This window comes from Rhinoderma darwinii, chromosome 11 (genome assembly GCF_050947455.1).
Source record: "Rhinoderma darwinii isolate aRhiDar2 chromosome 11, aRhiDar2.hap1, whole genome shotgun sequence".
NCBI classification, from domain to species: Eukaryota; Metazoa; Chordata; class Amphibia; order Anura; family Rhinodermatidae; genus Rhinoderma; species Rhinoderma darwinii.
This window is the reverse complement of record NC_134697.1, coordinates 26,376,665-26,520,843: the sequence shown is the minus strand read 5'-3', so window position 1 is coordinate 26,520,843 and position 144,179 is coordinate 26,376,665. Positions and strand designations below refer to the sequence as shown.

The 144,179-nt window shown below is 42.7% G+C and overlaps 2 protein-coding genes across 2 annotated transcripts; one reads left to right on the top strand and one right to left on the bottom strand.

Annotated features, from left to right (window-relative positions):
• The first annotated feature begins 42,358 nt into the window (after window positions 1-42,358).
• GPR26 (G protein-coupled receptor 26) lies at window positions 42,359-48,757 on the top strand. The gene is made up of 3 exons (XM_075842381.1): window positions 42,359-43,260; window positions 44,993-45,106; window positions 48,098-48,757. Exons 1-3 carry the CDS (start codon window positions 42,596-42,598, stop codon window positions 48,327-48,329), a joined length of 1,011 nt encoding a protein of 336 aa, XP_075698496.1. The 5' UTR covers window positions 42,359-42,595; the 3' UTR covers window positions 48,330-48,757.
• A 9,475-nt stretch (window positions 48,758-58,232) lies between these two features.
• Window positions 58,233-130,798, bottom strand: CPXM2 (carboxypeptidase X, M14 family member 2). The gene is made up of 15 exons (XM_075842380.1): window positions 130,531-130,798; window positions 129,891-130,227; window positions 119,958-120,056; window positions 112,866-112,975; window positions 111,428-111,567; window positions 97,582-97,666; window positions 91,829-91,979; window positions 91,493-91,581; window positions 90,654-90,777; window positions 87,820-88,016; window positions 87,229-87,408; window positions 86,595-86,892; window positions 78,731-78,870; window positions 76,447-76,546; window positions 58,233-59,035 (listed from the first exon to the last, which is right to left on the bottom strand). Exons 2-15 carry the CDS (start codon window positions 130,207-130,209, stop codon window positions 58,785-58,787), a joined length of 2,283 nt encoding a protein of 760 aa, XP_075698495.1. The 5' UTR covers window positions 130,210-130,227; window positions 130,531-130,798; the 3' UTR covers window positions 58,233-58,784.
• Between the last annotated feature and the right edge of the window lie 13,381 nt (window positions 130,799-144,179).

Sequence of the window (144,179 nt, the reverse complement as noted above, 5' to 3'; positions counted from 1 at the left end):
AAATGTTGCTATTATTGTGTTATTTTAACCTGCTCAAGGCTCTCCCTCTCCCCACACATTGCCATGAGTTAGGGCAGATACAGACGGACGTTGCGTTTTTGCGCACGTAAACAACGCTGCGTTTTGCGCGCGCAAAAAACATTTGACAGCTGCGTGTGTCATCCGTGTATGATGCGCGGCTGCGTGATTTTCGCGCAGCCGCCATCATAGAGATGAGGCTAGTCGACGCCCGTCACTGTCCAAGGTGCTGAAAGAGCTAACTGATCGGCAGTAACTCTTTCAGCACCCTCGACAGTGAATGCCGAACACAATATCGAAAAATCTGTTGAAAAAAAAGAAAAAGTTCGTACTTACCGAGAACTTCCCGGCCGTTGCCTTGGTGACGCGTCCTTGGTGACGTGTCCTTGGTGACGCGCCTCTCGACATCGGGCCCCACCTCCCTGGATGACGCGCCAGTCCATGTGACCGCTGCAGCCTGTGCTTGGCCTGTGATTGGCTGGAGCTGTCACTTGGACTGAATTGTCATCCCGGGAGGTCAGACTGGAGGAAGAAGCCGGGAGTTAGCGGTAAGTCAGAACTTTTTTTTTCTACAGGTTCATGTATATTGGGATCGGAAGTCACTGTCCATGGTGCTGAAACAGTTTAACTCTTTCAGCACCATGGACAGTGACTATCTCCTGACGTCGCGTACCGATAATTTTTTTGCCGGGTTCGGCCAAAACGAGTTCGGCCGAACCCGGTGAAGTTCGGTTCGCTTGTCCGGCTTCGCTCATCGCAAAGACACTCCGTTTGGATGGTCGGAAACAGAAAAGCACGTGGTGCTTTTCTGTTTACATTCATCCTTTTGACAGCTGGTGCGCTGTTTCAGTCGGTTCGCACGGAAGTGCTTCCGTGCAACCTGCGTGGTTTTCACGCACCCATTGACTTCAATGGGTGCGTGATGCGCGAAATACGCAGAGTTATTGAACCTGTCGCGCTTTTTGCGCAGCAGACAAACACTGCGCAAAAAGCACGGACTGTCTGTACTGCCCCATAGACTTGTATTGGTCCATGCGTGCCGCGTGAAAACCACGCGGCCCGCACGGACCGAATACACGCTCGTGTGAATCCCCCCTTAGGCTACATTCACACGAGCAAGACATATTTATGCGCGTAAAAAAACGTGAGTAAATCTGTCCGTGTGCGTTGCGTTTTGCATCAGTGTGCTTTGCGTGTGCCATGTGTTTTTCACGCACTTGCAAGCACTTTTTTTTTCAATGTGACTGATCTGTGAAACTTGTATAGCACACAGATGTGCGTCCGCGTGCTGTCCGTGGTTTTCACGCACCCATTGATTTCAATGGGTGAGTAGGTGCATAAAAACGCACCAATATAGGACATGAGGTAAGTTTCACGCAACGGACACTCGCTGCGTGAAAACTCACATGTGTGAATAGCCCCATTGAAAATCAATGGGTCCGTGTGCTGTGCTATGTTTCAACGCACTGCACACGCACGAGAATCCTGCTCGTCTGAATGAGCCCTAAAAAGTGTGAGGGACACAACCTGAGTAGAAATCATTTGCCCTTGTGGCTTAATCTGCTCTTCTTACTCAAGAAGGTTTTATAGCCAGAGGTCATAACACAACACCGTCCACCCTCAGAGCTCATATATCAGCAGTGCCACTTGAGTAGATGGCTTGCTGCAATAAATAGTCGTGACTCGTGAACACACAGTCCATTGACATAAGCTGTAAACTCCTTTATATTTAACTTCCTCAAAAGATGCCTCGGGCGTTATGTAAATTTGATGTTTATTTGGTCTGAAGGTTCCGAGTGATTATATTAGGAGGTTGGTATTCAGAGCTAGTTAGGAGTTTGTCTTTAAAACCGGAAGTTTTACTGCAATGTGATTATGTCAGAAAAAGTTATCTAAGGCCCTGTTCACACAGAGTTTTTTTTGCAGGCGGAAAAATCTGCCTCAAAATTCCTTCAGGAATTTTGAGGCAGATTTTGACCTGCCTGCACTCTTTCCCGCATTTTGCAATTTTTCAGGCGCAGCCATTGAGTGCCGCAGGCAAAAGAATGCAGCGAAAACCGCTTTCTCTGCCTCCCATTGATGTCAGTGGGAGGTCAGAGACGGAAACACCCGAAGAAAGTACCCAAATGGCCTCTGTGCTGGAGGGACATAGCTTGGGGGGCATTTTTCCTGGGTTCTAAGTGCCAAGGGAGGGCGTTAAAAATCCACTTTGTCTTAGATACAGGACTAGTGCTGCAAACTGAATCGTTACCCAACGTGAATGAGTCTAGCTACATTTATGCTCTATTTTGGGGATGTCGGCCACAGATTTTGTAGTGGCCCCAAGAGCTTCAAATTATTCCACTGTACATGTCATAAAAAATATGCAGTCACAAAACAACATGATCCTTTTTATTCTGGTCTTTGTGGTAGGGCTCTATTCACGTATCACCTTTATCTGTATTTTCTTTGCCTTTCTCTGTATCAACACGGCAGGATTGTAGGTTTGACTTGATACACCTGTGTCTTATTTTAACCTAATCAACTATGTAACTTTAATTTTCGCAAAATTGCAGCCAAAACCCGCGATATGAACACAATGTGTGAATAGACCCTTGGGATGGTTACACACACACACACACACACACACACACACACACACACACCTTATACTTAGGGCTTATTCAGACGAACGGGATATACATCCGTGCAACGCGTGTGATTTTCACGTGCGTCGCACGGACCTATATTAGTCTATGGGGCCGTGCAGACAGTTGCGTGATTTTTACGCAGCATGAGTCCGCTGTGAAAAAGTCACGACATGTCCGTTCTTTGTGCGTATTTCGCGCATTACGCATTGAAGTCAATGGGTGCGTGAAAATCACGCGCACCACATGGAAGCACTTCCGTGTGACGCGCGTGATTCGCGCAACAGCTGTCAAACTATGAATGAAAACAGAAAAGCACCACGTGCTTTTCTGTTTACAAACATCCAAACAGAGTGTCATAATGATGGCGCGAAAATCACGCAGCCGCGCATCATATGGTGATGGCACACGGAGCTGTTAAGTGCCTTTTGCGCACGCAAATGGCAGCGTTTTTTGCGTTCTCCAAACGCACACGCTCGTGTGAATCCGGCCTTAGGCCCAGCTCACACTGAGTTTTTTGGCACTGATTTTGACGCGGAAATCGCGTCGGAATCAGCGGCAAAAAAATGGTCGCAACCGCCTTCCATTGTTTTCAAAGGGAAGCGGATGCGTTTTTTCTGCGGTGGTTTTTAGCCGCTCGTGGTAAAAAAGAGCGGCATGCTCTTTCTTGCTGCAGTTCTGCCTCTGATCTCCCATTGAAATCAATGGGAGACAGAAAAAGCGGGTTTTGCTGTGTTTTTTGCCCGCCGCGCGTAATGGCCGTGGATGAAAAACACCGCGATAATCGCGGCAAGAAATTGCAGGCAAGTCAAAATCTGCCTCAAAATTCCTGACTTTTCTGCCTGCAAAAACCGTGTGTGACCAGGGCCTTAAACTTCTCTTTCCTGCTGGATTAACTTCTGGCTTTGGCTAAAAAAAAACTGCATCAAAAACTGCAATGGCGTTTTTTCTAAATAAACGCTGTGTGTGAAACCGCCCTAACAGTTTTGATAACTCCTACTTACGGTAATGTACAGTAATACTATAAATGTCTGCCCTGACTTTACTGTAGAAATGTCCCCAAACAGGCGCTTATTTCTCATATATTCTTTGTAAAAATTTTGAACATTTCAATAAAAACAGTTAAAAAAAAAGAAATTTCCCCAAACAGAACAAGTTTTCAATATAAATATTTGCATAACATCTCTCAGTCAGCGGATTGTCAGTTCCTTTTTTCCCTTTGTGAATAGAACTATTGTTGGTGGATTTTCTTCATCATTTATGACACAACCATTTCATTTACAGCGCGGCTTAAACTATAATTCTGTGTTTTGGGTCATAAGTGGATGTTTTCAATATAAATTAGACCCCATGTATCATGTTGACGGCTCTAAAGTAGTCCATTGTCCGGAGACCGGATCCCATCTTAACACTGTTTATAGGTAAGTATATAAAATACTATAAACTGGTTTGATAGTGTCCTGTGCTTCTGCAATACATGAGGATTTATTTCCATATCGTCTACAAGCGTGGCTTCATTTAATAGCTGGTAATGCAAATACATGTTGGCGCCACCTACAGGATTGCATAGGCCAATATGTTCATGTACGGCGCTAAGAGCTATGCTGGTACTCTGTAAATTAAAGGGGTTCCCCCGGCGGCCCAGCGCAGCCGCTTCAGTTCTCCCTGACGCTCTTTGTTAGTAGTGCTACAGCGATATAGTTCTATAATATTTTTCCCCGTTTTTTTCGCACTCGGAAAACCCCTTTAAAGAAGTGAACAGAGGGGCAGATTTATCAATGTGTTGCAGTTGTAAAACTAAAGTAAGAGGGTCCAGAAAACTATCTTAGGTAACCCTAACCCATGTGTGCCACATTTATCAATATCTAAAGACAGAAATGTATGTAACAAAAGCGCAGCACATGACAGTCAGGGTCGGACTGGCCCACTAAAGTACTAGGGGATCCTCCGATGCACCCAGGCTCTGATACAATGATGGGCCAAAAAGGTCCAGCAGAAGACAACCCCATTTGGAGCTGTCTGTGGAGTCAATCACTTGGCACTAGGATCTATTTCTTATCCGATGATTCACAAATAACCTATTAGGATGCCCATACACAGATGAAGGTCGGACAACTATCTAATGTGTAAAGAGGTGTCACGACACTCCCTCAATTGCAGATGTTGGGGGAAAGAGGGATCCGGTATGTTGGATTTTAACTGCCCGATCCTTTGTTCCCACAGGACATAAGCCCCACCCCGTGGAGTCTGGCAGCTGATATTGCCCTCTCCCCAATGAAAACACATGCACGCTGAATGTATGGGGTGTATAGGGGAGTTGGGGTGATATGTCCTACATGTGCAAATTTACGATGCAAATAAATGCAGACCTGCACATGTTCTGTATAGATAGAGGTTGGACCCTTAAAATCCTTTCCTCTGGTGGACCCATAAATAACCAGTCTGATGGCAGCTTGGGTTTGTGCCAGTTTTTTTAAAGCAGTCTGTAACATTAGATACCTGTTATAAGTCAAGCAAAATCTTTTTCCATAACACCAGATCTTGTTCCTGCAATATTAATGTTCCATCTGCTTCGCTCCGTCTTGTCTGATGTTGCCATGTAGCCTTCATGAGCTCTGGGTATCTTCAAGGGGTTACTTCAACTTCCTAAGATAGACTATCATTAGGATATGCCATCACTATCTGATCAGTGGGTGCCCGACCACTGATCCTTAAGGTGGGCATACCCGTTAGATGTATGTCGGCCGAACCCTGACGATTTTGGCGGGACCGGCCGACCATCTAATGTGGATGGCGGTGTTTTGACTCTATGGATTCCAACATGCCCAATCTTTTTGTTTTCAAGGTGGTAAGCCGCTACCTGAGGAGTCTGGCCGTGACTTTACTCTTTTGCTCTCTCGTTGGAACATGTACGCTCAGCTAAATTGAGTGTACATGTGTAGGGGGAAGTTGGGAGGAATAGCTGTCTCCTGACGATCGTTCGGCCGACAGATATCGGAAATGTATGGCCAGATTTAGAATGAAGTTCTCTGCATAGTACCTGTTATTAAATACCCTTTCTTCAAGTGATCAGTCCGGGCCCAAACAGCAATATGCCATCACTTTTTTACAGTCTCAACTGTCCATATATACAGTAAAATTCTGATTACTCCTACACGATGGAGACTATCGAGGTGCCAGATTATGAGAAATTCGGAATGCCAGATTAGTAGTAAATCCAGAACATTGGGTGCTTGATTAAAGGATTTTAACTGTACTTATAAAACACATTACAGTTCCTAGGGAACATGTTACACCTTCATCCATTGCAGTATATTTCAGTAAATTCATGGAGGGATCACATTTTAACAGGAAGCCGCTCACCTCATAGAACTTTACATCTGTCTGTTCTTCACTTCCGTGTTTAATTCTGTTGTCTTTAAAGGGTTTGAACTTTATCAGATATACTGGGGATTACAGGTATCCCGATCCTGCACGAATAGAAAAGACCACTTTGCTTGTCAAATGAAGAGACCGATACCCAATGAAAGCCTTCCTGGCTCCTCCAGCACGGGACATGTTAATCTTCACTTAGGGGTGTTATAGACTTCAAGGGGCACAGAATGATTCCTTCTAATCTCTATAAAAGGGAAAGCAGTGTTTTCTGAAATCAGAGGAACATTTTGTCAGAAACCAGAGGCTAATCCTCTTCCATTTAATGGTTTGAGTGGAGTGACTCCGAGAGTAAACAGTCACGCAGATTAAACTGGAAAACTTAATTGGGCGTAACCAACACCAAGGACAGCATCCTAGACTAAGCCCCTCATAGACTCCTTCTCAAGTCTTAAGCTTTCACCATAAGGACCATTCATGGTTTTTATCACATTTCAGGCTTAAATTGAAGATTCCAATATCGGAGTCAGCCATCAGGACGCCGAAACAAAAAGGTAACCCCAATAGTGCTCTTATTCAAACAGGTCTGTGGGTACAAAATAAGGACGATGGTGTTAACAAACTTTTTATTCTTTTCAAGCAAAGTGAAGGTGGCACCGTCATGATAATTTCTGTTGTAAATACATAAAAAAAAGTGGCATTCGGGTCAAACACCTTAAAAAGTCATATTTGTATGTGTCATAAAAACGGGGAGGGCTCCAGAGTAACGCAGTGTGCAAAAAGTTATCTACTTAGAAAAGTGTCATAAAACAACAGCTATGACTTGGCACAGAGTTCAGACTATGACAGATTCATCAACAGCGAGTGCTCTATGTTGGTTAATCTGTCGCACGCTTATATGACTTATATGAGAGAGGGTATGGGGCACTCTTTGTGTTACATTCTGTTACAACAAGCCTGAGGGCTACTCCAGGGTCTGCAGGGGTAGTTGGCACTTTCTTACACATGTCCATACTGGATGATATATATATATATATATATATATATATATATATATATATATATATATATATACTAGTCTTTATGAACATATTGGGGAAAATGTAAGCAATTTGCATCAGAATTCTGTCAAATTGTGGCAAAAAAAGTAGTGAATAGCGAGCGACAAATTTATTATGTGTTTTAGACCGTTTTCAAAATGTGTCCAAAAAGAGATCATGGCTAAAAAGAATCTTAAGGCTCTGTTCCCATCTGCTTTAGGGTTTTCAATTGTTCTGCTCCATCATAGGAGCAGACCAACAAAAAAAAAAACGGAGCCAACAATCTGTGACATGACGGACATTAATGGGTTCTGTCAGGCTTCTGTCACAGTGTCTATGGTCTTGTCGCACAGAATAGCGCAATTAACAGAATGTTAACACAGCCTAAAATGTGTAAAATTGACTCAAGATATGGTCCATTTTTTGCACAAAATATGTGTGTAAATGTATGCCAGCTATGAGGTGGGAAAAGTGTCCTACATATGTCTACCAATTTGCAACAAATATATTTTCCCACATTTTGATACAATTTGCACATTTTGAAGAGGAGTTTGTACCCCAAATCTGCTTTCCATTCTATAACTGGGACAGAAAGTTGCAGCCATTTTGGTGACTGTATGGAGTGCTTTCTTTGGTCACCCGGTCACGGAACTTTAGACAAGTTTTTTTTGTGTAGAAGACTCCCAAGGGGAAAGCGCTTGTAGACTGTTCACATAACGGCCTCTATTTGCCTTGCCAGTTTGCACTCTTCCCCTCTTAATGATTTAATCAATTTCAATGAACGGCACAGCCAGGGCAATTATATCTATAATTATAAGGAAAGATCTGCATTTTTAGATCCAAAACAGACAAAATGTTTTACTTGTAGGCAGAAGTTTTATAGTAATGGCAGGAGAAACAGCCGAGAGAGTGGGCGTCTAGGCAAATGTACGACACCGGAGGCCTCAATTGTGTACTCAGCCGAGGCTTTAAGTTCCTCCGTAACTTCAGTAATTGGTGAATTCTACTCAAGAAGCGTTACACAATAACCACTCATGCGTCACAATTTAGTAAACATTACTTTCTGACAGTCCAGTTACTTGTTTTGTACTGGTATAGAAATAACTAGAACATTAACGTTCCAGCTCAAATTGGTTTCCACTAGATTCATCTGTATGAGACGATATTACCCCCATTGTCACCTCAGCCGCACAGCATTGTCTTAGCAGGAAAAAGCAATGTATTGCCTTAATATTATATAAACTTTGCTTCACTTGGCACAATAGGCAATTCATCGGAGATTGCACAGATTCTGGAATTTCCCGGAAAACCAAAATTCTGAATGTAATAGGATAAGTCTATGTAACTGTTATTCTCTGACTGACTGCAACTCATTGGTAATACAGAGAGACAATCGTCCTTTTTATTTGGTTATTTTTCAATTGCTATGGGAATGTGTTAGAATATCATAAACTTACTTTTTGTAAAAAGAGCCAGGAATGCTATTCACACATAAAGAGACAGTTAAAGGGGTTGTCACATAAAGACCACCTGGTTTTAAATAGAAGCCAGCCTAGCGTTTAGCTCATCACAGCTTCAGGGCTTTAGAAACCCTCTGCAATCACTGGTCTGCCCAGATATTCCCCTGCAGGCGAAATGTAGTATTACATGCCGATCATTGAAATAAATGGCTGACCATGCACTACATAGACGCCGAGTCTGCCAGAGCGCTACTCTCCACTGTGTCTCATAGATGGTGGTCCCAAGAGAAGGAATCCCCATCATATGACTACATAGGTTTTCAATCAAAATACACAAAAAGTTCCCCAGCTTCCTGTAGAAGTCTGTGCTGCACATACAACGCTCCATATCTGATATGTTTTGGGTGCCACTACAAAAGTGATGAAACGATAAGTATCCTTACACTGACAGGACATGCTGGGTTCTGTAGTCAGACAATGAGGGGAATATATCAACAGATTCACGCCATTTTCTTACGCCATAGTTGCGCTAAAATTGACAACATTTTACTTTTCTTGTCCTCTTTTAAAAAAAAGGGAGGCGTTTAGCTGAAGAGGTGTGGCCTCCACAGAACAACAGATTTATCAGAATTTACGCCAGAAACTAGCCTAAGCTATGTCGCAAATCTACACCTGCGCATAGCAGGCAAAGATTTGCATTTCTGTTGCATGGACAGCCAAAGATGCATCAAATATATTAAGTGCTGTGCACCTCTTAATATATTTAGTGTATTTTACGCCATTGTTCATTAGTTTAAAGGGGTTGTCCACTACTGAACAACTGATGACCTATCCACCGGATAGGTCATCAGTATATCATTGGTGCGGTGCAGGTCCGACACCCGGACCCTGCACCGTTAAGCCGTTCCGGCTGGCTCTGGGCATCGGATGTTATGGCACATAATGCTATGTACGGGGCCTGGAAGCAGTTGGCTCCATACATAGCATAGCGGCCGTGCTGCCGAACAGCAGCTCTGCTCCTATTCACTTGACAGTACGGCAGCTAGGCCGCTATTCAGTGGCCGGAGCCAACGGCTTCTATCATGGACGTCCGGGGCTCGGAGGCAGCAGTAGCGGCTTAACGCTGTGGGGTCTGGGTGTCGGACCCCCACAGATCATGTACTGATAACCTATCCAGATACGTCATCAGTTGTCCAGTAGTAGAGATCCCCTTTATGGGCTTATTCAGACGAGCGTGTGTCAAATTGGCCGTTTTTCACAGCCAATATGCACCCACGTTAAAACAGCCGTGTGAAAAGCCCCATGGGAATACATGCAGTCATGTGACGGCCGTTAAAAAAACGTCCATCACACGGACGATTTCAACACTCGTCGTCTGAATAAACCCTATGACTGACATTTGACTCTCCAGTCTTCTATATATTCCCCCCAATGTCTCAGGAGAAATGTCAGCACCACAGCCATTTCTATACTTGGCCAGTGGGGGGAGCTCTTTGATCAAAAGTATCCATTTTTTTACATACTTGTCATTCAACTTGATTTTGATTTGTATTTTCAAGCTGGTTTAAATCTCTTGTGACAGTCTTGGATTTTAAAGACAAGTCCCTTAGTATTGATCAGCTGCTGTAAATTGTTCACTCTTGTATATGTTAGTGTTTAGTAGATGTTCATGTAGATCACATGGTTAAATTTCTTAGGCTGGGTTCACATTGTGCGTTTTTGTTGCGTTTTCAGACGGGGCCTAGAGAAACACATAAAAAAATGCAAGTTGTTTTTAAATAGCCAAGCGTTTTTCAAAGTGTTTCAGCTGTATGCCGATAACCATTAAATTCAGAACCACATTACAGCTGAAACATTTAAAAAAACGCATGTGTTTTTTTAGATGTGTTTCAGTAGGCTGTGTTTGCGCAACAAAAACGCAAAACAAAAGTGCACAATGTGTACATAGCCTACTGTGAATAAATCTCCCTGAAGACTTTTTAATTACTATTAACTTTTTGGTATAATCACGTAATAATAAAAAGGACTAGTTTGGGTGATGTTCAAAAAATAGCAGCATAAAAAAATTGGGGGGGGGGGGGAATTCAGTGATTATTTCACAATGGGCGAAGTTGTAATGAACACACAGGTGATGCGCTACTTTATTTTTAGCTGGAACACAAACAGATAACGACTTTTGAAAATGTGCGTACTATGCCGCGCCCGGCGAATTAATGTATTGTTAACTAACCTAAACTTTTCTTAAAGCAACAGGTGGGAAGTTGCCAGACACTTTTTGGGCCATGGCAACCAATCAGATTTTGCTTTCATTTTCCAAAAGCCCTTTGAAAAATGAGAGGTGGAATCTGATTGGTTGCTATGGGCAACTGCTCCACATTTCCTTTGCACAAGTTTGGATAAATCTCCACCAACAGTTGTCATCCACAAGGAGATGCAGTCCGCTTTGGCAGTGTCCTTCTCTGCTGCCATCTCAGCTTCTCTCTCTTTCTCTTTCTTTTCTTGCCCCCGTCCAACTTGCTTGAACTGTCCCGCACCGCAGGTTCCTCCCAACTTCTGGTTGCTTCTTCACTCTCCTTCTCTGCCGAGTCCAAGATTGGTTGTATATACACTGATGTGTCCATACACTAATGGCCGAATGTATGCCAAAAGGGTTTACTATACTATATCATACCAAACATATGCCGAACTGGCATACCTCCCAACTTTTGAATTCGGAAAAGAGGGTCATTTTAAGCCACGCCCCCTAACCACGCCCAATATCCCGCATCAACACATCAAATCACGGCCAGATCCTTCTGCAAATAACGCGCGCACATTGTCACTGCGGATCTCTAGACTGTCTGGATATCACAGATATTATGGATCCGGTTATATCGTCTTTATGTTACTTTTCCTATCTTGGGTATAACATTTGCTCATCACGGCGGCAGCAGCTGCAGGACAAACCAAAAGGCTGAGAACAATGAAAGTCAAGAGGGAGACCCTGTGGTTGATGACTTTTCAATTGACAGGTAGCAGAGTTACATGATGGGGATTTTTTTTTCCAGTTGTGTAACTCTGCTACCGGAACCAGCGTTTACTCCAGCACGAGGAAACAAGTGCTATGAGGAATCTCTGCCACTGCAGAAGATTGAAACTTCAATACAGCTCCAACTTCATTTGTGCCCCCTGTCAAGGAGGTTATCTGGCCTTATCTCCCCTGAGGAATTCTGGCCATAAGGAAACGCGTCGGGAGAAAATAATGATTGATTGCCTATAATCATATAAAGGAAACAAGTGAGGCTTCCCAGTCCCCAGCCATAAGAACGGAACAGGACTTTAACACACTACGGAACGGGTAGGAGGGGTCATTACCCCACAGAGATTTATATATATCCTCCTGGGAAATAGATCACTCACTTGTTTTGCAACAATTTGGAGCATTTTTCTTTAACTCTGCAAAGAAATGATGATATCACCAATATTGAATTGACTTTTTTTTGCATTTGAGCACTATATCTCCTGTACTACAAGGAAGATTTTTTTGTAAACAGTCTTGTCCTGGTGTGTCATTTGTTTTACACACTTTTTAAATATGTTACAAGTAAAAGTTACATTTTAAACGAAACTCTAGTCCTATTCCAGTGATTCAATTATTAATTATTGTAGAGTATACAAAATATCAAGTCCTGCGGTGGAAGGCTTCAAATATACCACTAACACCTAACTCTGCTACCGGTCAGATTGCTCCACACACAGCCCCCTTGTACATAGCGCCAGATACAGCCCCCCTGTAGATAGCTCCACACACAGCCCCCTGTAGATAGCTCCACACACAGCCCCCCTGTAGATAATATGACCGAAAAGCACAGCATGGATCTAGAATGGTTCAAAATAAAGTAAAAATGCGGCTGTCAGCAAGCATATATTCAAATATGAACCAGATCCGGGGGTGTATACCCCTGAGGCATTCAAAGCATGATATATGACCGAGAAGAGAAAAAATGCCAACACACCAGAACATATAGGAAAATAGAAAAATTACTTTAATGAAAATGACACATGAATACATATAATAAAAAGAATCCATAAACCAACAGGTTAAAAAAGACTAACACGCCATGCAATGTACAAGAAAGGTAACGTCTGAAATAGACAAGCAATGGTGACAACCAAATGGTATGATCTAATGATCAGGGTACGTAAATACATAAATATGAGTAAATGTAGCTGACTACAAATGTGTGTCAGATAAAGTAGTTAGAGAGAAAGTATATACTCTAAGGTACAGAGCATAGTACCATAAATGAATACCATTAGTGGATGAATACAAAAAATTGTATGGAAATGAAACACATACCCATTGATCAACCAGATGAATGCACGGCGATATGTCTGCCCCAACGCGCATTTCGGCGCAACTGCCTTCGTCTGGGGGTCACAGCGCCCGACAGCCCCCTTGTACATAGCGCCAGACACAGCCCCCCTGTAGATGGCTCCACACACAGCCCCCCTGTAGATGGCTCCACATACAGCCCCATGTAGATAGCTCCACACACAGCACCCAGTAGATAGCGCCACACACAGCCCCCCTGTAGATAGCTCCAGATACAGTCCCCCTGTAGATAGCTCCACACACAGCCCCCTGTAGATAGCTCCACACACAGCCCCCCTGTAGATAGTGCCACACACAGCCCCCATGAACATAGCGCCAGACACAGCCCCCCTGTAGATAGCTCCAGATACAGCCCCCTGTAGATAGCTCCACACACAGCCCCCCTGTACATAGCGCCAGACACAGCCCCCCTGTAGATAGTTCCACACACAGCCCCCCTGTGCATATCTCCACACACAGCCCCCCTGTAGATAGCGCCCGACAGCCCCCCTGTACATAGCGCCAGACACAGCCCCCTGTAGATGGCTCCACACACAGCCCCACTGTAGATAGCTCCACACACAGCCCCCATGTACATAGCACCAGACACAGCCCCCCCTGTAGATTGCTCCACACAGCCCCCGTGTGCATAGCGCCAGACACAGACCCCTGTAGATAGCTCCAGATACAGCCCCCCTGTAGATAGCTCCACACATAGCCCCCCTGTAGATAGCTCCAGATACAGCCCCCTGTAGATTGCTCCACACAGCCCCCCTGTACATAGCACCAGACACAGCCCCCCCTGTAGATAGTGCCACACACAGCCCCCCTGTACATAGCACCAGACACAGCCCCCCTGTAGATAGCTCCACACACAGCCCCCCTGTAGATAGCTCCACACACAGCCCCCATGTACATAGCGCCAGACACAGCCCCCCTGTAGATTGCTCCACACAGCCCCCCTGTACATAGCGCCAGACACAGCCCCCCTGTAGATAGCTACACACACAGCCCCCATGTACATAGCGCCAGACACAGCCCCCCCTGTAGATTGCTCCACACAGCCCCCTGTACATTACGCCAGACACAGCCCCTCTGTAGATAGCTCCAGATACAGCCCCCCTGTAGATTGCTCCACACAGCCCCCCTGTACATAGCAACACACACAGCCCCCATGTACATAGCGCCAGACACAGCCCCCCTGTAGATTGCTCCATACAGCCCCCTGTACATAGCACTAGGCACAGCCCCCCTGTAGATAGCTCCATGTAGGTAGCGCAATACAACCCCCTTATAAGAGGTAGCCGGCCCTACTGCTGCCACTCTCCGCTCTGCTTTCACTCACCGTCAGAAGAAGGCAGGAGTCTTGCGGCGGTGTTCTCACTGGGGTCGATGCCGGCATGGGAGTGGACCAGTCCAGTCACCTGACCTGTCATCTGACCGATGACAGGTCAGGTGACTGGACTGGTCCACTCCCATGCCGGCATCGATCCCAGTGAGAACACCGCCGCAAGACTCCTGCCTTCTTTTGATCGCTGCTGCAGACGTCTGGCATGCAGGACGCCTGTCAGCAGCGATCAGCTGTTTTGATACAGCTGCAGTGCCCAGCGGGACATTTTGCAGACCGTCCAGGACGGCGGGACAGCGGTGAGAAACCGGGACTGTCCCGCCGGATCCAGGACGGTTGGGAGGTATGCAAACTGGTATACTTAATCCCATATATGTTGCCAGTTATACATCGGGATTCCATTAACTCAACTGTATCGACTGCACAAATGTATGCCAAACAATTCATTAAATTGTACGGTATCCAGTTTTTTTTAATGGCACCCAATGGCATATAGTTGCATACGTCTGGACATATGTTTGGCGGGACTGTTTCAAATGCACCCATCGAACATGAACACCGAATGTGGTGCAAGTTTAGCCGTAGATGCAGGGAATATGGTGCATGTATATTTATTTAGCATACATATTAGAGGAGTTGTCGAGGATCAGAAAAACAAGGCTGATTTCTTTGAAAACAAGCACCATGCCTGTCCATAGGTTCTGTGTTGTATTGCAGCACACTTCAATAAAGCTGTAATACCAGACACAGCCTGTGGACAGGTGTGTCGCTGTTTTTGGAAGACAGCAGACATGTTTTTCTAATCCTGAACAAGTCCCTTAGCAGACACTCTGGGGGTACCGGTTGCAGTTTCTCTGGGTGCATCTGTGGCAGTGCCCCTGGGGGCATCTCTGTGGCATACACGCTTCACAGCACATCACATAACATGTTGCTTTTGTTACATTATTGCCTATGATCGACATCCGTGACTGATTTTTATGCCTGCTCTACGCAGTACAATACATGGAATGGTACTAGCACTGGCGTAGCTATAGGGGTCGCAGCGGTCGCAATTACGACCGGGCCCCGAAGCCAGGGAGGCCCACAGCCCCCCGCACCACATCAATAAAAAGTTACTATAGTAACTCGGGCCGCGGGCTCCTGTTACTATAGTAACAGAATGTACTTACCTTCCTGGTTCCGGATCGCAGCGGAGGTCCTGACGTCAAGCGCTGTGCGCAGCGCATGACGTGACAGCGCTATGCGCCGCGCACAACATCGAGAGGACAGAACTATCGCCGCGGCTGAAGAGGAAGGTAAGATTAGCCCTGACTGGCGGGGTCCGACTCCCGGGACCCGCCAATCAGCTTTTTTGAAGGGGCCACAGCACTCGTACGAGAGCTGCTTCCACTTCATTCCGGTCACACTGTGAATCCGTGTCAGCGATTCACAGTGTGAGCGAGTAGTGAAATGAAGGGGAAGCAGCTCTCGTACAAGTGCTGCGGCCCCTTCCAAACAGCTAATTGGCGGGTCCCGGGAGTCGGACCCCGACATATCAGCTATTGATGGCCTATCCTGAGGATAGGCCATCAATGTTTAGGGACTGCACAACCTCTTTAAGCCTACGATGTAGCAGGCTTAGGGGGCCCATGAGACAGGATCACAGATTGTGTGATGCCGTCTGCTGGGCCCTGTATCTAAGCCAATCACATGGTAGGCTTAGATACATGGCCCATGTGTGATCCTGTCTGATGGGCCCTGTATATAAGCCTACCACACTGTAGGTTTAGATACAGGGCCCCAGAACACAGTAATCTTATACTGTATAAGATTACTGTCTGCTGGACCCTGTATCTAAGCCTACCATGTGGTAGGCTTAGATACAGGGTCCCACAGACAGTATCACACATGGGCCCTGTATCAAAGCCTAACACATGTGTTACTAATCGTTTTGTTTGTGTGTTTTCTTACAGGTTCGGTCGTTGGACTACGTCGGATTCCAGGACTACTTCGATGACGGCTTTTTTTTTATTATCAATAAAATGGTTAATGAGGGTTGTGTGGGTTTTTTTATTTCAATAAAATATTCTTTCTATGTCTTTGTGTTTTTTTTTTTAAAACTATATTACTACCGCCTTAGTAATGTCCGCCGGCTGATTGACAGTATCCATTGCTAAGGCGGGGCTTAGTGTTAGCCGGTGATGAGGCTAACACTAACCCCCCTTTATTACCCTGGTACACACCGCCACCAGGGATGCTGGGAAGAGCCGGGTACCATCCAGTACTTGACCATCTGTAGTGATGGGCGGCCACTGGGGTGGCCGCAGGCTGGTATTATCAAGAGGGGAGAGGCCAAAAACAGTGGCCCTTCCCACCCTGGTGATGCTAGGCTGCTGCTGCTTTATTGTATCTGGCTGGTTATGAAAAATGGGGGGGACCCCACGTCATTTAAAAAAAATAAATAAATAAGCAGGCAGCATTACCAGGGTGGTAGGTGCCACTGTTTTTGGCCTTCCCCAGCCTAATACTACCAGCCTGCGGCCACCCGGGTGCCTGGCCGTTACTACAGATGGTTGGGTACTGGTTCGTGCCCGGCTCCACCCAGTACCCCTGGAGACGGTGGGTATCGGAGTAATAATGGGGGTTAGTGTTGGCCTCTGTACCTGCTAACGTTAAGCCCCGCCTTAGTAATTGAGGTTGTCAATCATCCAGCGGCCATTACTAAGGCGGTGATAATAAAGTTTAAAAAGATACAAGCACATAGAAAAAATATTTTATTGAAATAAAAAAACACAACCCCCATTAACCATTTTATTGAGAATAAAAACACGCCGTCATTGAAGTCCTCGTATCCGACGTAGTCCAACAACCGAACCTGTAAAAAAACACAAACACACAAAAATAATCAGTAACACATAAAGAAGCAAAATTATTATTCTTACCTTTCCTGGGTCCAGCGCTGGAGCCGCAATGTCAGCGAGCTGAGTCCTGTATCTAATCCTATCATGTGTGATACTGTCTGCTGGGCCCTATATCTAATCCAATCATGTGTGATACTGTCTGCTGAGCCACTGTATCTAATCCTATGATGTGTGATACTGTCTGCTGAACCACTGTATCTAATCCTATCATGTGTGATACTGCCTTCTGAGCCACTGTATTTAATCCTATCATGTGTGATACTGTCTGCTCAGCCACTGTATCTAATCCTATCATGTGTGATACTATCTGCTGAGTCATTGTATCTAATCCTATCATGTGTGATACTGTCTGCTGGGCCACTGCATCTAATCCTATCATGTGTGATACTGTCTGCTCAGCCACTGTATCTAATCCTATCATGTGTGATACTATCTGCTGAGTCATTGTATCTAATCCTATCATGTGTGATACTGTCTGCTGGGCCACTGCATCTAATCCTATCATGTGTGATACTGTCTGCTCAGCCACTGTATCTAATCCTATCATGTGTGATACTGTCTGCTCAGCCACTGTATCTAATCCTATCATGTGTGATACTGTCTGCTGAGCCAATGTATCTAATCCTATCCATAGTTTATAGGGTCGTAGTGCTATAGATATGCTATGCTGTCTCCTATACACACTTTTTTTTTTGGGCGGACACATATGTATTGGGGCTATTTCCCCTGACATTTTAAGCCGTAAGGGTATGTTCACATTCCGTTACGGCTGAAATTACGGTGCTGTTTTCAGGAGAAAACAGCACCGTAATTTCAGCCGTAAAGGCATGTGCAGGCGTCTTTCGCTGCATCCATTACGGACGTAATTGGAGCTGCTTTTCCATGGAGTCCATGGACGTCTGAAGAAGTGACAGGCACTTCTTTGACGCGGGCGTCTTTTTTACGCGCCGCCTTTTGACAGCGGCGCGTAAAAAAAATGACCGTCAGCACAGAACATCGTAAGACCCATTCTAATGAATGAGCAGATGTGTGCCGACGCTTTTGAGCCGCATTTTCGGACGTAATTCGGGGCTAAAACGCCCGAATTACGTCCGTAAATAGGGTGTGTGAACCCAGCCTTAGTGACGCCCCTGGCTGCTAGTGCTGCATTGTTGGGAAAGCTGCGGACCGTCGGCCATGAGAAGTTTGCGGGGGGGGGCAATAAGAACTTTTGCATCGGGGCCCATGAGCCTTTAGCTACGCCCCTGGGTACTAGCTCTACATACTTGTACGCCTGTATGCCATTGTGTGGAGAAGGCCTTCGGCTGGCATACTGGTGCTTCATGCTGTAAATTTTAAAAAGTAAACATCTTTAGAATACATTCATTTTAATTAATCACTGACAGGCGCAGATCTGGTCCAGTGAGACTGCAATGTGGGTAGAATAATTACAGATACAACACTCTGAACGCTGACAGCCCACAGATGGCACTTAGCCCGTCTCATTTGATGGGTAAGTGAGTGGACAGGATTTCATGAAGAGGAGCAAGTTTACTTGACTATGTTCTCCACATAAACTTATGCAAATTTCTTGATTTATAACTAGGTTAATTACATGTAAATTTGGAACATGAATATGCATGAGATGCAAGACAAGAGTATTGCAGGTTTTTAGCTGACAAGGCCCAGTGGTCTGTATAAGTAAGGCGAGGATGATTTATTGACCAATTAAGACTTCACAGAAAATGTGGTAATGTTTGTGTGTGGAATAAAAAGTGTTCATGTGATGGCTTCATCTTTTCTTAACCTGTCACCTTCCTTTCTCCGCATAAATAACAAGCAGAAAGTGGAAGAGAGGTAAAATGATGCAGCAATATTCTGATAAATTGCCATCCATGGGACCACATGCCTGTTTTATAATAGTCAATGGAATTAGAGACGTTTATCTTATTGTGAGACATTTTAAAGCATAGGGTGCAGTCACACGTGGCTTTGTATTTCCGCAGCATAAAAATACGGTATAATGTCCAATTGGAAAAATATCAAACAACTCAGACAGATTTCTCAATTTCTTGCGTTGCAGAATATTTTTCCCATAGGCCTACATTGTAAAGTTTTCCGCAGCGTAATTTTACACCTTGGACATGCATGACAAATACGCCACGTGTGCCTGCACCCTAAGGCCCTATTACCCCGGCTGATATTCGGCAGTTGCAGCAATCGCAGATCAACGAGACATCGTTGATCGATGCTCGTTTGCACCTGTCACTTGGAGCTATGGATGTGGACGAGAGGTTGTTACTCCGATCGCTCGTGCCCATACGTTATTATCATGTCGGCAGCGAGTCTACCTGTTTACACAGAGAGATGTGCTGCCGACAACGATAATATTTCACTTTTTTAAAACGATATGATCAGCGGATGATCCAGCATTTGCTCGTTCATCAGCTGATCGCTGCCCTGTTTACACAGGAGAATTATCGGCAACGAGCGTTCTATGAGCACTTGTCTGCCCGATAATCGCCCAGTGTAAAAGGGCCCTAAGACCAACACATGCCTCAAGTGACTGACAGTCCAAGTGATAGTTATCCTTTACCTATTTATTTGTGTTTTTCCACTTTGTATGAGCCTTCAGATATCAAGCTTATTAAAGACTCATTCTGTAGCAAAACATTGCAATTAAATGGGTTAATAAGATGATTATCACCTTGAGTCGTTGAGTACCGTAGTCTATTCTCCCCTATACTGAGCCATTACTGGTTGTCACGCATCATTTGAAATTAATCTAACAAAGAAGAAGAAAATAGAACAGAAGCATAAAAAAATTACTGTACGAAGTAAAAGCCCTAAACCTTCCCGACAACGTAGAGTAACCCCCAAAAAAGGCTAAGCCACACTCCACACTCCCTTACTACAGCAGATTTGTCAGGGTGTTACTTTATTACCATTTCACCATATTGGTTGCAGTGTGACTTGAAAGGTAAAAACGGCGGCATTAAATCTGTGGCAAGTACAAACCGACCATTTATATTTATGGCACTGTAACATGGTTCAGTTCTAGCGAAGTATTGGCAAGTCTTATAGAGGTTTTAGGGTCTATTCACACACCACAGATTTGTCCCAGAAATTTTTGTGAAGTAACTTTATGTTTTGAGTTCCAGCATGATCTTCATTTATTATACAATTCTATTACTAATTTTATCAAATGTCTCATAGGGTAGTAAGGTGTCATAGCTGTACTCGAGAGGACTTGTGTCATATATTAAGAGGTCAGGGCCACACCGTACTATGAGGCCTCGTACATACAATATTCGGTAAGTAACAAAAAAATAAATAATGGAAGTGCTCTTTTTTTTTTTGTTCCCGTCTAAAAAGAAAAGTTAAACCCAATGTTATATGCTCCCCAAGATTGGTGAATGGAAAAATACAATTAGTACCCCCCCTCCAAAATAAAAGCTCTAATACAGCCTTTATTGCTGTCGGGAAAAAAAAATCCCTGTGTCCTGAATGCCAAAATTGGCTGCGCCCTTAACAGGTTAATATATATATTTTATATATATATATATATATATATATATACAGTCCAAAGGCAAATGGACACAGCACTCCAACATACCATAGATTAGGCCATGTGCTCGTTGCCAGGAGATGAATCAGTTCCCAAATTTCAATACAAAATGACCATAGAGCAAGGTAACGGCACCAGGACTTCAAGGTAGATGAAACAGGGTGGATTTATTCACTTGAGGTGAATAAATCCACCCTGTTTCATCTACATTGAAGTCGTGGTGCCGTTACTTTGCGCTATAGTCATTTTCTATATATGTATATATATATATATTTTTTACAATTATCATGGCTGGGTGCAACTTGCGCTCCCTATAGCAAAAAAATCATAAAACCCTAAAAGCTCTAAAAACAATAGCAAAGATTGTTGTGAATGGTAACAATCTCTCGACGTACAGCGCTGTGATATATGTTTGCGCTATATAAGCAACAGAAAATAAAAATTAAAAGCATAAAAATGATACACACACTGCCCCCTATCTACCTATGAACAGATATGCTAAAGAGCCTCTGATAACCTAACAAATAAATAACACCTCTGGCATTAAAGGGTTAAGTGATATATGACGCTGACTAAACACCCTTAGGGCATGGCCAGACGTGGCGGAATTGCTCTGGAATTCCGCTGCGTACACTCCGCAGCGGAAATCCGCAGCGGACCCGTTTCTCCATTGCCTTCCACAGCTTTTTAGTAGGGTTCGTTTGCACGTTGCGGACAATTCCGCTGCGGAGCATAGGCTGCGGTGCGGAATTTGGTGTCCGCAGCATACAATGGTTGTTGCGGACGTGTGGCGGACTGGTTGCGGACTCATTGCAGAGTTTCTCCATTGACTTCAATGGAGATTCAAAATTCCGCAATGAAGTCCGCAGATGTCATGTACATGTTATGTGTGCTGTGGATGCGTATTGGTTTTTTAACATGACATTTCTTCATTCTGGCTGGACCTATGTATTTCTATGGGGCTCCCGTAATTATGGGTGACTACGTGTGTGCACCCATAATTACGGGTGACTACGTGTGTGCACCCGTAATTACGGGAGCGTTGCTAGGCGACGTCAGTAAATAGTCACTGTCCAGGGTGCTGAAAGAGTTAAGCGATCGGCAGTAACTGTTTCTGCACCCTGGACAGTGGCTACCAATCACAATATACAGCAACCTGTAAAAAAAATAGAAGTTCCTACTTACCGATAACTCCCTGCTTCTTCCTCCAGTCCGGCTTCCCAGGATGACGTTTCAGTCTAAGTGACGGCTGCAGCCAATCACAGGCCAATCACAGGCTGCAGCGGTCACATGGACTGCCGCGTCATCCAGGGAGGTCGGGCTGGATGCCGAAAGAGGGATGCGTCACCAAGACAACGGCCGGGTAAGTATGAAATTCTTTTACTTTCACTAGGGAAAGTGCTGTCCCTTCTCTCTATCCTGCACTGATAGAGAGAAGGGAAGTACTTCACCTCAATACGCAACGGCTAGTCCGCATCAAATTAATGCCCATTTTGGGCAGATCCGCAACAGAATCTGCAACGCAGATTCTGTGCGGCATTGATGCGGACAGTTGCGGAAGAAATCCGCCACGTCTGGGCATGCCCTTATGAAACTGTTACTGCAGATGACAGGTTAATAGCCTCACGGATCTTCCTCCAGAGCAGTCACATATGTGATTGACTTCTTGCTGTGAATAGGGAAGACTTCTTCTTATCTTAAACATTCCTCCCCCTGAGACTTGCTGCTGCTGCTGCTGTTATTAACAGACTGTACACGGCTGGGACTTGTCCAGACCCTGCGGCCATGAAAATTCCACGTCCTGGAAGGCATCGCTATCCTCCATACAGACCATACAGACACCGAATGAGGGAAACCAGGGTTCAAGGAGAAGGCACTGACTGTCAGCATTGTATCAAAGCAAAGACAAACATTTTCTCTCTAAGGTCTGGATCCACCCACAGCGCTTTGTGGCGGTTTTTTTGTGCATTTTTCACAGCTTTTTTAGTGCTGACAGATGTTACATTAAAGTCTATAGTGAAATATAAAATGCACTAAATGCAACTGTGTTTTGATTTGTGGCATTTTTGAGGCAATTTTATGGTCAGTGGCGTTTATTTCCAAACGCGGCATGCTCTGGGCATGCCCTTTTTCAGGTGTCTTGCCCATAGGCTTTCTCTATAAGACTTCAAAAGCGCCATAAAAAAGCATGTACAAAATGACACTAAATTAAAAACGCCACAAAAAAACGCATGTTACGTTTTAAAAATACTAGCGTTTTTAGAAAAAATTTTTGATGCACTTTAAATAGTCCAAAAAATTATTTGTGTGAAGGAGGCAATACGTGGCTGTTCAGTAGTTTTTCATGCCGTTGCTGCAATCCGGTAATGTATGCAGAGAAGCACCAAATGACAATTAAAGGACACGATATGTTACATTTCTTTGCATTTAACAGGCAGCACAAATGGGGGAGATTCTGAGACCATAAAAGTCAGTGAGACATCTCAGTTTAAAACCAACTTAAAGGGTTTTTTCAGGACAGGGTAGGCCATCAATTTGTGATTGACCGTCAGATATCTGGGACCCCCCCTTTAGCTTATGTCACAGATGAAAAAAAAATAGAATGTTGCTAACACAGCCACTGAAATTACACCAATTATTAAATTGATAAGCACTTTGAACATGTCACAGATATAAATAAAAACTGGAATTCTGCGTGTATTGAACAACATAATGACACTAATTATTTATTTGGTTTTGCGCTGTGCTAGTGTCACAAATGGAAAAACAAAACACGTGGAATTTTGTATGAACAGAGTAGTAAAATTTATTATTATTTTTTTATTTGTTGGAGGGCTATGCACACGTCACAGCTTTGTTAACCTAGCCTGAATATGGTCTAGCATATACATATCCACGTTCTACCAGAACCAGAAAACAGCTTGTCGAAAGACAAAGCCCTAAGTGCTCTCATGAGTTTACAATAGATTCCATCTTTTTCTTGTATCATGATGTTACAGTACAGAGGCTATACTTTACACTAGAGCAGGCCCTGTACAGACACTGGACAAGAAGGTAGTGCTGGGAGGTGTGAGCTCAGGGATCTACAGTACAGGGTGGGCCATTTATATGGATACACCTAAATAAAATGGGAATGGTTGGTGATATTAACTTCCTGTTTATGGCACATTAGTATATGGGAGGGGGAAACTTTTCAAGTTGGGTGTTGACCATGGCGGCCATTTTGAAGTCGGCCATTTTGTATCCAACTTTAGTTTTTTCAATGGGAAGAGGGTCATGTGACACATCAAACTTATCAAGAATTTCACAAGAAAAACAATGGTGTGCTTGGTTTTAACGTTACTTTATTCTTTCATGAGTTATTTACAAGTTATGGGTGACATTATGGGTGTCAGGTCCAAGCATTCCTAGATGAACAGTTTCCTGGAAAGTGGATTGGTCATCGTGGGCCAGTTGAATGGCCCCCTAGGTCTCCCGATCTGACCCCCTTAGACATTTATCTTTGGGGTCATCTGAAGGCAATTGTCTATGCTGTGAAGATACGAGATGTGCAGCAACTGAAACTACGGATACTGGAAGCCTGTGATAGCATTTCTTCTGCGGTGTTGCTATCAGTGTGTGAAGAGTGGGAGAAGAGGGTTGCATTGACAATCCAACACAATGGACAGCACTTTGAACACATTTTATAAGTGGTTAGAAACTTGTAAATAACTCATGAAAGAATAAAGTAACGTTAAAACCAAGCACACCATTGTTTTTCTTGTGAAATTCTCGATAAGTTTGATGTGTCACATGACCCTCTTCCCATTGAAAAAACTAAAGTTGGATACAAAATGGCCAACTTCAAAATGGCCGCCATGGTCAACACCCAGCTTGAAAAGTTTCCCCCCTCCCATATACTAATGTGCCACAAACAGGAAGTTAATATCACCAACCATTCCCATTTTATTTAGGTGTATCCATATAAATGGCCCACCCTGTAGTGAGGAATTAAATGTAAAAAATAGACCAAAACTAAATTTAATTTGCCTTCTTTTCACAGACCTCAGAGCAGACCAATTTCATACTGTATTCTTTAACACATCATACTAAACCATTGTGTGGTTTGGCAAAACTGGGGAACTTTTAATCTAATGAAAACATAACTAAAGTCCCAGGATTTTGCTTATTCTATTCAGCCAAAAATTCTTCAGTAATTATAGTAACAATATATATATTGTTCAATGACAGTAAGGGAAGCCTGGTCCTTAGAGAATGATATATTTCGCTGGTCACATTTTAACCTCCATCTTTTGACAATTAGATATAAAAGTGCTCTTCGGAACAAAAGAAAGACTAGGAGACTTCTGATCAGCTAAATATAGCGATATTTTACAACCTGCCAACGCTAACAACATGTTTAGCTTCAAAGACACCTGCTTTTAAGATAAAGTTACAATTTCATCCAAATGTAAAAGAATTTTAATTATATATTGCAGCTCTTGAGGTTTATACAGTCGGTTAAGAGACATAACAAGTATGGATGGTACACCTGTGATACTGTCATATTTCATTGTGAGCCATTGTAATGTCCGTGGCTGCGGGCTGTCAGCTCCAACCTCCCCCTGACAGCCGCAGCCACGAGTCAGCAAGCGCTGGCCCCAGCCTCCTCCTCAGGAGACGCCAGCGCTCGCGTCCACTCACTTCTGCCGGATCCCGAAGGGTGCGCGTGCACGCTCGTGCCTCGCTCTTAAAGGGTCAGCGCGCGCAACAGACCTCATGGACGAACTTTGACCCGTGAGTACCCTGGAATATAAGAGGGGTCCAGCCCCCTTGTTCTATGCCTGAGCGTTGTTGTGTTCCCTATAGTTTGTTTATGTGATGGCCTCCTAGTGCCAGGGTCGCTTTCATCATTTCTCTCCTCACCGGCAAGGCTCTTGCATGGGCGAACCCTTTCTGGGAAAGACAAGGACCAGAGACCCGTGACTTCCCTGCCTTCCTCCGGACTTTTCACATGGTGTTTGAGGAGCCTGGACGGGTCTCATCTGCAGCGGCCTCTTTGATTAACCTGCATCAGGGAGACACCTCCGTGAGTGAGTACACCATCCATTTCCGCACCCTGGCGGGAGAGCTCTTATGGAACAATGAGGCTCTGGTGGCTGCATTCTGGCATGGACTATCTTCCAGAATTAAAGACGAACTTGCCTCCCGGGATCTGCCGTCTACCCTCGATGATCTCATCCTTCTGTCTGCTCGGATATACGGATCCGTGAACGCCTCCAAGAGGTTCAACGGGATAGAGCCCTTCCTAGTCTTGTTCCTACTTTGCAGCAACCCCTGCTGTCCCCCCGATGTCGATCCTCCTAAGAAGTCGGTAATAACGGACCAGTGTAAGTTATCTACTCAAGAGAGACAACGCAGACGCACATCTGGACTCTGTCTTTATTGCGGTCTCGATGGCCATCTTGTGCGCCTGTGCCCCCAAAAATCCCAAAACCTAGGGTTGCTTGGAGTGACGACCTTGGGTAAAGATGGACTTCCGTCTAAATTGTCCATACCTGTGACCATAGTGTCCGGCGAGAAATCGCATCAGGTCTCTGTGTAGCTGGACTCTGGATCCGCTGCTAATTTCATCCGCAGAGATCTGGTGGACCTTCTGCAATTGCCCACCACCCCTCTGGAGAGCCCGTTGATAGTTGCTTCAGTAAATGGACTACCTCTGCCAGACCCAGTTATAGCCGTGACCAAGCCACTGAGGCTCCAAGTGGGAGCCCTTCACTCCGAACTTCTGTCGTTCTATGTCCTGCCCAAAGCTGTTAACCCTGTGTTGCTGGGCCTGCCTTGGCTCCGACTCCATGCCCCAGTTCTGGACTGGAATTCTGGAGAGGTTCTCCAGTGGGGCCCTGAGTGTCAAGGTCGATGCCTGGTGTAGATTCGTTCGGCTCAGCCTTCGCTGCCTCGGTCATTGGCAGGATTGCCGGGTCATTATGCTGCCTTTTCAGACGTCTTCAGCAAGAAGGAGGCCGAGACATTTCCCCCACATCAGGCGTATGACTATTCTATTGAACTGATCCCTGGTGCATCCCTTCCCCTATCTGAAAGAGAACTTAGAAAGGGGCTTCATACGAAAGTCTTCCTCCCCGGCAAGAGCCGGGTTCTTCTTCGTCAAAAAGAAAGATGGCTCTCTTCGTCCTTGCATCGACTACCGTGGTCTCAACCAGATCACGGTGAAAAATAAATATCCGTTGCCACTGATCTCCGAATTGTTTGATCGTATACGTGGTGACATTTTTTTTCTAAACTAGACCTGCGTGGGGCTTACAACCTTGTCCGGATTCGCCAGGGTGATGAATGGAAGACTGCATTTAACACCCGTGATGGACACTATGAGTATCTAGTAATGCCCTTCGGCCTGTGTAATTCTCCCGCGGTCTTCCAGGAGTTTGTGAATGACATTTTCTGTGACCTCCTCTATGTTTGTGTTGTAGTCTACCTTGATGACATCTTGATTTTCTCCCCAGATCCTATGACGCACCAGAGACATGTCCGTCAGGTTCTGCTACGGTGAAGGGAGAATCGTCTGTACGCCAAGTTGGAGAAGTGCGTATATGACAAGGATTCTCTACCCTTCCTGGGCTACATCGTCTCGAATCTCGGTCTCGAGATGGACCCTAAAAAGGTAAAGTCTGTCCTAGAGTGGCCACGTCCTCAAGGCTTGAGGGCCATAAAGCGCTTATTGGGATTTGCTAATTTTTACAGGCAGTTTATTCCGAACTTCTCCTCACTGACTTCTCCCATCTCTAACCTTACTAAGAAGGGTATGAACGCCAAGGTGTGGACTCCCGAGGCAGAGTCCGCATTCAATAGTCTGAAGAGTGCCTTCACGTCAGCTTCTATCCTCTATCATCCGGATGTCTCTCGGCAGTTCTCGTTGGAGGTGGACGCATCCTCTGTTGGTGCTGGTGCACTCCTGTTCCAGAGAGGTCCCAAGGGCAAGTCAAGGGTATGTGGATACTTTTCCAAGCTCTTCTCTTCCGCAGAACGCAACTACTCAATTGGGGATCGAGAGTTACTGGCTGTCAAATTGGCTCTGGAGGAGTGGAGACATCTACTAGAGGGCACAGCTCATCCGATCTTGATTTTTACGGACCACAAGAATCTGACCTACCTCCAGACGGCCCAACGACTAAACCCTCGTCAGGCCAGGTGGTCACTGTTCTTTGCAAGTTTCCAGTTTGAGCTTCATTATCGCCCGGCCAACAAGAATGTGAGGGCCGATGCCTTGTCCAGGTCATTCGAGACAGAAGACACCATTGGGAGTCCACAGAACATTATCGATCCATCTTGCATTGTCTCGGTCAATCCCCTGCAAATTGGGGACATTCCTCCAGGGAGGACTTTTGTGCGAAAATTGGTCCACCGCCACCCAGACAGCACTGCATCCAGCAGAGACAGGCAGATCTGTAATACGGTCCATAGCTATATGCTGCCAGGGAGCATTGGTCACAGGCAATGGCTGGAGCAGACCAGCAGGTCTGGAGTGAGTGGCCTTGTTGGCTTCACATCAGGGGCGTAACTAGGAAAGACTGGGCCCCATAGCAAACTTTTGACTGGGGCCCCCCCTCCCCTGGGTGTCACACAACCCCCCCCCTTGTAGATAGTGCCTTTTTTACAGCCCCTCCCCCTGTAGATAACGCCATACAGCCCCCCTCTGTAGATAGCGCCATACATCCCCCTGTAGAGAACGCCATACAGCCCCCCTGTAGATAACGCCATACGGCCCCCCTGCAGAGAACGCCATACAGCCCCCCCTGTAAAGAACGCCATACAGCCCCCCCTGTAGGGAACGCCATACAGCCCCCCCTGTAGAGAACGCCATACAGCCCCCCCTGTAGGGAACGCCATACAGCCCCCCCCTGTAGGGAACGCCATACAGCTCCCCCCCTGTAGGGAACGCCATACAGCCACCCCCCCCCCTGTAGGGAACACCATACAGCGTTCCCCCTCCTGTAGGGAACGCCATACAGCGTCCCCCCTCCCAAAAAAACGCGACCTACAGTGTGTCCTACAAAATAAATGTATCCCCTCTCTACAGGATATCCACAGGACAGGGGATACATGAGTGATCGCTGGCAGCGATAGGGAGAACGGGGGACTGAAAGTCCCCCGCAGTTCTCCATGACTAACCTCTGACTTCCGGCGTCTGCGCAGCTCAATAAAAATGAAAGGAGCGCTGGTCCCGCATGCGCGCAAGCACGACCGACGCTCCATTCATTTCTACGGAGCTGCCGACACAGACCCCGGAAGTCCGAGGTTTGTGATGGAGAACTTCAGGGGACTTTCAGTCCCCCGTTCTCCCTATCAATGCCAGCGATCACACATGTATCCCCTATCCTGTGGACATCCTGTGGAGAGGGGATACATGTCTTTTGCTCTATTTTGCGCCTTCAGGACCAGACACAGTTTAGCCATTTTTAGCACGTGTTAGTTAAATGGCTATAACTTTGTTATTTGTTGGGCTAACGACGTGATTTTTGCGACATTTTTTCGGTAGACAATGCAGGTTTCATTTTTTATTGTTTTTCTACGCACCTTTTTTGCTATTTTAGAATTTTTATTCATAAAGTTTGAAAATAATAGTATAAAAATAAGCTTTTTTACGTTTCAGCTATTTTTTTTTTTGGTAATAACATAGTTTTACCCTAAAATAGACCTTTTATTTGTGATCGCCATTGTCTACCGTAAATTTTTATATATTACATGTCTATATTAGGGTAATTGGGTCAGCGCTAGCGTTACAACAATGATTGGCGGGGGGAACGTTTTTTTTGGGGTGGGTATTTTATGTGTATTTATTATTTACATTTTTTTTGCACTTTACTTTATTATTTTTTTATTACTATGGTCTGTCCCCCAAAGGTCAAAGAAGACCTTTGGGGAACTTTATATCTTTTTTTTCTTTCTTTTACACCATGTTTTTCCACTGTAACTGGAGCTGCACAGCAGCCCCAGTTACAGTGGAAATCAGCCCTCTCATAGTGACGATTGTCACTAATAGGGCTGTGCTGGGTCTAGTAAGACCCAGCAGCAGCCTGCCACTAACGGCACTCGGCGATCATGTGACCAGTCACATGATCACCGGCAGGAATAGAGACAGCGCCGCTGCTGCTGTCTCTATTCCTGTACACAGCGCGCATTCAGCGCTGTGTACAAGTGATCAGAGAAGACAGAAGCAGCGAAAGCTGCTTCTATCCTCTCCTCAGGGTCAGACCCGACATTCAGCTGCCCGATCGCGCGGGCAGCAAGTTAAAACCCGAGCCGTAGAAAGTCTATGGCTCGAGTTTTAAAGACCCTGACCGCTGGCCGTAAAAATACAGCCAGTGGTCGGGAACCAGTTAATGGCAGAGCGGGGAGATACCTCCCTGCTCTGCCGTAGTGTTCAGTGGCGTCCCACTGTAGCAGCAGTAGCGGCTGCTAGCGGAGCCTCCGGCCATGGTGGGGGCCCGTGCCGGCGGGCGACACGGGCCCCCTCATGCCGCGGGCCCCGTAGGAGCCGCTACTGCTGCTACGGCGGTAGTTACACCACTGCTGCACATACAGAACAGGAAGATACGAAGTCCATAATGTCCTTGTGCAGCATGGGCCACCAGAAATGATGAGCAATTAGATGCCGGGTCTTACGGACCCCCGCGTGACCAACCAGTCTAGAGGAGTGTCCCCAGCGGAGGATTCTTCCACGATCAGCCAGGCGAACAAAAGTCCTCCCTGGAGGAATGTCCCCAACTTGCAGGGGATTGACAGAGATAATGCAAGACGGATCAATAATATTCTGTGGACTCTCCAAGGTGTCTTCCATCTCGAAAGACCTGGACAAGGCATCAGCCCTCACAGTCTTGTCGGCCGGGCGATAATGGAGCTCAAACTGGAACCTTGTAAATAACAGTGACCACCTGGCCTGACGAGGGCTCAGCCGTTGGGCCGTCTGGAGGTAGGTTAGATTCTTGTGGTCTGTAAAAATCAGGATCGGATGAGCTGCGCCCTCTAGTAGATGTCTCCATTCTTCCAGGGCCAATTTAATGGCCAGTAACTCCCAATCCCCAATAGAGTAGTTGCGTTCTGCGGAAGAGAAGAGCTTAGAAAAATATCCACATACTCTTGACTTGCCCTTGGGACCGCTCTGGAACAGGAGTGCACCAGCACTGACAGAGGATGCATCCACCTCCAACGAGAACTGCAGAGAGACATCCGGATGATGGAGGATAGAGGCTGACGTGAAGGCACTCTTCAGGCTATTGAATGCGGACTCTGCCTCGGGAGTCCACACCTTGGCGTTAATACCCTTCTTAGTAAGGTTAGAGATGGGAGAAGTCAGTGAGGAGAAGTTTGGAATAAACTGCCTGTAAAAATTAGCGAATCCCAGAAAGCCAAATGGCACATTATTTATTTTTTGCCATTTGGGCTAAAAGCGCAGCGGACCTGTCTCCATAATATAATGCCCTTGAACCAGGCCGCAAAGCAAGATGATAGATCTACTTTAAAGAGGCTCTGTCACCAGATTATCAAATCCCTATTTCCTATTGAATGTGATCGGCGCTGCAATGTAGATAACAGCAAAGTTTTTTTTTTTTTAAAACTATCATTTTTGCCCAAGTTATGAGCAATTTTATATTTATGCAAATAGCCTTTTCAATGGACAACTGGGCGTGTTTTCTCGTTTTACCAACTGGGCGTGTATTGTGTTTTTACCAATCTGGTGACAGAGCGTCTTTAAGGTGTTTCTCAACTTTCGAAAGCCAAGTACCCCTATACTAAATTACATCAAACTACCCCATTGCTATGATCATACACTGTGCTGCCCATGATCACAGTGAGAGTACCCTCTTAGCATGATATACACAGGGGTGTAGCTATAAGGGGTGCAGAGGTAACAATTGCAGACAACTCTGGTGTCTGAAGGGGCTCAAAGGCCTTTCTGGCCCATAAAACAGGTGTCTTCTTACAATTAGTACATTGTCCGTAGGGGCCATTTTCTACCTCTTAAGTTAAACCTCTGCATGTACCTTCTGGGGTAAACGTACCCCGTGCCTGGGAATCTAACGTTTATGTGACGCTGAAGTAGAGGTACCATTAACAACATCTAGTGTGAAGAGTTTGGACTTAAATATTTTTTTTTGTTATAATTCACCAACGTTAAATGCCCGCAAATGGTTCCAATGAATGGTGCTATACCAAATATCTGTATGGTGCCCATCAAATAATATAACTGCAGGCTTCTGGAAATCTCCTATCGTTAATTTTTAATGGCTAGAAATAAAATGATCCTAGATTATGATAAATGAGCATAATTTAGTAGTCCAGGTGATAGACAGGAACAATGCATTAAGGTTTGAGCACCATGAGTTCTTGACTCACTTGAGGACCTTGAGGTGCAGTCGTGCACAACTTTGCTGGTGCTTTAGGCTGATGACGGTTTCACCATTTTAGGACATCGACAACGATCTTTGTGTGGTTATTTGTTTTGTTCATGTGTGCACTAAAAAAAATTTCCGCACTGGTGACATTATCTTGTGCCTATAACATTAGGTTCACACATATGGGTTCCCGACGTATACGTGTAACATGCCCATAGACTCAGTAGCCAAATGTTTTACAGGTATAGGAGTCAATGGCAGACGTATGCAACTGTATAAGGCCTACAGCTGGATACAGGGGCATAGCAAAAGAAGATGCTGACGTGCCAAGTCAAACCTGGTGCCTATCAGGGGGCCAAAGGCCCCTCTGCCACCTAAGAAGATACCAGTATTGTAAATGGCACATGATAGATGGTGGACTCTGGTGCAGATTGTGCATTGAGGCCCAGAAGCTTCAGGTTACGCCTCTGGTTGGATACGTCTGGGGCATACGTTTGGCGTATTATTTCATAAGGTCCCGTCGAATACAATACCCAAACATGATGGATCCTACCCACAATTTAATGTATTTCTTTTTATGCCTGTTCTATTGTATTTTTATTGTATAGAACTTTTGATTGAAAAGTTGAATAAAAACCTATTGAAAGTCTGTAAATGGATCTGTTAGGGCTCTGAAATTGATTGGCTGAATAATTACCTGCACTGATGTTTCTGAATGACACTTCTGTACTTTATGAGTGGAGTCAGATCGACAGTATGAAATATTTTTATCTGCCTAAATAGCCTGCATTATTGACAATGACTAATGTCTGAATTAGCACTTAGTATATTTCACCTAGGGGATGCCAAAGCCAAGCCGACCTTATTGGAGCGTAAAGTTTGCAGACAAACAATATTGTAAAACATTATGAAGGGTTCAAAGGCCTTCGTGAGCTGCTCAGAGGAGAATACCGTTTCAGAGTAATTCTCATTCAGCATAAAATATTTGGAGTTGGACCCTGACCGATCAGCTACTGATGGCTTATCCTGAGGATAGGCCATCAATTTTTACTGGCTGGATAACCCCTTTAAGGAACTTTATATTACACAGTAACTAACAAAAAAATAGAGAAACGTGGCATCATTACAGCTATAAATAAACTTCAAGTTGTACGGAGCCATAATACGGCACCCATAGAAGTCTATAGGTCATTCCGTGCTGCCATATGCCTCCAATTTTATAGAGAGGCCTTTTCAGTATGAATTGTACCATGTTTAATTGGATGCCATCTAACGGAGATAAGCATTGGTACAAGGGGAGATTATTTCCATAATACAGTACCGTACCAAAGCAACATATGGTGGCACATGGAGCACCTACGGCCCCATAGTACAGCACCATATGAAATCTGCGTGTGCATGAGGCCTCAGTATGTAAGAATTGTGCCTGCTTGTGTTTTTGTTATGGTTTATTTCCTTTTTCTGCATGCAGAGATCACTGTCCGCAAATAGTTAACGTTCCTGATATTAGAGATGTCATAGATGTGTACGCCTGGTTATGTAATGTCGTATCACATGGATGATTTCATGCCACTACATAGTGATATTTTAAGGAAACAGAAATGACCTTTTTAATTAACAGTGTTTATTGTACGCAGGACTTTACGTAACAGAACAGTTTAGTCACTGCGCTAGGCAGAGAACACATTAGAAGATAATAATTGGGCCGCTGGGAAAGGATGATAGTGTTCTGGTGAGGCCACATGGAGGAAGCGATTGGTCTCCCCTATTAGTGTGTGCGTGAGTAGGATGTCCTCACCTCCCGGAGAGCGCGGGGGCCCTGGCACAATGTTTCTTATAAGAAAGCTTTGCTTCTGTTCTCTCCCTGGACAGATTCTGGTTGGTTTCAGCTCCGCTCTGAGCGATCATTATTTTCTCTTCACTGGGTAATTGGGAGATTTCAGGAACTTGGAAACAGTGGAGATCTGACAGGTCGGTGGAAAGCACAGACAGAGCAGAAACCGCTGTAATTAGCAACTGTGCACCCACGCACCCCCAACCCCTCCCACGACGTATCCTTCAGGATACACAGCGCCTCGGCTGGAGTGACACTTACCCCCCTCCCTCAGCAGTCACTTACAATCCCTTCATATAATGCATGACCGCAGGATTCACTTTATATGAGGAGTTAATGGAACATCAGACAGACTGATCAGCCATCACCGAATTACAGATGTTATCATTTAATCACAGCTCAAATACACCTGAGGGACAGATAGATATATACCTGATCGCCGCCACCCCCTCCTTCCCTTCCTCCGGTGACACACTTGCATAGACTGAGATATTTATACATGGGTAATGAATGCTTAACTCTTCGCAGTGTGCCATTTATAGCAGATAGTGAAAATCCAGGAGTGGAAAATACATTTATATAAGTATAATAAACTATAACGATTATGTACATCACAAACCATTACCGAATATTGCCAGCGGGTAAAAGTTGTCCATTGTTTTCCAACTAAAGGCCCATTTACATGATCTAAGGTGTGACAAACGCAATCTGATTTTTTTTATTTTTTGGTACATTGGTTCAGAATAGCGGCTCAGGGATTAGGTTCACGCTATCTGGCTGGGCACTACGGGGGGGGGGACGGACTATTTGAGATGTTCTGCTGAACACATGCCCCAGATGTATGCAGTTGTATGAATAGATAGTTGCATTCCTCTGCCATTGACTTCCATTTAAAACAAGCATACCATGTTGTTTTTGTTTGTCGTTTTGCATACAGCTGACTACGCTTTTCAATTCTATTGAGACAAAGGTATACCAACATATACCAGACAAATTATGCCAAGAGGATACTCTTTTGGAATACGTTTGTCTAACGGCAGTCTATAGACACGTTAAATATATACAGTATATTGGAAGAATTGCCTCAGTATATACACTGAACGTTGTGCCCAAAAGTGATGGGAGAATTTACTAACTTTTCAACGCCAGTGTTCTGACGTAGAATAGTTGCAAATGCATAAAAAATTGCAATTAGCGCAAATTTTTTTGACTTTTTATGTATCTCTGCTGCCCATAATCCTTTTCTGAAAACTGGGCGTGATTTAGCAAAAGCGCGTGGGGCTTGCCATGGCCTGACAAATGATCATGTTTGCATGTTCGGCCATCACTCCATAAACGATTCCCTCCTGTAGCATAATAGAAGTAAGGGCTTGTTTACACGAGCGTGGTAAACGTCCGTGGGACGGCCGTTGAAACAGCGGCCGTCCCACGGACCCATGTAATTCAATGTGGCCGTTCACACAGCTGTTGTTTCAACGGACCGTGTGAAGGGTCCGTGCGAAAATAGGACATGTCCGTTCTTTTCGCGCATCACGCATCCCTCCATAGAATCTCATCTCTGGGGGATGCGTGATATCTCGTCCCGCAGCACGGATGCACCTTGGACGTGAAGAAATGCCGTTTTTCATGTCCGACATGCGCAGCGTTCGTGTGAATCAGGCCTAAGGAGCAGTCACACAAGGCAAATTTTGTTGCAGAAATTTCTGCGATTGAAAATCAGTTTAATTTTCAATCGCATTTCCAATATTTTTAATGGGGTTGATTCTGCAGCAGGTGCCTGGATTTCTACAAGTTCCAGTCAGATGAATAGATTTCCAATCACTGAGATTTCTGTAACAAAATCTGCTGCATGTGACTGCACCCAATACTGGGGGGGGGTGACCATTATAGTGATCACAATATGGTGTGAAATATCACAACCTCAGCTCTGCTACATGTTTTGCTAATGATCTTGGTTATTGCTACAATATGCTTACCTAAGGGATTATTTACCCATTTCGATTTAATCGCATACGTTTTTTTTCGGTGCGTTTTATGGCCGCGTGGCAAAAAATGCAGCAAAAATGCACTGTGTGAATACACCTTAAAGTGCGGGCCAAGTTCATACGCAGCCTGTTATACCCATGTCCATAACGAATGATAGAATTACTAATGATTACTTACTTGAAGGCAAAGTGGAACTGAATTACATATACGACATGGCGGACTCAACCAATATATTAGACCGTTGCTGCTTCGCTCTCCAGTAGAATCAGTAACAAACACATACAGAACAGTTAATAAGAATTAGCTGATCCCGATACCGTGTGAAATGTATATGAAGAGTTCTAATTAACGTCAATTATTTTTATTTTAAATAAAGGAGGGGGTGTAACTCCCCGAACTATTGCGTGGTCCTCAACTTTTGCGTCTCCACTATCTAATGGCTGGCATACACATTAGGTAATTACCACCCAAATGACCGCATGTTTAGCCATTATCTCCTCCAATCCCCCATTCACATGCACATTTGGTCTACTAGAGAATACATTCTAATTCCTATGTAGTCAAGAGGGATGAGCAGCTGCCAGACAACGCTGGTGCCTCTTATCTATGGTGCAAAACAATACAAGTTATTTCCCTAGTAGAGGCTCCCAAAATATGTCTGGCAGTCTCTATGCACATCTTATAGCTGTTGGATCCCGCTGATAATAATGGAATCGATGAACAACAATGTGTATGGGGGTGGGGAGGGGGCTGTGAGTTTATCCTTCTTCTGCAATTTGTTTTATACTGATCATTACAGACCTGTATAAATATATGTTCCTTGGCTGACAAATGAACACACCTACCATCTCTGACCCAAATCTTGTAGAACTGTTATATTTAATCCTAATTCCCATATGGGTTCGCTGCTAGGGGGAAGGTTACAGACTTTGCTTCCTTGTTATTTAAAGGAAAACCTAACTGCCAAGAGATACACTATTAAGGAAACTTCATGTATAATAGCATAATATTATGCAGATATGTAACCATCCCCCTGGGCAAAGATTACGTTTTCTGCCCTGGCTATGAACACTATATGGATAAAATTAGTGGGACACCTACACATTACACTTACAGGAGCTTTTATGTCATTCCATTCTAAATTCATAGTCGTTAATATGGAGGTGGTCGCCCCCCTTTACAGCTTCCACTCTTCTGGGAAGGCTTTCTACAAGATCTTGGGTTGTCTGTGGGAATCTGTGGGCTCGTAATCCCTGTTTTAGTTTATCCCAAAGGTGTTCAGTGGGGTTTAGGTCAGGGCCCTGTGTGGCTAGTCAAGTTCTTCCACACTAAACTCCCCCAACCAACCACATCTGTATGAACCTTGTGCACTGGGGCGCAGTCAAGCTCCAATTGTCCAAAATGTCTTGGTGTGCTGAAGAGTTTCCCTGCACTGGAATTAAGGGATCTAGACCAACCCCTGAAAAACATCCCCATGGTATTATCCCACCTCCACCAAACTTTACAGTTGGCACAATGCGGACAGGCAGGTAACGTTCTCCTGGCATTCACCAAACCCAGACCCATCCATCAGACTGGCAGATAGAGAAGCGTGATCCATCACTCCACAGAACGCGTTTCCACTGCTCCAGAGTCCAGCGGCGGCTGCTTTACACCACTCCATCTGACACTTGGCATTGTGCTTGGTGATGTAAGGCTGGCATGCAGCTGCTCGGCCATAGAAACCCATGTCATGAAGCTCCCGGGCACTGTTTTTGTGCTGATGTTAATGACAGAGGAGGTTTGGAGCTCTGCAGTTATTGAGTCAGCAGAGCGTTGGTGACTTTTATACACTATGCGCCTCAGCTCTCTGTAACTTTACGTGGTCTGCACTTCGTGGCTGAGTGTCTGTGGTTCCTAAACGCTTCCACTTTACAACAATATCACTCACAGTTGATGGTGGAATATCTAGGAGGGAATACATTTCATAAACTGGCTTGTTACAATGGTGGTGTCCTATCACAGGACCACGCTGGAATTCAGTGATCTCTTCACAACGACCCATTCTATCACAAATGTTTATAAAGACGACTACATGGCTAGTGTTGGATTTTATACACCTGTGGCATTCAGTCCGAATGAAAAACCTGAATGCCCTGTCAGTCCCACTAGCTACCCCCCTGGATTATGGTGTTTGTTTTTTGTGCTGTCGCCAGTTTCTATATTTCCAGTCTGCACATTGGAAGCAAACAAAAGATAGACCCTTTCATCTAAAGTCTTGTTATGAAGGGTTGTCAGCCGTGTTTGCTGGGAGAGGTCTGTGCGTTCTGCTATTTGCTCTCCGTTTGTGTGGGAGGAAGGTACCTGTATGAGACGTGTAGTATGGGGTCTGGTGTAGGGAGTAATAATATTCACTTCCTCTGCTGTCTTCATCCTATATGAAGGTAAACATTAGATACATTTCTGCGTCATCTCCACATACAAATATTGATATATGGACAAGGATAGCTATGAACTGGGAACGCAGGTTATCAGAGCTTTTTGTTCTACGTGTGACATTTGATCATTTGGTCTTTAATAAAAGTTTATCCAATTATAGAAAACCTCTGATAGAGACATGATAGAGACTCTAAGACCACCATCGGTAGTTACAGCAGAGATGCCAAAGCGCGTAGCAGCTTAGGCTCCTGTCGGACGGTCCATAGACTTGCATTGTAGTCTTTTGGCCTAGTTCAGCTCAAGTAAATCTAGAAAAGGATTGAGAAGTGTGAAAACAATAAGTTCCATGGAAGATAATATGGCTGACATTGGTAGTTGTCAGACAGCCAAACTATATAGCCAATGGTATGTGGACACCCCTCCTAATTATTGAATTCAGATGTTACAGCAAGACCCATTGCAAATAGGTGCATAAAATCAAGCACACAGCCATGCAATCTCCATAGACAAATATTGCTAATAATAGTTTCGGTTGTACTGAAGAGCTCAGTGATTTAATACGTGGCACTGTCATTAGATGCCACCTATTCCACAAGTCAGTTTGTTACATTTCTGATCTGCGAGATGTGCCCCGGTCACCTGTAAGTGTTATCGTGAAGTGGAAGCATCTAGGAATAACAACAGCTCAGCCACAAAGCAATAGACCATGTAACTTCACAGAGCGGGGCCACGAGTGCTAAAGAGCGTGGCTCTTAAAAATCACCTATCCTCTGTTGCATCACTCATTACAGAGCTCTGCCTCTGGAAGGGACATCAGCACAAGAGCTTCATGACATGGGTTTATATGGCCGAGAAGCTACAGACAACCCTAAGATCACCATACACAATGCCAAACGTCTGCTGGAGTGGTGTAAAGCACGTCGTCACTGGACTCTGGAGCAGTGGAGACGTGTTCTGTGGAGTGATGAAACACGTCTCACTATCTGGCAGTCTGATGGAGGAATCTGGGTTTGACGAATGGCAGGAGAACACTACCTATCAGAATCCATAGTGCCTACAGTCAAATTTGGTCTGGTCCAGGGCTGTTTTTCAGGGTTTGGCCCCTTATTTTCTGTGAAGGGTAATGGTAGAGATATCGCATACAAACACATTTTTATGCTTCCAACTTTATGGTAACAGTATGGAGAATCCCTTTTCCTTGTCCATAACTGTAGGGTTGGGTGAGTTTTGTGTCGAGCAACACGGGTGGCTGCACAGAGCCCTTACATTAACCCTGTCAAACACCTTTGGGATGAATTGGGACGCGGATTGCAAGGTGTTGCATTGTTTGGGCATCATAATACCTCTGTGAGTTAACTTGTTCCTACAAATGGACATATTATTAACTCACTATGTAACAGTACGTCCTGGTTATCACCATGGGAGCCTGAATGTGATTGGCAGCTGGGATCAGGGAAACCTCAATAGCAACTGCAGTATCTTAGGAGCTTGACAGTGGGAGGGGGCTCTGTCAGCCCATTGGTGCCCCTTACATGGCATGGCCTAATAGATTGCTCGTCAGTGTAACACTGTAACGCTTTGGAATACTAAGTATCTGAAATATTATAAAGGCAGTCAAATGATCGCAGGTTCAAGTCCCCTAGTGGGGAAGAAAAAAGAATTACATTTAATACAGTTTATTCTTTAAATGGATTGTTTCAGTAGAGACAGTGACAACATATCATGCAGATATGCCATGATTGTCCAATGAGCTGGGGTCCGACCACTGTCACCCCCATTGATTGCTACAATGAAGTTCCTGTGGGCTCCACTAAACTTTCTCCAGTGGCTGCATGATCGCACCTGGACTATAATGTGCTGATCGTGCAGCCATTAGAGAAAATCAAGTATGTCCTAGTTATTTGCCATCCATGTCTCTCCTGAGACAACCCCCTTAAGGCAATGTGGTAGGTTTACCTGCAGTCCTATGTAAAACCACACATTATATATCATGAGTTTTGCAAATAAGTGATTCAGTTCTGCTACAGCAATAGCTATAAACTAAAATAAATATTTGTATAGCACTTTGGAATATGATGGCACTGCCGAGATGAATTATTATAACATTTACTTCAATACAACGCTACAAATTAAACTAATTATGATGTGACGGGAAACATTCACCCCAGAGACAGTCATTCATCATTCAATCTGTTTCCTCAGTGTGGGCATTCATATTTTTTATTTCTTGCTTTCTACCATCTGCATCACAGTTGGCATTATATTGGGCAGAATGTCTCCAAATTGTCTCTGCATGTTGTTAAATGCCAGTTAAACTAACAGATAGCTGCATTCAGTGGAATCCATGGTGTCATTGTGTGTAATAAGGCAGCAGGACATTAAACTGATTAATTTCAGATGGTAAAATTGGAATCTTTCTGTAACAATTAGTAATTGAGACAAATCAAATAATCATTAATCTATGATGAAAGCTGGTGCATTACTGCTGCACTAACTTCTACAGATATCTTTATTGGGGTTTGAGATCCAAATCCCCTAATTCTCTCCACCTAGTCATAACATTATATAAATGAAAAGTTTTAAAACTTTCTGATATACTGTATGTTTCTATTCCCCACTATTTCCAAGGTATTAGTTTGCTGTAAGTGAATGGGAACACTCATGTTTACATGAGGCAAACTGGCAAACCAGTTTATAACTAGTCCTGGTCTCTGCTGAAAAGTGGATACTACTAGTCCAGGCAATGCTTTGTGAACTAAACAGCCTGGACTTTAGCCTGATACATTGTAGCATACTATGTAGCTGCTGTGAATGTATTTAGCACACAGAGCATTGCCTAGACTGATACAATTGTATCCACTTCTCAACTATGTAGGGTTTGCAGCCCATGAAAGTGTTCTCATTCACTGACAGCAAACAAATAATTTGAAAATGGTTAGGATTTAATTAAAATATAAAGTATATTAGAAAGTAAAATAACTTTTGACATATAGTGACTAAGATTTATTTATATAAAACCAATGATTTTCTGTAGATATGTGCCTCAGGGTGCACTATTGAAGTTTATATTTTAAATTGAAGACTTCTCATATTCTTACAGCGGTTTTCTGGCTCCTTCACCTAAAGGAATGCAAAGCATAGGAAGTTACATTGCTAGTTCCATGGGTGCATGTGGGCTGTCATGTTGGCAGTCCTACCTGAGTTTAGGAATCCCTTATCTTAGTTTATTGTTAAAAGTGGCCAGAGAAGGGGATTACCTATGGAATTTACATAAATAAGATTTATAGACATGCTGAGAGAAGAAAAGGAGGAAGAGGGAATATATTAAACTACCTGTCATAGATAAAATGGGAGTAAATACCTTGACATTGAACTAGCCCATATTACTGCTATAAATATCTGTTCCTATTGCATATTGAAGACATTCATTAGATTGCTTTACTAAATCAAGATGTTGCAAAGTAACTGTGCTGAACCCCTATGTGATACACTGATACAACCCCAAGTTTGTATGCATTACATTCAGTCTATTCCCTTTCTTTTAGAGTATAGATCCTCTGGACTTTTTTTTTAATCTGTAAATTTTGCCCCTCACATGGTCTCTGTCAATGTATTCATCCCATAAATGTGATGCATAGTAGGTACAAGCATATCTGCAAAATTCATGTCCTTACTTCATATGATGGACAAGCTCATTTCTTCGTATACAATCTGTTGCTGTTGACTATATGCAGACTGCCTAACTGCTATGTAGATCATACAAGTCAATAGACCCATCCACACTAAGGGGTCTTTAGGGGTTAATAAATCTATAGTATTGGATAAGATATTGCACTTGCTGTAAGACGTGAATCTTTGTTAACAAATCTATGAAATCCTTTTAGATTCTCTAGTTCTTTACTGTCTGGGTAGTTCGTGTCCAGGAGTGGTGCTCTCACAGTTCCAGGCACTTTAGGTAACATCCAGCTTCCTCTGTAGGATTGATGCTCTGAGGGAGAAGCTCCTTGCTTTAGTAAAACCCTCCCCTACCCGTACAAGCTCTTTTTCACACAATAGGCTCCATGTCTAGTTATGCTGGGAGGGAGTCAGATGAAATGAATATTACATAAACCATCTCACCTGAGCTGCTGCTGCTTCTTCCTATGGACAGGCTACTTCTAAGAGATCCGTTAGTGCCTTCATCTCAAGGAGAACTTCTACGGGTGGGCTGGGGGGAGGACAGAAGGCAGAAGCTGGGGCTAGCAGGCAGGATGGGATCAGGATCTGGAGCTAAGCATGCCTGATCTGGGGGAGCTCCAGCAATGGAGCTGTGGGGGATTTTTGGCTGCTCCCTAATGGTTGCGCTGATTGTCGCTGCGGCGCTGTCCAATGCGATAGTGCTGATCTGCTTCCTGTGCTGCGCTGACATCCGAGGACAGGTGCCCGGCTTATTCACCCTCAACCTTACCCTGTGTAACCTGCTGCTCACTGCCATCAACATGCCCCTGACACTGGTAGGAGCAGTCCGGGGTCACCAGCTGGGGGGCGAGGGGCTCTGCAGGGCTGTGGGCTTCTTGGAAACTTTCTTGACCAGTAACTCTATGCTGAGCATGGCAGCCCTGAGCATTGACCGCTGGGTGGCTGTAGTTTTCCCTCTGAGCTATCACTCTAAGATGAGGTATCGGGATGCTGCTGTCATTCTCCTCTACTCTTGGATACACTCATTGTCCTTCCCAACTGTGGCCCTGTGTCTGTCCTGGGTGGGCTACCACCACACTTATGGATCCTGCACCCTCTACAAGAACCCTGAAGAGGGAACTCCCTTCTTGGCTTTCATTGTCCTGTTCCACCTGCTGAGCTTCTTTGTGTCTTTTCTGGTGCTTTGTGTCACTTACCTGCAGGTGCTGAAGGTAGCTCGATCCCATTGCAGAAGAATTGATGTGATCACAATGCAAACTCTGGTCCTGCTGGTGGATCTACACCCCAGGTATTACATTCTCTACTGTTACAGTCTATGGAGGTAACAGACAGTTCCTTAGCAGGTGTCAAGGTGAAGGACATTTACCACTTATCTAATTCACTATCTGTAATTAGGAAGGAATTAGCACAACACATTGTTTTCTGGGCCCTGCAGGACACATTTACAATACAAGAGGTTGGCATTGTACCTGGGATACATTATACAAGTGGGTGCGGGGTCTGGACATAAGAAAATGGATTGGAAGATATAAATATCATACAATTTGGGAGAGAGAATACAGTGGGTTTGTTGATGGGTGATGTAAGGGCTGCATGCTAAAGGACATAATTGTTTAATATGGTGGAAATGCTGCTCAGCATTATGTGTATATACATTGTGAACCTGCTAAATAATAGATCACGTTGTTGGGTTATTTTAAGTTCTTGGTATAAGAAAAGGTAGTGAAATATCGGTTTTGCAATACATTAAAAAAAGAAACCATTATAATAATACTAAAAGGTTACTATCATTTTCTTTTATTAAAAATGAATATGATTATTTTTATTTTTTTAAATAAAAGGTATGTTAGAAATGTCTATTAGAGATTAGCGAAAAGTCACCATGGACCGCTAGTGCCCCGATTGCCCTGAAAACTCATGTGTGACTCTCTGATGTCTTCTAGGACTGTATCCCAGATGTAATGTTTTTAAATCGGTGGATAAGTGTGATATATGGCACTTATATATGTATATATATATATGTATATATATATATATATATATATATATATATATATATATATATATATTGTGTTTAGAAGTTCTGCCCCGTTTTATTTTATCTTGAAGCGCCGCCCCCTGGGTATCTGGGTCTCCTACCCGCACAGCCCCTCTGTTCTCGTCTTGAAAATGGCCACTGATTGGGCGGCACGCAATGTGATCTTGTCCATAAGCGTCTCCTATTGTAATGCACTGCGCCTGTGCTAGTGTCCTGCACAAATGCAGATGAAAGCTTCATATAATTCTTTTATCTGTGCACCAGGAAATTAGACTTTGTCGAATCCAAAGCTTTTGAACAATTCGGGTTGAATTGGATTACAACACAACACTGATATAAGGCATTAATATTCTGTTAGACATTTGTCCCACGTATACAGTGGACCCACATATAGGAATCAAGACAGAAGGATGGAAATGAAGGCTTTTGCAACATTGGAATATTATTGTGTATAATCTAATCTATCTATCTATCTATCTATCTATCTATCTATCTATCTATCTATCTATCTCATATCTATCTCATATCTATCTATCTATCTATCTATCTATCTATCTATCTCATATCTATCTATCTATCTATCTATCTATCTATCTATCTATCTATCTATCTATCTATCTATCTATCTATCTATCTATCTATCTATCTATCTCATATCTATCTATCTATCTATCTATCTATCTATCTATCTATCTATCTATCTATCTATCTATCTATCTATCTATCTCATATCTATCTATCTATCTATCTATCTCATATCTATCTATCTCATCAAGATTTCCACGACCCGCTAAGAATGGGAGATGTTTTAAATTGTTGATTTACATTATTTCAACTTGGTCATAGATTGGCAACTTTGTCTTTGACCATAAAGGGAAACTCTGCAAATCTTTCTATATCTTTTTTGTTTCTGTAATTTATGCTTCTCTTTCTTTTCTCTGTATAAAATTCTCTTACAAACACACTGTGTTCTCTCCCTTAGTGTGAGACAGAAATGCCTGGAGGAGCAGAAGAGAAGGCGGCAACGAGCAACCAAAAAAATCATCACATTTATTGGGACTTTTCTGCTTTGTTTCACTCCATATGTAATCACTAGGTAGGTGTGAGGAGCAGCCCAACTACTCCAAGATCTTCTGCATTTTATTGTAATATTTATTTCAGTAGTGGATAGAATAAAGGGGATGTCAGGTTAATAAAACCTGTTTTCAAATATGTTATCTGGGAATTCTGTGTTAATAGAGGGGGTCCCCAATTCTGGACCCTCATCTACACCGCATTCCAAATTATTATGCAAATGTTATTTTTCGCTGATTTTCCTAAATAGTCGATGCAAATGACAGTCAGTATAATCTTCAATCCATCAACCGTTGGAGTATAATGCAAATTTTATTGAACAAATCTCCTAATGATAACAGATTTTTTTTTAGAAGTAAAAAACTCAAAATGCACTGTTTCAAATTATTATGCACAAAAGAGATCAAAACATTTGAAAGGTTGTAAAGGGAGCTAAAAAGGTAATTTGTTGAATTTGCAGCATCAGGAGGTCATATTTACAGAAATCAAAAGCTCTTTCAATCAAAAAAAACTTAACAGGCCAAGTTACATGTTAACATAGGACCCCTTCTTTGATATCACCTTCACAATTCTTGCATACATTGAATTTGTGAGTATTTGGACAGTTTCTGCTTGAATATCTTTGCAGGATGTCAGAATAACCTCCCAGAGCTTCTGTTTTGATGTCAACTGCCTCCCACCCTCATAGATATTTTGCTTGAGGATGCTCCAAAAGTTCTCAATAGGGTTGAGGTCAGGGGAACATGGGGGCCACACCATGAGTTTCTCTCCTTTTATGCCCATAGCAGCCAATGACACAGAGGTATTCTTTGCAGCATGAGATGGTGCATTGTCATGCATGAAGATAATTTTGCTACGGAAGGCACGGTTCTTCTTTTTGTACCACGGAAGAAAGTGGTCAGTCATAAACTCTACGTACTTTGCAGAGGTCATTTTCACACCGTCAGGGACGCTAAAGGGGCCTACCAGCTCTCTCCCCATGATTCCAGCCCAAAACATGACTCTGCCACCTCCTTGCTGACGTCACAGCCTTGTTGGGACATGGTGGCCATTCACCAACCATCCACTACTCCACCCATCTGGACCATCCAGGGTTGCACGGCACTCATCAGTAAACAACACAGTTTGAAAATTAGTCTTCATGTATTTCTGAGCCCACTGCAACCGTTTCTGCTTGTGAGCATTGTTTAGGGGTGGCCGAATAATAACTTTATGCACACTTGCAAACCTCTGGAGGATCCTACACCTTGAGGTTCGCGGGACTCCAGAGGCACCAGCGGCTTCAAATACCTGTTTGCTGCTTTGCAATGGCATTTTAGCAGCTGCTCTCCTAATCCTATTAATTTGTCTGGCAGAAACCTTTCTCATTATGCCTTTATCTGATCGAACCCGTCCGTGCTCTGAATCAGCCACAAACCTTTTCACAGTACGATGATCACGCTTACGTTTTGTTGAAATATCCAATGTTTTCTTAGCTTGTCCAAGGTATTGCACTATTTCACGCTTTTCGGCAGCAGAGAGATCCTTTTTCTTTCCCATATTGCTTGAAACCTGTGGCCTGCTTAATAACGTGGAACGTACTTCTTAAGTAGTTTTCCTTTGATTGGGCACACCTGGCAAACTAATTATCACAGGTGTCTGAGATTGATTACAATGATCCAAAGAGCCCTAAGACACAATACCATCCATGAGTTTAATTGAAAAACGAATAATTAAATGTTTATGACACTTAAATCCAATGTGCATAATAATTTGGAACACGGTGTATATCCCGAGCGCCTACAAAGAGCATCTCTTGCTCTTGAGGACGCTCTTGCTTTATACAGACAGCCCATTGATTTAAATAAAAACTGTATAATGTTTCATGTCCCCTGTGGTGGCGCTGCAGGGAAATTGTACACTTATCGCAAGGTCCCTCACATATTACACCTGATTGCTGGGGGAATCCTGTGATCAGCTTATTGTGAGGGGATTCTTCTAACAAAACGGAATTGTGTAAAGTGAACTACCCCTTTAAGTTGTAACATTAAAAGCGTATCTGTTATTATAATATGCTTCCCTTCTTAAATGGACACTAACTTTTCAACAAACTTTGCTTAAATCAATAGTACAAGTGAATATAAGAACCTTTGTTAGATATCTTATTAGACAAAATGCCTCTTTCTCTACTTATCAGGCCCCTCCCCACCCTCCTAACTGTTCACTTACTCAGAATGTACTGCTTTTTCCGTCTCCTCAAGACAAGTGGATTATCAGTTCAGTGAGGGATCAGGTTACTTCTGCCCATGGAAGTGTATGGAAAGGGTAGGGGGGAGAAGGGAACAGATGCAAAGTGGGAGAGAGAGGCAGAGAGAGAGACACAGACGCTGCAGAAATTTCTACTAAGTGTTATATCTCATCCCAGTGCTGGATTCTCAGCTACACTACTCATTACTGCTGCATAATCTCCTCCATGTTGCTACAGCTTCTATATATGTGATATAGGAGAGCAGGATTCTCCTCTTCTCTGTGTGCAGTAAAAAAGGCATCTATCTATCAAGTTTAAGGGATGGGAGAAAGTGAAGGCATATGGGTAAACTATAGAACTTTGTTTTTTCCCCTATGGATGCAAAGGAAGGTAAAACAAAAAAATATTTTTAATTCATTAGTTCCCATCTATATATAACAAATATATACAGCGTAAAATCAGTGCTAGCTTAAAGGATTTATGTAGGATTTATCCAGTGCTATGTTGCTAAAGCATACTCAGTGTATAATGAAAAGTTATACAGCTTTCTTGTTATATTTTTGGCTTTAATTCCTCATCATTTCCAAGAACTCTGCTTGCTGTAAGTGAATGAAGACATTGTTTAGGACAGGAGAGATTTGTGCTGCTGATTTATTTAGCTCACATAGGATTGCCTAGACTGGCACTATGGTTGACCATAAAACAAAACAATGTACAAATACATCTGTAAGTCAGTGTTTTTGGTCTAATAATTGACTGTATTCATATGTTTTGTTCATATTTCAGGTTGGTTGAGATCTCCTCTTCCACCACCATCAGTTTTCAGTGGGGTATCATCAGCCGGTGTTTGGCCTACAGCAAAGCATTGTCAGATCCATTTGTATATTGTTTGACACGGAATCAATACAAAAACTTTTGCCGGAACATGGTCAACAAACTCCTCAAACGCAGTTCTGGCAACTCTGTCCAAAGGGTCAATTCTTATGTAGGAAACATGGTACCAACAACCTCTGAGTAATGGCACTGAAAAAACTATGAAAAACCAAAATGACCATGCACCAATGTCTATCTACATATATGAGACCTGTTATGAAGAAAGGACAGCTTCTTACATTCCACCTGCTGTAATTTATTGCCTTAACTTATTTTAAGGGTTCGGATCGATCTTTGTATTATTGAAGAGCCGTCTGAATCATATTTCCTGACAACTCAACAATTCCAGCTAAAAATAAATTTCCAGGACAAGTTAAACCTATATCAAAAGGAATACCGGAACCCAATGTAAGAGAACCACGTCTGCCAGCAGAAGGTCAGTGAACCATCAAGAGATCGGAGCTATTGCTCAGTAGATGTTGATATGATGATCTTTTTGACAATCATGTACATAAATAAATATCCCATTTTTGGAACATGTGTCATTATAAATGTTACTATTTAAACCTCAACAATGGAAAATATAAATGTTAAAACTTTTTTATGGAAAAAATAAAACATAACCAACCAGTGTTCTAACATGGATAAGTATTGAATGAAAGTGCACCTGTCACATGCAAACAATGGAGTCAGCTTCATATCGATGAAAACTGACCAGGGAGCAAATGTTTAAATATTAAAGGGGGATTCAACCCAATGCTGGGTTGAACATTTATCTCCCCCCCAAGAAAGTTTACTTATTCATAGACAGTAGCTATCAAGATCATTGGGGTCTTTTCTATCTTGTTGGGCTCCAGTTGGCTCCCACAAGATCGTGAGAACTGAGTTGTCAGACCTCAGCCCATCCTCAGTCTAAAAAACACATTACAGGCTCTATAGGAGTTACTTAGAACCTGCAAAGCCTGGAGGAAAAGAAGATGATGACTGATAACCATATTCCAAAGCTCCTGCTGAGTATAATGAACAACCAGCTGGACACTGATGGAGTACTCTATAAAGGGGTATTCATTTCATACAATTTTCCTATATAATTCAGTTTTTCAAGATTTCTCTTTGCAGTCATTCAATGGATGCCTTCATCGTTAACTTCCAGGGGATATACATATCTCCTGGTCATGTGATGGGCACACAGGTGTGCGGCTCGCTACAATTACAGTATGTGTATCAGCGGTATGAATTCTAATGAGCTGTGCACCTGTGTGTCCATCACATGACCAGGCCAGATTTTTATTTCATGAGTGGGCAGCAAGATACTACGTCAAAGTATTGGCAAACACCACACGAGGAGGAAGAACCATTCTTAACCCCTTCCAGCGCAGCTATTTTTCCTTTTTTTATTTAGTTTTTTTCCTCCCGCCTTCCAAATGCTTTTCCCGTCGACATAGTCATATGAGGGCTTGTTTAATGCAGAACGAGTTGTAATGTTTAATGGCACCATTTATAGGAGCACAAAGATGGCAGACCTGGGGAACTTTATTAGCCCCTAGGCTGCCACAAAAACCATAGGCACGATGCCGTGGTCACTATTAACTGCAGCATCTAAGTGGTTAAACAACCCATGGGATGAAGAAGAGGGTTCGAACGGCTTAGATGTCACGGTCGTGGTCGCTACTGACTGCGGCATCTAAGTGGTTAACCGGCCAATCCTGGTTATCTCCATTTCCAACCATTACAGTGAAGTGTCAGTTGTATCATACAACCAACACCCGCTCTCAACTCTACTTCTAACGTATATCTTTAACCTCTTAACGCCGAAGGACGGATCTATCCGTCCTCTGCAGCTGCTAGTTCGCGCAGGAGGACGGATATATCCGTCCTGTGATGGCGCGGATACTGCCACTGTACCCACGCGATCAGCGGCAGGAGCACGGCTGTTATACACAGCCTGGCTCCTGCTGCAACTGTCGAAATCGAAGCACGCTCCGATTCCGGCAGTTTAACCCATTAAATGCCGCTGTCAATAGTGACAGCGGCATCTAATGTGTTTGACAGAGGGAGGGAGCTCCCTCTGTCACCCCATCGGCGCCCCCGCAAAGAAATCGCGGGTTGCCGTTGGGTTTCCATGACAGCCTGGGATCTAACAAAGACCCCCAGGTCTGCCTTCAGCAAATGCCTGTTAGGCCATGCCGGAGGCATGGCCTAACAGATTGCCTGTCAGTTTTACACTGACAGGCAATAATGCTTTGGTATACTAAGTATACCAAAGCATTATATATGCGATCAGCAGATCGCATAGTGAAGTCCCCTGGTGGGACTAAAAAAAAAAATGTAAATCAGTTAAATAAAGTTTGTGAAAAAAATATAAAAAATTTACAGTGAAAATCAAATAAAACTACTTTTTTTGCCCAAAAAGTGGTTTTATTTAGTAAAACTGTCAAAATAAATAACACATACACATATATGGTATCCCCGTAATCATAACAACTTGAACAATAAAATTAACACATTAATTAAACCGCCGGATGAATGGCGTCCAAAAGAAACGCAAAAAACAACGGCAAAATGCTCTCTTTTCTCCCATTCCCCCCATAAAAAATGTAATAAAAATTAATCTATAAGTCCTATGTACCCCAAAATAGTACTAATGAAAACTACACATTGGCCCGCAAAAATCAAGCCCCCATACGGCCACATTGACGGAAAAATACAAAAATTACGTCTCTTGGAATGCGGCGATGCAAAAACAAGTAATTTTTTTCTAAAAGGGTTTTTATTGTGCAAACATAGGAAAACATATAAAACCTTTACATATTTGGTATCCCCGTAATCGTGCCAACCCATAGAATAAAGGTAACATGTTATTTACGCTGCATAGTAAACGGCGTACATTTATAACGTGAAAATCAATGCTGGAATAGCTGCTTATTTTCAATTCTCTCCTAAAATAAAGTTAATAAAAGTTAATCAATATATTATAAGCATCTAAAAATTGTACAATTACAAAATACAACTCGTCCCGCAAAAAAACAAGCCCTTATACGGCTATGTCGACGGAATAACAAAAAAGTTACAACTCTTGGAATGCGACTGTGAGAAAACAAAAAATAATCCTTGATCTTTAACGTGCAAAATGGCCTGGTCATTAAGGGGTTAACTACTTTAAGGCCATGTATTTATTACCCTCAGACCACAGGTACAGCTGGTTTCTATATATTTTAGTGTTTGGAGTCCACTTTGGTATTTGAAAACTTTAAATGAAACGTCAAAACTTTCTATGAGATCAGCAATATCGGCCTCATTCCTCTCTGTTGTTAACCTACAGGAAACGTTGGGCATCACTGCGCCATTACCATTGCTCAACTAGTGAACTGTTTGATTCATGATGCTGCTTAGGTTGAAGGAATAGATAGGAAGGGATGCATCAAATTTACACAGAAAGCAGTAATTTACAAAGAAAAAAACGCATTCTGAAAAGAATAATATTTCCGTAATTGAAAGCCGAGGTCTAATACTGCATATCGATTATCTGTTTCATCTTTGGCAGCTACTATAGCGTTATTATTGGGGCTAAAAGTATGCAGGAGTAGACATAGCAAAAGTTACAATTATTTTTAATAAAATGTAATTACAAAGTTGCACCAATCACACTGATAGACATTTTTGTTAAAAAAAAAAATAGTTGTTTTTTTCAAAGGTGTACGTAGCCTTTAAGACATAGCGATCTAAGTTCGGTTTAGTATATTTACAGTAAGTCCAGGTGTTACATACGTAATGTGATCAGTTAAACCTGTGTGAAATTTGTCCATCTGAATAAGTACTGGTTCAGTATCAAACTAGGATTTCTTGGGGCCACCAGAGGAATCTATTCTGAGGACTGTTGTGAACAATGGACTGATGGACCAATAAATGAAGACAAAAAGCTTTACTCTAAATGCAGTGCAAAACATCATAAGAAATGATTTTTTGTTTCTAAGGAGTAAGATGAATTAGATGCCTTACGATTACCTTAGTTGTGCGGTGACCTAGATATGGGTGACTAGTGAGAATATTGGACAATCCAGGCTACATTTACACAAAACCTCCATTTCGTCAATAACAGCTATAGGCAAAATAATATACAGTATTTTCATTTATTTTAGGGGTTACTGGTCATGAAACTTAAAATAGTGCCGAATATTGAGATTTAATAAGCAAAACATCGTAGATACATGGCATGCACCAAATTTATTATGAGTTTTAGAAGTGTCAAGAAAAAGGAGCATGGCTCATAGAAGCCAGAAAATAAGTCAAATGTACAAAAAAACAAATGTGCATCATTATTTGCCTTGCGAGTTTTGCCAAATTTATCAAGTCATGTGCGCCAAGGACAGATAAAGTGAAAAAGAGTACTAGAGTGTCATGTGAAGGGCCCAGGCTATCATACAATAATGGGCCCAAAGTTGGAGAAGACAAGCCCCTTTGGGATTAATTCTTTTTCTAAAATCTGTTATGGGTTGATTCACAAATAACCCATTAGACCTTATTGATGATGTGTCCTACTGATACCATCAGAATAATTATTTCCTCTGTTGGGTGCATGGAGCCACAGTCCAACACTGGCCATAGATATTAGTAAATAAGTGGAAGCAATTGGATTCTGAAAATTAAGTTAGTTTCTCTATTTACTGTATATGAGGAAACATTAACCCCTTGGCGACATGCCACGTACTATTACGTTGGTGTTGCCAAGGGGAAGTATGGAGCGCGCTCACGGGCTGATATGGTTGTTATGGCAGCCTGGGGGCCTAATAAAGGCCCCCAGGTCTGCCATCTCTGTATTTCTTTGAAGCTCTGCCTCTGGCAGTATCACAGTATACTGCAATATACTAATATACAGCAATATACTAATATACATTAGTATTGCAGTATATCATGCAAGCGATCCAATGATCGCCGGTTCAAGTCTCCTAGGGGGACTAATGAAAAAAAAATAAAAATACAGTTAAATAAAGGGTTTTGTTTATGTTTAAAAAAAAAAAGTATTAAAAGTTTCAAAAAAAAAACTTTTCCCATTTTCTCCAAAAGTTATGTTAAAAAAAATAAAAGTTAACATAACTGCTATCGCCGCATCCATAAAAGTCCGAACTAACGGTTAACGGCATAAAAAAATCAAATGATAAAACATGCAAATTGCTGTTTTTTGGTCACCTAAGCTCTAAAAAGAGATGGAATAAAAAGTGATCATAAACTGTATATACCCCAAAATTGTGTCATTGAAAACTACAGCTCACCTTGCAAAAATTAAGCCCTCACAATGAAATTGATGGAAAAATAAAAAAGTTATGGCTCTCAGAACATGATGACACAATGCATTTTAAAGAAGTTATGGCATTTGAAAGGGGGGGAGGAAAAAAATTAAAATGAAAAAACTCAAATTGCCGTGTCCCCAAGGGGTTAATGGTCATAATGAAAAAGATACAAACTCCAATTCTGACAGATCCTGCAGCTATTGGGTTCATTGACCTCATAAGAATGTGGTTTTAACTCTTTCCTTTCCACAGTGTACAGCTTAGAAAGGACACTGCTCACGACGAGCTCCATAGTGCCAGCCTTGTTACAGCCTTCCACTGTGGGCAGCCAGGAAGTTACATTTAGAATCCTACCAGCGGTGGTTACATGTAACTTCCTCTTCCTGTGTGGACCTCTGTCATTAGAATTTGGCACAGGAGGGGTCTATTACTGACCGCTATAGCTGGGTGTAGTGCTGGGTATATACTACCCCTTTGCAGTGAGGGTGCCTCCTGAAGTGAAGTGTCCAACTGCTTCATCCCTACTGTAACCCTATCCCTAGATTATCTGTTAATTTGGGTCAAGTGCCAGATGATTAACATCTGCCCTTTCATTCCGCATTTAATAACCAAATTAAATCTGATCACTCGGTGCTTAAGATGGGTAAATAAGGGCCTGTCCTTATAAATTGGTTTAAGATTTTCTCAGAATCATAAAAACAAATTGTAAAATTATGTAAATAAAACCACTAAAAATATATTTTCCATCTGATTTACATGAACTTTACATTTTCCTTCTGCCGGAAAAGGAGGTCGTTGCTTGAATCTATTTCACATTATTTTATCTTATAATTAATTTTTGCTTCAGTCCTTAATCCGGCATCAGAAATGTGGTATTGCATGCTGAACATCCCTCCATTCTCCTTCATCTATCGGACGTTTTAAATAAAATGAGGTTAACACTAGGCATTAAAAGTTTGTTCTTGCTTTAGTATGGGAAACTGAATTAATTCCACACTGGGGTGAGCCAATGCCAGCACATCTGCTGAGAGTTATTTCACAGGAAGGGGAGACTATTTTGGGTGAAATTCGAGCAGCTGCTTTCTAAATGGTGCTAAATCTACCAATGAGCCAGAATAATTACATTTACCAATGAATCCCAAGGACCCAGTGGTAAAGATGTGTATTTACAGTAAAGTCGATCGATAGATAGATAGATAGATAGATAGATAGATAGATAGATAGATAGATAGATAGATAGATAGATAGATAGATAGATAGATAGATAGATAGATAGATAGATAGATAGATAGATAGATAAAGACAACATTACAGGCAGCCCTCAGTAGAATTTAATGAAAAAAAGTGGGGTACTTTATTACCCTTGGCGCAACGTTTCATCTCCTACTGCTGGAGCCTTTCTCAAACTGATTCTATTGCCATTTTTCTTGATCGAATCCTCAGGAAATATGCGATGAGCTCTGCTTCTTATATTAGAGATGCTATGGATTTTTTGACCAAACTTGATAATGTATGTGTACCCATTGGTAGTAAGATCTTACTGGCGTCTTTTGACGTGACGAGCCTCTACACGGTGATTGACCATACTAGGGGTCTCAAAGCAGTTGAGAATTCTCAGTACGTCTAATTTTACTGTTGATTGTCGCATGTTTCTCTTACAGCTATTAGACATCATTTTGAGATGTAACTATTTCCTGTTCGGTGATGATTTTTTCTACCAGCTACAAGGAACAACCATGGGGTCGAACATTGCTCCGACGTACACCAACATTTACACGCATACCCTGGAGGAGACATTTATCTATGTGTCCCACCATTTTGGACAAGTTCTACACAGGTAGCAATACATAGCTGATGTCTTCCTCATCTGGATGGGTGACTTGACCATACTTAATGAGTTTCACACCTACCTTAACTCTATTGATGAGAATGTCTCGGAATGCACCAGTGTGAATTTCACAGAGTTACAATTCTTAGACATCCTCGTGAAATTTGGGAAGGGACAATTCACGACTGAACTATGCAAGAAACCGACTCACCGTAACAACTACCTTTTTTTCAACAGCAATCATCCCAGAAGGATGATTAGGAACCTGCTAACAAGCCAACTTATGTGGGTTAAGAGGATGGTGAGTGACAACGACATAACTGAACATACCCTTGACAATATGATACGGAAATTTACTACACGTGGCTACCCTCCAAGATTACTACAGAGACACTGTAAGAATATTGTAAAGGATTTGCCCGACACAGCTTCTCTGTCAACGCCCGTGTTTAATCAGCCTGCATCTGTGCCTAGGTCTGCTAGAGTGACTCTTTCTGCTACCACTCAGGCTGGTAGGCTGAAGAGTGGGAGAACCTATCACAGCCTGGCCAGACGGTCCTAGCTCCCGCCCTTGGTCATCTTATACATTCATTTGCTGCTTGTCCTTTGCCTGTGACTCTCTTGCTTGCTTCATGGCTCTGCTGTTTCTGCTTTTCCTATTGACCTCTGCTTCATATTGACCCTGGCTTTACTGTTTACTCTCCTGCTCTGCGTTTGGCACCAGCTTCTGTGTACCCTTGTCTGTTTGTCTGTCGTGCACATATTGAACGTAGGGACCGTCGCCCAGTTGTACGCCGTCGCCTAGGATGGGCCGTGCAAGTAGGCAGGGACTGAGTGGCGGGTAGATTAGGGCTCACCTGTCTGTCTCCCTCCCTACCCCGACATTACACATATTAATGAAGTCGAGAGAAGTACACTTCTACTACCCCACGGACCTAAACACAAAATTGTATACTTCCCTTTTATTTCCAGGTATACTCAGAACAGTAGTCAAGTAGCCAGCATTATTAAATGCCATTGGCCGATGTTGGGTAATAGATAGATAGATAGATAGATAGATAGATAGATAGATAGATAGATAGATAGATAGATAGATAGATAGATAGATAGATAGATAGATAGATAGATAGATAGATAGATAGATAGATTTTACAGAAATCAGAAATGAATCTTTAAAGATTTTTATCATTTAAAGGGGTATTTCCAGAGAAGACATGTATCTGCTATCCACAGGATAGGTCATAAGTGTCTAATCGCTGGGGTCCCCACTGCTGGGACCATCATCAATCAATAGAATGGTGTTCCTGAGCCACCCATTCCTCCTCACTGCACCTCCCGTAGTAGAGCGGAGGATGAGCATGTGCCCTGCTGCTCCATTCACGGTCTATGGGACTGATGGAAAAAGCTGTCTGTACTTGGCTGTCTCTGTCAATCCCGTAGACTTTGAAATGGCACCGCGCACGCTTGTTCTCCGATCCATTCAAACCTCTCCTCACTGCGGTCTTTCAGTAAGAAGGAATGGTGGACAGTCGGGATTCCCGTTCTAGTGGATCCCGACAATCTGCCAACTATTACCTATCCTGCAGATAGGTGATAGATGTCTATTCTGGGAATACCGCTTTAACTTTATGTTTATGCAAGTAATTCAGACCTCTGTATCAGAAGAACAGAGCTCTGACCGCTATAAAGAAATATCAAGATATTAGTCAGCACAGGCTAAATATAAAATAGTGTTAAAATGTGAACGTTCACTTTATTTTCTCGTATACAGATATAAAACAGCACACTAGTTTCCTCTCCAAAAGACACTTAAAACCCATGCTCTTTGTTTTCCCAGTTGCATTGCCTTTATTTCTAAGATATCAGACTTTAGACATGTATTTTTTATATAAAGCACAAGAATTTGTGGAGTGTTGTAAGCTCATGCTGCCAGCTAGCAGATTAACGTTTTACCATTATCTAGAATGAAAACAAAACAGATTAAATATCAAGTAAATTAGGAACAGTCACTTGACAGAAACAATTAAAAAGCCAACAGAATGCAAATTCTACCATCTGAAGCATAGTGGTGAGTCCAGATACAATGACCCTAGGAATGTGCTGATTTTTCTTATTTTTACTAATATTTTCCATTTTCACATAAGATATGAGATTTGACTTTTGCTGTTTTACACCACTTTAAATAATTTGTAAAACTTAGAAATAATTATGGCAATGCTTTAACTATTAGGGCTTGTCCACACATAACAGAATTGCTGCAGAAAATTTCTGCAGCAATTCCGTTGAAAGTCAAAGGCTTTCCGCTGCGGCAAAAATGCACCATTTCCTGTGGTTTTTACACTTTCACACACTTTCCATAGCTGGAATTTACATGCTGGGGTCCGAAAAATACGCACCGCAGGTCAATTTCGGCTCAGAAATTGTACGCAGCGTGTGGATGAGATTTGTTAAATCTCATCCACTATGCTGCTACTGTATTCTGCTGCGTTTTTTGTTTTTTCTGGCTGAAATTCCGCAACATGTGGACGAGTCCTAAAGGTCCTTTTGACTACGTTTTAATGGCCTTAGTCTAATAAATTTTTGGCACATTCTAAAATCACAAGGATCAAACTTGAAATGGGAAATATAACCTGGAACCATTCCCATGATCATACGTTTAAAACCGTAAGAAATTCTGGTTTCCTGCAGCACTCTTTCAAAGAATTCAAAGGGACGAAAAAATTCAAACCTCTCCAAAAAATCCCAGGTTTCAGATTATTGTTACCACCAAAAATTCATGACAGCATCCATATGGCAAATTATTGAGTTTTATTAATAAAACCTCAATAAGGTCATGCAACGTTTTGACACACGCAGGGTTCTTTTTCAAGCTGGACCCTGCGTGGGTCAAAACGTTGCATGACCTTATTTGGGTTTTAGTAATAAAACTCAATTATTTGCCATATGGATGCAGTCAGGAATTTTTGGCTGAATTTTAAAACCATCACAGAATATTGTGGTACAGGTGTATGCTAATCTTATGGTGGATGGAATGAATCAAAGTGGGCAGGAAACCATAGACTGAGAGATAAATAGTAGGATAAACAGGGTCTTCAACAGCACAAAGTAGTGACCTAAAGTTCTTGTCAAATTGTAGCTGAAGTGTTTGAGAACACAACCTTGAATCAAAGATGTAGGATCTGAAGATGTGTTCCAAGAGTTCCAATAATAACCTATAAGTTACTCTTGAAGGTCCATAGTATGGCTAACTCCAGAGATTCCTACAGCTCTAAAAAGAAGGAGAGTAACATATATGTAGACTTAAGCTAGCGATTGTCATAAGATGCCATAACTAGAAGAGGTTCTCAGAAGATCCTATCTGTGAGTAAGTTGACTGGAAACCAAATCTTCAACCGCTTTAGTCAATCAAACAATTTAATTATAAATGGCCAATGTATGTTGTTTCCAAATTGACTATTTTATTCATCCAAAGCCAAAACAAATTCTAAGTATGACGACTCGGTCTGACTCGGACTCTCTTGTGTCCCAAAGACATACTGCCTGGATGCTTCCCAAATCTCTGCATGATCTCTCTGATCCGTGCCAAGTTGGACTTGGCTAGAGTGAAGTCACACCGTGTGGCTCCCATCTCATAACCCACAGCACAGTTCTTGGTGGAGGGTGTATAGCCTTCAGCTCGAGCAGTTACCGCATATTCTCCTGGATTCAGAAGTCTCCAATAATCTCCATCACTCGCTATGATCAAAAGCAATTGAAAAGCATTTAGAACTTTGCAGTCACTAGTGGCATAACAAACATGCAGTATAAAATATATAAAGGCAACTTCAATATTGCACATATCATAGAGGCCCACCCTTGCTTGCTCCTATTCCATTTGTTATGAGGTGTGCAGGACTCCCCTCTATAGTGGTACTGTATTGTTAGTAAACAACGTGGTGGGGAATGGACTCAAGGATCTTGGAAGGTGACAAAACCCAGCACCTTAATAGGATGCCCAGTTTGATCTTTGTTATGTGGCCCCCATCTCTCCTATGTGCACCACTGCATGGAAGATCCTGTAGGGGTGTAGCTAGATGTGGCAACCGAGGCATGTGCCACCCAGAACAGTTATGATTGAGGGAAGGTGGGCGCCGAGGCTCTACACATTTTGGTTTCGTTTTTGTAGTGAATTGTTGCAAACACTGCAACAAAGCTGCTATGTGTAATGCTCTCTGGCACAAATGTTTGCATTACCTCCAGAAGCACCTGTACAGATAAGGTCACATGATCATATGTGTGCATGTCCTGTTACTGTTGAAAGACCAGCTCAGATAAGGTCACATGATCATGTGTGTAGATCCTGTTACCGTTGAAAGACCTGCTCAGATAAGGTCACATGACCATATCTGTGTAGGTCCTGAAACTGGAGGGAAGAAACAGGAAGCCTCCACTGAGGAGCAGAGTGAGTTGTTATATAAGTGTCTGTGGTCTGCATTTATGGGTTCTAGTTTTGCGTCTGTATTAGTTTAAAGGGTTTGATCTGGGGTCTGTATTCAGGGGGTCAGGCCTTGGGTCTGAATTAGTCTAATGTGACTTGTCTGGGGTCTGTATTTAAAGGTCTGGTCTGGGGTCTATATTTATGGGTTCTGGTCTTGGGTCTGTATTACTTTAAAGGAACAGTGTCATCACAAATTATTTTTTTATATGTTAAAGATGTTAGTGCTTTATTAAAAACGTTTATATTCATTTGTGTGTTTGTGTTTTACTTTTTCTTATTTTTACACTTTTTCTTCCCTATGGGGGCTGCCATTTTTTGTTCCATTTCTGTCTGTGTCGATTAACGACACATACAGACATGGAATACGGCAGCCACAGTCCCATAGGGACTGCGAACGGCTCCCGTCCCATTGACTTCAGTGTACGGCGTCTGTGTGGGAACTGCGCATGCGCCGCTCCCACACAGTCCAATTCGAAATTGGCGCCGTCCGGCGCCATTTTCCTGTGGACCGGAAGTCGCGGCCGGACAGTAATATTACTACTTCCGGTCGCGGCTTCCGGATTTGTGCACTTGGACCAGCGGCAGCAAACGGAGCGGACGGGCCGGAGGGAGCCGCGGCGGCAGGAGCAGGTAAGAGATTTCAATGTATGTTCGTGTTTGTGTGTGTTTACTACTGTATGGAAACCTACTACACTGTGTGTTAGCTCAAAAAATGGCGACACACAGTGTAGGAGGTTACACCGTTCAAACCCCTCGTTTATCCCGGCACTAGCCAGGATAAAGGAGGGGGGGATGCTGAGAGCTCACTAGAGCGAGGGCTTTTAACCCTATGTTGCACTGCTGCAATTTTGGGAATAGCTCCATCTAGTGACCAAAAATGGGTAGTATTATAAATTAGAATTAATTTATAATATTTCCTGACTATTTCCTGACTCGTGAAAAAAATAAAAAAAATTTGAACAATGTTTAATCACCCACACACTAAATGTTTAATTTTTAAAAAAAAAACATGTTTTTCTGGCAACACATTCCCTTTAAGGGATCTGGTATGGGGACTGAATTTATTTAGCGGTCTGGTCTGGGTCTGCTGTCTGTATTTATTTAGGGGTTCTGTATTTATAAAGGGGGCCTAGTCTGGGGAATGTAATATTTTATAGGTTCTGAGGCCTCAATTTATTTAGTGGTCTGAATTAATTTAGAGGTCTGGTATGGGGTCTGAACTTATTTAGGGGTCTGGCCTAAGTCCATCAGAACTACGGAAAGAGCCGTGAAAGCTGCCGGCCACCTTGCAGAAGAATGTAATCGAGCACAATGCATGAGTATAGACTAGGCTCATCCTGCCCAAATAAATTATAAATATGAAAAAGCAAAACTACACTAAAAACTAAAACAAACAGATCTGAGGATGGAAATAAAAAGTTGGAAAGTCTTCATCTTCAGGTCTCGGAGCAGCAGTGAATAAGATATAGCTTTACCACTTTCGTATATAGAAAAGAAAAAGCAGAAAAGAGCGTGGGAGGTTTAAACTAATCCTGGCAGCGGATACACTCAGCGTGTGGTGGCTGTAAGTAGTCCCAGTATTACTGTAAGTTTCGAATTACCGAACTGCTAATTATATAGGGAAATACACATTTAATACTGGGCTCCATAGGAGCCTGATGCTTTAACATTAAGGGAAAAAGCAGCAGTTTAATGACACACATCCACATTCCAGTTGTGAAGATACATGAGGAAAATATATTGGTTTTGGACATAATTAAAATTGATTAAAGGCATCCAGTGTCTTTATATCACATTGAATCTGTAGATGTTTGAAAGAAAGTCATGGCTGTGTAAGGACCCTAAGTTCTCTTTGGTTTCAGGGGGGGGGCATAAAACGGTCTAGGGCTAAAACACTGAATCTTAAAGGAACAGTGTCATCACAAATAATTTGTTTATATGTTAAAGATGTTAGTGCTGTAATATAAACGTTTATTTTCATTTGTGTGTTTGTGTTTTACTGTTTCTTATTTTCACACTTTTTCTTCCCTATGGGGGCTGCCATTTTTTGTTCCATTTCTGTGTGTGTCGATTAACGACACACACAGACATGGAATACGGCAGCCACAGTCCCATAGGGACTGCGAACGGCTCCCGTCCCATTGACTGCCGTGTACGGCGTCTGTGTGGGAACTGCGCATGCGCCGCTCCCACACAGTCCTATTCGAAATTGGCGCCGTCCGGCGCCATTTTCCTGTGGACCGGAAGTCGCGGCTGGACAGTAATATTACTACTTCCGGTCGCGGCTTCCGGACAAGTGCACATGGAACAGCGGCAGCAAAGGGAGCGGACGGGCCGCGGCGGCAGGAGCAGGTAAGCGATTTCAATGTATGTTAGTGTTTGTGTGTGTTTACTACTGCATGTAAACCTACTACACTGTGGGTTACCTCAAAAAATGGCGACACACAGTGTAGGAGGTTAAACCTTTCAAACCCCTCGTTTATCCCGGCACTAGCCAGGATAAAGGAGGGGGGATTGCTGAGAGCTCACTAGAGCGATAGCTTTTAACCCAATGTTGCAATGCTGCAATTTTGGGAACTAGCTCCAAACAGCTCCATCTAGTGACCAAAAATGGGTAGTATTATAAATTTGAAAAAATTTATAATATTTCCTGACTCGCGAAAAAAATAAAAAAAATTTGAACAATGTTTAATCACCCACACACTAAATGTTTAAATTTTAAAAAAAAAACATGTTTTTGGGGCGACACCATGCCTTTAAAGTGGTGAAAGAGCTTGGTCCTTGGTTAGTCTGTTGGACTTGGACGAGCCCTTTTCATGTATGTCTTTGTAACAGCAAGCATCACAAAATTAGAACATTTAAAGGGGTAGTACACTTTTAACAAATTAATGTTATTTTTTTTGTATAATTATAAGTTATACAATTTTACAATATACTATCTGTATTAATTTCTCACACTATACTATCTGTATTAATTTCTCAATATCTCTGCTTGTTGTCATTCAGTAGGCACATTCATTGTTTACTACAAGTGGATAAACTTCTGTCCATGGTCATGTGATGGACACACAGGTGTTGGGATTGTTAGAGTTACAGTATGTGTATCAGAGCTGTGTCTTTCAGCGATCCCAGCACCTGTGTGTCCACCACATGACCATGGTGCAGAATTGTATCCGCTGAAAGTAAACAATGATTGTTTCTACTGAATGACAACAAGAGATCTTGAAAAGCATTCAGAATTAATGCAGGTAAAATTGGATAGTTTTTCATTATACAAAAAATAACATTCATTTGCTGAAACCGGAAAACTCCTTATAGAATGGTGGTGGCATTGGGAGAAAAAAAACTTCCTGTCTATGCCTAGCTTTACTCTTAAATATGAGAGCCGCCATGGCAATCAGCTGGTCGCAGCAGGACAGGTACACGAGACTACTGGTAAACAGACAATTTTACCAGGTAGAGTTGCCATTGGCTGCTCACTTCTCCTGCAGTGGACTGTGTCTGCCAGGGAAGAAGCTTGCCACTGGTGCTAATAGAGTGGGTCCCTAGCTGGGGACCACCCTCTAGGATTTGTCAAGGAATCACTACTTGAGCAATTGCCCAGAGTGAACGTTTATGGAATTGCTATACGAGCAATTCCCCAAAGGCAGCTGGAGACTGTCTGGCTCAAGCGTACAAGTAAATTAGATACCTCAAGTCCGTCACTACTCTGGTCAGCAGAGTCTAAGGCTACCCTATGGTCTTCACCAGAGTCCACCGCATGGCAGGTTGGATTTGGCCGCATAGAACCCAGGTTGCTTTTACAGACTAAGGTGTTGGACAGGAGGTGCACTTGCAGGCAATACCAGAACGGATAACCAGAAAGCCAGAGGGGTGATCAACACGCACAGTTAAAACCAGAAGAGACTAAAAGTTCAAATTGCAAAACAGAGGAATACCAGGAGTTGCAGAGGCCAAAACCAGCAGTGATATGAATATCCAAATCAGTGAGCAGTAAATCCAAAGACAAAGCCGAAGTCCAGTTCAAAGAGTCCAAGTAGTCAAGGTGATCCAGGGTGTAACCAGGAGCTTGATCAGAAACATGCATTCACAAGAAAATCACAAGCAACAATGAAAAAACTGAACAGACTCAAATACTCAACCCTTAACCCTGATAGGTTGCAGACAGAGAAATAAGATTGGCACTGCATCCCAAACCAGGGCCACCCAGAAGCTTGGCTAGTAGTCATGACAACCTAAAAGTGACAGACGTTTCCTAACAGTACCCCCCTTTCTACAAGGGGCAACCGGACGCTTAAACCTCGGGCTAGGTTTCAAAGGAAACTTCAAATGAAAAACTTTAACTAAACGATCAGCATGAACTGAATAATCAGGTACCCAAGTTGGTTTTTCTGGCAAATACCAATTCCAGTGCACCAAGTACTGGAGTGTACCCCCCTACTCTTCTGGAATCCACAATCCTTTGAACCTCAAATTCCATATCTCCTTCTACCTGAACTGGAGGAGGAGGTTTCTTGAGTGGATTAGATGGTGGCAGAAATTTTTTAAGGAGAGATTTGTGAAAAATATCCTGAAATTTAAAAGACGGAGGAAGAGCCAGGCGAAAAGACACAGGGTTAATAACTTCAACAATTTCGTATGGACCAATAAACCTATGAGCAAACTTACGAGACTGTACTTTCGGTCGAAGATTCTAAGTAGAAAGCCACACCTTTTGTCCCACATTGAACACAGGACCAACCGTAGGTTTTTTGTCAGCATTTTTCTTTTGAATTAATTGGAAATTCTTCAGGTTCGATTGAACCTGAGCCCAAACTGTGCACAGTTAATCTGATTCAACTTCCACCTCAGGGTTATCAGTAGAAGAGGCGGAATATGAACCAAAACGAGGATGAAAACCATAATTACAGAAAAACGGCAAGGTATCAAGACAAACATGGTAGCGATTATTTATAGCAAATTCCGCTAATGGCAGATACGAGACCCATTCAGCCTGGTTATCCGAAATATAACACCTAAATATTGTTATTGAGCATATGACCAGCATCTCCGCAGTAGAAACACAGCCCTTTGCGTTTTTGGAAAAGTCTCCGTTCTTGAGAAGACATTGTGGACACCAACTGCATGGGCTCCTGTGGGACAGATGGAGGGATCTCAGCGCAGTGAAGAGGAGAGACCATTGCTGAACGTTCATTTTTGCGCTCTCGTAGACGTCGGTCAAGACACACAACGAGAGTCATGGTATCCTCTAAAGTCGAAGGGTAATTTACCAGAAAATCTCTTAAGGTTTCAGAAAGGCCTTGGCGGAATTGACAACAGAGCACTGTATCTTTCCACTGTGAAGGGACGGACCACCGTCTAAACTCTGAACAGTAGTCCTCGACAGGGCGCCGTCCCTGCTGGAGGGATAACAGATTGGACTCTGGAGTGATATCTGGTTCGCCATATAATAAACCTAGGGCCGCAAAGAATGTCTCACAAAGAAAAATTCAGGGGCATCAGGTCTCAACGAAAAGGCCCAGCTTTGAGGATCTCTCTGCAGTAGAGAAATCACGAGACCAACTCGTTGCTGCTCAGTTCCAGGGGAAAAAGGACTTAGTCGAAAATACAATTTACAGCCCCCACGAAAGTTAATGAAAGACATGAATACCGGAAAAACTATCAGGTAAGTTCATTTAAGGTTCAACCGGAGTTGCAACTGGAACGACTGCTTGGACCGGCGCAGTTTCATGATGTTGAATCCTTTTGGCCAGATCTTGTACCAGCTGAGTCAGACCGTTCATCTGCTCCACCAAGTCGCAAAACCGAAGAATACCAGGAGTTGCAGAGGTCGAAACCTGTTGTGAGCAGAATATCCAAATCAGTGAGCAGAGGGTAAATCCAAAGCCGAAGTCCAGTTCAAATGTAATGGCAGGAAGGAGGTGAAGGGAAAGTGAGCCCTAATCTACCCACCTGCCTACTTGCAACGACCCGCCCTAGGCGACGGGGTACAACTGGGCGGCGGTCCCTACGCTGTCTAAGTGCACGGGAGAACAAACAGGGAACACGCAAGGGAAGGGGCAGTAGCCCACGGAACGCCGCGAGGAAACGGAGAGGTGAATGAATAGTCAGGACCAGGATGAAGTGGAGTATACCAACGTGAGCACGGAGAAGGAAGCAAGCCAGGGGCAAAGCGAAGCAGGTTAAGCGGAACTGCAGCAAGGCAGAAGCACGGCAGAAGCAGGCTGGAGCAAGCAGCAGTGGGGCAGTGGGGCCAGGAATCCAGAAGAATTACAAGCACTGAGGAAGAGAACATGGCAGGTAATAAAGGACAGGGGGCGGAGATAACTCCGACTGACCAGGCCGCGATAGGCTCTCCCACTCCTGAGCCTGCCACCCTGGTTGGTGGGAGACGGTGTCAGTCTAACAGGTCTGGCCTCAGGTGTGGATTGATTAATCCCAGGAGTATACCTAGACGTAGTACCTGGCAGATCCCTAACAGTACTCCCCCTTTTATGAGGGGCCACCGGACCCTTACTAAGAGGACCCGGTTTAGTAGGGAAGAGAAGGTGGAACCTCCTGATCAATACCCCAGCGTGAACATCACGGGCAGGTACCCAAGTCCTCTCCTCCAGCCCGTATCCTCTCCAATGGACCAGGTACTGGAGGGAGCCCTGGACCATCCTACTGTCCATAATCTTGGCCACCTCGAATTCCACCCCCTCAGGGGTGAGAACGGGAACAGGAGGTTTCCTCGAGGGGGACCAGGACGGGGAGCAGAGTTTGAGGAGGGAGGCATGGAAGACGTCATGTATGCGAAAGGATGGGGTCAGCTCCAGACGGAAGGATACAGGGTTGAGGACTTCAATGATCTTATAAGGTCCAATAAATCGGGGAGCAAACTTCCTGGACGGGACCTTAAGGCGCAAATTCCTGGACGACAACCAGAGCAAATCCCCGACGACAAACCGGGGGTTAGCAGAACGTCTACTATTAGCCTGAATCTTTTGTGCGCTCTGGGACGCCTCTAGGTTCTTCTGAACCTGGGCCCAGACTGTGCACAGTTCCCGATGAACATCCTCTACCTCAGGATTATTGGAACAACCAGGGGAAACGGAGGAGAACCTTGGGTTAAACCCGAAATTACAGAAAAACGGGGAGACCCCTGACGAGTTACTGACCCGGTTATTCAGGGAAAATTCAGCAAGGGGAAGGAATGAGACCCAATCGAATTGACAGTCAGAGATGAAACACCTTAAATATTGTTCCAGGGATTGGTTAGTCCTTTCCGTTTGGCCATTAGTTTCGGGATGGAAGGCGGAGGAGAAGGACAGATCAATCTCCAACTTTTTACAAAAAGCTCTCCAAAATAAGGAAACAAATTGTACCCCTCTGTCAGAAACGATATTGACTGGGGCCCCATGGAGACGCAGGATGTGTTTCACAAACAAAGAAGCTAACGTCTTGGCGTTAGGTAGCTTCTTAAGGGGCACAAAGTGGCACATCTTGCTGAAGCGGTCTACTACCACCCACACCACCGACTTGCCCTGAGATGGGGGCAAATCGGTGATAAAATCCATGGAGATATGGGTCCAAGGTCTCTGGGGAATGGGCAAGGAACGTAGTAGGCCCGCAGGTCGGGACCTAGGGGTTTTGGACCTAGCGCAAACCTCACAAGCGGCGACGTAAGCCCTAACGTCTTTAGGCAACCCAGGCCACCAATAGTTTCTGGTAATGAGGTGTTTGGTACCCAAGATGCCAGGATGACCAGATAGAGCGGAGTCATGGTTTTGCCTGAGTACCCTTAGCCGGTATTGCAGGGGAACAAACAGTTTGTCCCCAGGGACGTTCCCGGGAGCTGAACCCTGATCAGCCGCAATATCAGAAGCTAAATCAGAATCCGTGGCAGAAACGATTATACCAGGGGGTAAAATACAAGCAGGATCCTTCTCGGAAGGAGGATTGGCCATGAAACTACGTGACAGAGCATCAGCCTTAATATTCTTGGACCCAGCCCTATAGGTAACCAAGAAATTAAATCTGGTAAAGAATAGTGCCCACCGAGCTTGTCTAGGATTAAGCCTCCGGGCCGATTCTAGGAAAACCAGATTCTTGTGATCCGTAAGGACCGTTACCTGGTGTCTGGCCCCCTCCAGGAAGTGCCGCCACTCTTCAAAAGCCCATTTAATGGCTAGAAGTTCGCGGTTGCCAATATCATAGTTACTCTCCGTGGGCGAAAACTTCCTAGAGAAGTAAGCACAGGGGCGGAGATGGGTGAGGAAGCTGGTACCCTGGGACAAGACGGCCCCCACTCCCACCTCGGATGCGTCAACCTCCAAAATAAATGGCTCCTCTTGGTTGGGCTGAATCAGCACGGGGGCCGAGATAAAGCACTTCTTGAGGGTCTCAAAGGCCTGGACGGCCTCAAGGGGCCAATGGAGGACATCAGCACCCTTGCGAGTAAGGTCCGTAAGAGGCTTAGCGACGACAGAGAAGTTGGCAATAAATCTCCTGTAATAGTTGGCGAACCCTAAAAAACACTGTAACGCCTTAAGGGAGGCAGGTTGGACCCATTCCGCTACAGCCTGAACCTTGGCAGGGTCCATGCGGAATTCATGAGGAGTGAGGATTTGCCCTAAAAATGGTATCTCCTGTACCCCAAAGACACATTTTTCAGTCTTAGCAAACAGATTATTCTCCCGAAGGACCTGGAGCACCTTCCTGACATGCTCCACGTGGGAGGACCAGTCCTTGGAAAACACCAGTATGTCATCAAGGTACACAACAAGAAAATTACCAAGGTAATCTCTCAGGATTTCATTAATAAAATTCTGGAAGACAGCAGGGGCATTACACAACCCAAAGGGCATGACCAGGTATTCGAAATGACCCTCGGGTGTGTTGAACGCAGTTTTCCACTCATCCCCCTCTTTGATGCGGATAAGGTTATATGCCCCCCGTAGATCGAACTTAGAAAACCATTGGGCTCCCTGAACCTGATTAAAAAGATCCGGAATCAAAGGAAGTGGGTACTGGTTCCTTACGGTGACCTTATTCAGGTTACGATAATCAATGCACGGCCTAAGACCACCATCCTTCTTCCCCACGAAGAAGAAGCCAGCACCTACAGGAGAAGTCGAGGGGCGAATGAAACCCTTGGCCAGGCATTCTTGGATATACACCCTCATAGCTTCACGTTCAGGACATGAAAGATTAAATATCCTACCCTTAGGAAGCTTGGCACCAGGCACCAAATCGATGGCGCAATCGTAATCTCTATGGGGGGGCAACACCTCGGAGGCCTCCTTAGAAAACACATCGGCGAAGTCCTGAACAAACTCAGGAAGCGTGTTTACCTCCTCCCGGGGAGAAATAGAGTTAACAGAAAGACATGACATAAGACATTCATTACCCCATTTGGTAAGCTCCCCAGTATTCCAATCAAACGTGGGATTATGCAACTGCAACCAGGGAAGACCTAATACCAGATCAGACGATAATCCCTGCATCACCAGTACAGAGCACTGCTCCAAATGCATGGAGCCAACCAGGAGTTCAAAAACAGGAGTATGCTGAGTAAAATAACCATTAGCAAGGGGGGTTGAGTCGATACCTACTACAGGGATAGGATAAGGTAAATCAATAAAAGGCATCTTTAGAGACATAGCAAATTCCACAGACATGATATTAGCAGATGAGCCAGAATCCACGAAAGCACTGCCCGTGGCAGACCGGCCAGCAAACGAGACCTGAAAGGGAAGCAAAATTTTATTGCGTTTCACATTAACGGGAAATACCTGTGCGCCCAAGTGACCTCCCCGATGATCACTTAGGCGCGGAAGTTTTCCGGCTTTTTATTCTTGCGCCTGGGACAGGTGTTCAGTAGATGCTTGTCGTCCCCACAGTAGAAGCAGAGACCATTCATTCTGCGAAACTCCCTACGTTGTCGAGGGCACATGGAGGCCCCGAGTTGCATAGGTACCTCCGAGTCCTCCGTGGAGGGGCGAGGGGACGGGACCTCGGGGGGGATCGCAGAAAAGTCAGAGGGGAGCACATTGAAACGTTCAAGCTGACGTTCCCTGAGACGTCGGTCAAGTCATACTGCTAGGGCCATAACCTGGTCAAGAGAGTCAGAAGAGGGGTAGCTAACCAGCAGATCCTTCAGGGCGTCAGATAATCCTAACCTAAACTGGCACCGTAGGGCCGGAACGTTCCACCGAGAAGCTACGCACCACTTTCTAAAATCAGAACAGTATTCCTCAACCGGTCTCCTACCCTGACGTAAGGTCACCAGCTGACTCTCGGCTAAAGCAGTCCTGTCAGTCTCGTCGTAAATGAGTCCGAGGGCAGAGAAAAAACGATCAACAGAGGAAAGTTCAGGGGCGTCAGGAGCCAAGGAGAAGGCCCACTCTTGGGGCCCTTCCTGGAGTCGGGATATGATGATACCCATCCGCTGGTTCTCGGAACCTGAGGAGTGGGGTTTTAGGCGGAAATACAGTCTGCAACTCTCCCGGAAGGAGAGAAACGTCTTACGGTCCCCTGAGAACCGGTCAGGTAACTTGAGGTCGGGTTCTAGAGGTGAGGTGAGGGGTACTACTAAGGCAGCGTCACCCTGGTTGACCCTCTGGGCCAGGGCCTGGACCTGTAGGGAGAGGCCCTGCATCTGCTGGGTCAGGGTCTCAAGGGGGTCCATGATAGCGTCAGCGTAGGAGAATGGTAGACTAGGTATGGGCTTGTAATTATGTAATGGCAGGAAGGAGGTGAAGGGAAAGTGAGCCCTAATCTACCCACCGCCCTGTCCCTGCCTACTTGCAACGACCCGCCCTAGGCGACGGGGTACAACTGGGCGGCGGTCCCTACGCTGTCTAAGTGCACGGGAGAACAAACAGGGAACACGCAAGGGAAGGGGCAGTAGCCCACGGAACGCCACGAGAAAACGGAGAGGTGAATGAATAGTCAGGACCAGGATGAAGTGGAGTATACCAACGTGAGCACGGAGAAGGAAGCAAGCCAGGGGCAAAGCGAAGCAGGTTAAGCGGAACTGCAGCAAGGCAGAAGCAGGCTGGAGCAAGCAGCAGTGGGGCCAGGAATCCAGAAGAATTACAAGCACTGAGGAAGAGAACACGGCAGGTAATAAAGGACAGGGGGCGGAGCTAACTCCGACTGACCAGGCCGCGATAGGCTCTCCCACTCCTGAGCCTGCCACCCTGGTTGGTGGGAGACGGTGTCAGTCTAACAGGTCTGGCCTCAGGTGTGGATTGATTAATCCCAGGAGTATACCTAGACGTAGTACCTGGCAGATCCCTAACGTCAAAGAATCCAAGTAGTCAAGGTGATTTAGGGTGTAACCAGGAGCTTGATCAGACACATGCATAAACAAGAAAATCACAAGCAACATTAAAAAAAACCTGAACAGACTCAAATACTCCCCCCGTGGCCCTGATAGGTTGCACACAGAGAAATAAGATTGGCTCTGCATCTCAAACAAGGGCCACCCAGAACTTGGCTAGTAGTCATGACAACATAACAATGACGGACGTTTCCTAACACATATGCCCTAATAGGGCATAACGAAAGGGGTTGCTGAGATAAGATAATCCCTTTAACCAAAGTCATGGGTGTAATTATAGCTGTAACAGTTGTTATGGGGTCCTGAGACCGGTGGAGCCCACTCTGATGCAGAAATGTCCTTCCTTTTTGTGGGAAAAATCTCAGCGGTTGCTTTCTGCTCTCTTTCACTACTCTGTGTATTCTCCTTTGTGTGAAAGATCGCTATATGAGACTACTATCCATCCATTACGGTTTAAATAAAAGTAGTTATGCTACTGCATTAATGCAGTTCATTTTACTGTCGACAAGGTGGGACTGGCTCATCCCATATATTGCTATGAGGATCCATGAATTCTAAAACCACTGTGAAAAGGTAATGAATGGTCTGCAATCTCTCATAAATCACTGAATATGTCAAACCTTAAAAAATAACTTTTATTAAAGATCAAATAAAATAAAATCATAAATAAACTGATGTTAAACACTGTCTCCTACTTAGAAAGTGGCAGCCCCTGCACAGGAACCTGTCCCTGCAACACCCTAGAAATCACAAAAAATTTGGAAAATCAACACTTTTAACATTCCAGAAAAATCTTGCAATAACGATTTTCAAAAGTAAGGGTGTGTTCACATCAGCATTCGCTTTCCTTTGATGGGTTCCGTTTGAGCTTTCCATTGGAGGAACCCATCAATGGAAAGGCAAACGGAAACCATAACTTCTGTTTGCATTACCATTGATTTTAATAACAATGCTTCCGTTGCAAAGGTTTTCCATTTGTTACCATTCCGTAAGGGTTTTTGTTTTTTTACGGAATCAATAGCGCAGTCGAGGAGGCGAGCGACTTGCCCTATCTTTGGGCGTTTACGTCTCTGACCTCCCATTGACATCAATGAGAGGCAGAGAAAGCGTATTTCGCTGCGTTTTTGCCTGTGCCGCTCAATGGGCGCGAGTGAAAAATGGCGTGCAGGCAGATCAAAATCTGCCTCAAAATTCCAAACGGAACATAGCCTAATATGCTAGACAGGGGGAGGGGGAGGAAGGGTATGCTGTAGCAGTATATCTCCCTCAGTGTCTGTGTGAGACTCATGCTGTAAGAGGAGAGGGGATAGGTGGAGGAATATCTGATTGGCTCAGAGCACACAGCACATCTATAACATCAGGGGATGAGGGATTGTGATTTTTTGTTTCTCTTTTCCTTACAAGCACTGCCTGTCCTCTCTTTTACTGTTGCATTTTCTCTTTCACTATCCTAATACAATATGCTCTTATGAGTTGCATTTAATATATTATCTATTATTTCTTATATTTTTTATCATTATATGACTTGGTATAAGTGACTGCATGTACAGAACAGAAGGGTATCCCAATGAAGCGGAGTCACTTTATAGAATATATCGGAAAAACACACAAGGCTTGATTAGTATGCAAATATTATCTCATGTGCTTTTTTATTCTTTCATATTTTCTATTTTTTGACATTAGAGAAGATTTACGGACTTCAAGAAGGGGATGTATTATGGCATTGCTATGAGCGAGTCTGCTCTTATTATGCAACATAAGGGTCTTCAAGAACTGTGTGCTGTAAAAGAAGCTGTCCGTGCCAGAGGTGGGGTACAGGCTGGGAAAGGATGAATATAGCTTTCCATAAGGCAAAGTCATTAAAATGTGAGAGGTTTCCAGAGAAGTTGTAACTCCAGGTCCCAGGAGTTCTGAAGATTGGAGGGGTAATAAGCTGTAAGAAATGCTTTCATGTGCCAGCACAGACATAACAGGGATCCAGTTGTGTATCCTAGCAAATATTAATAGGTGTAGCTTAGAAACGTGGATAAGCTAAATGACAGGAAGAGTTGGAGAAGAGTTTGCAGAGAATATTTTTGTAATAGATATGCGGCTGTTTGAATACCCAAGACGCGCCAAGTGGGCGTTAGAGCCAAGTTCTTTATCGAGGGCGCTGGTGACAGGCTAAGCAACTATAATCAATGGAGGGAGCTTGAAAAAACAATGAAAAAAGAACGATGTTTTACCAACAGACACTCTCTAAGATAAGTGGCATAAATCTATGCAACCACTACTAGGTATATGCAGAATATGAGATAAACACTTAGAATCTCATGGTTTTCTACTAAATCCAAACCAGAAGAATATATGAATCCTACAAGTGTCTCCTAGCACTTATTATGGGAGAAAGTGGATAAAAATAAAGGTGTACATACCGTAGAGGCTACCCATGTTATGTGCCCACGAAAAATGGGGTCCAAGCTAAGGGACTGGGCAAACTTCCAATGAGTCGCCAAAAAGTGGCCAAGCAACTATGGTAACCTTTTCTCCTATAAGGAATTAAAAGGATGCAGGGGAGCACAAAATGTGACTTTCTGTCCTAGGACAATAGTGTGAGCATCAGCAGGGGGCACAATTTTGACTTTTATTATTCTACATATCCACAATTCAATACAATTGTTTCACTCAGTAGGTGGATGAACCAACCAAAGAAGATCATTTGCTGGATCTGGTCTTGTCTAATAGACTAGATATAATATCAGATGGCAACAGTGACCACAGTATGGTAAGCTTCAAAATAATAATCAATAAAATGGTATAAAAAAATGTACTACATAAACCTGGAGCTTTAGAAAAGCTAAATTCAGTCAACTAAGGGAAGCACTTTGTAAAGTAGACTGGGATCATGTGCTTGTAAATAGGGATACACAAACTAAATGGGGAGTTTTAAAAGATATATATTACATGAATCGTGGAAGTTTTTGTACCCTCTGAAAACGAAATGTCTAGAAATAAAAGGAAACCAATATGGCTAATAAGTTCTTAACCCCTTCCCAACATCTGCCACATATATTCAGCGCACGTGAGGTAGAGGAGTATGGAGCGGGCTCACGGGTGGAGCCCGCCCCATAGAACAAGCGTGTGGGCTGTGTGTTACAGCCGACACTTCAGGGTAACAAGCGTGATCAAGTTAAAAAAAAAAACATTTTCCCATTTTTCCTCTAAAGTAATGTAAAAAAAAAAAAAAGTCAACAAAATTGGTATTGCTGCATTCGTAAAAGTCTGAACTATTACAATATAGCGTTATTTAACGCGCGGGGTGAATGCCGTAAAAAATTTTAATTGGAAACCGCCAAAATCGCAGTTTTTTGGTCACTTCAGCTCCCACATTTTTTTTAATGAACAGTGATTGTCAGGTCCGTATTTCACACCGAATAACTACCTCTGTAAATTGAAAGCTGAAGGCATGCCTGGAAAGAAGTAAACCAGCCAAATATGTTTGGTACACAGCTTCCCTCTGTCAGCCAGGAGGAAGACTGAAAACTTTTTATTCAGAACAAAGAAACACAGAAAGAGACACATGCCTCCTCCCCAGAGATGTGGGAGTGCCCAAGCCCCCCCCCCCACCGGTTTCTCAGCTGTAACTTCTCAGACTCGCTCTTCTTGCATTCCAGGGGGCGGTGTCTTCCATAGGTGTGTCCGACATGAACAAAGAACTTATTATATATCAGTATATTACACAAAGAACTGAAATGTATATACATATGTGTGAGGATAATATTTTTCAAACAATATACATGGTAATGATCCCTGACATGATCAAAAAGTCATATGTACAAACAAATGGTGGAAATAATAAACTACAGCTCGTCCCGCAAAAAAACGATTTTTTTTTTAACAAAAAGTTTTTTGTTTTTTTTAAAGTAGTAAATTATAAAAAAATGATATCGATTTTGTATCACCATAATAGTATTGAGCCACAGAATAAAGTTAAGTTGTTTTGACCACACGGTGAAAGACGTAAAAACGGAACCCAAAGAATAATGAATCACAGTTTTTTCCAATTTCAGCCCGCAAATATATTTTTTTCAGCTTCCGAGTACATTATATGGTACTTGGAAGGTGGGAAGTGAAAAACGAAAATTAAAAAACAAAAAATGGGTCGAACCCTTAAGGGGTTAAGCTGATGAGTTGAAAGGGGCTATTGTGTGCTAGAAGGCTTTTTTTTCCGTTTTCCTTATTTTTTTCTTCCATGAAGACTTGTTGACGGGGGCTGGTCCTGTTATTCATTTTTTTAATTGTGTATAAGTGAAAATGTAGTAAAGAGAAATTAAAAAATCAACCCTTTGAATTAACATTTTAACAACATTTTAAAAACCTTCACCAATACCCCCTATTATATATGAATGTGGATTTCAAGTATAAAAAAGTTTGGGGACCCCTGAACTACTTCATCTTAGCAATAGTATTTAGGGGATAGTTTACCCTCTTTTATTATCCTACCTTACAATAAATGTAAATCAGTGTGAGCATAAGCAATAAAACTGGATGCAGGGAGTTGGAGTTGCAGCAAGGCTTGCTTTAGATTCAGAGTTTCTATTGATAGAGCACGAGTAACTCAGAAATATCCAAATAAATGGTAGGACGGGTAGCAGAATGTCCAGGTAGGAGTGGTGTCCTGCAAATACTGGAGGTTACTGCAGAAATTATTCAATGGCTCACGAGGCCAAGGCGTGGTTCCTACCATACGGTTTTCCTGGGAAACTCTCCAGCTGACCTCCAGTGTATGAGCCAACACTGGAGTAGATCCACATGAGTAATGTTGGTAATTACTCACTAGGAAACATATCACCTCAGAGTTTTTACTTACAATTATTTTTCTAGCTAATTCTCAATGTAACTTTTAGAACTATTCAAAATAATAGTCATGATAACCCTAAAAAGTCCCAAGTCTACTGCCATAACCATCAGAACACAAATCTTTAAAGTGAAGATTATTAAATTAAACTGGTAGAACATGGAGGAATCATCCAGTAAAGTTCTCAGAGTGGTGGGAATGAGTACTCAAACCCACTGGTAAACCAAAATCCAAAAAGGATGTAAGCCCTAAAATCGTTTTTTTTGGGTTTTTTTGTGGCTTAATATCAGTCTGATGGATGATAGTCATTGGGCTCCTTGACAAAATAAGCAATATAGCATATATCTCATTGGTGACAGAGATCAGTAGTGACCTATGTTAGATCTCAGTATTGGAACACACAGGACCTATGATGGCGAATACTAGAACATCGTACCCCATTTCAACCAGTATTTCATCCACGAGGTTCAAGTTCAGTAATCCCCCAGTAAGAAATCACTGACCTGTACGTATATCATGATTGATGCCTTCCACAGTTATAACTGCATTTCCAATCCCACGTCCATGTATATCTCTCACAATTCCTTTGATTCCACGGTGAACCTAGGAAAAGTGAAGAAAAGTTTTGCTTGTGTGTTTGTGTGTGTCCAATGTATCTTTTAATGAAAGGACTATAAATCCACATTAATTTGAAGGTGAAGTGCGAGCAGATCCCCATTTCTGTACACATGACATTATGCCTTATATACAAAGCAAAAATATGGGTTCCTACAGAACACCATTCTTGCAGGGCTAAGTAATATTTGGTGATGGCCCTCTCCTAGGCAGGCAGGTCTTTCCACCGCAAAGACTACAGTGGCATCAAGTGTACCTCTAATAGGCCCAGTAGTAGGTCCCAAATAAACAGCTTGGCCAAGAACCCATTGGTTACAATCACTCTTGAACAGCCACTTCCATGCAATAGAGTAGTGATGCACCCTCTGCTGGGCCCAAAAGGGGAAGAAAGCTTGCAGAGGGCCTGCCCCAGATTCCCACAGGCAGCCACATCAGGCCCCAGCACACCAGGTCTGTGCCACAGTGCAAACAAGGTCCTGACATGGCACAGGATGCGTTATGCAGCACAGCACCCAATGTCCAGCGTCAAGATGTTGTGTGTGGCGTTGCATACAAGGTCTGGGGAGTCCATGCTTGGGAGGCCCCATTCAAAAGTGTAGCATGGGGCCCAGCAGTCTCTAGTTTAACCCCTGCTTCCCATGCATGTCTTCCACAATGTAGCAGCTGCAACAATATGTAATATATGAGAGTTGATAGTACCTAGTCTTAGCTATGTCTCTCCGTTACTTAAGAAATTAAATAACTATAGAAGAATGATGATAATTTAATGAAATGAAAGCAATGAGGAGACAGTTAGCACAAAACTATGACAATTTAAAGTTCAGCGTAATGCTATAAAGCAATTGTGGGTGACATCAAAATAAATGAGCTGACAGGCAGCATAATAAAATTCATACAATGACAATTCTATAAGAGATGGTATAAAATTAGAACAATAATAGTAATGTGACTAATGTTCTGATGTTGTGATGCTAAACTTCATAGACTCATGGAAATATTGCAATTTAAAGGGGTTTTCCACTTTCTCACAACTGATGACCTAACCACTGGATAGGTCATCAGTATATGATCGGTGCGCATCCGCCACCCGGACCCCGCACCGATCCGCCACTTTGGCTGCATCTGGGCACCAGATGTTTGGAACACTATGCAGTAGTTGGAGCCGGAAGCAGTTGGCTCCGACCACTGCATAGCGGCCGTTCGGCAGAACTGCAGCTCTGCTCCTATTCACTTGAATATTCTACTCTTTACCAGAGCCATCTGCTTCTGGCATGAAGCAGATCCCGCTTGTTACCCTGAAGTGTCGGCTGTCACACACAGCCCACACGGTTGTTCTATGGAGCGGCCTCAGCCCGTGAGCCCGCTCCATACTCCTCTACCTGACATGCACCGAATATATACGGCAGATGTCAAGAATGGAGGCAGCCGAAATGGCGGATTGGTGCGGGGTCCGGGTGTCGGACCCGCACCAATCATATACTGATGACCTATCTGGTGGATAGTTCATCAGTTGTCAGAACGTGAAAAACCCCTTTAAGCTACTCCGGCCCATGTTCCGGCTGTCGATGTTTCAGTGAGAGCCTATATATTTATTTATTTGCTTTTAATATCCTTGAAAGAGTTTGGAAGGGGCTGGATGTTTTTCTTGCATGTAATGATATTCCAAATTATATATATTAGATTATTGAAGATCGGTCGTTGATCCAGGGATTTATTCTAATTCTCATATTTGGAGATGGTAAGAAATTTTTACCCAAGAGTAGAGAAATTGGCTTCTGCTTCGTGGTTTTTATTTTTTTTCTTGTCTTCCTTTAGATCAATGTTGAGGTTGCTGACTGTTTGAATTCCGTATTGCAACTGTTATGTGCGGCCGTACATTTGTGCTACTAATTTGCACCTTTTTTAACCTTTGCCTTTGATAAATAAGTTAAAAAGTATATTCATAGTCACTTTTCTCATCTTTATCTAGAGTGAGAAGACAAATTTCGCCAATTTTTGCACAAATTTGGTTTGTTTTAGATGCAACTTTTTAACCAGTGCCATTTCTGCTAAATCAGGTGTAAACTGAATAATACATGTGGGCCATTGTACATAGTGTATAGATACATTAGGAAATATTCTAAAATGTAAGGACTTAAGAGTATTTCTTGTCATATACGACCAGACACTAACCTGTTCCATGAAGACGATCAAGGATTCTCTGTTATTTTCCCACTGTTCTGCCAGTTCATTTTGATGCGGGTACTTATCACAATCCAGATATATGGAGATCTCAAAGCAGTTGGTATGTAAGTAGCTAAAATCATTGATACCTAATAATAGGAATACAAATTACAATTAGGAAAATCATTTCCAGCTAAATTTGTCACTAAAAGTGTAAAATAACCTTTGGACTTTATATTAGAGAACAATTTCCAATATATTCTTATTATCTTAATATATTGTATAATGTACCCGCTACTGTTAATTATAAGAATATTACAATTTACTGAGGAATTTCGTGACAATATAAAAATATAAGGCTGGAGTGGGTGCATATGTGCCCCATATAACAGTACCAGGCATAGTGCCCCCATAACAGCACTAGCCACAGTGTCCCCTCCCATAAAATGCTAGTGTAAAGGATCTGCCAGGCACAGCTTCGGGGTAAACTCCCATAGGTAATCAGTCTGCACCTGAATCTATGTCTCTGAGACTGACTCCATCTTCCACCACTCAGGATGGCAGGCTTAGGAGTGGGAGAGCCTATCGCAGCCTGGCCAGACGGAGCTAGCTCCCGCCCTCTGTCTATTTATACCTGCCTTTCCTGTTCCTCCTTTGCTTGTGATTCTTCTCGTTTGGTTTCCTAGCCCAGCTACAGCTCCTAACTATTTGATCCTGCTCCATACTGACCCTGGCTTACTGACTACTCTCCTGCTCTGCGTTTGGTACCTCGTGCACTCCTGGTTTGACTTGGCTCGTTCACCACTCTGGTTGCTCACGGTGTTGCCGTGGGCAACTGTCCCTTTCCCTTTGCTTTGTATTCCCTTGTATGTTTGTCTCGTGCACTTACTGAGCGTAGGGACCGCCGCCCAGTTGTACCCCGTCGCCTAGGGCGGGTCGTTGCAAGTAGGCAGGGACAGAGTGGCGGGTAGATTAGGGCTCACTTGTCCGTTTCCCTACCCCCCGTCGTTACATAATCACAAGCCATACCTAGTCTACCCTGGTCCCTACACCACTATGGACCCCCTTGAGACCCTGGCTCAGCAAATGCAGGGTCTCTCCCTACAGGTCCAGGCCCTGGCTCAGAGGGTTAACCAGCCTGATGCTACCTTGGTAGTTCCCCTCAACTCACCTCTTGAACCCCACCTCAAGTTGCCCGACCGGTTCTCAGGGGACCGGAGGGCTTTTCTCTCCTTTCGGGAGAGTTGTAGGCTTTCTTTCGCTTAAAGCCTCATTCCTCAGGTTCTGAGAGCCAGCGGGTGGGTATAATTATGTCCCGGCTCCAGGAAGGGCCCCAAGAGTGGGCCTTCTCCTTGGCTCCTGACGCACCTGAACTTTCCTCCGTTGATCGTTTCTTTTCTGCTCTCGGACTCATTTATGACGAGACTGACAGGACTGCCTTTGCCGAGAGTCAGCTGGTGACCTTACGTCAGGGTAAGAGACCTGTTGAGGAGTATTGTTCTGACTTTAGGAAGTGGTGCATAGCTTCTCGGTGGAATGACCCTGCCTTAAGGTGCCAGTTTAGGTTGGGTCTGTCGAATGCCCTGAAAGACCTGCTAGTTAGCTATCCCTCTTCTGACTCCCTAGACCAGGTTATGGCTTTAGCGGTACGACTTGACCGACGTCTCAGGGAACGACAACGTGAACGTTTATGTGTTTTCTCCTCCGACTCCCCCATGATGCCTCCCGAGGTTCCGTTGCTTCGTTCCTCCCCGGAAGACTCAGAGGTACCTATGCAACTCGGGGCCTCCGTGTCCCCCCAGCAACGTAGAGATTTCCGCAGGAAGAATGGTCTCTGCTTCTACTGTGGGGATGACAAGCATCAAGTGAACAACTGTCCTAAGCGTAAGAATGCAGCCGGAGAACTTCCGCGCCTAAGTGACCATCGGGGAGGTCACTTGGGCGCACAGGTATTTCCCGTAAATATGAAACGTAATAAGATCTTGCTTCCCTTTCAGGTCTCTTTTGGTGGTAGGTCCGCTACCGGCAGTGCCTTCGTGGATTCAGGGTCCTCTGCTAATATCATGTCTGTGGAATTTGCTATGTCTCTTGCTATGCCTTTGATTGATTTGCCTAAACAATGGGGGTAGTGGGTATCGACTCCACTCCTCTTGCTAATGGTTATTTTACGCAGCATACCCCTGTTTTTGAACTCCTTGTTGGCTCCATGCATTTGGAGCAGTGCTCTGTACTGTTGATGCAGGGATTATCGTCCGATTTGGTTTTAGGCCTTCCCTGGTTGCAGTTGCATAATCCCACGTTTGACTGGAATACTGGGGAGCTTACCAAATGGGGTAATGAATGTTTGACGTCATGTTTTTCTGTTAATTATATTTCTCCCCCTGAGGAGGTGAACACGCTACCTGAGTTTGTTCAGGACTTCGCTGATGTTTTCTCTAAGGAGGCCTCCGAAGTGTTACCTCCTCATAGAGAATACGATTGCGCTATCGAATTGGTACCAGGAGCTAAGCTTCCTAAGGGTAGGATATTTAATCTTTCTTGTCCCGAACGTGAAGCCATGAGAGAGTATATCCAGGAATTCCTGGCCAAGGGTTACATTCGCCCCTCTACTTCTCCGGTAGGTGCTGGCTTCTTCTTCGTAGGGAAGAAGGATGGTGGTCTTAGGCCATGCATTGACTACCGTAACCTGAATAAGGTAACTGTAAGGAACCAGTATCCCCTTCCTTTGATTCCTGATCTCTTTAATCAGGTTCAGGGGCCCAATGGTTCTCTAAGTTTGATCTACGGGGGCGTATAACCTTATCCGCATCAAAGAGGGGGATGAGTGGAAGACTGCGTTTAACACGCCCGAAGGTCATTTCGAATACCTCGTCATGCCCTTTGGGTTGTGTAATGCTAGTGCGGTCTTCCAGAATTTCATAAATGAGATTTTGAGAGATTACCTGGGGATATTTCTTGTAGTGTACCTTGATGACATACTGGTGTTTTCCAAGGACTGGTCCTCCCACATTGAGCATGTCAGGAAGGTGCTCCAGGTCCTTCGGGAAAACAAACTGTTTGCGAAAACCGAAAAATGTGTGTTTGGGGTACAGGAGATACAATTTTTGGGTAAAATCCTCACTCCTCATGAATTCCGCATGGACACCGCCAAGGTTCAGGCTGTGGCGGAATGGGTCCAACCTGCCTCCCTGAAGGCGTTACAGTGTTTTTTGGGGTTCGCTAATTATTACAGGAGATTTAGTGCTAACTTCTCGGTCATCGCTAAGCCTCTTACGGACCTCACTCGCAAAGGTGCTGATCTCCTCCACTGGCCTCCTGAGGCTGTCCAGGCTTTTGAGGTCCTTAAGAAGTGCTTTATCTCGGCCCCGGTGCTGGTTCAGCCCAACCAAATGGAGCCATTTATCGTGGAAGTTGACGCATCCGAGGTGGGAGTGGGGGCTGTCTTGTCCCAGGGTACCAGGTCCCTTACCCATCTCCGCCCCTGTGCCTACTTCTCCAGGAAGTTTTCGCCCACTGAGAGTAACTATGATATTGGCAACCGCGAACTCTTAGCCATTAAATGGGCATTTGAAGAGTGGCGCCACTTCCTGGAGGGGGCTAGGCACCAGGTAACGGCCCTTACCGACCACAAGAATCTGGTTTTCCTAGAATCTGCCCGGAGGCTAAACCCGAGACAAGCTCGATGGGCGCTATTTTTTACCAGATTCAACTTTTTGGTTACCTATAGGGCTGGGTCTAAAAATATTAAGGCCGATGCACTGTCGCGTAGCTTCATGGCCAGCCCTCCTTCGGAGGAAGATCCTGCTTGTATTTTGCCTCCTGGTATAATCATTTCTTCTATTGATTCTGATTTAGTCTCTGAAATTGCGGCTGATCAAGGTTCAGCTCCCGGGATTCTTCCTGAGGACAAGCTGTGTTTTCCCCTGCAATACCGGCTAAGGGTACTTAGGGAAAATCATGACTCCGCACTATCTGGTCATCCAGGCATCCTGGGTACCAAACACCTCATTGCCAGAAACTATTGGTGGCCTGGGTTGCCTAAAGATGTTAAGGCCTACGTCGCCGCTTGTGAGGTTTGTGCTAGGTCCAAGACTCCCAGGTCCCGACCAGCGGGCTTACTACGTTCGTTGCCCATTCCCCAGAGACCTTGGACACATATCTCCATGGATTTTATCACCGATTTGCCTCCATCCCAAGGCAAGTTGGTGGTGTGGGTGGTAGTAGACCGCTTCAGTAAGATGTGCCACTTTGTGCCCCTCAAGAAACTACCCAACGCCAAGATGTTAGCTACCTTGTTTGTCAAACACATCCTGCGTCTCCATGGGGTCCCTGTCAATATTGTTTCGGACAGAGGGGTACAATTTGTTTCATTGTTTTGGAGAGCCTTCTGTAAAAAGTTGGAGATTGATCTGTCCTTCTCCTCTGCCTTCCATCCTGAAACCAATGGCCAAACTGAGAGGACTAATCAATCTCTAGAACAATATTTAAGGTGTTTTATCTCTGACTGTCAATATGATTGGGTCTCATTCATTCCCCTCGCCGATTTTCCCTTAATAACCGGGTCAGTAACTCATCAGGGGTCTCCCCCTTTTTCTGTAATTTTGGGTTTAATCCACGGTTCTCCTCCGTTTCACCTGGTAGTTCCAACAATCCCGAGGTAGAGGTCGTTCATCGGGAACTGTGCACAGTCTGGGCCCAGGTTCAGAAGAACCTAGAGGCGTCCCAGAGCGTACAAAAAACTCAGGCTGATAGAAAACGTTCTGCTAACCCCTTACGTCTTAAGGTCCCGTCCAAGAAGTTTGCTCCCCGGTTTATTGGGCCGTATAAGGTCATTGAAGTCCTCAATCCTGTCTCCTTCCGGCTGGAGTTGCCCCCATCTTTTCGTATACACGACGTGTTTCATGCCTCCCTCCTTAAACGCTGCTCCCCGTCCTTGGCTCCCTCAAGGAAACCTCCTGTTCCCGTTCTCACCCCTGAGGGGGTGGAATTCGAGGTGGCCAAGATTGTGGACAGCAAGATGGTCCAAGGCTCCCTCCAGTACCTGGTCCATTGGAGAGGATACGGGCCTGAGGAGAGTACTTGGGTACCCGCCCGGGATGTTCACACTGGGGTATTGGTCAGGAAGTTCCACCTTCATTTCCCCAGTAAACCAGGTCCACTTAGAAAGGGTCCGGTGGCCCCTCATAAAAGGGGGGGTACTGTAAAGGATCTGCCAGGCACAGCTTCGGGGTTAACTCCCATAGGTAATCAATCTGCACCTGAATCTACGTCTCTGAGACTGACTCCATCTTCCACCACTCAGGATGGCAGGCTTAGGAGTGGGAGAGCCTATCGCAGCCTGGCCAGATGGAGCTAGCTCCCGCCCTCTGTCTATTTATACCTGCCTTTCCTGTTCCTCCTTTGCTTGTGATTCTTCTCGTTTGGTTTCCTGGCCCAGCTACAGCTCCTAACTATTTGATCCTGCTCCATACTGACCCTGGCTTACTGACTACTCTCCTGCTCTGCGTTTGGTACCTCGTGCACTCCTGGTTTGACTTGGCTCGTTCACCACTCTGGTTGCTCACGGTGTTGCCGGGACAGGGACAGAGTGGCAGGTAGATTAGGGCTCACTTGTCAGTTTCCCTACCCCCCGTCGTTACAGCTAGTCAAAAATACTGCCATGCATTGACAGCAACAAGGTCCCTCATGGAGTGCCAGCCAAAGTTTCCCCACAGTGTCTTATAGTGCCCACCAGCATAATAGTTACCCTTTTGCCACTATCCTACTCCATGCAAGTAACCAGTCAGCGGCTCCATTCATTTGTATGGGCTACGTACACCTTTCCGTATTTTTACGGGTGGGTGTTTGTGCCGTAGAAATGATAGAACATGTCCTCTTTTTGTCCGTAACTACGGCACGGACTCTCCATAGAAGTCTATGGGCGCTTCCATTATTACAGACGGCTATGGATGTGCATCCATAGCCCATCCGTAATTACAGAAGCGTTGCTATGCGACGCCAGGGGATTACCCTAGATTCCTCCCTGATTTTTAGTGGATCCATAAATACGGATGCATTACGGATGCAATACAGACCGTATTTACGGACACCCTTCCGTATATGCAGATGATTTACGGATGAATATAAATGACTACGGATCCGTATTTACAGACAGTATTTACAGATGGTTGAAAAATACAGTCGTGTGCATTGGACCTTAGGCCTCATGCACACAACCGTAGAATTTGTCCGTAATTGCGGTTCGCAATTACGGTCGGCAATTATGGACCAATTCACTTCTATTGACCACGGACACCTTTCCGTACTTTTTCCAGGCCATAGAAAGCCTCAGCAAAAGATAGGAAATGTTCTATCTTTTGCTTTTTACGGTCCGTGCTCCCATGAATGGGAGCACTGGCCGAAAATGCGGGTGGCTGTCCACTGCCGTCGGCGGCCGGCCATGCCCGCAATTACTGGCAGTGATTACGGGCACGGCCATGTGCATGAGTGTTGTAAGATTGAAGTAATTTACCACTTTCTTTCACAATACTGCAGAGATTTTGTAAACATATGTAATGCAGATGATGTTTAATTCAACCCAGTCCAATTGTTGTCATTTTATTGCGTCTTTGTTGAATCGGCCGTGCATATGTTTGTAATAATAACAGCTATTTACTCTACCATTACATGTAAATAAGACGGTTTATGGAGTACAATTTCCATCTTGTCACTTCTTTGCCTGAATTCTAGACTGTAGCTCATTTCAATGGCTCGCCAGGTGGTCCAGTAAAGAACAGCATTTCCTTGTCTTATTCTGTTTCTTTTGTTTGTGCCTCATTGTAGCGCTTTGATTTCATTTACTATGAGCACCGCTTTCTATAAAACCAACCATTAACTGGGAGCCGTCCCAAAAAGCAGAAAAATGAAAACTAAGAACATAAATAATAATCATCTGCAGAAAGGAATAACAGTAAAACTAATAATCCAACAAGCTCAAGATCAGTGGGTGCTGGATTATTGTCTACTACTGGATTTTATAACATTCTAGTGATTATATTTTAAGTCATTGAGAGCATCATGGGCCATCTCCATGGGTCAAAACTTACTGACCTGAAACATTCATGCTTTATACATATGCAGTGTGACAATGTAAGTGTTGAGCATCTTGTAACCTTACTTAAAGGGGTTATCCAGAACTTTCTACAATCGGCAGCAGAGGATGACTTAACATAATAAAGTTACTCACCCCCAGAAGTGTCCCCTGCTTAAGTGCTGAGGTCCCGTTCTCTGCTGCTGTGATCCCGGAAGCTCCTGCAGTGGTCATGTGCCATTTATTGGCCACGTGACACTGCAGCCAATCACTGGCCTCAGCGGTGATGCTGCCATGAATGGCACGTGACCACTTAGGCCAGCAATTGGATGCAGCAGCACGTGACCGATGAGAACGGGACCTCAGTGCTGGAGTGTGGCGAGCTTGAGCGGGTGAGTACCTGGTAGTTTATTATGTTATGCCATCCCCTGACTTGCTGACGATTTTGAAAAATCCTGGATAACCCCTTTAAGATGGATAAAATTCAAGGGTTATGCCTCCTTTGCTTATGTTATTAAAGATCCCGATCTCACGTGACGGAATTTGAGCGATGTAGCATGGCTTTCTTATTGCTATAGTCATAGTGGGTTAGAAGACGTGACCAAAAACAGAAATAAATAGTTTATAGACAATGCAGTAGTAGGCAGGTCTCATGATGCTTAGGGGCAAAAATACCCATGGACTACTGTACATATCTCCATGACCATTGTGTTTTTACAGATCTGCACATACATGAGCGTATCAATGTTTCATGTGATACTGATTACTATTACATAGCTAGATGGAATCAGGAGAACAACTTACTTCCAGCCACTGTATGCCAAGAGGCTCCATTGACAGTGCCTTCCTCCTTGTTAAAATCCTCAGTGTGGCAAGGCCTCCGGCTCGAGTCCGTCATGTGCCGATGCGTGGAAGCATAAGAATATGCCAGCCAGCGAAACACATGGTCATCAGGTGTTCCTGTATATTCTTGGGTCTTCCATGGTGATCGCACCATGTCAAAAGGATAAGACACCACCAGCTCTCCGCCTTGCAGGTTTCCACCCAGAACAAAAGGGATCTTTTCCATCCATGTAATGAGGGCACGAGTTTCTATAGCAACCTGTAGACACAAACGGTGATAACCAAGAAACATTTCATAATTTCATCTTTATACTAGTTATCACAGATTTTGGCAATGTGATGAGTAACAATTTTTACCTAAAGTTAAGGGCAGATTTTTACTTGCACACAAGAGAAAAGTGAAACTTTTGCTCACGTGTTGCCTGGCCTGATCATGCACCCTTAAAGGGGCTGGATTACTTTTAGGATAATGACAGTCTCCAAAGACAGCAGAGGTTGAGACGCAATTTTATATGCAAGAAATACCAAATTTATTTCCATTGCAGACTTTTTTTTTTTTTAATAAGGTAATTGCATGAGTTGGTTTATAACTTACCGTGGCGTTCTCGTACTGAAACCAGTCAGGAACTGGGATGTGATTGTTAGGGACTCTACGCATATTCCTAGAACGATCCTCTGACTCCCACAACAATGAATTCAAGTCTGGAAAATTGTTATTTACGTCAATCCCATCAGCAGTCCAACGGCCTAAAGACCAGCCTCCCAATTCAGAGCCCTAAAATCAACAGAAAAAATATTATGTCAACAGGACAACTGAATGAACAAGCTTCGGTGGAGTTTTTATTGATGCCCCAACCCTGAAAGCTATATATATCAGTCCGTGGTGGTGGCTCCTATATCCCATACTCTAAGTCTGCATCTAGAACTTAGGAAAACATTTGTAATACGTCTTTACATTACCATACCTGCTTGGTCCAGTAATGTCTGCAAGACTCATTAAACATTTTTGCTACAGTAGAAATTTAACAGCCAACATGAGTGGCACAAAGAAAGAAAAGACCACTACTGACTGGATGCCAAAAAACGCAAACTTTAGGGTTGTTAGATCATGGTAAACTTCACCAAAGATTAAACTTTAAGTGTAGAAAGTGAGTTCCCCTTAATGTATCTAAATATTGCTCCTCACCAGTTCAGCTGCCTTCTCATACCCATCCGGGTTGATAGATGGAAGGAAATGCAGACGTGTATTGGTGACGAGATGTCTGATACGTTTGTTCCCCGCCAGGTACTCCTGACACAAGAACTGCATCAGCAACAGAAGAAGTTCACGTCCTAAGACTTCATTTCCATGGGCTCCGGCCATGTATCGGAATTCAGGTTCTCCTGAATAGATGGAAACAGACAGACGCAAAAGCAGTTCATGATTACACACAACACAATAAGACATATTAGAAGTGACAAAGATGAACTAATTGGCAGGCCTATTAAATACCTAGGGTTCAGTAATGATAAGTAGTGAGTCAATAGGCAAAGCTTGGTTCTGTCCTCTGTTCTCAAATTGATTGCCTCTACTATATATTTGCTGGTTAGCTACAGAATTGGCGCTCATGTCGTAATGTTATATTTAGTTGTTTTATGAAATTATTTTGCTGTCCATACACTTTGCTATTTGATCTTTGACTATATGTTTTCACTTTTGGTCAATTTTTTGTAAAAATGTAGCCTAGATGACATTTTAAAATAGTTACCAGGGACTCTTTAGGCTGATTAATCTACCAGATAATGATTCAAAGTGCTTGTCTAGCTCAGAAAATACATCTTACAATGATTCATTCTAAATTAATAGAGATGGGAGACCCATTCTGGACCTTATCTGTTAGCCAGCGTGTTGCGCAAATACAAAGAGTATCTCTTGCTCTGGAGGACCCAGCATTTCCTTGCATTACATGGACAGGCCTTTGTTTTAAATTGAAATTGTGTTATCTTTCATTTTCCCTGTAGTGGCACTGCAGGGAAATTGAACACATGATCATAGATCCCTCACAGATTACAGCTGATCGCTGAGGATCAAAGCAGCAGCAGTAAATCATATAATCAGCTTTTTGTTAGGGGACACGTAGACCTCATATGTCTACATTATGCATTATGAAGAACTGTTTATAATTAGGAATTCAATGGGAATAATTTCCGACAAGATATAGTGCTATTTTATCATAATTCACAGCAGCTTTGGAGACTAGCCAGGGCAACATACTAGACAATATAGATAGTCCAGTGTATGAAACTGAATAATAATTCATCTGACATTTGGGGTAAGATCAGTAAGTTAAAAAAAATACCTGTAAATATTGTTGATTTCCTTCCAACATACAGTAGATAATTGGTTCTCTGCAAAATCTATAAAGTGTTGGCTGATAATGACCCCTCCTGTAAATATTATTTTTTTTTAAAGGGATTGTATGCGAGACTAAAAATAGGGTCCGTGTTCCTCCACTTATTTTCACTGGATTGGGGCTGTCCTGCAATACCAGACACAACCCTTTGCCCAAGTGAGGCGCTGTTTTTGTTCTAATCTCATACAATCCTTTTAATTGGCATTATGTCTATTCCAGACATGTGACGTCTGGGTAGTGTTAAAATCATATGATTGAAGTACTTAATTAAGTGAATACGAATCAATATATTGGTATCTTGTCCTAAATAAGGTTTACATCATTTTCTTAGCATGGCTCATACCCAGTCAGAGGTCTATAACACAGACATAAGCAAAGAGCAGAAGATGTAACAGCACAGATGAGGTATAAAGAATCACATAAAAAAACAAGATCAAGAGGAGAATTGGCGAGATTATAAAAACCAGTATATGATGTTAATCAATTGTCATTGATGGGATTGTGCCCTTTTAAGATGGCTAAACCATCAAACCTGCAATGTTACAATAGTTGACTACTGGGACAAATAAATGAGGGGGCAAAACGGGCCTTCACCATCCAGATCCCCCCAATCCATGACACCAAGCAGTTAGATATGTGAGTTCAAAAAGAGCTTTACCGTGTGACGGAGGAAGTTTTCATGAAGCTTTTACTAATATTTATTACTAGTGGTCGTAGATCTATTCTTCTGTTGTAGACCCCACCAAATTCCACAAACCTTGCTCTCTTTGAGCCCTGGTAGTCCAGTCTAAACAAACTCAAAACTCCAAACCCCCAAAAAAAGGATCAATAATGGGCTCACTGCTACAGTCATCTGCTTGCAGTGGGTGACCGGCAAGGTTTTTGCTCTGGACTTTTGACTATTCCTTGTTTTCTTGGCAACTTTTTTTTAGAAAATTTAAGAATCCAAGAAGACTCTGAGATGATGTGTTTTAAGATTTATTTTTATAAATGTGAATTCACTAATTCCCTATAAACTCAGAGAAAGATCACCAAAGGTCCATCAACTAAGTAGGTCCATTTACAACGTATCCCTAAAAACAGAAGATCAAGGGAGCAGTGGACAGAATTGAATTATTATTTTCATTAAATTCACCTACCTTCATCAAAAATCATCATCGGAAGTCCCTCAATCACATTACATTTTTGTGAATAGATCTAAATGTTTTCAGCAAGATCTGCAGACCATTTAATGGGTACAGTATGCTTGGCTCAGGTGCTAGGTATCTTCAGGCATATGCCCTCAGGTTGGTGGCGCTTAATTGGACATTTTGGGTTTTACAAGCTCTGACCTCCACAGTCATTACTATACATGTTTGGTGGAGTCTAAACATATTTCAACTGGAAATGTTAGGTTTAGATGACCAAAATGCCTGAACATTGTAAGGGATCTAAAAGTCATCTAACTAATCTCCTTTTGCTCGTCCAAATTTTTTACAATGTGACTTTATCCTTTCCCTCCATTGACAACTCTCCCCTGGTGAAATCACAACACCAAAGCCAAACCAGATGATAAGATTGAGAGCAGTTATAGAAGAGACAGGCGGGAAGGTGCAGGACATACATAGAGTGTGTTTATTCTCCTAACCAACTTCGTGCTCCCCGGGGTTATCAGACATCTCCATCGCGTACAGCTTGAGTCCCTCATGGCTGCGACCAATGTTATACACACGGGTGATGTTAGGGCACATCTCATTTACCACTTTCATCAGCTAGAACAAAAAAAAACATCAACAGGCTATTGAGTAGAAAAAACGTCATCTTCTGATAGAGAATGTGGAGCTGTGGGGGGTGCTGCGTGGTTGTTTGAGATTGTATGACACATGATAAGGTTGGATCTAGCAATACAATAGGGAAATACCCTCCCACAACTGTGTGGATATAGAAAAGATGCCACAGTGCCCACATAACGGAGGAGAAAACAGAGGAGATCTTTTGTCCTTTATTGATGTGCAAGAACAATCATGCGTGACCATTATCCTGGGTAAGGCGGTGGCATCATACGAATTTACCATCTCCTGTGGGCCAAAAATCAGGCACATGAGAGGCACATGTTGTTCCCCATCTGCAACATGGGCATGACTGGACTAAACAGGTAAAAACATCATATATTATTATTATTATTATTATTATTATTATTATTATTATATTTATTACAAGGAGACTAATGTAAGGACAACCACATCCAGTGACCATCAGCCTGACTTTATAATAAATAAAAATTCGGAAATTTAAATGTACATTCTTAAAACAAGCTACAAGGCTGAAAAAAGATTATCTAGTACCAGAAAATATGTATTTGATATTACAATGTACAACCAACGTGTATAAAGCAGAACTAAAAATACCGGTAAATGAATGAATGAATGAATGAATGAATGAATATAAAAGAATACGGTCACAAATATAAATTCTTCTGGGCCATACCTGTCTCATCTCCTTGTAATTGTGATGTCGGAAATCCAGGTTGTCTGAAGTCGTCAGCTCATTACGTCTGTAATAATAATTATTGGGGTCTAGGTATAATATAACAGGGATAATATTATTAACTGCAAAAAAAAGGATATGGCATTGTGTTTTTCCTCATATGCATCATTTTAATTCCAGGCATAATATTTCCCGTTAGGTAGAAAAAGAAAAAAAAAAAGCCTCAATCAGAAATCCATTCATTTTAAATTTTCTTCAACTATAAAAAAAAATTAGCAAGTTATTATGTATAGCATATAAACAATGTAGAGGACTGATAGACTATTATTGACTAACCTGGTAATGGACATCCAAGTATTTCAATCCTCATACATATGCTGCCTTCTTCATACCAAGAGCGTGGATTGATACGTATATAACGGCCAACCAAGGGCTCTAGGAATTCATTCAAGACGGGAATTTCCTTCTCACTATTTCCTGCAAAAAACTATAAACATAAAAAATTTAGAATTATGATACAGAATACAAAAACAGCAAAGACAGGACATTCTAATTTTTGCTTCATGTTTGACCTACAGCTGTGTGGTCATCACACGGACTGTGTATAAAAAAACCTTCTGTGCAAAAATATGATGTCACATGGTGGTACAAACACCTACGCATAATAACATAAGCGTTACCACTGAACACCCTCAAAAAGGCCCCACCTGGAGCATGCTGCTTTTTGGGGGAAAAAGGACTCAAAAAAAGAAAAAAATAATTTGCGTAGAGAACTTCATAATTCTTCTGCTAAATAGCAACAAATTTCTGGCCGCATCATATTTAGCAACCAAAAACAGCTGAAAAAAGAGGCACTAATATCACCATGAAAATCTGACCTATATGTTGCCTGTGAACCCAGCCTAAGGCCGTATTTTATCATCCATATAGTGGCCGAAACACACAGACCTGGTTTTACTGAACAAGTCTTAGAGCGCCTTAAAACCTTATGATGATCTTAGTTTGGTTCACTAGAACCACAGGGTTCCGGGTGTTGTGGCTGTAATACAAACGATAAAATGCTATAAAGCTATCACTCCAGGGCCATTGAAACCCAGCAATTACTGATAGAAACGGTAGGAATTAGTTGGATCGCAGGCAAAGCCATGGAGTGTAAAGTAACTGTTAGTGCTCATCCAGGCGAGCGTGAATCTCATCCGTGTAACGGCCGTTAAAACAACGGCCGTCACACGGACTCATGTATTTCAATGGGGCTGTTCACACGACAGTTGTTTCAACGGAGCGTGTGAAGGGTCCATGAATAAATAGGACACGTCCTATTTTTTTGCGCTTCACGCATCCCTCCGTAGATTCTAGTCTATAGGGGATGCGTGATAACGCGTCCCACACGGTGCACCTCATTCGAGGTTGGCCACGTTCGTGTGAATGGAGCCTTAGACCCAAAATGACAACTTTGTAATTCTTTTACATTTGCGTGCTCACTAAAACAATGGGGGAAATGTATTAATACTGTTGAAAACTTAGACAGGATAAAACTGGACCAGACAAACAGAAACTACCCCAAATGAATCCCAGTGGCGCACACGCTGATTGATACATTTGGGGCAACGTAGTAGACATTGTCATGGAGCCCATGGGATTTTCTGTCACGGGGCCAGCAGAGGATGGTGTGAACCACTCTTGTCACCAAGGGATTTTACATGGGGCTGAAGCGGGGAGCGAAGTCTAAGGGAATCCCTGGTCTTCACCCTTTAACCCCTGTACAGTGATCTGGACTTCGCTACCCCCAGAGTAGTCTCCCTTGGTGATGGCCAACATAACAGGTGTAGTGTCAATGAGCGTGGTCAGGTAAAGCAAAAGATCAGGAGAGGCTGCAAGGTTCAGAACGGGTCATGTAGCTAATGAGGAGTGCAGGCAGTAGAAGTCCATCATGGCAGGTGGCAGGCACGGATGGTCAAGGTACAGGCTGAGGTCAAAACACAGGAAATCCAATAAACAAGATAGCTGAGACTCTTGGAATAATGGGGACACTAGAACAGCCAAATTGCTCTGGCAAGAAGCAACAAAAGGGGAGGAGCTTAAATACCCAGGGAAGCTGGGTCAAAATAATTTTGGCGCATGATGGCTTTTTAAGAAAGCAAGTGTTGGCCCAGAGTAGAGCATCAGTGGCATGTGTGGCTGCCAGGTGCTGTGTGAAAGGTGGCGGCGGCGGCGAATGGAGGTCATGACAGACAAGTTAGATACTTTTCTCTACCTTATGCCACCGCATTTTGACACTTTTTAGCTACACCCCTTTTCTAGACACTTTTGAAAACTGTTACTCGAGGTCTAAAAACTGTCTAAACAATTAATACATTTGGCGCACAGCATGTACACCAGTTTTATGGAGCAATTTGAAGCAGAATTCCGGCGGATTTTGCTTTGTAAATCTCCCCCAATATTGTAAGTTTTTAGATTAATGCCTTCATCCATGATCAAATGTTGCTGTAAAATAAATAATTAGGACTTTTTCAGCCTTGCGCTCCACAAGTTCCCTGGTAATTAGCTGCTAGAGGTAACAAGCATGGATCATGCATCTCAACTTACTGCCAAGCAGCATATGTGTTGTATTTTTTAACGGCTGACCTGGCAACCCTTTTTATCCCATCTGTAAATCTTTCAGGATATAAGATTTTTTGCACTCAACCATTTCTAGTAAAACCACAGTAATGAAGGTTTATGGAAATAGTCTTGCTTCCAGATGAAACTTGGCAGAATTGCAGTTTTTCTGAGGTCTTGTTTAAAATTCCATTCAACATTTATGATGAAATAACATTAACCACTTCTGCATACAAGAGAGTAGTAATATTATAGTTACATATAACACAAAGCAATTAGTGTCATTATGGAAAACCAGTTTAGGGATGGATAGATGGATGGATGGATGGATGGATGAATGGATGGATGGATGGACGGATGGATGGACGGATGGATAGACTGACGGATGGACGGATGGATAGACTGACGGATGGATGGACTGACGGATGGATGGATGGATGGATGAATGGGTATCACATATTGCTTTGGTTGTGTTTCAGTTTTAGCTGTGTATAGACTCTACGCAATATATGGGATCATGTTAGGGCTCATACACAACCATATTATGGCTCCATACAACTTCCAAGCTCTATGTCACTCATGGAAGTGTATGCCCCTGATTTCATATGGAAAAACATAGGAATCTAACAGGAAAAAAAAAAGGTGGTATGCTCCATCAGATGCCGTATTACAGAGTTATTCTCACATGGAAGCATTAACCCCTTCGCGCACGCTGACGTGCCATTACGTCCGGGTGCTAGGAGTGATGTTTGAAGCGCGCGCCATATGCTGCGGGTATCGGGTGTATTTTACAGCGGACACCCGGGATTAACAGCCAGGAGAAGCGATCGCGCTGCTCCTGGCTGCAATGCTGCGGTTAGTATTGCAGTATATTGTACCAGCGATATAACGATCGATCGCTGGTTCAAGTCCCCTAGGGGAACTAATAAAGTGTGTGAAAAAAAGTAAAAAAAAGTTTTTAATATATATATTAAAAGTAAAAAAAAACAACCTTTTCCCCCCTAAAGTAATGTAAAAAATAAAAAAAGTAAACAGAATTGGTATCGCTGCGTCCAAAAAAGTCTGAACTATTACAATATAGCATTATTTAACCTGCACGGTGAACGTCGTAAAAAATAAAAATGTAAAACGCCAAAATCGCTGTTTTTTGGTCAACTTAGCTTTCAAACAAAATGTAATAAAAAGTGATCAAAAAGTTTTACGCACCAAAAAATGGTAGTTTCCCAGTAAATTATATGGAACTATAAATGGTACCAATAGAAACTACAACTCCTCCCGCAAAAAAATAAGCCCACACACCGCTCTATTGACGGAAAAATAAAAAAGTTATGGCTCTTTGAATACGGAGAGTAAAAAACGAAAATCAAAAATCAAAAAATGGCTTTGTCCCGAAAGGATTAAAGGGGTTGTCTATTTTGAGTTAATAGAGCCTCGACCCAGTACATATGTATGGATATGTGTATATGTTCATATGTGTGTATGTATATATAATTTTTTCATGACTGATGTATATATTTTTAGGATTGACCTATGTATAATATTTGCTGAAATGGGTGTGGGGCCCATGTGGAGAACTATCACAATATGTGTGGCGCATTGGTGGTGTGCTTCTCCATATGGTCTTCGACCCGGAATAGGAATACATATATATATGTCCATATATAATTTTTCATTAATGATTGTTTTCATGACTGATTTCTTTCATGATTTATCTGTTTATTGTTATGTATTTTGGATTGGAATACGATCGTGTGTTCTATATTTTGAGCATTAATGATATCTATATCTATAATAATGTACAAGTTCAGTATGAGCGTAGGGTTCAAATATAGGTATTTTCTGTAATACCGTTGTGGTTCGGCTTAATGGCTGTTAGGAACTCCTTAACTACCTTGAAATAATGATAAGATTCGGTATCTTCTGACTCTGTGTAGATTTAATCTCTGCGTATATTGGTGATGTGCGATTGCGCCTGACGGGCCATTCAGTGCGATGTGCCGGAAGCTGTCAGAGTTTGGGCGCAAGTGCACATGGAGAATTGTCCCCTGACTGCACCCTCGCTCATGACGCGGAAGGCACACGTGGGTCGGCCTCATCAATCACTATGCACCATTTTTCAAAAATACATAGGAGTAGCATTTAAAAACCCACTTCCATTACACCACTTCACTTCCTGACGAAGGGTGCGAAACGCGCGTCGAGGTGTTCATCCTCTGAGACTGTTGACAGCCATCATGCCAGCCACAGGTATTTTAAATATTTTGATCACTATTATGCCTCTTGTGATTTTGTATATACACTACCATAGGCCTATCACTGTATAGGTTGTGGGCTTTACTTTGGGATTTGGGATTGAGGTTGATTATACGCTATCCCTGCACTATTGCCAGCCTGTTGCAGATTATACGATTGTAATACTCTATATGGTTATGCTGGCACATAGTTAATGGCCTTAGAGGAATATTTTTAATTATGTTTTCATTTTTGTATGTATGTTTGTTTGTTTTATTGGGGGGGGGGGGTTATCCATATTTATGGAATAATAAAGTATACATTTTTGTACAAATTTGTGTCTAGAATGATTTTGATACACAAATTGTGTGTTTGAGACATATATAGGTTTATTGTCGTTTGCAATATGTCTTGCGCAGATATTAATGCCCGAAAGGTATTATGGGTGCTAATTTATTTTGAGTTAATAGAGGCAGGTTCATCATTTATAAACCACGACCAGTTAGCAAAAGTGAAGAACAGCCCAAAGAGCTTCTCTCTGTCTGGAGGACCCAGAAGTCCATTGATTAAAATGGACACCATAAAAAGCTTAATTTACCCCGTGGTGGCACCGGTGTTAGGTGCGCCCACAGATTATAGCTCATCGCAGGGTATCCAAGCAACATGACATGTATTGATGATTTATTTTAAAGGGTTTGTCAACCTTCTGGCAACTAATGACCTATCCACCGGATAGGTCATCGGTGCGGGTCCGACACGCCACTCCAATGGCCTGTGGGCACCAGATGTTGTGGCGCATAATGCTATGTACGGAGCACGGAAGCAGTTGGCACTGTACATAGCATGGCGGCCGTGCTGCCGAACTGCAGGTCTGCTCCTATTCACTTGAATTGTACTGCAGCTCGGCCGCTATTCCGTGGCCGGAGCTAAATGCTTTCCGGCTTGTACGTCCGGTGAACGGAGGCACTGGACCAGCTGATCTGTGCGGGGCCTGGGTGTCGGACCCCCGCAGATCATGTACTGATGACCTATCCGGTGAACAGGTCATCAGTTGTCAGATGCTGGAAAACCCCTTTAAGGGGATCTTCAATGACCAACTTTTTGCCTCGAGCAGTTACACTTAATAGCCTTCAAGTAGAAAAATCTACTTGTATGATAACAAATAGGCGCATAGACTTGGAAAGAAGAACATAAGGATAGTAATAACTACTGAAAATGATAATGCTCCTTTAAATTAAGGAATAAAAAGTTTTTCTTACCAGTTCTCCGGTTTCATTTTTTGCAAAGACCCAGCTATGACTGTCGTTACTGACCATGACTCGATAAGAGGTGACCCAGTCACTCCTAGGAGAAGAGCATTCATCATCAGTAGACATGGATAAAATACAAAGATCTTATTCCAGACAGATTATATAGTAGTTTTATGAAAAATTAGATAAAATAATAATAACATAATACCCCCATTTTTTGGGGGTCAGATGTCTACAAAAACCTTACAGAAAAAAAAATATTTATGCCTTAGCATTAAATCAAAGGCATATAGAGGTACAGAAGACCCCATTGACCTGTATTGGTGCTGTATTACAGTCCCATACAACCTAGAGGTTATACGGAACCTTAATACAATCATGTGCATATGCCGTAAAGCCCCTATTACACCAGCCGATAATCAGCCGGTGTAGTGAGCGCCGATCAACGAGACTCCAATCGCTCGTCCCCATACATTATTATCATATCGGCAGTGCGTCTCCCTGTTTACACAGGGCGATGTGCTGCCGACAACAATAATATTTTACTTTTTGAAAACTATACGATCAGCAGATGAACGAGCGTTTGCTCGTTCATCTGCTGATAGCTGCCCTGTTTACACAGGGCAATTATCGGAAACTAGCGTTATATGAACGCTCGTCTGACCAATAATCGGCCGGTGTAAAACCCCCTTTAGGCAGGGTTCACACAGAGCAGTTGCAGCTACATCCACATGTTTTTTTATATTTATGTAAGGCTTTATCCACACAACCATATTACGGCTTCGTACAAGTTCCAAGACAGCACTAGTAGAAATTTGTGGACCCATACAGTACCTCCTTGTGCCTCTGATTTCATATGGAGGCATCTGGAAGTTTCTCCTATGACATGCCATATTACAGAGGTATTCTGTATGGAGGCACCATATGGCGGCACATTACTGTGCCGCCATACAGACTACAACTGTGTAAAAGGTAGCCATAAGGTTTTCGTGAGCTGCAGTACAGGCTCCGTGCACATGGCTCTACCTTATCCATGATGCCTAAGGCTTCCGACATAATAAATTACATTTTCATGGACAAATTGGTAAAACCTGAAAAATGTCCTGAAACTCGAAGGTGATTCAAAATTATATACAAGAAAGAAACCCTCAGACCCTGGAATTTTGTGTTGAGGAAAGTTTATCCTTTCCATTTCCGATGGGACTTCCTGTGGAATGGTAGATCAGAGCTATTGTTAGGTTAGTCCCAGTGGCGTGCACAGAACCAGCATTGGGTATGTGTGTGTTTTCTCCTTTGTGTGTCACATCTCCAGTCTGTTGTACAGAAACAGCCGGTGCCTTGTACATAGAAGATATGAGAGAGACAGATACCTCCCCCGCGACACCTGCTCTCCCCCCTGCATCACTTTCTACAGGCAGAACACCGCAGAGCATTTCATAACCAAGCATCATTAAATAATGAGACACACAGCAGCAGGAGAAGGGTTAAAATGAAGCAGGAATCCGATTAGATTCGCTTATTAATAGTATTAAATTAATTTAATAAATCGGACATATTACTAATGAATATATATTTAACATGGCGATCATGGTTGCGGGCTGCATTTTTGTTGTACATCATAAATAAACTGCTGCACAAATATCAATTTATTTATTTACTAAGCCCCAAACCCTTTTACCAACACTTGCAAAGTGTGATAAAAAACGAAGAGTGGTTTTATAGGAACACATTGTCAAAAGTTTTTAAGAAAATACCGCCACTTTTCCGTTTTCTGCACGGTGTTGATGTAAGTTATGAACAATGCTTAGAAAATCAAAACTTCAGAGCAGTGAACCAGCATTAGCAAATATGCCCAATTGTTATCAATGCTGCTATTTGGCACACATGTATGAGGCTCTGTTCACACTGGCTTACGTTTATAAACGGAACCATAAAAAGCTTTGCTAGATCAGTTTTTGAATGGAAATACTGATGAACCCCATTGACTTATAATAGGGTGTATCAGGTTTCGGTTATTTGGAAAGAATAGCGTTGAAGTCTGTGCTATGTTTGCCATTGTAAATAGGGGAAAGTCCAACAATACCCCCTAAGGAAACCAATAGCGCCAGTGTGAACAGCGACATCATCTTTTTTTTTTTTAAACAGATTAAAGCTTATTTCTATTACCATTTTTCACTTTTTGTTGCTTGGGCATATTGTGCCATTGACATTACTGGTCACTGTAGCTTGACTGTGCAAACCCATGGTATGGTATAAATACTTTTAACCCACACTACATTCATCAGTAACCATAAATTTCCCTGAATTTATCTATGCAATGCATGGGTCAGTGGCGTACATAGAAGAAAAGGGACCCCACAGCAAACATCAAAATGGGCTCCCCAGTATGGTGCTAGGTTTTGCCATTAAAGGGACACTCCAGTAAATTCTTTTATTGAGGCACCCATTTGCAAAGTACATTTGGTTAAAGGTAGGGCAGGTCATCCTCTTACCGGGCGCTTCGTTTCTAAACTATCCCGACTGTCGTTATGTCACGTGACTGCACTGTGATGTGACCAGACGATTCCTACAGCGTCTGCTGTGTGGACCAGAAGTCTATTTCACTATGCATTCCTATGAGATGCTCAATGTGGGTCTCATAGGTATGTATAGTGAAAGCAGACGCTGTAGGAATCGGCCAGTCACAGCGCGGTCATGTCACATAACGACAGTCGGGATAATTTAGAAACGAATCGCCCAGTAAAAGAATGACCTATTTTACCTTTAACCAAATGTACTTTCCAAACTGGTGCCACGCTAAAGGAATTCACTGGAGTGTCCCTTCAAGTACAGAAGGGCCTGGTGTTTTTACCCTTCCATGACTTTTATATGACTCTTCGGCCAATTTCCAATCCCCTTGAATGTTAATAATGCACTTCCTCTGGAAAGGGGGAGTCCTGCATAGCAGCTGCATGTTCTGCTATGGTACAGATGTAGCAATCCCTATCTTGGCTCTGATAACTTTCTGCAGCATGATAACATCACTTAAGCCATTGAAAACCATTGAAAAGTCAAGTTCAAGTGTAACTATACTTTTCTAAAACTTTTTACATGTCATAGTGACATGTCAGAAGGTTTGATCAGTGGGGGTCCAAGCACGGAGACCCCCACTGATCGCTAAAACAAAGCAACAGAAGCACTGTGCTGTGCCACTTCGCTTTTGATCGACTCTGCACGGCTTTCCTCAGAAAGCAGAGGGAGCAATGCAAGGACCCATAGACTTTCTATTGAGTCCGTACACTGCTCACTCGAAAGCCGAGCAGAGCCGATCAGAAGCGAAGTGGTACAGCAGTCACCAAAGCGCTTCTCCTGCTTCGTTTTAGCGATCGGTGGGGGTCTCAGTGCTCGGACCACCACTGATCAAAACTTCTGACATGTCACTATGACATGTCAGTAGATTTATGAAAGTATAGGTACACCTTAAAATTTCCTCTCACACAAAAAAACGCAAATACTTTAAAGGGTGCTTTCCAATTGAAGAAGTATCTGAAGTGTAATTTAAAGTAAAATAGTTCCTGAAGCAAGTAATTTCCCATTTGTTTTTCATTTCTGGCAACATATCACGTAGCTTTTTCATTATAGCACGTAAAAACCTGAGCAACGCTGAAGGGTCTGAAGGGGTAGTATTTGATGCAGAAGCATCAAACCAGGACACTAAAGTCGCCATATAACAAGAAGCTTTGTAAAGTGAGTGCAAATACAATCATAGTCATCCAGCTGTAGTCTAGGACTTGCTGTTGGTCTCACAGTGATACTTCTCAGATACATTTATTTCACTATCATAACAGGACCCTTTGGTTGTACTGCAGCTTCAATGAACCAAATGACAAAATATCAAAGAAATCTATGCCACCATAGCTGAAAGTCACACCACCCAATGACATGCATTATACTTAATTGCAAAAAAATGCTCAAAATTGCAACCTATGAATTAATCACTTTCATGAGTCTCTGAGCTGGGTTATAACATGGGTCAAAGAAGTCTGGATATAATGTATAACATGGGTCAAAGAAGTCTGGATATAATGTATAACATGGGTCAAAGAAGTCTGGATATAATGTCTGTGTTGCCTTTACATAGTAGATGGTCAATAGTGTCTTAGAGAACATGAACAAGGATGACCTCTCCCTAAGGGCATACATACCACTCCCACTAGTGAACGTGTGGAGAGAGGGGCTCTAGCTCAGGTTGACCCAATACCCCTTCCTCAACTGATCTAGACCACATTAGCAAAAAATATGATTGTCTGTTTGACAAGGGATGGGGGAATTAAGTTGAAAGGCGTAGTCATGAGAAACATGGTCATCCAATGACACAAAAAAATGTGTAAAAATTAAAATAAACTTCCATTCAGCTTCATTTCTAGAATTTCTAGACATGAGAATTATTCTGTCAAGCCTCCTTGTACCAAAACAGATGCCACTTCTACCAATCTATACCCACAACATGTTATGTATTAACATTAGGCATTGGTAAGTTGCAGCTCGAAAACATTTTGAAATCTTTTCATAGTGAAAATTGAGTTAAATCTCATTTATAGCAGTCAATCTGCTTAGTGCGAGTTAAATCCAAAGAGATATATAAAGTGTTATCTACTGAAAAAATACACAGAGGTGCGAAAGGAATGACAAGGTGCAAAACTGCAGAAGAGGAGCGGCTCAGGGAACAGATGCATTCTGCTTTTAATAAATTAATCTATGTATGCCAATCTATGCTCATTTGTTTCCTTCATTCATGTATGTTATAAGCAACACTGCAAAATATTATGCCGCATAAATAGCACATAGAAGTTATAAAGACTTACATATCACTCTCCAGACCCAGGACTTATTACCCTGGCTCCTGCTTAGATCTCTACTGCCGTATCCTGGGCTCTGTTCACATCTGCATCAAGGCTTGCATTTCCATAGATCTGTTTTTAATGGATCGAAACAGTAGAACAAGGGATCCTGATAAATCCGATCTACTTTAAGTAGGTCTGTTAAGAATAGTGTAGCAGAGTACGCTACTGTGCTCTCCAAAAGGAACGTAAACCTAATAGAATTGTAACTAGCGACACCTGATGGCATTTGCCCTGAGAAAAATCCCAATCCCTAGCATTCACTTTCTACATTTTCAAGAAATGAAAAAAATTAACTTTAAAATAAACTTTCTAAAATTTGGCATTTGTCCATCTCGGCCAGTCACTTGGGTATCTTGCTAATCCATGTTGTCATCACTGCCCGTTGTCCAGCACCACGTCGTGTTACATGATAAAATGTCACACAGGAGGCCAGAGATGGGCTGCCACCAAGGGCGTAGGGACCAGGGAGGCAGCCCATGCAGCTGCTATGTGCCTTAGGAAGCAGGGGGTCCAGCCCTTGTTGGGCTAATCGCCTTTGCTTTTGGGTGAAATCCTGTGCAGGAGTCCCCTCTACAGAAGATAAACATGGGGAACGGTGTCTAGAATAATGCAAAGGGCATGGTGGGGGAAACAAACACCAGTCCCTTCTGTACCGAATGGCAAAACCTGGGGGCATGACTGAGGCACACTCAGATCATAGGAAAAAGTAAATTTCATTTTGTTATGTTACAAATAAAATTGCCAAATTTTAAAAAATAATTAAAACCAAAGAATCATGATATGATGGACGAACCCCAACATACTTTAAGGTCCTAACCCCATGGGGTAAATTATGACTGGCGCAATAAACTCTATTGAAAGTATAACCATATGGTAATGTATACATGCTCATGGAGCAGGTGTACAGTCCCTTTCAGCAGTCCAGATAGTAATATAATGCCAAAAGAGATCAAAATTACAATAATAATAATAATAATGCATTGCATTCTGAACCATCAAAAGAATTGCACAAAAGGAAAGAAAAATAATGTATAAAAACAAAACCACAAATGGTAAATGAAGGCAGAGCTTTTTTGGTATTGTTTCTATGGTATGTTTTTTTTTGGGAATGATTTAGAGCACCTGTCTATAGAATTTGTTATATTGTGGTGCCCTTCCACTGTCCATTTGTATACTGAATGGCAAAGCCTGACGCCAAAATAATTGACTCATTTTGAGCTTTGCTTCGAACAGTATCGGCTACCGCAGTCCTTAGATACGGCTTGGAAAACACTAAACTAAAAATGTAAACAAAGTTCCAATAAATATGAACATCATTTGCTAATACATCCGGCTGCAGACAAACGACCGTAATAACTCATTGATGGTAACAAGGTACAGAACATAATAGCGAGTCAACATGACCTGCCCTATGCGCATGATTTTATATCTTCTTAGAATTCAGCACTGACTTGTTTCTTGATATAACCTTGAATAAATCAAATAACTGATGCAAAAACACCTTCATTCACTTTTCTATGAGATAGAAGAAGTGTCATGTTCATTGCACAACATGTGTTGGAAAATGTACTTGGGAAATAGGTTTTTCTCATTTTTAGTAACGTCCTTGACGTCCCCACATATGACCCATGTGTTGTCAGATAAAATGCTTATCCCTGATTGACAATGGTAATTGTGACTACTCCCAAGCAAGTTACCAGGAAAACACATTGATGGCTTAGGACCCCCAACGATCACCAGAAGGAAGTGGCCACGACGCAATCTGGAGCACATTGGCCTCTTCGATGTTTATCCAAACATAGTCCCTCGTCTGTATGTGCGGCTGTGCCTGGAACTACAGCTCAGCCCCATTTAAGCGGCCATCAATGTGTTTTTCCATAAAACAACTTTAGGAAAAATGCTAGATCACCATATAAAATTATACATACTGAATATGAGATATGTCCTACATGTCTGCAGTGTATACAAAGTCTATATAAATGTTTCCTGCCTGTTGTAAAATATTATATGTTGGTGATCCTTGTCTATTGTGTATTGTTGACACTGTTCCTGCTTTTATTAAATCATGCACTTAACTTCCAAACTGAGTAATGTACGAATGAAGATAGATCCACATGGTGAATTTTGCAGCACAATAGTATGCACCATTACATGGACTTAGTACCTATACAGAAAGCAATGAATTACACCCATTGTTGCTTAAAAAGCATGAGCTCTTTTGCAACCATTTTTATATTGCTCCAATGCGTTTAAAATAAGGAAACAAGTCTTGATTAAAAACATTCTACCGTTTTGTGTATACAGCTACTGTGCAGATCTATGTGTCTCCATGGTTTCAGACTAAAAACAAAGCCATGTCTTACTTCCCGATCGCCCACTGTCTTTTGATGGCGGGCAGTGAAGGTCCGAAGTCTACAGCAAAGTCCTTTGACGTCGCTGTAGAAAAGGCTTCTGAACACTTCAGCGAGCGCTCATGCTCTAAGCAGGATGTGTTACTAACAGCTCCTGTTCTTAGAGAAGCTTTCTGAATACAGCTGGGATCGGAGGAAATTCTGATCCCAGCTGTTTATCCATTTGATCATCGCTGCCTGTGACCACGGCATGAGCAAAGGGGACTCCCCTTCGATCGGTTGTCTGGTGACGCTATCAGAGACTGGGGGAACCCTCTGCTGTCAGCTCTGGGGACCTAGAAAGGACCTCAGGGCTGTCTGTTTTGTAAGTCTGCTGTTGGAGCACACTATATGTTGCCCTAACAGCAGCCTGTGTCACCGTGACACAGTATAATGTGTTAGTATTACATATGTGTTACATTACATACATTACAGGTATAAAACAAAGTGGTTCAAAAGTTATCCCTTCATGGGATTAAAAAAAAAAATAGCCACAAAAAAATATTATTTTGCATAAAATATATTTTATTGCCCATACATTACATAACAACAAAAAACCTGTTAGGGATCTGCCAGGTACTACGTCTAGGTATACTCCTGGGATTAATCAATCCACACCTGAGGCCAGACCTGTTAGACTGACACCGTCTCCCACCAACCAGGGTGGCAGGCTCAGGAGTGGGAGAGCCTATCGCGGCCTGGTCAGTCGGAGTTAGCTCCGCCCCCTGTCCTTTATTACCTGCCGTGTTCTCTTCCTCAGTGCTTGTAATTCTTCTGGATTCCTGGCCCCACTGCTGCTTGCTCCAGCCTGCTTCTGCCGTGCTTCTGCCTTGCTGCAGTTCCGCTTAACCTGCTTCGCTTTGCCCCTGGCTTGCTTCCTTCTCCGTGCTCACGTTGGTATACTCCACTTCATCCTGGTCCTGACTACTCATTCACCGCTCCGTTTCCTCGCGGTGTTCCGTGGGCTACTGCCCCTTCCCTTGCGTGTTCCCTGTTTGTTCTCCCGTGCACTTAGACAGCGTAGGGACCGCCGCCCAGTTGTACCCCGTCGCCTAGGGCGGGTCGTTGCAAGTAGGCAGGGACAGGGCGGTGGGTAGATTAGGGCTCACTTTCCCTTCACCTCCTTCCTGCCATTACATAATTACAAGCCCATACCTAGTCTACCATTTCTCCTACGCTGACGCTATCATGGACCCCCTTGAGACCCTGACCCAGCAGATGCAGGGCCTCTCCCTACAGGTCCAGGCCCTGGCCCAGAGGGTCAACCAGGGTGACGCTGCCTTAGTAGTACCCCTCACCTCACCTCTAGAACCCGACCTCAAGTTACCTGACCGGTTCTCAGGGGACCGTAAGACGTTTCTCTCCTTCCGGGAGAGTTGCAGACTGTATTTCCGCCTAAAACCCCACTCCTCAGGTTCCGAGAACCAGCGGGTGGGTATCATCATATCCCGACTCCAGGAAGGGCCCCAAGAGTGGGCCTTCTCCTTGGCTCCTGACGCCCCTGAACTTTCCTCTGTTGATCGTTTTTTCTCTGCCCTCGGACTCATTTACGACGAGACTGACAGGACTGCTTTAGCCGAGAGTCAGCTGGTGACCTTACGTCAGGGTAGGAGACCGGTTGAGGAATACTGTTCTGATTTTAGAAAGTGGTGCGTAGCTTCTCGGTGGAACGATCCGGCCCTAAGGTGCCAGTTTAGGTTAGGATTATCTGACGCCCTGAAGGATCTGCTGGTTAGCTACCCCTCTTCTGACTCCCTTCTTAAACGCTGCTCCCCGTCCTGGTCCCCCTCGAGGAAACCTCCTGTTCCCGTTCTCACCCCTGAGGGGGTGGAATTCGAGGTGGCCAAGATTATGGACAGTAGGATGGTCCAGGGCTCCCTCCAGTACCTGGTCCATTGGAGAGGATACGGGCCGGAGGAGAGGACTTGGGTACCTGCTCGTGATGTTCACGCTGGGGTATTGACCAGGAGGTTCCACCTTCTCTTCCCTACTAAACCGGGTCCTCTTAGTAAGGGTCCGGTGGCCCCTCATAAAAGGGGGAGTACTGTTAGGGATCTGCCAGGTACTACGTCTAGGTATACTCCTGGGATTAATCAATCCACACCTGAGGCCAGACCTGTTAGACTGACACCGTCTCCCACCAACCAGGGTGGCAGGCTCAGGAGTGGGAGAGCCTATCGCGGCCTGGTCAGTCGGAGTTAGCTCCGCCCCCTGTCCTTTATTACCTGCCGTGTTCTCTTCCTCAGTGCTTGTAATTCTTCTGGATTCCTGGCCCCACTGCTGCTTGCTCCAGCCTGCTTCTGCCGTGCTTCTGCCTTGCTGCAGTTCCGCTTAACCTGCTTCGCTTTGCCCCTGGCTTGCTTCCTTCTCCGTGCTCACGTTGGTATACTCCACTTCATCCTGGTCCTGACTACTCATTCACCGCTCCATTTCCTCGCGGCGTTCCGTGGGCTACTGCCCCTTCCCTTGCGTGTTCCCTGTTTGTTCTCCCATGCACTTAGACAGCGTAGGGACCGCCGCCCAGTTGTACCCCGTCGCCTAGGGCGGGTCGTTGCAAGTAGGCAGGGACAGGGCGGTGGGTAGATTAGGGCTCACTTTCCCTTCACCTCCTTCCTGCCATTACAAAACCTACACATATTAGGTATCTACACAACCACAATAACCTGAAGAATTAATTTAACAGGTTATTTAGCGTGAAACGTGAACGGTATAAAAAAAAGTCACCCCGCAAAAATTTCACCGTGCAAAAATAAATTAAATAACTTACATAGTAATTTATTTGTACCCCCAAACTGTGCAGAAAAGAAAACACATTTTCATTAAAGAAGGCCTCATATAGCCACGTAAAAAAATAAATAAAATTATGGCTGCTGAAAGACAAAAGCAAAAAAATTTAGCCGGTTTAAGGGCTCATTCAGACGAGCGTAATACTCGTCCATGTGCTGTGCATTGAAACAACGAACAGCACACTGACACATTTATTTCAATAGGGATATTCACGCATTTGTGAGTTTTCACACAGCCAGTGGCCATTGCGTGAAACACACTGCACATGCTATATTGGTGCATTTTCACACACCTAGTCGCCCATTGGAATCAATGGGTGCGTGAAAACTACTGACAGCACAAGGACGCACATCCGTGTTTCACGCATCAATTACATTTAAAAAAAAAAGTGCTTGCAAGTGTGTGAAAAACATGCCACACGCAAAGCACACTGATGCAAAACGCCACGCACATGGACAGATTTACGCGCGTTTTTTATGCACGTAAATCTGTCATGCTCGTGTGAATGTAGCCTAAGGCCTTTTCAGCCATGTTTATTAAAGGGTTACAAGGGTTTTAGTGTATTTTAAAATATAGATAATTTAACCACCACAACTCATCGGGGTAAGGCTACCACAAACAAACTCAATGTGGGGTGAACTGGGTTGACTGAATGGAAAACCTTGACATCAATGCAGTTATACAGCCGGTAATGCTGCGAAGGAAGATGCTGAAGCTTTTAACGTGTCCACCAAGAAGTCTCAATGTGTTTCCAGTTATCGCCTTTCTGTACAGACGTTTATGATTCTCAGCTGAAGTTCTATAAATCTTTAGGAACTTTTATTGTCCCCAAAGCATGGGACGTGGAGACAGTCTATAAATCTGAAGATCTCATGAGCAGAGCTTAAAACCATGTGCACTGACATCCCACACCAAGTGGAAAGAGTCAGGACAGTTATAAAGCAAAGAAATGTTGGAAAGTTTTCTATAAAATACTAACAGAGTCTTATTTCAAAACTTAAGAACTGGGCAGGAAAATAAGTCACTTCAGGCCGACTCTTCATAACCTAAACACCTATATCATAACCACTGGCAAATGACTATAACTCCTATTATGTTTTTCATATCTGGGATTATAAATCATATTAATAATCACATAATCACAATTAGACCTTTATTTAAACCTTGATGAACTAAGACATGTGGATACCAGACAGTGGAAGATAATTGGCCACGACCATTGTTTCAAATTGATGGACTATCCTTAGGATAAGGCATCAATATTAGATCGGTAAGGGTCCGACTCTCGGGACCCCAGCCGATCAGCTGTAAAGGGCCTGCGGTGCTCCGACGAGCACTGTGTCCACTTCATTGCCTACCACGTTCAGCTCGATACTTTTAGTAGCAGCTGTGACTGTGACAAGTATTACAGTGCACTACAGCTTTATCCCATTCACGTCAAGTGGACTGAGCTGTAATACCAGGCACAGCCACTACTAAAAGCACGGCGCTATACAGTACAGAGTTGTGATGACAATAAAGGGGACACCGCGATCGCCAGAGCAACACAGTCTGTGTAAACAGTTGATCGGTGGGGGTGCCAAGAGTCTGATCCCCACTGATCTAATATTGATGGCCCATCATAACTATAGGCCAATCAACCAGATAACGCCTTTGATTACTAAAAATGTATACCATGAGCTAACCTGAAATCAGCATTTACCTGTCCAATTACAAAGATAGTGACGTCACTTACCCCTCCTTCTAATAAAGAGGCCATGAAAAATAAAATAAATCATATTAATAATACTACCCCAATACTCATACCAACGTAAAGGGCTAGGGGGACACAATCCTGGAGTCCTTATGGTTAGGAGCTGACCCCAGGACTACTTCTTAAATAAACACACTTCTTAAATAAACACACCTTTGCCCTGTTACTGGGCAAAGGATAAATTCTTCCTCAGCAACTAGGTCACATGGGTCAATAGTTTTGAACCAATCACCTACAGTTGCTAAACCTGAGCTTGATTCTGCTTATAATAGGTTGAAAAATTTACATTTTGGCGGGAAAAATCCTATTAAAACCAGCCTGAACATAAGAAAGGTTTCACATGAGGTGATTAAAATCGTATGTGGACCATTCCTTATTGCCAGGGATCAATCCATTCTGTTGATGAACTTTTCATTCACTACTAGATTGGTGATTAAAGGGTTTGTCTTATAAAGCAACCCCTGTCCATATGACTTATTAGGGCACATAAAAATCATAGAGCCAGATTTAGCCAAAACGTAGACCTAAGACAAGAGAAATGAAGCATTACACAGCTCCCATGTGAATGAATGGGCTGTCGTAATGCACAGATTTGTTAGGTCCTCCAGAGTGAGAGACGCTTTTCTGCCCTAGCTAGTAGATGAGGGTCCTGAATGAAAGTCGTCCCTCTTTTAACCCTCGGTGACATGTCGCGGTATTGTGTATGACAGTTGCCAAGGAGCAGTATTGAGCGGGCTCACGGGTTGTAACATACAGCCGACACCTCACTGCAATGGCCGGGACTGGAGAAAACTCTGTTTCCAGTCGTTTAATCACTTAAATGCTGCAGTCAATATCGACCCACAGCATTTAAGTAATCGGGTTGTTAATCGCGGGGTGCCAATGGTTGTCATGGCAGCACTCACACCGCTCAATCAATGTAAATATAAAAAAGTTATGGCTCTCTGTTTTTATCTTTGTAAAAGGGGTAAAACATAAAAAAAACTATATAAATTTGGTATCGCCGTAATCGTATCATTCCGTAGAATAAAGTAAACATGCCATTCTTACTGCAAGGTAAACGTCGTAAAAACGAAACCCAAAAAACAATGGCGGAGTTGCTGTTTTTTTCCCATTTCCCTCCAAAAATATAATTTTTTTCAGCTTGCTACTATATTATATCTTACATTAAATAGTGCCAATAAAAACTACAACTCGTCCTGCAAAAAACAAGCCCTCATACAGCTTTGTCGACAGAAAATTTACAAAGTTATGGCTTTTGGAAGGCGGGGAGAAAACAATTTCAACTAAAAAAAAATGGATATGTCTCCAATGGGTAAAGGGGTTGTCTCATAAGACAACCTCTGTCCATATGCTCTATTAGGGCATATATTTCTCATAGAGGGGTGTCCCCTGTTTGAGACATCTCTCTCTGAGCCAGAATAGATCGCTGCCCTGTACGCCGTTCTGGCAGACTCAAGTCATTCTTATATTTAGTTAAATGGCCGCCATGTATTACTACATTTCCCCTGTAGCGGCTGCTGTAGTGGAAATGCCTAACTGGCCACGGCTAGGAGCGGGAGTGGTGGCTCCTTTCTGAAAGGGGTTGTTTCTAATAAGGCAACCCCTTAAACTCAGAACTTCCTATTAGAGTATTTGAAAAATTGGTTGCAGTCTACCCATTAAAGTGCTGGAAAGTTATTCATTAACCAGGATTCATAGAGGTAAAGGGAAAGGAAACGTTTCAAAGGTCCCTTTTTGCCAATAAGATCAGGTCTGATCTTTTCTATACCTGGAAATATACTAATTCATGCATGCAGAAGCCCCATAGTACAGCCGGAGGCAGTGTTGTAACTGGTATCCGTGTATATTTTAGGAAAAATGAGAAGGGATAAAAATGGTTTCTACTTCAACCTGCAAACTGAATAATTACAGAAAAATAATAATTAGCACAGTCGCTATAGAAACTGGTATTGGATGTAGGAGGATATGATGAGCTGTAGATTTATCCACAGTGTATGGTTATCAAGTACATGAGGATGTAATATGGAAATGATACTTACAGCCAAAGTGAGTTCCTGCCTTGTGTAATGACCCCTGTAAACTTGGTGAGTCTTCGAGCATCTACCTCCAGCCATTGCTGCAGGTCACTTCTTCCAGCACACCAAGCTCCATCATACAGGTCATTCTCGTTCACCCCGGCCTGTCATATAACAAGCAAAGTTCAAGGTTGTGGTCTAAAACATCTACAAAGAGTGTAAACTATGCCGCCATCATATATACTACTAAAAGTTCAAATGTCATTTAGGGAAACGAAGCTTGTGCCTCAGTTATATATTTGCTGGATCTTATAGAGTAACACTGTTAAAATGCAAAAAAATAACTCCTATAGAACCTTCACGACATTTAAAGGAAAAATAAAACCATTAATATATAAAATAACAAGATGATGCAAAAGTGAATTATAAGCTGCATTCTATAGACATGATCCTTCAAGAAAATGGAAAAACAATGGGGAAGATTTTTTAAAGACCATGTACACCTTTGAAATATTTTTATTTTTTTTAATCAGTGGGATTGGTGCAACTTTCAAAATACTTTTTATTAAAAATGATTTTTTACTTTTTGAGATACAGCTGCTTTGTATCCTGTATACAGAGCAGCTGTATATAGCGCTGAAACCTGTACCTGTCAGGTCCGCGGGACTGACAGGTTCAGTGTCAGCGGGTCCTGCATATCTTATAACTTAGATGTGATCGATTACAAGTGGATCCTGCGTGTCAGAGACACGCAGGACCTGCTGTTGCTGAACCCGTCAGTCCCGCGGACCTGACGGATTCAGGTCTTAGCGCATTATACAGCTGCTCTGTATACAGGATACAAAGCATCTGTATCTCAAAAAGTAAAAATAATTTTTAATAAAAAGTATTTTGAAAGTTGCACCAAACAGACTGATTTCAAAGGCATGCATTGTCTTTAAGACTGGCAACTCAGAAGAAAGAGGAGTGAAAAGTTGCACATTTTAGTGCAAATATGGCATGCACCAAAATGTATGACTATTTTAAGTTAGTGGTGTCTAAAATAAGTATATACAGTCATGTTACTGCCTGCTACAATTACCACACAAAGTATCACACCATGTAAAATTAGATAACAAGAACTTTAGAAGATTAAAAGAGCTCAATATCAAATAAAAAGATTGCCCATCAAGTTAGAAACATGATTCTTGACTTTCTATGTAAAAAAGAAAGATGGGGGTTCTCCAATCAAACGAAAGATACTGTAAATGACCATAGACCATACATTTATAATGCAAAAGACAACGTGCCAGTGCAATTCTTTGCACATACTAGTGCCATCCTATCTGTCAAGCTCTTTTCAAGACACGAACACTTCACAGTCTTTGGGGAATAAATACTTAGTATTATAGATTACTTTTATACCAATTGCCCCATTATAAAACTGGCAGCCTGAGAGATATGTGCATCATTTGTAATTCACCTGGATATTGAGGCGGCCTCTGTGGGCTCCCAATCCATAGCGTTTCACTGTTGAAGCATGGAGCTGGAAGTCTGTTACTTTCAAGGTCTCCAGCCCCAGTGGGGGACAACCTGTGGGATGAAGAACCAAATAAGTGACCATTAATCAATAGGCATGTATGCCTACACAACTAGCACTCTTCATCCGATACCCAGACTAGACCAGAGTACCTGATGATATAGACCATTACTATGGATATAGTATAGAGTGATAATCTAACAGGGGTAGATTGACTATTTGGGTCAGTCACTCAAGGGCCTATGACCCTTTTTGCCTAAAAGCCCAGACACCTCTCAGTCCTCCGTTGTAATTTATAAATAAATTATGACCATCACCAAATTCTCTGTGATTAGAAGCAATTAGTTAGGTTATATATACAGAGAGACATTGACAGACATGTTGTTATAACACTAGTCTTCAATAAATCTAATCTTGAGCCGGCTACCGAAATTATCATTTTTGTTGTCAATGGTGCAATGATTTTTTCACATTATTTTAGTGTCCCATAAAAGATGCAATGATTTGTAACAATGCAATTTTATACGCACTTGATAATTTACTGAAAATCAGTGACCAAAATGTTCAATGAGCCTGAAAGAAAATTATCATTCACCACTAATCAAACACATGCCATGATTATATGACGTCTTTACGGATCAATCCAAATTGTAAGATCTGGCCAATAACGATTTCTAATGATTCAAAGAATTTTAGTTAATCTAAAATCCAATAATTTTTATACCCCAGATACAATGGTTATTGCTCTAAAGTATGTGTACACGTCATATGTGGTATGATGTATGGCATTATATTCAAATTGTGAATTAAATATTATTATTGAAATTGATCATAAAGACAGATGACATCACAAGATGACATCACCTAGCACTCATTTTAAAAAGAGTCTGTCACCAGAAATTTGCCTATTAAAGCAGCAGCACAGTAATATAGTGTAGCCTCACCTGAATCTAACGCTGTTTTCATTTTTCAGCTGAGTGGCTCCGTTGCAGCGATAATCACTTTATTCCTTATATGCAAATTAGCTTTTTGGAGCAACAAGGGTACAAGGCGTGATCATGTCTTCTACACTGACTGGCCCTGGCAATCAAAGAAGGAAGGCAGGGAGGGTCGGACTGGGGATAAAAGGTAAAGCAGTTTTAAGCAACGGTGACGCCCTCGTTGCTCAAAAAAAGCTCATTTGCATATAAGGAATAAAGTGATTATCGATGCAACGGAGCCACTCAGCTAAAAAATAAAAACAGCATTAGTTTCATGTGAGGCTACACTATATTACTGTGCTGCTGCTTTGATAGGCAAACTTCTGGTGACAGACTCCCTTTAAAGGTGTTTTCTGGCCTACAAAACACAGTTTTAAATCACTTATTGGAGTTAATATAAAGGGGTAAGCTGTTTGGGACCTGGATCAATTATTCCAGAGTGAAAAAAAACAGCTACATAGAGCATCCCTCACTCTGGAGAGTAATTTTAACCATGCAATACTTAATTTCCCCTGTGATGGCACTGCAGGGGATTTAAACACTTACTGCCATGTTGCTCTGCAGATTATTGCTGATTGCTAGGGGCACAGGACACCCTATTATCCGCATATTTTAGGGGGATGCTTTGAACCGAATGGGATTGTAAAAAGTCAGCAACCCCTTTATGTTTCAATAATTTTTATTGAAGGTTTTCAAGAAAAGATAAACTGTATGTCAAACAATGCAATTAGCATCCGGGGGAAATCCCCATAAATCAAATCATGACAGACAAATATATTCCAAATATAGCCACATTTCAAAAAAGAAAGAGTGAATACAAGGGAGGGAGAGAAAGAGGGAACAGAAGGGGGAAAGGTAGGAGAATGAGTGTCTTCTAGGCAAAATGTACCTAAGAGATCGTCCCAAGGTATCTGAGCCATGGCTGCCAAACTTGGAGGAAGAGCTCCTCCTTATCTGAGACCATACAGTGTAACCGGTCATTGACCATAATACAATTCAGTTTAGTCTTAACCAGATGAAGAGGAATCACAGGACGTTTCCAGGATGTAGCTATAGTAATTTTGACTGCCAGGAAAAGAAAGGATACAAATTCATGAGAGGCCTTAGACAAACCAGGGATGGTCTCATTAAGTAATGCCTGTGACAGGGAAAGTGTCAAGTTAATCTGAGTTATAGAATATAACATATTAAAGATTTGTTGACAGAATCGGCGTACCCTCGGAGAAGCCCACCATATATGCAGAGGGTCTCCCACACATCCACAGTGTCTGAAGTAAGAAGAGGAGGAAGAAGGGAACAGCTTGGCCAGTCTAGAGGGAACTGAGTACCATAGAAAAAATACATTATAATTGGCTTCGACCAGCAAAGCGTTAATGGAAATTTTCGCAGCACGTTCTGCCATATCTTGCCATTCCCTAACATTAAAGGATGTGTGTAAGTCCCTCTCCCACATATACATACATGACAGCCTGTCTGATGGAGAAACCAAAAATGAGTAAATATTAGACAAGAAATGATGACCAACAACCCCTTTAAATATAATGATTTTCCATTTCTATAGAGGTATTTATACCAGAGTTGTAAATATCATGTATGGAAAAAGAGGTACCTTTATAGATTGTATACTTTTTAGGGTTATTAGATGTCCCTAAGAAAGCTCTATGTGGCATCTATAGCTCACTATGATGTATACCTGCTAATAATTCCTAGTGGCGTCAAAACTGACACATATGTATAAGTTAGACTAGTCCTGGAGGCAGATATTTCACCTTGCCTGAAGTTAATACATCTTGAATGATTAGTCTTTTCCATCAGGTGTAATAACCTGTTGCTGCAGGCATTAATGTTATGAGTTCTGGTATCAATTTCTTCCATTGTTTCTCGAGAGTAAACATTGAGGACCTAACTGGTTACCAAGGGCTTTGCATACATCTGTTCAAGGTGCAGATAAAACATAAAGGGCTTAAGATATGGGATGCCACGGTCACCAGACTGCCAGTCATGTGCCAAGTCTCCATTGAGATCATCTGTGATGATCTTCTATGGTCTCATGGACAATTACTGTAGAGCAAAGGACAACCAATATTTGCAAATATTTATACATAGAATATATACAAAAAATATTCCCTAAACAGAGAACATTTGGGTCATCATACATCTAAAATGACCTTGCATGACTAAATTTTATTGCTCTACACAATAAAGTAAGAATCTAGCCAAGTAGGTTGAAGATGACATAATAGGTTCTCAATCTCAGTGGAAGGATGGCGTTCACTACTGATGAGGTCCGAGGATGGCCAGATGTCAATGATTGACTACCTGACAACTGGACAACTGAACCAGGTACAGTATCCAATATCTGCTCCACATATAGACCATGGAAGTATAGTAAACGAAATGTGACATGAAAAAAAAACCAATAGGCTAGGTTCACACCACATTTTTTGCCTCCTGTTAAAACATCCAAGGTTTCTTTGTATCTAATTAAGCACTGAGACCCCCACCAATCGCTAGAACGAAGCAGCTGAAGCGCTCGTGTGAGTGCTCAGCCGCTTTGTGTCTGTTCAGCTTTTTCCGGAAATAAATGTATCGGTGTACAGACTCAATAGAAAGTCTATGAGCCCGCACTCCAATACATCGGCTTTCCGGAAAAAGCCAAACAGACACGAAGCAGCCGAGTGCTCACACGAGCGCTTCAGCTGCTTCGTTCTAGCGATTGGTGGGGGTCACAGTGCTCAGACCCCCACCAATCCAAACTTCTGACATGCCACTATGGCATGTCAAAAGTTTAGCTACACTTTAAGGTCTCTTTAATACATCTATTTGTTGCTTGAGAATACTGCATTCAAACATGTTAGAGAGCGGATGCTATTTATGCTCTTTCCAATTGACCTCAGTAAAACTTCTAGCCATCAAAATAAAAAAATATTTTCCAGTCTGGGCTCCAAAGTATAATTAGCATAAAATCTCTATGTATTGTATGTAGTCTATTATTTAAAACTCGTCCTTATATTCATCCTTATAATCTAAAACTCGTCCTTGTGACATTCTATAATTAATATTTTACTAAAAAAATCTGAAAAATTACACCCAGATTTTATGCTTCCTATAGTGTGAAACATGGACTGGAAAACCTTTGTTTTTATTTTTGCCTTGAACTTTAGTGTACAGAGCACTTTGGAAACTTGCATTGGAGGAACCAGAGTGAAATAACGCACATCCGGGGTATGTTAAAAATTGCCGGTGGCACACGGAGTTCCTACTACAGAGTCCCATATTCCAGAGCAGTAGGCACTTCATGTTCCGCCAAATGGTGCCCCCCATACAGTACCCTATAATGGATGATATGGCATGTGATGGAACATGCTACAATTTTTGATCTCACAGATTCAGTATAAATCCATGAAAAAAAAAAACATTTACAGGTACATCATGGGTCTATAAATTTATATGGGTGGTCTGTACAAATCAGGCCTAAGTCTAAACAGAAACGTCTAATTTCGCTTCATCCTGTATACATTTCATGGATTTAAGATCTCTTTTAATATTGCTTTATCAGCACTCAAGTTCAAATGGAAATACTTCTTCGATGTACTTTTACACTTTTTGGCAGTAGGAATTGTAATATATGGCATTAATATATATTTTCAAGCGGAAGGTATATATAAAAGATTCATACGATTCCTGCAGCACTGTAGATTACAAGTCATTATCACAAAGTGACGTATAATGAAGTTAAAGCAGTGTTATAATACAAAATCCTCTAGGCAATGCTAGGGCAGAAAATAGCCGTCATGCTCATTCATGTTGTATATGGCAATAGGCATTTTTTAAGAGACAGTAACATTTTCCATTTGCACTACATCTGATGTCAGCTTATATGTAAAGTAAACTGTGGCAAAGAATCAGAGATTCTGCAACAGAACCAGAAGATATATTTATAAAACAGTCTGTGACTTTCATAAGCAAAAAGAGAGTGTGTACGAGATTAACAATATGACGGGGTCATTAATCTCGGGCCCCTTCAAGGCATCAGTTCCCCAGTGCACGGAACAGGATAATTGGTTGTAACAGTACAAAGTTCTCCTGGACTGATGGTGGGTGCAATTTCATGGCATGGGAGCAAAATAGGGCAACTTTAACCCACTCTAACTGGGCTTGCAACCATCTGCGCTATGTTGGTGCCCACTTTAAAGCATATTTCTACTATTGGGCCAAAATTTCTGGTAGAAATTTTCCTTATGGTGCACTATTAAAAGGGTTATCTAGGATTAGAAAAAAAGAATAGGGCAGATTTACTATCTAAAATGTGCAAAAATTCTGGCCCAAATTGAGCCAAAACTCTGCCATACATACCATGCTCCACATTTATTAACTGTTTTAGACACTTTTTTTCGACACGCTCGACTTAGGGCGTGGCTTAGTGAAAAGGGGTGTGTCCTAGAAAAGGTGGCGCAGCTTAAAATGCAACACTGTGCACCAAAAATGCGTCAAAACTGGTGTAAACTAAGCCAACTAATAGGTGGTATAAGGAAGAGAAAAGCGACTAGCATGTCTAGCTAGAGGCTCCAATTATCATACAGTGTGCACCACTTTGATAAATTTGGCACATTTTCTGACTGCCTAAATCTTAGGCAGTATTAGTAAATCGTACCCTCTTTGTTTTTTTCTGAAACAGCGCCACTCTTCTCCATGGGATATCTTTGGTATTGCAGCTTTGCCCTATTCACTTGCATAGTAATGAGCTGCAATACCAGACACAACCCATGGACAAGTGTGGTGCGGTTTCTGGGGAAAAAGAGATTATGTTGTTTTTTTTTTAATTCTTGACAACCTCTTTAATACACTGGATTTTTCTATTTACAATTTTACCATATTTTATAACTTTTTTATGTCATGCTGTGTCTTCAGTTTAAATGATGAATGAAACCTCTTTGAGGAGTAGTTGGAATTGCTCATTTCCAAGGTGCATGTGAGTTATTCCATTAAGTAGGCATTGATGTGTGGCTATAATATTAACATAGAGGGGTACATATAGGTGAGAAGACCCCTTAACAAAGATTAAAATGGCACTCCCTTATGGTGCTGGTTAACACCACCACACCCTAACCACCTGGGACAGTAGGATTTGGTTCCTGTTTGCCCCATCTGCTTTTCATAATCCACCAGTTAATTCTCCACACGCTTGTTTGTAGAACGTGTGGAGAGGGGATCCCTGCACAGATTCTCACTACCCATCCAAATATGGGATGCATTCAACCTTTTCTGTGCCCCTTTTCTGTAGTGGTCCGATAGCAGCCACGTGGGATGCCTCTATGGTATGTATACCCTGTATATGCATGAAGAAATAGGAAGGTAAGAGAAGAGAATAATCTGTGTATAATTGCATGTAGTTGGGTGACCAAGAGACCTGAACATTACGCTACATTACCTTCAAAATGGCTGTCTATAGTAACAACATAATATGCAAAGTTCCATTAGGAAATGCAGCTTTGGAGAACAAAGTGTTACTCCAGCAAGTGAAATATTGTGGGAAAAAACGAACATTCATGAGCCAATGTATGTTATACTGTTTGTAGATGTGCTGAGATGAAAAGCTTATAATAGTAAAGTTAAGAGGAGTAGCTATAGGGGTGCAGAGGTAGCAATCGCTCCCAGGTCCTTGTACCCGAGGGGGCACTTGTTACAGATCTGCTTTGCGACCCAAGTGCTTCAAGTTACCTATGTGGTAAAGTTTATAAAAAGAACTACACATACACGTGTATACAGTTTGTATGTAAATGATTCTCAAGGTTTTCAGAACTGGAGATATGTAAGATGTGTAAAAAGGCACAGCAAATAGTTGGGGAACTCAATAAGAGAGGCAATGTGAGGAAATAATCCATCACTAGTTCTGTTCAGATTCTGTGGCTACTTATCTGAAGGTTGTCAATGGGATATTTAATGCACAAATCTATTTAACTTTGATTGAATTATTTTAGTTAATGATGTTACAGAGGCAGAAAAACATATTACAGATACAGACAAAGTAGTAAAAAAAAACATTCTCACGAACTTTCTCTGACATCTTGGGTTTTCTTCTCCTCGTCTGTTCCAAAAACAAATTTTTCAGACGTTTTCTTGTTTTTCTCGGCTTTCTTGCTACTGTTTTTGGCTGAGGAAAAAAGAGATAGTTGTCTTATTACAAGTCTGAGAACAGTCGCATGCTCTGCACATCTGCATAGAGAGCAATCTCTTTAAGGACTCATGTAAACTCCATACAACCTTCAAGGGCCATAATATAGAACCCATAAAAGTGCATGGGGCTCTACCTCTATATGCCTTGGTATTCATACATACAACCCGATAAAATCGTGACGTGTTCCATCAGATGCCATATTATGGAAATATGCTATATGGATTATGGGATGTATGATGAATTTTATGGAATAATGGACTGTGAAAGCCTCAATGTGTATTAAAAAGCTCTGCGTCACTTTCAGGGAGCAGAGTTGTCACCAGAATCCCCATCCTTATTATAATTTTTGTAAAAGGAAAAGCACAGCTGGTAGAGTCCGAAGGACCTTACCCCTCAAATCTCTTAAGCCATGGACCCCAAGTAATCATAACACAAAACCAAATATGTAGGCATTGGTGTAACCTTATAACCTACTCAAAGTGGAAATTTCTTTCTTGTCTGACACTGGAAGGTGGTTGTGTCAAGGTCAGAAACCGTCATCTCTGGTTTGATAATGAAACAGCATACTCTTATCTGGCAGTATACAGGTAAATTGTATTGAAATGTTGACATGTATATAGCCGTCATTAAACCACAAATTCATTATTGCTTAATCCCTTGAAGTTATTTTTTGCATTTTTTTTATAACGTTAGGCTGACACACAGATACCAGCTCCGTCAGTCAAACCTCTAATGTGTGTGGTAAATATTAAACAAACTTGGAGACCTTCATTCTTCCTAATCACATGCTATATCATCCATAATTATGTCTGTTCAAGGGACATGTAGCTCCAAGCAGCATATACAGTTAGGTCCAGAATTATTTGGACAGTGACACAAGTTTTGGCATTTTAGCTGTTTACCCAAACATATTGAATATACAGTTATATAATCAATATGGGATTAAAGTGCGGAATATCAGCTTTAATTTGAGGGTATTCACATCCTAATTTGAGGAAGGGTTTAGGAATTACGGATCTTTAATATGTAGCTGCCTCTTTTTCAAAGGGACCAAAGGTAATTGGACAATTATCTCAAACACTATTTAACCCCTTAGTGACCAGCCCATTTTAGGCCCTAATGACCAAGCTATTTTATTTGTTTTTCTATAGTCGCATTCAAAGAGCTATAACTTTTTTATTTTTTCGTCTACATAGCTGTATGAGGACTTGTTTTTTGGGGGATTAGTTGTACTTTTTAAAAGCACAATTTTTGGGTACATATTATTTTTTTATTAACTTTTATTAACTTTTTTGGGGGGATTATAAAAAAAAACTGAAATTCCGCCATTGTTCTATGCGTTTTTAAATTGACGCCGTTCACTGTGCGACGTAAATAACATGTTACCTTTATTCTATGGGTCGGTACGATTACGACGATACCACATATGTAGAGGTTTTTTATGTTTTACGACTTTTGCACAACAAAACCACTTTTGAACTAAAATTATTTGTTTTTGCATCGTTGCTTTCCAAGAGGCGTAACTTTTTTATTTTTCCATCAATGTAGTGATTTTTTGGGCTTGTTTTCTGCGGGACGAGACGTAGTTTTGATTGGTACTGTTTTGGGGTGCATGGCACTTATTGATTCATTTTTATTATAACTTTTTTGGGGGGCAATGGAAAAAAATTGCAATTTCGCCATTGTTTTTTGCGTTTTCTTTTTACGGTGTTCACCTTGCGGTTTAAATTACATATTAACTTTATTAATGGAGTCATTACAGTCGCGGCGATACCATATATGTGTACTTTTATTTATTTTTTACACTTTCACTAAATAAAACCACTTTTTATGGAAAAAAATGGTTTTATTTCTTTTTTTACTGTAACTTTTATTATTAATCTTTATTTCACATTTATTATTTATTTCACTAGTCCCACTATGGGACTTTGCTGTGCGATCTTCAGATCCCTGATATAATGCTCTGGTATACTTCGTATACCAGAGCATTATTGCCTGTCAGTGTAAATCTGACAGGCAATCTGTTAGGACGTGCCTCCGGCGTGTCCTAACAGGCATATGTCCAGGGCAGACCTGGGGGCTTTTATCAAGCCCCCGGCTGCCATGACACCCCATCGGAGACCCGCGATTGCATTTGCGGGCCGCCGATGGGTGACAGAGGGAGCTCACTCCCTCTGTAAACAAAGTTAAATGCCGCGGTCGCTATTGACGGCAGCATTTAACGGGTTAAACGGCCGCAATCGAAGTAAACTTCGATCGCGGGCGTTGGAGCAGGAGCTCAGCTGTCATCAGACAGCAGAGCCCCGGCTCCAGCCTGTACAGGACACCCGTGCAGGACTTAGACTAGGCGAACGTGAAAAGGCGTCAGCCTAGCCTAAGGCCCCTTAGTGACCAACGTAAAAAGGCGTATTGGTGGTCACTAAGGGGTTAATGGGCTGCATGTGGTATTCGCTCCTTAATCTATCATCAATTAAGCAGGTAAAAGGTCTGGAGTTGATTCCAGGTGTGTGGCATTTGCATTTGGAAGCTGTTGCTGTGAACCCACAACATGAGGTCAAAGGAGCTCTCAATACAAGTGAAACAGACCATCGTTAGGCTGAAAAAAATGAAGAAATCTATCAGAGTGATAGCACAAATGTTAGGAGTGGCCAAATCAACAGTTTGGTACATCCTTGAAAAAAAAAAAAGAGAGCACTGGTGATCTTGTGAACTCCAAAAGGCCTGGACGTCCACGGAAGACAACAGTGGTGGATGATCACAGAATCCTTTCCATGGTGAAGAAAAACCCCTTCACAACATCTACCCAAGTGAAGAACACTCTTCTGGAAGTAGGTGTATCAGTATCTAAGTCTACCATAAAGAGAAGACTTCATGAGAGCAAATACAGAGGGTTCACCACAAGGTACAAACCATTAATCAGCCTCAAAAATAGAAAGGCCAGATTAGACTTTGCTAAACAACATCCAAAGAAGCCGTCCAGTTCTGGAACAGCATGAAACTAAGATCAACCTGTACCAGAATGATGGGAGGAAGAAAGTATGGAAACGGCTTGGACGTCTCATGATCCAAAGCACACCACATCCTCTGTAAAACATGGTGGAGGCAGTGTGATGGCATGGTGGGGGCAGTGTGATGGCATGGTGGAGGCAGTGTGATGGCATGGTGGGGGCAGTGTGATGGCATGGTGGGGGTAGTGTGATGGCATGGTGGGGGCAGTGTGATGGCATGGTAGGGGCAGTGTGATGGCATGGGCATGCATGGCTGCCAAAGGCACTGGGTCACTAGTGTTTATTGATGATGTGACTGAAGACAGAAGCAGCCGGATGAATTCTGAAGTGTTCAGGGATATACTTTCTGCTCAGATTCAACCAAATGCAGTAAGGTTGATCGGACGTCGCTTCACAGGACAGATGGACAATGACCCAAAACATACTGCGTAAGCAACCCAGAAGTTTTTTAAGGCAAAGAAGTGGAATATTCTGCAATGGCCGAGTCATCACCAGATCTCAACCCGATCGAGCTGCATTTCACTTGCTTACGACAAAACTTAAGGTAGAAAGACCCACAAACAAGCAACAACTGAAGACGCTGCAGTAAAGGCCGGGCAAAGCATCACAAAGGAGGAAACCCAGCATTTGGTGATGTCCATGGGTTCCAGACTTCAGCCAGTCATTGCCTGCAAAGGATTCTCTACAAAGTATTAAAAAAAAAAACATTTTATTTATGGTAATGTTAATTTGTCCAATTACTTTTGAGCCCCTGAAATGAGGAGGCTGTGTAGAAAAATGGCGGCAATTCCTAAACGTTTCACAGGATATTTTTGTTTAACCCTTTGAATTAAATCTGAAAGTCTAAACTTCAATTTCATCTCAGTTGCTTCATTTCAAATCCAATGTGGTGGCAGCAGAGCCCAAATCATGAATATTGTGCCACTGTCCAAATAATTCTGGACCTAACTATAGTCCTAGTATTAGTGTGTTCCTTATTACAGCTATTTTTCCAGGATAGATAGATAGATAGATAGATAGATAGATAGATAGATAGATAGATAGATAGATAGATAGATAGATAGATAGATAGATAGATAGATAGATAGATAGATAGATAGATAGATAGATAGATATGAGATAGATAGATAGATAGATAGATAGATAGATAGATAGATAGATAGATAGATAGATAGATAGATAGATAGATAGATAGATAGATAGATAGATAGATAGATAGATAGATAGATAGATATGAGATAGATAGATAGATAGATTATCCCTGCAAATTGTCTCTTGTGGTTAATATATGACTGATATTCAATTATGTGTACTCTCCCATGTGTTTGTAAGAATATACCACAATGCCACATGGAAGAACCTGTGTTATCTTTCCATACTATCTAGCTGACGGCTTTCAAACTTATTTTTTCATAATGAAATATCATTTCTTCTATGACAGTATATATAAAATCTAATTATGAGCCCCAGGCACCTGTCTTAAAAAATCATATACCCTGTCACTGCCCGTCTTCTGAGTCCCCGGCATCTCCCTAAGTTATGTCCAACTGATGGAGGCTCTTGAGCTTTACTTTAACTATCTGAAGGAAATTGTACATGTATTTCATTGTATACACTAAATCAACCTGTGCTCTTTATTTACCCACGATTATTACAATATCTGGACAAGACACTGACATGAAGTAGCGTGGTGCCAATGTAACCAGCATTTCCTCCATGTGCCTACTGTTTTATTGTGGTCTCGTAAATCTCAAATAAGCTTCCAAATTACCACAATTCTATTTTTGTGATATCACTTCGATGGGTTTGTATGGCTATTGGGAGACATAAGCTGTGGAGAGGATTGTACTCGGAGGTACAGATGTACTGGAGATCTGGCCAATTCTCTATAGGTATTTTGATTGATACTTTGCACCTCCAGTTTGTAATTATGGGACTCCTAATGTAGAAGGAGACTGTATATTGAAGCCAAATGATTCCTCCACCGATCAGTAGAGCCAAATAATACATGACACATTAAGGTCCAACATGAGTTAATAGAGGGAAATTCTCTGTTCAGGAGCCGCATCTCTTGACCAGAGTTCAACACGCCCAATCCTGTGTTCCTATGGGAGCTAAGCTGTAGCCAAAAGTGACTGGCAGCGGCTTATTCCCTTCTTCCTGTTGAAATAAATATGCACACTCGGCTGAAGGTACATGTTAATGGAGGTTGGGAGAGATAGTTGTATGACCAGCCTTTAGTTTTTACTAAAATTGGGTGAGATTTCTAGATGTGTTAGGGTATGTGCACACGATAGCTGCCTTTTATGTCTGAAATTTCAGACTGTTTTCAGGAGAAAACAGCTCCGTCGTTTCAGACGTAATTGCTTCTCCTCGCATTATGCGAGGCGTCTTTGACGGCCGTAAATTTGAGCCGTTCTTCATTGAATTCAATGAAAAACGGCTCAAATTACGTCCAAAGAAGTGTTCTGCACTTCTTTGACGAGGCAGTCATTTTACGCGTCGTCGTTTGACAGCTGTGAAACGACGACGCGTAAATTACAGGTCGTCGGCACAGTACGTCGGCAAACCCATTCAAATGAACGGGCAGATGTTTGCCGACGTATTGTAGCCGTATTTTCAGGCGTAAATCGAGGCATATTACGCCTCGTTTACGCCTGAAAATAGGTCGTGTGAACCCAGCCTTACAGGTTCAATACAATATTGAACTACATTTATCAGATAGCTGGGACATTTGTGGGGGCCGTTAATGACATCGTAGACTGGTCATACACCTTAAATAGCTGTCGTCCGACAGCTATTCTTCCTGATCCACCCATACACATGCACGCTCGGCCAAGCGTGCATGTATTCTGAATGGGGAGAAAAAAGTAAGCCGCTGCCAGATTCCTCCGCAGCCCGCTATTCCTCCCAACCCATGCACGCTCGGCTAAGCGTGCATATATCCTGAATGGGGAGAGGGGGAGTAAGCTGCTACCAGATACCTCAGGCATTGGCTTACCTCCACTAAGAACATTGGGCATGTTCAAATCCAACTGCCGATTCTCCTCTACCTTGACATTGTGGGAGAGTCACGAGGCCCCCATACACATTAGATGGTCAGTCAGTCCCACCATAATCCTCAGCTTCTGCCGACATTAATCTAATATATGGCCCCCTTAAGACATTATAATTTTGCCTTACTGCGGGGACGGTGCAGAGAGGAGCTTCTTTGGTCACATCATTCATAGTGCATAGTCTGAGCTAGTTCTAGAACACTGGTTTGTATTAGACATTTACCAGGGACTATTCATCTTTTTTGAAAAATATGGCGCAGACATTACTCAAATTAACGACAAATTTTACAAAGCGCAACTCCGTTTCCAGCAACAGATCTGATAAATCTGTCCCACTGAGTCCACTTCACTTGTAGACTGTAATCCTTGCACAGCAGGAACCAGGTAGACTGAGTTATAATATTGCTGTACTTTTAGAAGAAACAGTGATTTACGGTTCTTCAGTCAACGTCCCACTTATGCTAATAGGATTATGTAAGAAATGTCTGACTCGTCCATCTGTATTTCATTAAGTGGATTCAGGTGTTTTATGTAAGTGTGAAGCGTATCAGGGAATTTATGTATGATCTGGTCGGCCACAGCTCAGTTTTTGGCCAGGATTGTAGTCTGGAGAATGATGGAAGAGTAACCGTCCCAGAGAAAGAAACTGCAACAGAAGTTAATATTCTGAACCTATTATTTTCAGTGTCCAATTAATCCAGTTAAGTATATCTTGCCCCCCCCCCCTCCCCATTGACCTGGCACGTTGTTTGTATAGGCATCAGTCTGATAGGTAGTGAACAAATACAGTATCTTAAGGATGGTCACACATGGCTATATGCAAAGAGTGAGCAGTCAAGAGCTGACGTTCAAAGTATTATAATTATATACAGATGGTGTAGGATGTGCCCTAGGTGCTTTATGCCAGGACAGACGCCAACAAGCCTCTATGTCTTGACCGCCCACTAGACTCATAAGGCCATTTACAGGAAATTAAACAAATAAATTACAAGTTATGCTGAATTTTTTTTCCACAAAACTATTTATCAATCTTTAGCTTCTCCTACCTATAACTTGCTGCCCGCAGGTAGGACATCATGTTCTACCTGACACCTTCATTTTAAGCCCCATTAAAAATAGAGACCCCATTTAGCTATAGTATACAAAAGAATTATACCACTTAGAGTATATTTAATATGTAACTTTATACCATCTGGTTTTAATTTTCACACTTTACTGTGCAATCATCCAATTTACAATAGTCTCATCCAATTGATGTGAGAACTGGAGCAGGACTCTTGCCACAAGAGCTTACATATGCTTTCAGCACTCTTTTGTAGACATCCTATAAAGAGTGTTCACCATCTGGACCTCTACAATCACTTGGCAACTCATTAAGACAGTCTCTCTGAAGTGTGCAGCAGATGCATCCTTGGCACTATCTGACAGCGCAGCATTAATACTTCACAGATTTATAGTGTAGGTATTGGATTTGCCAAATTGGACAAATGCATATTCAATGCAGCACACCACACCACATATAGCAGCAGGCAGGGGACGCTATGGCACATTAGAAAAAGGAGAATTTTAATTTTCTATATTTTATATCCCATGTAGTATTGTAACATTGCACCATTTAGTCAAAATCAGTGCGAAAAAATCATCCAGTTTTTCTTTGAACTGCATGTATTAGGCCACAGCTAGACAATGATTTTTGTATTGTATTAGTAGATGGCATGGGGCATTATATGCTGCTGCATACACAGGAACATACAATGCACGCCTGATAAATCGATTCTACCATTTCTACATATGGTGCCATTACATGAACACTCCAGGCAAAACTGTGTCATGCACCGCCCCTTTAGACCCTGCACTGGCATAACATAGTGTATCATAGTGTATCAATTTTGCACGGAGTGTTCCTTTAAGGTGCAAATACAGTATTGCAGCTTATATTTTAGACTAAAAATTACTCAGCTATGACATTCCAACTACGTCGGTCTGGTGGGAACAGACTGACACAAGAATGGGCCCCAAACGTTCGGCAGAATACAACCTCATTTGGAGCTGACTCACTCTGATCAGTTCTTATGGGATGATTCACAAAAAAACCTATTAGACTTTACTGATGAAACCTCCTGTGTGTGCAAAGATAACAACTCAATTTACGAGGCAAGTAAAATTGGACATGCAAATGTTCTGTATAGATGGAGGGTGGGCTATCAGAATCATTTTCTTTGGTAGACCCAAACAACCCCAATCTGACACTTGATACGGAAAGTTATAGGCAGTCATTTCTCTCACATCTTACCACTTTGCAAACTTCTTGAATTGCATATTACAAGGTATTATGTGCGCTACAATGGTGAAATATATTATGTTCTGGGGGTATGACCATGAGGATGCAGGTGTTTCCTTAGCTCCCCCAAGAGGTGGGCAGAAACATGAAATGGTCACATGAAATTTTAAATTTTATAGGTTGCACCTGTCGCTGTGATGTACCTGGGTCTTTTGGTTCATTGAATTACAAATACAATTGTAAGCCAAACCGAAATGTGAATAAGTATATGTCTCGGCAGTTCAGCAGTAAATGACGGCTCTTGTCATGTACCATAGAAGTCATTATGGAGTTCCTAGTTATATTATGTGCCACCATCATATACCACATTTTTCTCAAGATGATGAAACAAATATGGTCTTGAAAACCTCAGAAACTGCACAAAATGTATGGACTAAATACGATCATGTATGACCACAATAGTTATATTATTTAGTCATTACAAAGATTCAGAATCACCGATCCAATAGTTGTCTTAAGAAACCTAAATATCCCTGAAAAAAAGGTGGAATTATGCTTTAAACAGTTATGTATAGTCACAATAAGGTAGGTGCAGTAGTATAAAACAGGTAGTACAGGTGCGGCCTTACAAAGGTTAAGAAACCGTCTGTAATCTCTGTTCTACTTGACTGGTTATAAATTACTCCTACATGATAAACACTGCATAGAAAACTATGTTACTGTATATAAAAAAAATAATACACTTTTGGACAGGATTTGTGTAATTCAAGGGTGTGCATGCCATAGGGGCAAAGCATACGGCTGCTATGGGGCCCTTGGAGAGTGGGGGCTCAGCACTAGCATGTCCAATACCATTTGCTATTGGATGGTAAGAACCTGCGCAGGACTCCGCTCTCTTGAGGAAATCCATGCTTAGCAAATAAGAAGGTGGGGAATTGACATAAGGATCATAGAAAGGGTGTGCAGGGGGAAACAAACCCCAATCCCTTCTGTCCCACACTCACACACTAGCATCATGTCATCCATTCATAACTGAGCCATGACAGCTATGACGGATCAGTTTTCAAACAGATCCCAACAAATCCTGACAGATCCCATAGACTTATAATGAGTCCGGCACGCCTGTGCTTAATAACTAAAAAAAAGGTAAAGGGAAGGAACTCACACCTTTCACTATATATAAATGCATTTTAAAGAAAGTGAGCCCCCCCCCCCCCCCCACTAATATATTATAAACTAGAATTACCCTTTCATTACCTTTATCTTTACTTTTAATGTCACTGGAGGTATAAGGTTGATACCATGATCCCTTGGATGGACAGTGATAATAATTCTGAATTATTCACTGCCATAGAGCATCAATATATGAGACTCTTGAAAAACTCTAGAATATCTTCAATGATTTAAGATCAGCAGCTTCTGGGGGTTAGTCATTATTATGCAAACTGTATCATGCAAAAAGTACCTGGCTTCTGTATTTTTCCCTCTTTTCCGTTAATCTTCTTAGTTTTGATGGTATCTTTCTTCTGCACTGGATAGATGTCTTCCCGGGTGTCCTGACTCTCATGGATCACTTCCATTATAGGTTCCGGGGATACTTCCACTTCTTCTTCTTCTTGCTCCAGGGGGGTCTGTACCTCCTCAGGGTCCGGATATGAGTAATAGTGATCTCTTGACACAATCTCTTGATGATAATAATCCTGCTCATCCGGTAGTCTTGCCAGAGAACCTTGCACAAGCAGGATCCCCAAAATACACACCATGAATTCAGGTTTTTGTGTCATCTCTTAATCTTAATAATTCTGTAGAACAGAAGTAAAATTGTAAAATCTGTAGGTGGATATGAACAAGAAGAAGAGTTTAAAAGGGGACAGAAATATTTCCACAGAATGTAGCCGTATAGAGGTAATGAGAGATCTTCATGCAACATTTTACATAGACCTCCTGCAGAGTGATAACCTGGTATGAATGGTGCCGACTAGACACATCTATTATGTAGGTCGTTAACCCACTAAGAAAGTACTTTTTTTTTTTTTGTAATGCAGTGGCAAATAATTACCACATAAATAAAGTCTAATAATAATAATAATGGATGATTGACTTACCCACTGCTGGGTCCAGAGAGGTCACTCACTCAGATATGGTCCTCAGAATAGGTAGGTTCCTTTTCAGGTGGCCAAAATCTGAATAAACACAAAGTTTGTCTTTTATGAGACACTTCTGCATCTTCCAGTAGACCCCCCAGTTTAACTCTCACTTTTTTTCTTATCCAAGAGACTTTGTGAAGCCCCAAGACACTGCTCAAACTGTGCAGAAACTTAAAGTGGAGGATTAATTCCAGATAGACTGTTCCCAGAAGTGGCAGGTCTGAGAGTCTATGTGCACAGGGGCTGTCCTGTTACTGAATGGTGCATAGGACACAACTACTTGGAGGCAGACTTGCCAGGTTCTGATTATGGAGAAGGACGGCTGCTCCTCCTGTGTCAGGGGCTGGGAGAGGCTCAAATCACTGACTAGATTCTGTTCCTACTGATAAGGAAATGGGGAAAAGTTGAAAGAAGGAGCAAAAGTTTTATAAGAATCAGAGCAGAGAAAGTAATACAATTCAGGAAAAAATCTTAAAGAACAGATAAAATTAAAAAGTATCTCCATTTGTTTGTATTTTTTTTTAATATTATTGCTTAAAGGGCTGTAATATAATGCTATTACTAAAAAAAAAAAAAGCACTGGTTGGCTGCCGGAATATTTTAAAATGAAAAACCTTTGAATGTGGGAAATTAAAAAGTTGGGCTTAGTTTTAGGAAAGCGTTCTCCGACTAGGCAGACCATAGTACAGAACTGTGTACATATGTTACCATATATAGTTTAAGTTCTGGTATTTATCTGTTGCTTGTTATGCTGCTTATTCCTAGTTTTTCACCTCTCAAAATGTGATTTCTCAACATTACCCTGCTTTATTCTCTGGTATTTCATTTACCCATCTCTGATTATTTGGCTGGTAACAGGATCTGCTCCTGAATTACAGTTCTGTACTGTGCTGTTTGACTATTGCCAGCCCCCGCTTGCCCGACTACAATTCGACATTCTGATTTTAACTATGGTCTTGTCCCACCACCTTGCATAAAAGTCCTGGGGCCAGCAAGGTATCAAGACCAAACCCATATTTGCATAAAAAGGGGGGAAAATGGAAAGTCAGTCTTGCAAGTTGAATCCACTTGGGTTCTAAAAGGGGTATTCCCAGTATTGACAATCCATAGGATAGGGGATAATTGTCTGATTGCTAGGGGTCCTACCGCTGTATTCCCCGCCGATCGAAGGACATTGAATCGAGTGGCAAACAAGCACGAGCGGTGACGCTCCATTCCAAGTCTATGGGAAAGACGAAAACAGCCGAGTGCTTGGCTGTTTCCGTCAGTCCCATAGATATTGAAAGGAGGGGTGGGTGCATGTTCAACTGCTGCTCCATTCAAGCTCCTCCTCGCTACAGGGGTGCAGTGAGGAGGAACAGGACCCCCGTTCTTGCGATCTGTGGGGCCCCCAGCTATCAGACAATTATCACTTATGCTGTGGATAGGTGATTATTGTCGATTCTGGGATTACCCCTTTAATCTGGGTATCCATGGGACAGAAAACATTTCACTTATGAGTGTTTTACTACAGAGCCCAAGTATTTACACCAATTAGGCAGAATTCTGCCTTAGCAATATAGTTCCGTTATGGGATAATTAAAGAGAAATAATGAAAAAATTAAAGGGACACTCCAGGAAAAAACTGATGCACTGTTTTGTGCAGGGCCTGAGGGGGAGGTGCATGATACAGGTATTCAAAGAACACCAAAGAGCGTATCCATGTGTCATGCACCGCCCCCTCGGGTCCTGCACTAGGCGTAACACAGAGTAATAGTTTGGCCCAGAGTGTTATTTTCAATTTTTAACTTAAAACGCATATTTTTAGCTATTGTTTTACATTTTCTTGCAGAGATGAACATCAATGTGCCAAAGTAGAGATGTCGTGACGCACTCTGCACACTACGTTTGCAACTAGTGTCATACTATGAAGGCTAAGGGTCCTTTTACACATGAAGATAGATTTGTAAAAAACCAACTGCTGATTGATGATATGGCGAGTAGTTAACGTTCGAAAGACATTTATATGTAACAATGATGATATGTTTTTTCAGAATTTCAATCACTTTTGAGATTACTGATCTTTGCTCCTTTGACCAATCACCACGTCTTGGCCAAAGTTTCCACAAAGTGGATGTATTGCCAACAAATGATAATTTTTAGGTCATCTTTAAAGATAAGGTCAACGACAAACGAGCAATTTCTTGCAGATCGGGCAATCAATTCACATGTTTACACTGGTATTTGATTGTAAACCTTTAGTCGATATTACAACATTTTACCCGATAATCACCCTTGATTAAGGCCCGTAAAAGAAGAGGAAGCTTTATGAACACTTCTGTTTTATTATTTGGTCTTGAGCCTGGATGTACTTTAAAGAGCATAGAGAATAAGAAATACTCCAAGAATTCTATTAAATGTAATGGAAAGTAGAAATCTATTGAACAATTCATCAACTAGAGATATTTCCGAGCATCTTTGAAATGTAAAATTGTACTTGAAAGTTTGAATATAAATCAGTTATAATAAGTATGATGTAATACTATATATTAGTATAAAATATATATGCTATAAAGCATAGAATATAAAGTATATTGATAAAATAAGAACAAAGACAGCTGAGTTACAAGAAAACTGTGCGAGAACATGAAAGGCTTAGGCTTCGTTCACATCTGCATCAGGCCTCCGTTCCGACGTTCCGTCGGAGCTGCCTGTCAGAACGGGACCCTGACTGAAGCAAACAGAAACCATAGGTTTTCGTTTGCATCATCATTGATTTCAATAGTGATGGATCCGGTGCCAATGGTTTCCGTTTGTCTCAGTTATGCAAGGGTTCCGTCGTTTTGCCGAAATCAATAACGTAGTCGACTATGCTATTGATTCCGTCAAAATGCTATGCTAATCTAATAGTATACCTGATATAGAACAATTTTGTTATTTAATTACTGTTGAAAATAAATGGCTGTCCATGCAAATTCTGTGCGAAGTTACTGCCACTAGGTGTCTCTCTTTCTGTAATCTGCTGTTCACCCCCTGTTGTCAAGCAAAGTCCGTTCCTGGTTACTGAGCAGAATTGAGGGGCTGCAGAAGGTGGGGATGTGTCTCTTCACTGCCTACTATACAAGTCTATGGAGAGAGGAGGGGTGAGCAGGAGAAAGGAGAGAGAGTGAGTCAGCAACACACATGCTGCATGCATGTAAGTCTATGGAGGGGGTGGGGTGAGCAAGGGGAGGAAGCAGGAGCAGAGTGAGAAAGACACAGACTGCTTGTAAAATTTCTATGTCATCCCAGTGCTGGATTCTCAGCTGCATTGGTCTGTACTGCTGTATAATTTCCTCCATGTTGCGGCAGCTTCAATATATATAGATATAGGAGAGCAGAATTCCCCTCTTCTCTGTGTGCAGTTTATAGAAGACATGATAGCCGTTAGGCTCAGCCCACGAGCTCAGCAACAACTAAGATAAAGCCTGCAGAGGGGAAAACGGCTAAATAATGCAGAATACAAGTCATCTAAAGGCCAGAAATAAAGTTATTCCTCATGTACACAGATATGACAACCTATTCTGAAAAGTTAGGTACGATGTAATAAATGATGTGATAGTTATTCCTGCCAAGTTTCCTACTTCATTTGAATTAGACTTGTATAGCTGGCTTTATAACAACTGCATATTTTTTCTTGCTATTTCAACAACAGGGGGCCCCATTCTCTAGCAGTCCGATGCAACAGTCCGACAGAGCTACTTTTCATTTTCTTGGAGGATTGAACATTTTGACAAAGTGACTTTAACATTTTGACTTCTGCTTTAGTCAACTAAATATATAGACAGGACATACAGTATTGTGTTTTATGTAAGAGGCTTCTTGCACTCTCTGGGTGTTATAGTCGCGATGAGTGCACCACCAACACACATAATTCTGCAGAGGAGCATGATCCAAAGAACATAAACATCTGCTGCTCACATAACACGTGGAGACAACAGCAGCAAGCGCACAGCGGCCAGCAGACGGTTTCCAGCTGCTGACATTAGACAGAGTGGTCCGCTCCAAGCCTCCAGAACCAGCTAGAAGCCAAAAGAAACGTTTACCGGACTAGCGTCTCTGGCTTTGATAAGCCAGCTGCTCCACAAGCCATTAAAAATACAATCACAACAAAATTCCCCAGATTCTCAAAAATAAAACGAAAACTCCCCCGGACAAATTCCCTGCTGTGAAGCTAGAATGAACATATCCCTGTTGGAAGCAGAGAGGCGAGACCTGCTAGGTCAGCCATTTATAACTGGTCACATAGGAAAGACGTGCTATGTCTCAGTATTAGATACATTTCTGATTTATCCTGTTATATAAGTGACATGTTGTAGCCTAGCAGTATTTCTTGTGTATTTTTAATAATATATCATTATATCCTACCTAGTATATCCTAGTAAAATTAGACTGAAGTCGCTGGTCTGTCTGACACCACCCTAAGGGACAAAAAACATTTGGTCACTGATACAAGACCATCTTTCATGCTTTATATACATAAAGTCAATCAGGCTCAATGAAGGCTCAGCATGGAGAATTTTCTTGGTGACCGGGTGACTGAGAAATCAGCGTAATCATAGCTAATATGTCTGACAGGAAGTAGTTGTCAGGAATCTGCCCCATTTCCTGTTATGGAAACAGAAGCTAGGAGAAGTCTGGAGCACAAATGTCTAAGGAAACAAGATTATGACTGCACAGAGTTACTTTACTTTAAGTTTAGGAGCACAGCAAGCTTACATTTTGGCTGGATATTCACTTTAACCACTTCTATTCTAAGTGTGATAGCTAGCGTCTTTACAATGAAGGTAGACATATTAATATTGTGAAGACATATATATATATATATATATATATATATATATATATATATATATATATATATATATAAATAAAACAAATGACATATGTGCCATAGAGACCCCAGCTGGTTAATCCCAACCCATTTTATAATGCCACAGTGAAAACGTGTGCTTGATCCTTTTCTCTACAGATATTACAACAAGAGAAGGGGAACATAACCAAGACTGATGTTTCTTACAAGACTGAGAAGTGAGGAAACAAGTGTAAGGCACTCAATTCCCAGGATAAAGAGAGCAGCGATATGAACCAACACCAATATGAGAGCCTATTTTGATTTTTATTATGGGCCACCTTTGCGGGCGACTTGCAATGATCAAAAAAAATCCCACCATTATGGAATTCTTGCAAATTAAGACACTAAGGTCCCAGAAGAATCCAATAGGCGAGACTCGAGTCGGGTGGAATAAGCAGCTCTGCTGTCCTACATGTATTTTTTTGATATTTCTTTCCATACAGGTGTTTTGTGAGTAGAATAAAACCTTGGCATTGAAAGTGAACTTTGTTGTGTGGTATTATACCATCAGGGTCCATTCTCTCTTTCAACGAATGTGCGCTGGGTATAAATACACATCCGTTGAGTTGTAATACTACATTTGCCCTGCAGGAGAAATTCCTGGCTGGGTGTGGCTCCACCGGTTAAATCGGCAGTTTGCCGAGGACCATACAATGAACTGCATTCTCAAAGGTGTTGACTTTGATTAGACAACCTCTTTGGTGATTTTAGCAGCGCATGGTTTTATTATTTAATTTTGACTTTATTTAGGAACTGATCCAAAACCTCCAACCATTGCAGCCCACAAATGGTTTTTTTCTGCAGCCTCAGAATTTTGTCTTTTGATTTATTGTGGGGATGCATTTGTTATGAGTTGGAGAGTAGCAGGAAAGGATGATCCTCGACAGGACATTCTTTACATAATGTTTTCTGATATTTTCCTGGTTGCTTTATAGGTGCTCATGGATTAAAATCTCATGGTATCTTCAGCATGTTGGGCAGACGGACTTAAAGAGGCTCTGTCACCAGATTAAAAATGCCGTATCTCCTACATCATTTTATCGGCGCTGGAATGTAGTTAACAGCAGTGTTTTTTATTTTGAGAAACAATCTTTTTTCAGCAAGTTATGACCTTTATTACATTTATGCAAATTCGTTTCTTAATGCCCAAGTGGGCGTTTAACTTTTAACCAAGTGGGCGTATTACAAAGAAGTGTATGACGCTTACCAATCATCATCATACACTTCTCTCCATTACACCCAAGCTTGTTTCACTGAACAGCGTGATCTCGCGAGACCATGCTGTGACGTCACTTCCGCCCACAGGTCCTTCATCCCTGCGTCTGAAGACTGAACATAGATAGTCTCCAGGCGTATGAGAAGTTACAGTCGTCAGATCTGCAGCAGCGGAGGAGGCAGCATCATACAGTGCAGGTAAGGATATAGAACTCCCTAGAGACGAAGGACCTGTGGGCGGAAGTGACGTCACACGAGATCACTCTGTTCAGTGAAACAAGCTTGGGTGTAATGGAGAGAAGTGTATGATGCTGATTGGTCAGCATCATACACTTCTTTGTAATACGCCCACTTGGTTAAAAGTTAAAAAACGCCTAGTTGGGCATTAAGAAACGAATTTGCATAAATGTAATAAAGGTCATAACTTGCTGAAAATAGATAGTTTCTCAAAATAAAAAACACTGCTGTTAACTACATTCCATCGCCAATAAAATGATGTAGGAGATGGGGCATTTTTAATCTGGTGACAGAGCCTCTTTAAACTTCAATCCCCAATTTCCTCACTATGCAGCTACACTCCTTAACATTGAAATTGCAACGCCAAGAAGGAAAAGTTTTGGAATTAGGGAAATCACAGGATCGATAGACATGTTCATGATGTGCAAATTATTAAAAATTGGAAACAAAATATTCTAAACATCTTGATTTATCCAGTATCGAGTATGAACACCACTTGCAGAAATACACGCACTTACACACCTTGGCATGCTATCAATGAGGTTATTAATGTTTGTCTGAGGAAAGTTATGCCACGCTGAATGCACTTGGGCACGCAAATCCTCAAGATTGGCTGCTGGCAGCTTCCTTTGCAATTGCCGAACAATGACGTCCCAGATGTGCTCGATGGGAGACAAGTCCGGAGACGCTGCAGGCCACGCAGACTGCTCACAGTAGCACGAGCAACATGCGGCCTGGCGTTGTCCTGTTGAAAAATGGCTCCTGGGATGGGAGCTAGGTCCTTGAAAATGTGATCATTTGCAGATCTTGGCGACACCTGCTTTTTTCTAGATTTGCATAACCTTACGGCTTGTCCTTCTTGGTGCTGCAATTTCAATGTTGGGGAGTGTATTTTCGCTAAAAGAGCCGAAGAACAATACACATACGGGTTCCTTTACTTGAATGGGACAGCACTGCAATACCTTGCACAGCCGATAGGAAAGTAACAGCATGTGCAAGCTCCCTCTTTTACACCTTCTGCAAACAACTGCAATGTTAGCAAACAATGGAAGAAGAGTTCTGCTGCTTTTCTTGTCTCCAAGGGTTGAGCAAATGAGCACCGGGCCCTGTGACACGGACTGCATGTGGAAAGACAGGAATCAATGCCAGGAGGCGTGCTGAATTTTGTTTTATTTTTTTACACCCCCCTCACAGTCCAAAACAGCCACCTATAAAGTACTATAACTTCCTACAAAGACCGAGATAACATCTAATGCTACATTCACACGACTGTTTTTATTTTGCGGATCCGTTGACCGTTTTTTGTGGTCCGTGTGTTATCCGTTCTGTATGTTCCATAGGTTTGACTTGAATGGACAAGACTGAGCCGCAAACTCCGACAGAAATAGGACCTCCTCTGAGTTTTGCTGCCCGGTCCCACGGCCCCTACACGGATCCATGAAAAACACTGTATTGTGCATGGGGACATAGAAATGAATGGGTCAGTGTGCTATCCGTTAAAATAAATGGATAACACACTGACGAAAACAACGGTTGTGCGCATGTAGCCTTAGTAACCAATCCATTTATAATGTATTTCATGTATTTATGCATGTATGACAAAGAATATTTCACTATATCCCCCATCATACAGTAGAGGTGTGCTGCCAAGTTTAATAAAGTTCACACTTGTAAAATGGAAAATGGAGACATGGAAAAAAAAGTACGGAAGACTTAGTCTACGTACTACCTTACTGTTACTTGTGTAATTGGGGCTCTTTTTTATATGATATAGTTGGAAAAATCCCCCTACTTTTATTAATATCTGGGAGTTTATTCTAGAAAGTCCTTATTGGCAAAGCGCTGGTTAAATTCCACATCTTGTCTGAATCACGGCCGGGAGCTGGGTCTGCCAGGATTATGAAGTGAAGCTTAGATTGGAGCCATTTCAGAGCTGAGAAGTGATCTTTCATCCTGTAGACAGTAGCAGAGAGAAGGGGCCGCACACCTGTCATTCTCCCATCTCTCTTGCTTCACCTGGGAAACAGGATCAGATCTCTGAAAAATACTTCACATAGCTGGAAAGTTTAAAAGTCCACTCAGCACATCTCAAAATATCACAGAAGAAAAACAAACTAAAAAATGAAGAAAAAAAAATTCATTCCCTGAGTAATGACTTGTATCGGGCCCTGCACATACCATGTGCCATTTTTAATACTGGTATCTTTGTATGGGTCACAGAAGCCTTGGGGCCCTTCAAGTGCCAGTGCCCAGGTACGATTACTACCTCTGCACGCGCTACAGCTACACCCCTGCTTTTAAACAAATTCCAGTATTGCATCCAAAAATGTTTTTATAGAATGAAAAACATCCATTTACAGCTCTGACTATGGCCTGATGCAAATGTTTGGGATCCATGTGATAGAGATCCATAATACCCTGGTGATGCATATACATTTCTCAGTACAGATGGCTACAAGACTGCAATGAAAAATATCTAACAGGGCCCCCAACTATAGTACTGGTCTCGTCATATGGGGCAGAAGGACCTTTTGGGCTTTTTCATCCTCCAGGCCCTCTAATGTTTTACGCTTGCCATAGTATTGTCATATGATGTCACATACAATACTTTACACATGTAGGGCCGCATGCAGGAAGCTGTACAATCCTTCTAGTGGCGGACAGCTCTGTAATACGGCATCAAATGGAGCGTGCCACCTGTGAATACATTTGTAGGAACACTAGAGCCCCATAGCAGTCTATGGGTGACGTATCACAGCTCCATACAAGTCAAAGGCTGTACAGAGGTGTAATAGGTTCATGTGCATGAATGAAGTTTGCAATTCTAAGGGCAGATTCACACGAACGTTGCGTTTTTGCGCGCGCAAACAACGCAGCGTTTGGCGAGCGCAAAAACCATTTGACAGCTGCGTGTGTCATGCGTGTCTGATGCGCGGCTGCGTGATTTTCGCGCAGCCGGCATCATAGAGATGAGGCTTGTCAACGCCCGTCACTGTCCAAGGTGCTGAAAGAGCTAAATCTTTCAGCACCCTCGACAGTGAATGCCGAACACAACAGCGAAAAACCTGTAAAAAAAAAAGATAAAGTTCCTACTTACCGAGAACTTCCCGGCCGTTGCCTTGGTGACGCGTCCTTGGTGACGCGTCCTTGGTGACGCGCCTCTCTTGACATCGGGCCCCACCTCCCTGGATGACGCAGCAGTCCAAGTGACCGCTGCAGCCTGTGATTGGCTGCAGCCTGTGCTTGGCCTGTGATTGGCTGGAGCTGTCACTTGAACTGAAGTGTCATCCCGGGAGGTCGGACTGCAGGAAGGAGACAGGAGTAATCGGTAAGTTAGAACTTCGTTTTTTTTTACAGGTTAATGTATTTTGGGATCGCAAGTCACTGTCCATGGTGCTGAAACAGTTTAACTCTTTCAGCACCATGGACAGTGACTATCTCCTGACGTCGCGTACCTTTAATTTTTTTGCCGGGATCGGCCAAAACGAGTTTGGCCGAACCCGGTGAAGTTCGGTACGCTTGTCCGGCTTCGCTCATCGCAAAGACACTCCGTTTGGGTATGTTCACACGGCCTATTTACGGACGTAAATCGGGCGTTTTTGCCCCGAATTACGCCCGAAAATAGCGCCTCAATAGCGCTGACAAACATCTGCCCATTGAAAGCAATGGGCAGACGTTTGTCTGTTCACACGAGGCGTATATTTACGCGCCGCTGTCAAATGACGGCGCGTAAATAGACGCCCGCGTAGAAGAAGTGACCTGTCACTTCTTTGGCCGTAATTGGAGCCGCTATTCATTGACTCCAATGAATAGCAGCGCTAATTACGGCCGTAATTGACGCGGCGTTCAAGCGCCTGCACATGCCGGTACGGCTGAAATTACGGGGATGTTTTCAGCCTGAAACATCCCCGTAATTTCAGCCGTTACGGACCCCCGCCGTGTGAACATACCCTTTGGATGTTCGGAAACAGAAAAGCACGTGGTGCTTTTCGGTTTTCATTCATCCTTTTCACTGCTGTTGCGCGAATCACGCTCGTCCCACGGAAGTGCTTCCGTGTGGTGCGCGTGATTTTCACGCACCCATTGACTTCAATGGGTGCGTGATGCGCGAAATACGCAGAGTTATTGAACCTGTCGCGCTTTTTGCGCAGCAGACAAACGCTGCGCAAAAAGCACGGACTGTCTGTACTGCCCCATAGACTTGTATTGGTCCATGCGTGCCGCGTGAAAACCACGCGGCCCGCACGGACCGAATACACGCTCGTGTGAATCCCCCCTAAGTGTGAGGTATTAAATCCAGCACGAAAGTGATCTGATTATATGACACAATATTCATGCAATTCACATTGCTCAACCTTCTTTGACTACTATCTTGAGCCACAAAGGACTGCCTTTAGGTCATGGGCCTCATGAACAGCGTCTATAACAAATACAGTACCGTACAACTCTCTGTACGCATGTGCTGACTGCACCGCTGAAGTTTGGTTTGCTTATTTGTACTTATAACTTATTTGTTGGTAACATTTCAGTATGGGGACTTTAAGAAAACAGAGAAAACTTTTTTCAAGCTGTTTTCATCATTGATACACGAATGAAAAATGGTTCTCTAAAGGTGGCCAAACAGATTAGATGAACCTGCCCATCTCGGCTGGGCCGGCTAACTATTTAATATGTACGGCTGTGTTCTGACTCTCCCGTGACGGCAGATGTCGGGGGGAAAGAAGGAACAGGCATGTTGGATTTCAACATGCCCAATACTTTGTTCCTGCAGGAGATAAGCTGGTGCCAGAGCAGCAGCTTGGCTTATTCCACTCTCTCCATTGAAATAAACATGCACGCCCAGCCGAGCCAAGCATGCATGTTTACAGGGGAGTCAGCTATCTTAGGGTATGTTCACACGCACTAATTACGGACGTAATTCGGGCGTTTTTGCCCCAAATTACGTCCGAAAATAGCGCCTCAATAGCGCTGACAAACATCTGCCCATTGAAAGCAATGGGCAGAAGTTTGTCTGTTCACACGAGGCGTAATTTACGCGCCGCTGTCAAATGACGGCGCGTAAATAGACGCCCGCGTCAAAGAAGTGACCTGTCACTTCTTTGGCCGTAATTGGAGCCGTTATTCATTGACTTCAATGAATAGCAGCGCCAATTACGTCCGTAATGGACGCGGCGTTCAAGCGCCTGCACATGCCGTTACGGCTGTAATTACGGGGATGTTTTCAGGCTCAAACATCCCCGTAATTTCAGCCGTTACGGACGCCCTCGTGTGAACATACCCTAAGATGTAAGAACAGCTTAAAGCCTCAAGAACAGAGCGATGTTTCTAAAGGAGAATACCTCCATAATGCATGCATGGATTGTGTATGTTCTCCCCGTGTTCTCTCCGGTTTCCTTCCACACTCCAAAAACGTACTGATAGGGTTAATTGGCTTCCTATGAAGTTGGCCTGTGTGTGTATGAGATGGGGAAATTAGATTGTGAGCCCCATTGGGGACAGGGACTGATGTGAATGACAGCATTCTTTGTACAACGCTGCAGAATATATTGGCGCTATATAAGCAACAGGAAATAAATCTGATGGAACATGGCGCAATATTTTCTTCTTTCAAATTCATACAGGATCAGACAGAAAAAAAACTATGTATGCCTCCATATGAAATCGAAGGCATACGGAGGCACAATATAGAAAATGCAAACACGCAGCATCACACGGAGATACAGAAACCTCCATAAGATCACATTTGTGCCGTATTACGGATCCATACCACACAGGAAGTCGTACAGATCCGTAATACGGTCGAGTGCATTAGCGGTTATTTGTCTCATACACATACGTGCACCACAAATACTCAAGCAATAAATACACTTGATGTGCAGTAAAGTCAATGAATCATAGTGTACATCTTTCATGGAAATCCCTGTATCCTATGAGCATTGCAAGACACACTACTGTTTATAGCAGGATCCACTGGAGAGACAGATCATATATTCCTGTTGTTACACAATATTTATGTACGGTTTCTGGCAGTGCGGGATGTTTCACAAGACACGTCTGATGGCAGTTTTACTGCATTGCTAAGAATTCTGATCATGAGGCGGCTGAGTAATGACCTTGCTTATCTGATCAGTTATGAGAACGCTACGTCACACGGGTCACACAGTTTAACACCTCTTACACTTTGCCCATGGTCTTATATCCGAGATCTATTTTACGTCATTTAACCCTTTTTCTTCTAAAAGTGCTTGTTTCATATTAAAAACAAAAATGACTGCAATAAGAACACTCCCTGCTGTTAAAAGTTTATTCCTCACCAATATCATACATTTTCCATGTGCTCAGAAATTTTTATTTTCCCCAACTCTGCACATTATGTCGCTTGTGAGGGCAGCAGTTTATGCTCCAGAGCTGTTCTTCTGGCTGTATCTGAGGACTAGAAGTTGCAGACAGTTTGGAGCCCTAGAGCTGAGTTCTCTGGTCACTTATAATGTGGTGACAGAGCCTCTTTAAGTGGCCTATATTGTACATAATATGATCGGCGCTGTAATGTAGATTACAGCAGTGTTTCTTATTTAGAAAAACGATCATTTTTGACGGAGTTATGACCTATATTAGCTTTATGCTATTGAGTTTCTCAATGGAAAACTGGACGTGTTTTACTTTTTGACCAAGTGGGTGTTGTGGAGAGAAGTGTATGACGCTGACCAATCAGTGACCAATCAGCGTCATACACTTCTCCCCATTCATTTACACAGCACATAGTGATATAGCTATATCGCTATATGCAGTCACATAAACACACTATAACGTTACAGCAGTGTCCTGACAATGAATATACATTACCTCCAGCCAGGACGGGATGTGTATTCAGAATCCTGACCACTTCCCTGTGATTTACAGCACAGCACAGCGAGATCTCACTGTAAATGACAACTTACAGCGTAATCTTGAGAGACTACGCCTGCTATGCTGTAAATCACAGAGAAGTGTCAGGATTCTGAATAGACATCACGTCCTGGCTGGAGGTAATGTATATTCATTGTCAGGACACTGCAGTAACGTAATAGTGTGTTTATGTGGCTGCACATAGCGATATATCTGCAGTGTAAATGAATGGAGAGAAGTGTATGACGCTGATTGGTCACTGATTGGTCAGTGTCATACACTCCTCTGTGGAACGCCCACTTGGTCAAAAAGTAAAACACGCCCAGTTGTCCATTGAGAAACTCATTAGCATAAAGCTAAAATAGGTCATAACTCCGTCAAAAATGATAATTTTTCT

Coding starts and splice junctions, on each gene's coding strand:
- GPR26 (XM_075842381.1), top strand. CDS start 42,596: ATGGAGCTGTGGGGGATTTTTGGCTGCTCCCTAATGGTTGCGCTGATT. Junction 43,261..44,992: donor CTGGTGGATCTACACCCCAG/GTATTACATTCT, acceptor TCTCTCCCTTAG/TGTGAGACAGAAATGCCTGG. Junction 45,107..48,097: donor ACTCCATATGTAATCACTAG/GTAGGTGTGAGG, acceptor TTCATATTTCAG/GTTGGTTGAGATCTCCTCTT.
- CPXM2 (XM_075842380.1), bottom strand. CDS start 130,209: ATGACACAAAAACCTGAATTCATGGTGTGTATTTTGGGGATCCTGCTT. Junction 91,980..97,581: donor AAAATGAAACCGGAGAACTG/GTAAGAAAAACT, acceptor TTATGTTTATAG/TTTTTTGCAGGAAATAGTGA. Junction 88,017..90,653: donor CCCCGGGGAGCACGAAGTTG/GTTAGGAGAATA, acceptor CCATCTATTCAG/GAGAACCTGAATTCCGATAC.